General features: G+C 45.6%; 2 long non-coding RNA genes across 2 annotated transcripts; both read left to right on the top strand.

Annotated features, from left to right (window-relative positions):
* The first annotated feature begins 22,155 nt into the window (after positions 1–22,155).
* LOC121140724 lies at positions 22,156–29,133 on the top strand. Its single transcript, XR_005877644.1, has 4 exons — positions 22,156–22,313; positions 24,155–24,357; positions 26,908–27,042; positions 28,044–29,133. It is a non-coding gene; the product is annotated as an uncharacterized LOC121140724 (long non-coding RNA).
* A 22,900-nt stretch (positions 29,134–52,033) lies between these two features.
* LOC121140725 lies at positions 52,034–53,301 on the top strand. The gene is made up of 2 exons (XR_005877645.1): positions 52,034–52,160; positions 52,786–53,301. It is a non-coding gene; the product is annotated as an uncharacterized LOC121140725 (long non-coding RNA).
* The last annotated feature ends 51,436 nt before the right edge of the window (positions 53,302–104,737 follow it).

The following is a 104,737-nucleotide window of genomic DNA, read 5'->3' on the forward strand; positions in this document are numbered from 1 at the left end:
GTGTGTGTGTGTGTGTCTCCAGTGCTGGGATTACAAGAGTACACAATCACATCTTGCTTTATTTTGAATTTATCTTATTTTTATTTATTTGTATATGTGTATATATGCATGCAAGTGCCCAGGAAGGTCAAAAGACAACGTCAAATTCCTTTGGAGCTCGAGGTAGAGTTAGTTTTGAACATTGGGATATTGGAGTTAGGAACCAAATTCAGGCTTATGCAAGAGCAGTAAGTGCTCATGACTACTGAGCCATCACTCTAGACCCCACGTCTGGCTTTTCAAGCGAGTGCTGGGGATCGAACTTGGGTCCTCATGCTTGCGCAGCAAATGCTTTACCAGCTGAGCCGTCTCTCAAACCTGGCTTTTTGGTTTGTTTGTTTTTAAGATTTTTATTTTTTATTCATATGTTGTCTGTCTATGTGAGTATATGCTGTGGGTGTGCAGGTGCTGACAGAGGACAGAAAATGGCATCAGATCCCCTGGAGCCACAGCTGGCCATGAGTCACCCAACACGGGTTCTGGGAATCAAACTTGGTTCCTTTGAAAGCACAGTGAGTGCTCTTAGCTGCTGAGACACTGCTCCAGACTGAAGACTTTATGATTTACAAATCATTGCCTTCTGAATTTTGTTACCACAAATCCATCACTAAGAGACTGGGCACCTTTAATAAATGGTCAAGCTTGCGTCTGACCTAATGACTGAAAGCCAGACTCTAGTCCCGAAGTGACCTGTACACAGATGTTCACTCTCAGCTCCTTTAACTACAGTAGACATCACCCATCGCCACTCCATTTCAGGGCTCTTCTTCGTGAGCTCAGACATAGCCTGAAGTCCTTTTTAACAGAAAACTCCAGGAAGCTGCTGTCATTTGACCCGTGAAACCATATTGTTTTGTTGGCCTATTTGACAGTGACCTAACAAAACCAACTTTCTTAATGTGCAGCCTCAGGAAAAAACACGACATCACTCGGCTCTTGTTTTTCTCAGGAGGGAAAAATAGGATTAACAAGAAATCCAGAAGGTTTGTGGTACACAATGGGGACCTCAGGGGGAGGGGGATGGCATTTTACAAAAAGTCAAGACTCATTAGGATGAGAGAATTCACATTGCATATTTTCTTATTTTCCCAGAAACAAGATCGAAGGTTTCTATAAAGGTTTCTTCTACGGTGCTATGTGATTTAGGATGTTTTCTCTTATGATAGTAAAGATGGCTCATATGCCTTGGTTATTTTGATCATAGGTAATAAAAGTGGCCCACAAACAGTGTCTGAAATGAGATTTTCTTTTAATTTTTGTAAACAGAACTCCCAGGGGCTGGGAGGGTTGCTCATCAGGTAAAAACCCCTTGTCCTACAAGCCTGGTGACCTGGATTCTTTCCTGGAAGCCACATGAAAAGCTGGATGGAGTGACACGGGTCTGTAACCTCAGCACTCCTGTGGAGAGACGGGAGACAGACAAATCACCCAGAAGCCGACCAGTCAGACAGGAAGGCAGAGGCACCGACACACAGCTGCCCTGCTCAACAAGGCTGAAGGAAAGGATCGACTCCTGAAGCTGTTCTCTGACTCCATACTGATACTAACGTGCTCACACTCACATACGTCGCACGCATACATGCACACATATACAAGACAAATAGTACTAAAAATTAAAAAGAACTCCAGGCGACGATAAACCTGGAAGGGATGGTGACTCCAAGGCTGTTAAGAATACACGTCTCTTCTATTGCTCTGCCATTCTTACTGTGCAGTTACTTCTCGAACTAAGGTGATTACTGAAACACATCTGTACCAGGAAGGAAGGAGGACAAGCAGATGTGTTCAGTTATTTGTCTCCTACTTAGCAGTTACAGTAGGCAGAATAATGGCTCCCTGAAGATGTCCATTCTGATCCTCATTCTTTTCCATTCTGGGCTATCTCACATGGTCTCTGGATGGGCCAAATCACAAAGGATAAAATGTTGGGCAGGACCCAAACTTGGTAAGGGTGTGACAATGGGTCAAGGCACAAGAACAGGTATTCTAAGGGTAGGCATTGATTTACACTGCCCTTGATAAGATTTTCACAAGGAAATACGAATATTTTATCAGTGCTTCTAATGTTCTCACTCTAACCTTCTTACAAAAAAATCAATCTTGCTTAAACCCTGTGCATTCATAAGGCAGGAAAGAGAGTTTTGATATTTTACCAAATGTTTTGGAAGCTGTATTGAATTCATAGTCTTCCTTTGGCCTTCCTGAGTACTGGGATTGCAGGTGTGTACCACCCATCAACTATTAAGGTTTCTTTGCCATTGTCCAGTCTGCATTGCCATTTTTATGATTATGCAAAATGAAAGCTGCCTTGTTATTGGCAAGACAAAAAGAAATTCAAAATAGCAGGACCATACCAATGCTTTAGCAATATGAATGTAATGTTACAGTTGTAGACATATCTACAATACAAAGCAATAATCCACATAACTATGTCAGTGCTGTGGGCTGTAGTGAGATTTTTCTGGATACTCATTTGCCTGGAGAACAGCACAGGTGTGGGCCGCTACATAAAGTGAACTACGGTGGCCCACAGATGATGGCCTCAAACCTTCCCTTCCTTGAGACAGGAGCTTGTGCCAGCTAGAAAGCCACTGTACCTCAGGACTCTGGCTCCTCTTTCTGGGCGTTTTTCCTAGCTCTGCCTTCCATTTGCATACTGGCTCTATTTCAGGCTGGCAGGAACTCATGACAGCTGTCCTGGGCATCAGTGCAGACAGGAGATGTCTTTTCTAGAGCCTTCTGAAGACTAAGAAGAACCCCTCCTCAGCACACCTCCTCTTTCCTCTTATTGGCCAGAACTGCCAATAGCATCAAGGATAGGATGCCTTCAAGTCACCCTGTTCATTCCGGGTATAAAGGGTTTAACACAGAATCAGGGGCATCCATGGCAGCCGGGAGAGCAGAGTGTGGGGAGAGCAGAGAGAGCAGAGACATTCTACCGCAACAGACCCCAAGCGGAAGTGCTTAGGTGTACATTTTCTCAAGTTCCAGGAAGTTGCTGGAAACACCTCATTTGCCCATCTATACAGTTACAACCATTCCCAGAGGAAAAATGCTTTTCTATTTCTGTGTCTTGCCTCAGTTCCTCTCGTGATCACCGACCTGGGAAAGGACGAGGACGGTGATCTCCCAAGCATGGTTCCCGGACTTGGACAGGAAGGCCATGATATCAGACTGGCAGGAGGCTTTCTAGAACACCCACCCTGACACAGCCCCAGCCATGAAACAGGCCACTGGGATTGCCTCAGGCTTATTCAGGCTCATCCTTGACCCTGGGGGTAGGATATGACCATTCCCACATGGTCAATACAGGGGGAAATTGACACCCACCAAAATCCTCCCAAATCAGGCCATAACTAGCATGGGAAGTAAAAAAAAATCAAAGCGAAACAAACATCAACATAGGAAAGTTGGTTAGACAACTGGCCGTTCTTCCTACCTGCTGTGCCAGACTGCAATTAAAATTTTCATTGCAAGTAAACATGTTTGTTACCAAAGTAGCTAGCTCTGTGTTTTTAAAAACATGTACTGCGTAACACTCATCTGTTATACTCATGCCTGTTGTTACCCTCAAAGTATAGTCTCCTGGAAGCAATTCAGCTCCAGGCTAAACTGCAAGATTACAGACAGCTGATTGGTGATGCTTAATGTGCTCAGTAAAAAGTTAAAGATCCCCTAGAAAGCACCTCCATTAGCCCCTCCCCCCCTACAGCGGGCCAGACTCAGGGGTCTACAGTGTCTACACAGGTTATACTCACATCCCAGCACACTGTAGAGTTAAGGAACCTGTTTGCACAGCTGGTGTTTACAGGCTCAGCCATCTCCTCTCTCCGCTGCTGGCTGTCATAGTGCACCCATTTAATTCTATTCTAGTTTCTTAGAGACTGCAGGGCCAGTTTCCCCTTGGGAAAAAGAAAGCTGGTTGTGAATCAGTTTGGAAGAAAGAATCGGCTGTTAGGACTCTGATTTCTGATTTACTCTGCAGAGTAAATCCTTTCCACAAGAGAGGCCCCAGGGCAAGGTTCTGAGGGAGGTTATCAGGACAACTCTGAGTGTGAGGTGCTAAGCTTCTGTTCTGAAGAGGCCCACAGCTCAGCATGTCCTCCCACATGCCTGCTCAAATATGCCAGTGGCATATATATTTATAACTCTGCGGTTAAAAAAAGTGAGCATTATTAGCAGAGATAACTGTCATAATCCAGTCAGTTGTACTCTATAGAGCACCTAGGAATGACAGGCATGAGATTATATATGAGACTGGGCCTGGGAAGATAGCTCAGTCGGTAAGGTGCCTGCCTCATCAAGCATGAGGACCTGGGTTCGAGCCCGGCACCCATGTGTGAAAGCCATACCAGCAAGCCTAGCTGCTTAGGAGGCAGGCAGGAGAGTTTCTGGTATGAACTGGTAAGCTCTGGGTTCCGTGACACACATATTTCAAAAAACAAAGTCAGGTGTTAGGGTGTTGAGGAAGACATTTGATGTCGACCTCTGGACTCCTTACCCACGTGCACGCAAGTGCACACAGGTTCATGAGCACCGACACATACACGTGTACACCCCCCCACACACACACGTGATCACAGGGGATCGGAGGGGACTTGAGACACTAGTTAGGGACAGTCAATGGAGACGGAAGGACTAGAGTTGCTTGTACACACAGAGGAGTTGAGGGTGTGTTCCAGGGCGGCTAGAGGGAGTCTTCTAGGGGATGGTTAGGTCTAAAGGCAGGATTCTCACGGTGCATCTTTGTACACACACATCCTAGTAGCTGCCCTCAGTAAACGTCAGAGCCAAGGAGTAAACAAAGTGCTGACTTTGGCAATCAACAGCTCATGAGTCGGCCTTAAGTGTGCTCATCTTTCTCTACGTTCCTAACGTTTACTCTGCAGCTGTGCGCTCCAGACGAGCCACACATGAAATCACTCTAACCTGTGAGGCTCCAAGTCAGAGGTTCTCAACTTCGGCTCTACTAAATAATCGCTTGGGGGATTATGGGAAATCTCAAGGCTCAGTTAAAACCAGAGTCTCTGAAGCGGAGACCTGGGCATCGGAATGCCACAGTTGCTATCCATTACTCTAAGCTAGCATGGAAATGGCTCTGCCTGGGGGAATTGCGAGGCTAAGGAGAAATCTCTCAGCACAAACAAATGCCGGGTCCACTGTCACTGAGGTCCAGAGTAGAGAGAAGTCTGAAAGGAAGGATTCAGATGAGGTTGAGGAAGGTGTTTTTCCGTGAGTACCGGAGGGTGTGTCACATGCCTTGGGAATATATAACACTTCAGCCCACAAAATGCTGCCACCGTGAAAAGAGAAGAGTTATTGAATAGCCCAGGTTTGCCCTGACTAGTGACCCTTTCCCAGCCTTCTGGCTGCAGGGACACCTGAGCCCCAGGGCTCTCTTGTACTCCCAGCCTGACTCCACAGCCGAGTTGTCTCTGGTGACCTTGTTCCATTCTTGGCAGGGGTGGGGGATAGGGTGGGGGTTGATAAGTGTTGTTTTTGGTTTTTAGCTGCCTTTGGTGTTGGAGCTGAAACAGGGAAGGAGAGCTGTGACTCAGGGGAAATTCTAAGACTCTACAAGCTGCAGCAAGTGTGTATCAGTGGGAGGTGAGAAGGCAGACAGGGCTGAAAACGGAGCCAGGAACCTGCCTAGTGGATAATCAAAATTTGGCTATAAATAACAAACGGAAGGACAAGCCAGTTTAGCGAGGTTATTTTCTAAAGTGGTGTACAGGCAAAAGGAGTGCTTTCCTGGAACAAATGCTCAAACCCTTCCAAAACTCAGGAACACCTTCTTGGCAGCAGCATCTCTGCAGAAATACCTTTTCCAGGTAACCGAAAGCTATCCTTGTAGATTCCCAAACACAGCATTTTAGCTTACTTCTGGGAATCCTCCTAAAATGAGTTATATTCTCCCTAGAGACGCTGGACAGAATGCAATGCCACTCATTGGCTCTTAGTTAGCTTTAGTTCAGTAGCAGAACCTGGATTTCCCTCCTCACACGCTGTCAGCCCGTGTCCCCTGCCCAAAGCGGAAGACCTAGTTTAGGAGTCCTCAGAGTGTCTTGTTTTGCTTGGGTACAAATGAGTCTGCACAGGTTTGTGAAACCTGTATCCCTTTGAGTCCTTTTACAATCTCAAATATGGGATAGATATAATTACTGCAAGTCTAGAAAATAGCTGTAGTGCATTTTTTGTTTGTTTGTTTGGTTTTTCAAGACAGGCATTTCTCGTTATAGCTTGGGAGCCTCTCTTGGCACTCTGTAGACCAGGCTGGTCTCAAACTCACAGAGATCCACCTGCTTCTGCCTCCCGAGTGCTGGGATTAAAGGTGTGCACCACCAACGCCTGGCTTATTACTATTTTTTAAATGTTCTTAAATTGCACTTTAATTTTTAAACATTTTCAAAAGGATCCTAAAATCTTTCATATTCTGTGACTCCAAAATACACTCAGGAGAAACAGCTCATGAAACTAATCTACCTGAACCTCATTTCTCAAAACATTTTATGTACACTCCTCCCTGGCTTCGGTATCCTACATATACTACATTGACATACCCAGAACGGCACAATGGAAGCTAAACATGGTGGTGGTAAAACATTGATGTAGCCGCTGGCTTTCTGAGGGTTTCACCATTCATTGTGAACACAGAAATAAGACCTGAATGTTGTGGCAAATTTTGCACAAAACCCTATGTACCTGGTTTAGTAGTGAACACTGGACTCCTCCCCAGGCTTAATGGTTCAGAATTGTGGATGAAACCGAGCCCTATGATGGGTCAGATGTCTACCTTGGTTTATTACTAAGTCAGTGAAGGGAGCAGGCTTTCTGTCAAAAGCTGTGACCAGGACAGAGGAAGTGAAGGGACCAGCCCTCTGTTCTAGCAGCCATGACAGGCTAACATGCACTCTCCTGATCTTGCCCCTCCTGTTCTACTCACTAGATCAGATGCCCTCCTCGTGGCAAGGAACCAATCAGAAGTTAGCTGGCTCTGGGTGTGCTTTACTGACAAGGACACAACAGTGCATAGCAACTGCCCTGGGAGGGCCTATGGGCCATAACAACCAGTTGACCAATCAACACAGGGCGGGTCACCCAAGCCTGGAAGTGCACCAATCCTGAGACTGTTGCGTACCCCTAGACACTCCCCTTACTTTATCCAATATATTCCCGCCTCATGGTTGCCCCGGGTCTTTCTCCAGCCATCCACCGTGGTGAATGGATGAAGGGCCCAAGCTAATGGGGTTAGCTCATTAAACAACTACAATGAAAGACTCTTGCTTTTGCATTGAAATGGGCCTCTTGGTGATTTGGAGGGTTTTAGATTTTGGGCGCAACATTAGCTGTGGGATAACCCCTATCGGCAGAGACGGAACTCTGTGTGTGTGTGTGTGTGTGTGTGCGCGCGCGCGTGCGCGTGTGCATGTACATACATACCTATGCGTGTCAAAGTGCCAGGTCAGCAACAGGTGCCTGTCCTTGATTGCACGTCACCTTTACATTTCAGACAGAATCTGTCACTAATTGAAGCCAAGCTCTTTGGTTCAGTTAGGATGGCTGGTCAATAAGTATACTAGCTTGCTCATGTTGCCATGATAAACACCACGACCAAAACTAACTTAGTGGGGAAAGTGTTTATTTCATCTTGAATGTTACAGTCCATCATTGAGGGAAGCCAGAGAAGGAAACCCAGCAGGGCAGGGGACTCCAATAGAAATCAGAGAGGAATATTACCTATTGATTTGCAACCCCTGGCTGGCTTGTTCAACTATCTGTCTTTCTTTTCTCTTTAAAAAAAATTAAAATTATGTCTATGTGTGTTTGTGGGTGGGGATGGGGGTGCAAGTGAAAGCAGATGTTTGCAGAGGCCAACAGAGCTTGGGGTCTCCTGGAGCTGGGTCTCCTGATGCGGGCACTGGGACCTTATCTATCTGTCCAGCACACAGCTCATTTTCTCATACAGTCCAGGCCTGTTTTGCCTAAGAGGAGAGCCCACAGCATCCATAGCAGGCTGGGCCTCCCTACATCAATTAGCGATTAAGAAGACACCCTCAGATGTTGTCACAGACAATCTGGTAGAGGCAGTTCTTTCACCGAGGGTCTTCCTTTTTCCAGAGAGCTGTAGTTTTGTGTCAACATGACAGCTGAAGCTGATGATGACTGTGAGTGTCAGAGACCCTCCTGCTTCTGTCCCTTCAAGTGTTGGGCTTACAGGGACACGTTGGGAGCCTAAATTCAGGTCCTTGTGATTGCTTAGCAGGTATTTTAACCCACTGGGCATTTTCAGTGGCACATGGGAGATAGTTGTGCGTGACTGAAGTCCCAGAAGACAAATTCCAAGCCAGCCGAGGCTACACAGTGAGTTCCAGACCAGCCTTGACTATATAATAAGATATTGTCTCAAAAACAAAATTTTTAAAAATCTCTAAAATAAAAATAACAAAATAACATACATTAAATAAAAGTAATATAGACAAATTAGTTAAAAATCAAATAGAAAATTAGAATTATGTAGGAAGAGCAGTTTGTAGACCTCTTCAATTCTGCTTAAAGCGCTGAATGATTTTAAAGGGAGAGGAACCAAGACTTTAGTTTCTCTGTAGTTGAGCAGCTACATAGTCTAGGAGCTGAGTTTTCTTATCTTTAAACTGGAAGGGCCCAGATTTGTGCGTTTATCATAGGCAACTATTTAAATTTAAGATAAGTTTAAATACATAGGATTAAAAATTCTCAAATATATTTCAGATACTACATACTAAGTGGCTTCTGTGTCGGACGGTATAAAAACATACATTGTCACAGGAAGTTCTTTTGGTCTGTCCGCACTGAAGGCCCCGAAGAGAACATTTGTTCCGCCTTTAGTGCGCCTGCCTATAGAAGATTTAATAGCACTGCAAAGCATCTCGGCTGTCAGTTCTCCCAGGTAGCCATCCCTACGTTTCCTGAGAACTGCTCCCTGTTACACAGGGCTAGTGCAGGCAGCCGTGTCCCTCTAGATTTGAGCTGTTTGGAAGGAGGTGGTCACCTGACCCAAGCATCTCAGTCAGAGATTCTTGTGTGGGAATTGGGTACTGAAACTGGAATGCAAGCCCCTTCCTACACAGCCCAAGCCCGCCTGCCTAGCTGCCCACAGTGGGCTGGGCCCTCCGCCATCAAGGAGACCCATGTGATGGGGATGCATGAACACGGGGGCCAAGGGCGGCTATCTGGTACCAAGCCTGCTGGAGATGGAGGGAAAGCCAAACCGTGGAGGCAAAACAGAAAAAGCCGCAATCACACGCCAGGCAGAGTCCCGGCAAGCGGCCTCGTGGCTCCTGCTTCCTGAAGCCGAACTACATTCCTGTCCTTGGCTTTTTGGGGGGTCTCTCTTTTACGTTTAGATAAAAATTCTTTGTCTTTCCAAGTAGACTCAGTTTGGTCTCTGTTACTTAACACACATGAGCTCTGTCCAAATCGGTAATAACTTTCTAGAGTTGACGAAAGACTCTGAAGCTCTACCCAGACTCAGCAAAAAAAATTCAGCGATTGATTGACGAAGTCTGTCCTGGGTGCAGGATTGGAAACTGAGGCATCTGTGCTGAATATTTCGTATTTCTGATAAGTGACCTCTGAAATGACGACCTCTCTCACAAATTCCCTTTGTTTCTCTGATTAATTATTAGTTGTTGGGTTTTTTTTTCTTTCTTTCTGATAATGCTGGATAAGGAACATGTTAGTTATTCCCTAATGTTTCCTACTGTTACCACTGGTGAAATAAAATATAGTAACACTTTAAGACCTCAGGAAAGAGAATAAATTGGAGCTACTAAGAACAAACCCTTTAAATTTCATATAAAATGTGAGCCTTCACATAAAACCCAAAAGCTTTCAGCAAAGTGTGGCTTTTAGTAATGCCAGCCAAGCTCCCCAAAACTAGTATCCTACATGTTTTTAAAAAAAGTTATCACAGGGCCAAATATACATTTAAATAGTGTCAAATGTCTTAAGGCATTTGAGTATAATTAATCTAAAATAATCTTTATTTTTCTTTTTGTTTTGTTTTATTTTTTTTAAGACAGCATTTATCTGTATAGCCCTAGCTGTCCTGGAACTCACCCTGTAGACCAGGCTGGCCTTGAACTTGAAGATTCTTCTGCCTCTGCCTCTGCCTCTGCCTCCTGAGTGCTGAAATTAAAGTTGCGTGCCAGCAGGTAACTCAGTAATAGGGTTCTTGCCTACCATTCACAAGGCCATGGGGTCCATACCCATCACTAAAGAAAGAAACATTTTTAAAAAGGAGACAAAAGAAAGAAATTGAAAGATCTTCTTTTGAAATAGTGTGCTATGTGCAGCTGAGTGAACTTTATCCTTTTCTCATATGATAGTCATGACTAATTGCATACAAGCTGAGGTAGGATATCAATTTCATAACAGTCATAAGTGTGGGCCCAGAGGCAACAGCTGTGAGAATGCTGAGGTTAAGGTGATAATTAGCTAGGCAGAGGCGGGGTAGAGCCAGGGGTCAGGGCATAGGTGAAGATGGGTTGTCACCATGCATGCAGACTTGGCAGATCAAAAGACCAAGGCAGTTGATCAAATCCAGGGTAGGGCTGGGCAGGAGATCTGCCATGAATTTGAGACCAATCTGGGTTATTCACTGGGTTCTAGGCCAGCCTGGGCTCTAACACCCACCCCGACTGGCATGGATATAAGAAAGACCTTGCCTATTTTAAGACCATCCTGCTGCTCAATGCTGGACTGTGGCAATGAGGTGGGCTGAGAATGGGCTTCTGAGCTGTATAAATTCAGGTAAACATGCTGTTTCATTCATTTAAATTTCCTGAAGTTTGTTACACTACAATAGAAAACTACTATGCTCATTTTGATGATAGTCTTCCCATAGCCATGGAAGATTGTATTTCAACAAAGGCACAAATAGATAACCAATATAGAAAACAAGACAAAACAACAGAATTTCTCCACTTAGGACTGAACAGAGGGTGGATCTTCTATCTACTGAATTTCTAATGCCCAAGAGGGAGCTCGTAAAGCCACTGGATAAACCAGACAAAGATGATGATCACAAGCACACTGACCCACATGATCACAAGCACACTGATCCAGATGATCACAAGCACACTGACCCACATGATCACAAGCACACCGATCCACATGATCACAAGCACACCGATCCACATGATCACAAGCACACCGATCCACATGATCACAAGCACACCGATCCACATGATCACAAGCACACTGATCCAGATGCACCCTGGAGGCTGCAGGAAAGACACAGGAGACCTCCCATGGCAGAGGACTGAGGACACTGTGGGCATATTGCTCAAAATTTCACTTCTGTCACTGTTTCTGGTCACTCTCTTAGCTCTTGAAACTTCTCTACTTGCATTGAAAAGTTCCATGTATCTAGGATTTTATGTCTCTTATTGTGGGAAAGTACAAATACCAGTAGCCCCTACTTGAGTAGGACCGATCTCCAGTGTGTAATTTGTATTCTAGACTTTTCTAGCTAGATAAGGTTCCAGCTACCCTGCCCTTGGTAGAACGGCCTGACCACACACCATACTTGTTCCCAGTCTATTCTGATCCCTTCACTTCCCACCTGCCCCCCCATTGCTTGGAACAGTAATTCTTATTCCAGTGTCTGCTTCAGGGAATCCAACCCGAGACACAAGGGCAGCTGAGGCTGCTCACCAGCTCTAGGAGTTTCTGTGTTTTCGAGTCTCTTCTTGGTCATATTTCATTCTGGGTTCCTGTGACCTTCATGGCCCCCATGATGCTCACATTCATCCTTTGCAAAGGAGAAGGTAATTGGTCTTATGCCACCATGCTCCATGGAAGAGCTCGGATAAGCAGGGTTTTACCCCAGGCTACCCCAAGAGGCAGTTGGTCTCTGTGTTGTGGGATGCACTTCCACAAGATTACACTGAAGCTCAGCTATTGGCCTTTGTTCTTTGTGGTGCCTGCACCATGAGCAAGTCTAATGTGTTGGGCGAAAGCCTGGAGATTTGAATGAAAGACAAGACGTCCGGCTGTTTGTGCTAAGAGTGTGTGTGTGTGTGTGTGTGTGTGTGTGTGTGTGTGTGTGTGTGTGTTTATTGCAAGGAGGGAGCAGCCTTATATACAGACTTACAGCACAGTGTTTTCATAATCAAAGGTTGATACTAGTGGAGCAAGGCCGGGACTTTATGTCAGATTAGAAAACAGGATGTGCCTGTGTTATTGGCTGACAAGCAACTCACAGAGACCCTGTGGGGGCTGGGGCCCAACAGTTGTTATCTAGACATTGGGATGTGGTCCTTTCAGTCCTTGGCTGGAGAAAGAAAGGAAAAAATGGGACCATTGCTTAGACAAGAGTGATGGGTAAGACAGTTACTTACTGGCTATCTGGAATCATCTCTAGGATACGCAACTTTTATTTCCCAAGAAATATGGCAATAGTGATTCACTAGGGTGGTTTGCCAAAGCAGAGTAGTGTCAGGGTAAGAACACAGGGTAGGAGGTCTCAGCCTTGTTCTTTTAGTGGAAGTATATAGAATTAGCCAAAGACACAGAGTTAATATCAACTCTTGCCTTACAATAAATGGTTGCTTTATATGCTATCTCAGCAAGGGTTTCTGTTGTTGTGATGAAACACCAAATAAGTTGAGGAGGAAAGGGTTTATTTGGCTTACACTTCCTTATCACTGTTCATCATTGAAGGAAGTCAGGACAGGAACTCAAACAGGACAAGATCCTGGGGACAGAAGCTGATGCAGAAGCCATGGAGAGCTGCTACTTACTGGCTTGCTCCTTAGGGCTTGTTCAGCCTGCTTTCTTGTAGAACCCAGGACCAACCAGTCCAGGGATGGCACCACCCATAATAAGCTGCCCCCATCACCAATCAATTAAGAAAATGCCTTACAGCTGGATCTTATGGAGGAATTTTCTCAGTTAAGGTCCCCTCCTTTCAGATAGCTCTGGCTTGTGTCAAGTCGACATAAGACTAGCCAGCACATATGCTGAGATGGTTACTGTATCAGATGCTAGCAGTGGTTCTCAACCTATGGGTCATGACCCCTTTGGGGGGGCACATGTCAGATATCCTGCATATCAGATATTCACATTATGATTCATATAGCAACAGAATTACAGTTATGAAGCAGCAATGAAATGATTTTATGGTTAGGGGTCACCACAACGTGAGGAACTATATTAAAGGGTTTCGGCATTAGGAAGGTTGAGAACCACTGTGTTAAGACAAAGCTTATCAAAGATGATGTAAACTTAAGAGCTTGAGCTAGCAGGCCAAAATATATATTGTCAAGATGTACACAGAAACGACAGATCAAGAAACCAAGGCAATTGATCAAAACCGGGGTATAGCTGGGTAGGTGATTGCCATGAGTTTGAGTTCAGCCTGGGCTTGACTTTGTACTTAGAGCAGCTAGGAGAAAGTGTACTTGCTAGTGATTTGGGCAGGACACCAGTCACCTACAGTGACCTATATAACGGGAAAAGGTCAGGACCAGAACCATTTTAACACTGACTGGCCTAAGGCCTCCTAGTAGAATCCCAGCAGACAGGGCTGGACCTTGAAGGGCTACAAGGATTCCCTTACAAAGAAACTTAAGATCTAGATCCTAAACAAGCCAGGACTTCCTCTTGACCCTTTCTTGGGTGTGTTACATCTCAGCCTCTGTGGCATGCCTTTTGTGAATGACTAAGGGAAAGCAGAGAGACTCTCCAGTAGGAACTACCTGTGCCAAGACAGACGCTTCATGTTCATCGTTTGCTCTTCTAAGGAGTGTTTAGTTGGGTGCCTGGGCTGGGCTACTGCCTTCTGTGGCTGTCAAGGCAAATTCCAAGGTCATTTTGTGCAGAGGTGGCATGACTAAAATAAGCGATGCTGTAGGCTCTTCTTAAGTGTCCCCAGAAAAGGACAGGCCAAGAGAGGTGGAGTTTGGGAGGGTAAAAAAGTAAGCAACAGGCCGCAGCCAACTTGCCAGGGAAAGAACTGAGGTCAGAGCTCCAGGCTCTGGCCAAGAGGCAGAATTTGAGAAAGTAAGTTAAGGTCAGTGTCGAGGAGCCCAGGCCAGGGAGAAGGGCACAGGCAGAAAGGCATGGGCAGTGCCAGGTTCCAGATAATGCACTCAGCACTCAGTTTGCCAGGCTGTTGAATCCTTTTTTTTTTTTTTTTTTGGTTTTTACGAGACAGGGTTTCTCTGTATTGTTTTGGAGGCTATCGGTCCAGCCCGGCCTCAAACTCGTAGAGATCCGCCTGCCTCTGCCTCCCGAGTGCTGGGATTAAAGGCGTGCGCCACCACCGCCCAGCTGTTGAATCCTTTTAACACTTACAGAAGCCTTGTAAGAGAGACACAAGGCCCATAAAGAGGAGGCTCAGGTTTTCCTAAGGATACAAATCATCAGGACTTACAATCCAGTGAGAGCTCTGCTTTAACAAATCATCAGGACTTACAATCAATGAGAGTTCTGATCTAACAAGTCTGCAGGTGCATTCAAGAATGTACAGTTCTAAAATTCTTTAGGTGGTCATGCTGACAGCTGCTGGCCCGTAGACCATGGTGGGAACAGCAGGAGGTTAAAACCATGACCATAGGGCAGGGATATGACTCAGTAGCTAAAGTGCTTGCTGCAGAGGCCTGAAGGCCAGAGTCTGGATCCCCAGAACACACCGAACATTGGGTGGGTGCAATGACCTGTGTGTATTCCAGCCTTGGAAATTAGAGACAGGGAATCCCTAGCAAACTGGTTAGCAAGAATTAGCCATACATTGGGCTCTGGTTTTGATTGAGAGACCCTGTGTCAGTGAATAAAGTCGAAGAACGATAGAGGAGAATTTCCTAAAATCACTATCAGGCCTCCATGTATATGCATACATGTGTACAAATATATCCATACATGTGTGTCCACATACATGCAAATATGTACACATGCATGCATACAAATGGAAACAAAAAAAAAGAAAGGAAAACCTGACGACTAACTTACTAACATAATTTTATTGTGCAGTAAAAGAGAGAGAGGGAAGGACGGAGAGAGAACGGTAGCCTCTTAGCCTAGGCTCTAGTTTCCTAAAGTCATGGTCATGGATGGTGGCTGTTTGCTTTCTTGGTAGGGGCAGCTGTTGGCAGCTGTAGAAGGAAGGAGTGCTGTTGCCAAGACGGCATGACTCCTCTGGAAGCCCTGACAGATACAGTCACACCAGGGCCTTCTCTACCAATTTACTGTGGCGACTTTTTGTTGTGGTGAAACACTCCGGCAACACAACTCAAGGAGCAAAGATTTATCTGTGGTAAGGAGGAGCATCACCGCCCAGAGGGCATGACGGAGCACAGCTGCTTAGCTTGTAGCAGCCAGAGAGCGGCTGGAGAGGACGAGACTAAGGCCAGACACATCCAGACGACAACATCAGTGGCCTACATCCTTCAACTGGGCCCCACCTCTGAACTTTTCTACTACTTCACAACGATGCCCTCGAATTGTGGACACACCGGTGGGTTAATCTATTGGTAAGTCTCAATCCAATCACTTCCCCAAAGCCCTGCCTCTGGTTGTACTATACTGGCAGCCAAGCTTTCAACAAGTTGGCCTTTCGGGGATGCTTCACATTCAAACCACCTTAAGTGGGCTCTGGGCGTTTTACAGGGGTAACTACATTTGATGCCGTGCATTTGGTCCCGTGTATTTTATAGTTTATATATAAAATAGTTTATATCATAGTTTAATGATCAATTAACTGAGATAATATTTATTGTTATTAAAATTACTTTACAGTATTTAGTTTTAATAAATCAAAATTTATTTATTTATTTATTTCTGTTTTTTTTTTTCGAAGCGCAGGGTTCAAGACGGGGTTTCTCTGTGTAGTCCCGGCTGGCCTGGAACTCACTCTGTAGACCATGCTGGCCTCGAACTCAAGAGATCCACCTGCTTCTGCCCCTCTCCCATACCATGTACTGGGTTTAAGGGTATGCACTACCACTGCCTGATCAAATCTACTTCTTTTTTTAAAAAGTAATTTATTTATACCTGTGATATTTTGCCTGCAGGTGTATCTATATTAAGGCATCGGATCCCTGGAAGAGGAGTTACAGACAGCTGTGGGCTGCCATGTGGGTGCTGGGAACTGAACCTGGGACCTCTGGAAGAGCATCCGGTGCTCTTAACCGCTGAGCCATCTCTCCAGCCCCCAAATCTATTTCTTAATAGAGCTTTTAGCCTCCCCCTCCTCTTCCCTGTTCCTCTTTTGTTTTTTTGGTTCTTACGAGACAGAGTTTCTCTGTATTGTTTTGGAGGCTGTCGGCCCAGCCCAGCCTGGAGCTCACAGAGATCCGCCTGCCTCCTGAGTGCTGGGATTAAAGGCATGTGCCACCACCGCCCGGCCTCCCTGTTCCTCTTAAATGGTCTGTTTTTTTTTTTTTTTAAGAGAATGTCTCATGGTCTTTTTATTAAATTTCTTCCTCTGTGTGTGTAGTTATGAGTTTGATGCTAAAGTGTGCTGAACTCTTGTTTAGATTCCCTTGCTTATCTTTGATTTGATAAGTATTACTATGTATTTTTAAAAGACCTTTCATTCATAAGATGTTTTAGTATCTAGAATACTTTCACTGATGTTTCTTTCATTTTTACTTCCACATAATCCAGTGACTCTAGGTCAGTGTCATCAACTCACTTAATAGAGGAGGACAGCGTATGAAGACACATGAAGCTGAGTAAGTTGCCCAAGGCTGCTCGGTTTCATCAGTGGCAGAGATAACCTGTTTATCATGCCATTAAGTTCCTGTCCCAACTCTATTATTCCATTGCACAAATGAAAACATTGAGTCCGAGAGGAATTAACCTACTTACTTGAAGCCACGGGGGCAACATGGACCTTGAACCATGATCCTTTGGGCGCACACTGATTCTAACACTGTAATGGCGTCCACACTGGAAAGAGCATGTTTGTAACATGTATTCTTTCCCACCGGCTGCCTGGGTCCCCCTGCTGTCTCAGCCCCCAAATAACACACGAGACCCTATATGAATTATGAAGCTGTAGGCCGTTTGCTATGGTTTCTTAATGGCTAGCTCTGACTTAATTATTAACCCATAATTACTAATATATTTTTATAAGCACTTATCTTTCTGAGGACACCCTCCTGATGTGTCCTCTCCTCCCAGGATCACATGGCAACTCTCTTGACTACATTCCCAGAATCCTCCTCAACTCCTAGTCACACCTATCTTGCTTCCCTAGTGGCCAACAGTGCTTCATTTATCAACCAATAGGACATGTGCACAGCAGGACTTCCCCCATATCTCCTCTTTTCTGTCTAAATAAAAAGAGGTTTTAGCTTTAACATAGTAAAATATATAACAAGGCAGTTATTAAGCAAGAACTGTAAATGCAATATTTAGTCCATTAATGTAGGAAGCAAGCCACAGAACCTAGTGCAGGAGCACACTGGCTGTCTTCCAATGCCAGCAAAACCAGGGGTGACCTCTTTCCAAGACATCTCAGTCCCATGTGCCAGCCAAAATCTCCAATCCTATCTGTAAAGTTCATTCCCAAGGGTTTTCTGACCAAAATTTCCTTATTTCCCACAGGTTTCCAGGCAGTGAAGAACATGAAAGGTGACACAGCTGTCACCAGATGAAAACAAAAATCAGAATCCTCTCAGGCCTACTGTCTAACCAAGTAAGGATTTTTTTTTTACTAGAAAAGTGCATGGTGAAATATATATTTAAAAGGAAGCAAATGCTGGCTGATGGTGGGAATGCAACTAACAGGAACTATATTGAATCAGGTTGGGTGTCTCCTGTTCATGTTCTCTTTTCTTCTTTTTTCTTTTTCCATTTTAGTTTAACCATGGATCAATTTGCTGTGGTGAAACTCAATAATTGACTTGGTGAATCTGTATCAGCCATCTGCTATGGCTCTGCCAGGGAGACATTGTTATGATCTAACATCTCACCAAATCCACAGCTCTTCATTTTCATTTTTTATTTATGTATGTGTGTTTGTCTGTGTATGAGCATGTGCGTGTGAGTGTAGGTGTCTGTGGAGGCCAAGGGCATTGGAACCCCTGGAACTGGAGTTACAGGCAGTTGTGAGCTGCCCAGAATGGGTTCTGGAAACAAACCTTTGGTTGTTCTGCAAGAGCAGTATTCATTTTTAACTGCGGAGCTAGTCTCCAGCCTCAAATCCACAGTTTTTTTAAAAAAATATTTTATTTATTTATTGTGTATACAGTCTTCTTCCTGCATGCCAGCGGAGGGCACCAGATCTCATTCAAGGTAGTTGTGAGCCACCATGTGGTTGCTGGGAATTGAACTCAGGACCACTAGAAGAATAGTCAGTGCTCTTAACCTCTGAGCCATCTCTCCAGCCCCAAATTCACAGTTTTTAAGAAAACAGAATCAAACCATTTAGTGTTTGGCTAAATGTTTAAGAAGTTTCTTTTTTTAAAAAACACACTTTTTAAAAATGTGTCTGAGTGTTTTGCCTGTATGTGTGCACACTACCAGCAAGCAGCACCTGAAGCCAGAAGAGGGCATTGGCTTTTAAGGAATGGGAACTGGGATCCGGAACAGTTTTTTTTATTTATTATTTATTTATTTATTTGGTTTTTATGAGACAGGGTTTCTCTGTATTGTTTTGGAGGCTATCGGTCCAGCCCGGCCTCGAACTCACAGAGATCCGCCTGCCTCTTCCTCCCGAGTGCTGGGATTAAAGGTGTGCGCCACCACTGCCTGGCGGGATCGGGAACAGTTGTGAGTCCTCATGTTAGTGCCAGGTCATCTGCAAGAGCAGCCAGTGTTCTTAACCACTCACGGATCCAGCTCCCCAGCTCCAGTGTTTAAGATGTGTTTAAATTAGTTTAAGAAATGCCCCAGTTAGGCATGGTGACACATGCCTAAGTACTCAGGGGATGGAAACAGGAAGATCACAAGATTGAGGCTAACCTGGGCTACATAGTGAGATCTTGTTTCAAAAGAAGTAACTGAAAATTTAAGATTCTATTTCCCTCATTGGGAAAATCAGGAAACAAAATTCCTGAATAACAAGGAGGCTGCAAAGAATGAGCAGAAAGTGTCATATGGTACTCAACAAATATTTGTTAGCCATTATTATTATCTATGATTTCACTTTTGAGAAATCTGGCAGGATTTAAAACGTACCCCATGTTTCCATTGCTTTGAGGAACTGGATCCCAGTTTCCACCAATTTAGTTGTAAGTCTGCTCATATATATGAGGCTTGTTTATGTGAATTAGAGTTGTAGATGTAACTATAGGATATTTTCATGAAGCCATGACTGAGATTCAAAAAACGCAGAGGATCTAGAACATGCTTGACACCGCCATGAGGATGTTTCATGAAATCAAGACTGTGTCCACACGGCCTGAATTATGCTTTCCCCAAAGCCACGTGTCACGGCTCATCTCCAGCGTGGCTATTTGGCAGTAGAGCCTTTAAGGCGGTAATGAAGGCTAAAAGTATATTTCAGTTTAGTTATATATTTACTGACATATTTTTTTGAGACAGTAGCCCAAGCTAGCCTTTAACCCCTGATACTCTTGCCTCATTTTCCTGATTGTTAGGATTCTGAACGTTTACCAGAACACTCAACCAGATTACTGTTTTTCAGCAAGGGACACCAGGAAAAAGGCTACTCTAGATCTCTTGTGAGTCTACAGAAGAAAATCCTGTGACAGCACACTGAGAAGGTGACTGTCTGTCATTCAGGCAGGGAGGCCTTCCCAGGCACCAGCTCTACTTAAATCTTTATCTTAACTTAAAGCTGAGAGGGGAAGAGAGGAAAAAATAAACGTGTACTGTTAAGGCTACTCAGAATGCGTATTTTGTCACAGCAGCTTGGAATTTTTATTATTTCTTCTAGGTGTAACAAATTTATTGTCACAGTTTTGTAGAATGATTCATTATTGAGATTTTTACAGCTAACATGATGTGTGATCTGGGATTAGCTTAAAATAACATGGTACGTGTCAGTGAGGGGGAGGGGAAGGAGTACATGAAATGAGATTGCCTAGGAGTTAATTAGTGTTGAAGCTGGTGTTGGGTTTATGTGGCTTGTTTAAGGCTATATTCCCTCTACTTTTGTGTGTGTGTTTGAAATTATCCACAATAGATTAAAACTAGTGCTTTTCTGAAAACTAGAAAAATCATCAGCTTTTAGTGTCAACGGTAAGGAGAAATCCAGTTTATTTATAATGTGCTGATGGTGACAGGATTTTGTGAGCTGTAAAGATCTAGACAGTGGTGGATGGACAGAGCCTCCATGCACATACATGCAAGCTGAGGCCTTGCTATTAAAACAGCCAACCCAGCAGGCTTCGTTGGTACCTACACATGCATAGGGAGCCCTACTCCTGAGTGCAGCCGTCAGGATGGTCAATGGCCCAGTATTAATGCACATTTTGCTGCTGTGAAAAATATTTAGGGGGTGGGCTGGAGAGATGACTGAGCCATTAAGAGCACTCACTTGCTCTTCCAGCAAACCCAGATTCAAGTGCCAGCACTGACATGGTAGCTCACAACAGTCTGTAACTCTAGTTCCAGGAGACCTGATACCTTTGGCAAAACACCAATGGACATAAAATTAAGATAAATAAATTAAAAAAGAAAAATATGAGGATATTAGAGGAGGAAGGATGGCTTCTGGCCCATGGTTCCTGAGATTTCACCACAAAGCTGTCTGGCTCCTTGTGCGCGGCTATGGTGATGATGAGCATCATGGAGGTGGCCAAGTGTTGGTAGGGCTGTTCACTTCATGGCGGTGATGAAACAGGGAGGAAGGACAGATAGGAAGGAGCCAGGGTGAGATGCAGCCAGGAAGAATACACCCCAGTGACCCACATCTCCAGCTAGTCCTCACATCCTCATACAGCCCAGCACTTCCAAACAGTCCATTTCATTTTTCATTAATCCATTGATCCATTGAGGAAGGAGGTCAGAGCCGTCAGGATCCAGTCACTTCCCCATTATCTGGTAGCCCAGCACCCGATACACGACCCCATTGGTTCCATTTCATGTTCAAATCATCACCACCCTAAACTTTCAGAGCTTTCTTTCTTGTGGGTATGATTAACTAATATTAGTAAATTTTTGGAAACTTCTTTGCCTGATTGTGAATACTGTGATATGCTTGGTTGCAGAGGGTATCAGAAAAAGTATCTAATACACGGTGTCTTCCAATCTGAGAGGCCAATGTGTTGGGAGGAAAGAGCCAGCCTGGGAAGAGTAGAGTGTGTGCAGGTGAGGGAGAGGACAGTCTGGGCAAAGGCCCTACAAGGGCCTAGTAGGTTTGTTAAAGGAACTAAAGACAGCCAGGATGGCTGAGGTGTGGTGACCCAAGAAGCCATGGAGGGAAGGACCTAGAATGAGACCAGAGAAGTTTGCTAGACAATCTAGGCTGAAGATGGATGCCCCAATGTTGCAGAGGAACTTAAGGTGACTGTTCAGGCAAAAGTGTCTCTTTCAGTTCTAGAGTTCATATATTATCCTTCTGAGGTCTTTGATAAAGTTGAAGATAGATAGTTATGGTCATGGTTTTCCTTAGTTATGATAAGAGATAAGTTATCCATAAAACTTTAGACTCACAAAGATAGGATAGAAGATAGAATATTTTATTTAAATTTTGCCAAATGTTAATGGACTAAACATTGTCATCTATAGTTCTTACTTGATAACTGTTTTGTTATAAATAATTTTACTGTTAAAGTTAAAACCTTACTTTTTTTTTAGACAGAAAAGAGGAGATGATGTTCTTCTGTATATATGTTTCTCTTGTTGGTTGATGAATAAAACACTGATTGGTCAGTAGCCAGGCAGGAAGTATAGGTGGGGCTACCAGCTGAGGAGAATTCTGGGGAGAGGGCACCAAGAGAAGCCAGGAGGTGATGCCATGTAGCTACCAGGAAGACACGACATGCCAGGTGTTATCTCTTAAGATAAGGCCATGTAGAAATACATAGATTAATAGTTATGGGTTAATAATTAAGAGAGAGCTAGCCAATTAAGAAGCCTGAGTCATTGGCCAAACAGTTTATAATTAAATATAAGTATCAGTGTGTTTATTTGGGGCTAAATGGCCATGGGATCAGGTAGAACAGAAACTCCATCTAAAAAGGTCTAAGTCATGAACCACAGTATGCATTTGGGTTTGATTCTAGGAGCTGTGGAATTCATCAGGGATTTTTATCAGGAAGTTTGACTTGCTTCAAGACAAGAGTGGATACTTACAGAAGGCTCTGAAGGACTAGGTGAGGAGGGTGACCTTTGGTCTGGGTTTCTGGAACTGCTTTGCTGACTTGAAACATCAGTGAGAACTTCCAAAGGCTCTCTGGGCCAACAGCCTTTGGAGTCAGTGTCTCTCTGGCTTTCCAGTGTCCAGTGAGCTGTCTTTTGAGTAGGAAGATATTCTTGTTATCTGATTTATACAACAAGCCATGCCAAAATTTAGCAGAAATTGCTTAGGAAACTGGGATTTGTCCAAAGCCTGGTGAGGTAGCTTTTCCCTGCCTCACACTATCTCTGGGGTCTTGACTGAGATCCCTGGGATGGCTGGGATAGAGTGAGGGTTGGCTGGGCCTTTACTCTTTCTTCGTATTGTCCCAGATCCTCTCCATGAGGTTCCTCATGGTAATCTTAGGATAGTTATTCATCCCCTCCAGCAGGCCAGGCTCTAAAAGCAGGCAGGTAATTGTTCCAGGAGAGCAGAGTGGGGATCCCATGGCTGTCCTAGGGTGGGGACCCCATGGCTGTCCTAGGGTGAGGACCCCAAGGCTGTCCTAGGGTGGGGACCCCAAGGCTGTCCTAGGGTGGGGACCCCAAGGCTGTCCTAGGGTGGGGACCCCAAGGCTGTCCTAGGGTGGGGACCCCAAGGCTGTCCTAGAGTGGGGACCCCAAGGCTGTCTTGCACTATCTCCAGACATCACACAGTGCGTTTCCACCAGTCTGTTACTCAGGGCCAGCTCTGAATCTTCTTGGAAAGGATCTACAGAGACAAATCAGAGACTGGCCACCGAGAGTTCATTTGACTCGTGTCCTAAGTACGGCACCGTGGGAGAGGGACGCTAGGCAATTCATGCCATGGTCACGTGAAAGGGCAGATTCCCATTTTCCAGGGAGGAGGATGGCATCTGAGAAGAACCGAAGTACTTGGTGTAGCACGAAGGACTTAGGAAAGCTGCTTGCGGATTGAATTTTTAGAGGGCTGACCAAAGTGGAGTCTGGAGGAAGCCAGGTTGCTTTGTGAAAACTGGTAGAGCAAAATGGAGTCAGCCTTGGCAAGAGTAAAGAAAAGCACGGTGCTGAGAGGTTGTGAAGGGTGGGAACTCGTGTGTATCTGCAGCAAAAGACTCCCAGAGCCACAGGCTTGCACAAAGGCCACTGCAAACAGCAAATGATCTCTGCAAGGGCCCATGCCTAGCAAGTTCCCACCTTACCTTGACTCACACCCGCCTTGCTATTGATCTTTGAGGCCAGAGATGATTATTTCAAACAGAATCTTATGTAATATTTTCCACTTATTTTTTTAACCTTTAAAAGCTCTTGTTTTCCTATCCCTCATTGGATATACCCGTGTGTATTCCGACCGCAGTGCTCATTCCTGAATAAATCCGTTATCTTCAGGGAATCTCTCTTTGCTGTGATTTGAGTCTGAAATGCTCCCCACAGGCCCATGTTTGGGATGTTTGTTTCCCATAGTGGGGTAACACGTTAGGAGGCTGTGGGACCCTTAGGAGATGGAGTGTCAGAAATGAGTAGCTCACGACAGCTAGCCTAGCTTCCTCTGCTCCATGGCCCTGCTGGGTGCAGACACTCTGCCACACGCTTTTGCTGTGGAGGTCTGAGCTGCTGTATCTGTCCTCCCTATACATGATGGACTGTGATCGTCTGACACGATAAGCCAGATTTTCCCTTCCGTAAATTTCTTCTGTGAGATATTTTGTCATAGCGACACGAGATGCAACTCCTCATCGCTAGGCTGACAGTCCAGTGAGGAATTTGGTAAGCTTGTTATGTGGTATGTGAAGCCAGTCTCTTCTCTCTGCTTTCAAGAAAAATGAAAGTCAGTAAGTGATTTCTTTTGTTAACACAGTGTGAATATTTTCTGAGGGAGGAATCAGAATCAGATGCCAACTTCAAGGAAGATTCAAGAGATACAGCCCAAGGGAACCTGCCTGCATGTGGGATACCAGAAAACTACAGGAAAACTAAGCAAATGACGAAACCCAGAAATTTCTGTGATCTGCTACTGGCTTATTATGACTACCAGCAAACCAGTGATTATGTCTAACCATGGTATAGCCGAGCTCTGGAGCTCCTTGCCCTCTTTTCTGATCTCTTCCTACTCAACTTCCTTTCTGTCCCAACCTCCTTTTTGCATTGTGGGTTTGGGGACTTAAATATTTTTGATAGCATGGACTCTGCCATACAAATAACTCTCTAGAATTAAGAATTGTTTAGTTACCTGACGTGTATTGAATACTACATGCAACGGAGAACTCTGAGAAAAGATAGAATTCAAAGTTAGCAAAAGATGTAAGTTGAGATGTTCTATGGGATGCTAAGAGGAGGCTGAGAAGTGGTAACACCAAACCCTATTGTCTGGATTTAGAGGGTTTTTAGTATTTTTTTTTCATTGTTTTGTTTTTTTGAGACAGGGTTTCTCTGTGTAGCTCTGACTGTACTGAAACTCACTCTGTAGACCAGGCTGGCCTGGAATTCACAGAAATCTGCCTGTCTCTGCTTCCCAAGTACTGGGATTAAAGGCATGTGCTAACACTGCCCCACTAAAGTACCTTTTTTTTTTTTTTTTTTTTTTTTGGTTTTTCGAGACAGGGTTTCTCTGTGGCTTTGGCTGTCCTGGAACTCGCTCTTGTAGACCAGGCTGGTCTCGAACTCACAGGGGTACGCCTGCCTCTGCTTTCCGAGTGCTGGTATTAAAGACGTGCACCACCACCGACCTGGCTAAAGTACCTTATTTTTATAATCAGAACTATTCCCCAGAGACTCATTTGAAAACTTGGTCCCCTGTTTGGGGAGGTTATGAAATCCTAGGCGGGAGAACCATGCTGGAGGAAGTGCGTCACTGGGGGGCGGGCTTTGAGGGTTAATAGCCTCGCCAGGCTTCCAGCTCTCATTCTCTCTGCTTCCTGTGTGCAGCTATGATATGATCATCGCTCAGCTTCCCCCTGGCCCATGCCTTCTCCACCCTTATGGACATTTAGTCTTCTGGAATCATTAGCCAAAATAAACTCTTACATTGGCTTTTGGTATGTGGCAACAGCAACATAGCAATAACATAGGGTGTTTGTTGGAAGCATTGGAGAGCGAGAGGAGAGGAGAAATGCCTAATGGAAATGGTAGCATCAAACAAAGCCTGAAATTAAAGGTGACATTGGTAAATATCTGGAGTTTAGAGGCTGAATAGGGAGTGATCTCAAGAGTGCACACGCAACCCTTCCATCTGGGTATTTCCTGCAGGGAGCTACACAAAGTAGCAGAAGGTCCCAAGGGCTTAGGACAGTGATACACGGGCTTGATCCTTAGACCTAGAGCATTGGGAACTTGTTAGATGCTTTTCCTCAGAACCACTGATTCAGAAATTATAGGGGACCAGTCTATTCTGTGATTTAGCAAGTCCCTCAGGAGGTTCTGGTGTAGGCTAAATTATGGTAGCACACACCTTTAATCCTAGCACTCTGGAGGCAGAGGCAGTCAGATCTCTGTTGAGTTTAAGACCAACTTGTTCTACAAATTGAGTTCCAGGGAAGACAAAGCTACACAGAGAAACCCTATCTCAAAACTATCCCCTCTACCAAAAATAAAAGGTATTACTAGTGACCAGGAAAAGATAAAGACTAGTTGCTTTTCTCCTTGAAAAGAGTAGAAACTTTGAATATGAAAATATAGTTAATGTTTTTTAAAAGTTTGGAATTATTTTATGTGTGTGGGTGTTTTTGTCTGCATGTATGTCTGTCCTCCATGGAGCTCAGAAGTAGACACTGGATCCTCTGGAACTAGAGTTACAGATGGTTGTAATCTGCTATGTGCATGTTGAGAATCAAACCTAGTCTTCTGGAAGAGCAGCCCGTGCTCTTATCTGCTGAGCCATCTTCCCAGCCCATTTTCAACAGTTTTGAAACAGACTTTGTATAGAATGGGAAGACATGGAGGAAAAATGTCATGAAAAGTGAACTGTGGTTTTATGTGAATCCACTCTTTCAGCCAAAACCGCATGTCCATCTTCTTTGTCAGTCTCCTTTGTCATCCCCGGTAATTCCCAGACGCTGTCACCAGCACGTTTCCTTCTAAAGTAAAGAGATCATGTAAAATTCTTCATCTTCTTATTCATTCACAATGCTTCAGGGCTCGTGGGACAGGAGGTGTTAGTGGGGTCTTCTGCTTGCCTTGTACCTTACCTAGACAATGAGGAAGGTTTGTGTCTGTCCACACACGATCAATCTGTCATAGCTCAGTTCTGTGAAGGCTTTGGATGAGCATCCAGGCATAGGTGCGGCTTCATGGCTATCCTCAAGTAAGCCACAGTCTAGTACATGCAGAACACAGGGTTTTGTTTAGATTAGCACTTTTGAGATGAGAAACTATTTCACATAAACGGTTTTATTTGATCCTTATAAGAACCCCCTGGAGGCAATGTGTGGTGACTGATGGAAGGCAAATCTCTAACCTGTATAGAATGTGCTTGGGCTAACCCTAGAAGGAAATCTTCTTGATTCACAATCATTCACTGCTTGGGTAAAGAGGTGGGTGGGATTTCAGGAAGACAAGAAGGGACTGTGATTATTTCTATATAAAAAATTATTTGTTTGTTTGCATGCATACCAGGCTGGCTTCTGAGATGGTCTGTTGCTGAGAATGAACTTGAATTCCCGACCTCCCTAAGGTTGGGATTTTAGGTCTGACTCATCACACCCATTAAGTATGGTGTTGGGGATGGGACCCAGAGCTTCGTGCCTCCAGGTAAGCACTATACCAAAGGAGCTACGTCCTCAGCCCCTCTAAGAGTGTTCAACTGAACCGCTTACATAAGATGTGCTCTGAAGTAGGAGGAAGAATGTTTATAAAATGTGTCCTTTTAACTGACTCCCCCTCCTACTTTAACAGACCAGCCAGCTTTAGAAGGATGTGCCCACACTCATACACACATAATAAATAAACTTTAATGTAATAAGATAATGGAATGAGAAACACAAAGTTTCTTTTGAGAGAAAGGACAGTCAGAGACAGCCATGGAGGAAAGGATCATAATTAAAAAAATATTTTCTTTCTTCTTTTCAAATTAGCTTATTCTTTGACATTTTCATACATGAATATAATGCATTCTGGTCGTACCCTACCCTCACATGTTCCCTCATCCCCTTTCCAATCCCACCAACACCTTTCTATGCCTCCCAGTATTGTGTCTTTTGTTTTTGTGATCCACCAAGTTTAAGTGAGCTGCATGTATGGGCATGGGTGTGGAGCAAAAGACCCACCAGTGTCTACACCACCGAAGGCAACGAGTCCTTTTGTTTCTTTCTGTAGACAGAAATGCTGAGGAATTCTATTCCTGTTTAGACTGCAGGATTGGAAGCTTATTGTAGAAATGTCATTTAAATTATTGAATTCTCTCTGAGTTGAAAAGTGAAAAGAATATCGTGACTTTTTCTCTTAAGATGAGTTTTTAAACAGCCGTCAGAAGATCATTCCCACCTCTTACAGTTTGGAGAGCAATGAATCAATGCCGTTTGACTTGTGAAAATATTTGTCGCTGATTTATAGTGTTAGTCACTTTCTCAACACTGGCGCCATTATTTCAGACTGTGGCTTTGTTTGGCAATCTGAGTTCTTGTATCCTGAGGCAAAGAGCCAACTGTTAGACTTGGGTTGAAAGCGAGGGGGCTTCTGTGCAGAGAGGGTGAAAACATTGTAAAAGAGAATCCAGTCTTGACCTCATGTTTTGTTTGTTTGTTTGTTTTTAGGTTTTTAGGAAAGACTACAGATGAGCATGGAGGATTTGGAAACTACCTTCATAAAATCACGCAGGGTTCCAAGTTTTCCACACTTTTGGGACATGCTCTTTGGACTACTGACATAGGTGAATTTGGGAACCAGCAGAAACGCAGAACTGGAGGCCCAGCCCAGACCTACGGAAGCAGAATCTGCAATAAGCGAAATCCAAGAGTTGGAAGAAGCACGGGCCAGCTCTTCTCTTCCCTGGTGGTGACTGAGCACCCCTTCGAATATCCAGGGGTCACCTGGCAGTTTCCAGCAGCCAGTGGGGCTGACTTCAGGGGCCTTTTTGGCTCTGCACACCATTCCAAGGCTGCCTATGACAAGCCAGATGGCCCCATGGGATCCCTGGGGAAGTGGTGGCCGATCCGATGTCACCTCCCTGGTACTAGAGATCAGATTTGGGTGAGAGATCCTGTTCCTCTGAGTGTCACTGCAGCCTGGGATTTTGAATCAGTGGATGTTAAGATTGGGCGGACCCATCTGTGTCACAGATAGGCTACCTCCTGTCACCTTGTGAGCATTGCAACCTTGTCCTTAGGAGCACCAGAAGCGGAATACCGCCCCACTCCCCACCCCCACCAAACTTAAAGCCTATTCAAGTAGAGGGTCAAAAGCTGCTATTTCTAGCAAAAAGAAAATGGCTGACTATATTCTTGAAATGATTTTTCTGTGTTTCTGTTGCATTGGCAATCATGCCAGCCCAGCTCGGCCTAGTCCTCTGCCTACCCTCTTGGCCTTGCGTTCATGCTTCCTGTGTGTGGGATTCCAGATCAGTAAACAAGGGTGCCTGGAGCCAAAGCCTCCCTCTTGGGTGTAAACACATGAGTTGTAGTGAAGTTTGGGAGCCCAGGAACAATCTGTGGGAGGAAGTGTTTCTCTGACATCATCCTCACTTTGTCCGTACACCAAGAACAGTCATCCCACGTACAGCAAGGACAATTCGGAGCTCAAACCCTGCCTCTGTGTCCACACTCCTCTGCACGTCCGTGTGTCTGTCTTTAAAATGGCGTCTTCTCAAATGGCTTTGAGACAATTAAATGACACTTAGCACATAAATAGGTAAGTGGATGCTGTATAAAACTGACCGACTTCATCCTTCCAAAAAGAAAAAGGGCCTCATGAAACTGTGGGATCATGGACAGGGTCTTAAACATTTCAGATGATGACGATGGTGATGGTGGTGGTGATGGTGGTGGTGATGGTGGTGATGATGGTGGTGATGGTGATGATGGTGATGATGGTGGTGATGATGGTGGTGATGGTGGTGATGGTGGTGATGGTGATGATGGTGATGGTGGTGGTGGTGGTGATGGTGATGATGATGGTGGTGATGGTGATGATGGTGGTGATGGTGATGATGGTGATGGTGGTGGTGATGATGGTGGTGATGGTGGTGATGGTGATGGTGGTGGTGATGATGGTGGTGATGGTGGTGATGGTGATGATGGTGATGGTGGTGGTGGTGGTGATGGTGATGATGATGGTGGTGATGGTGATGATGGTGGTGATGGTGGTGATGGTGATGATGGTGATGTTGGTGGTGATGATGGTGGTGATGGTGGTGATGGTGATGATGGTGATGGTGGTGGTGGTGGTGATGGTGATGATGATGGTGGTGATGGTGATGATGGTGGTGATGGTGGTGATGGTGATGATGGTGATGTTGGTGGTGATGATGGTGGTGATGGTGGTGATGGTGGTGATGGTGATGATGATGATGGTGATGATGGTGGTGATGGTGATGATGGTGGTGATGGTGGTGATGGTGATGATGATGATGGTGGTGGTGGTGGTGATGGTGATGATGGTGATGATGGTGGTGATGGTGGTGGTGTGACGGATATGACCGTGGGCATGCAAGGGCCGCTAGAACGTGGGTGTCAGAGGACAGCTTTTGAGACTGGATGCGTCAGAGGACAGCTTTTGAGACTGGATTTTCTTCTTCCCTGGATCTGAGCAGATTATCAGGCTTGTGGGGCGAGTTCCTTCCCCACTGAGCCATCCCTCCTGCCTTGGGCAAGGCCCTAAGGCCTCTGGGTTGCTGAGAAAAACCAGGAGGGAAAAGGAGTCTGCAGTGATGAGTCAAGTTTTAGACTTCTCAACAGCACCTAGGTGCTGATAATAACCTGCAATGATGGTGGCCCAGAAGGGACATGTTTCCTCCTTTGGCTGATTGGCCATGGATGAGTGCTAGGGTCATGTCACTGCAAAGGGAGAACATGGACAGACGAGGAGAGAGACAAATGTATTACACGTGACACAAAATCATTCAGTTTTTGTAATGTGAGTTTTCTTGACCTGGCTAGGACCTGCCGCCTTTCTCTGCCCCAATTAAACACACGGACACTATAATAGTATAAAGCTTTTGCCCTGTGGCTAAGGTTCTTATTGGCTAGCTCTGTCTGAATTAACCCATTCCTAATAATCTGAGTTTTTCCACATGATCTTCTCTCACCAGAGAAAGGGTCCTGGCCTATGACTCCTCTCAAGTCCTACATGGTGACTGTTCAGCATCTCCACAGAGAAGAGAGCGATTTCCTGTTTGTCCCTGCTTATATTCTGATGCTGCCCAGCTATGTCACTTCCTGCCTGTCTGTACAGACTTCCAGACCTCTATGGTTAGCTAGTGCCAGTTTCTGCCCAGCTACATCACTTCCTGGGATCACATGACGACTCCTCTCTGCCTACACTTCCCAGAGTCCTTCTTGTCTCCTAGTCCTACCTATCGTCCTGCCTGGCCAATCAGCATTTTATTCATCAACCAATAAGACAAACATGTACACAGGTTTTACTTTCTTCACCTTCACAAATGCCATCTCTAGAAGCCCCACATTGGATTGGGGTGACATCAGTGATGCTGTCATGATGTACTGCAGGCAGAAGCTTGGGCAGAATCACAGTTCTAACTCTTTATTTGGATTCTAGCCTGATGGTCAAGTCCAGGAGAGGGGCCAGTGAGAGGGCTCAGTGGGTAAAAAAAAGGTGCCTACTGCCAAATTTGACGACCTGAGTTTGAGCACTGGGACCCAGATGGCAGAAAGAAAATACAGACTCCCAGAAGCGGACCTCCAAATTCCACTGTGGCACATGTTCACAGCGCACACACCCTAGATAAATAAATAAGTAAATACGTGTCATAATTTTGGAAGTCAAAGAGAAAGCTAGTTGTGGAGAACCTGTGTCACATGTTGTCCCTTATTCATGTGCTCACCTTTTCTTTGTCTCTGTGTCTGTCAGTTCCCCAGACTGGGGATCCTTACGCTCGAGTTGTCTGCTAGCTTTCCTTATGAAAGACAAGCATGCCAGAGATTCACTGACGCCCATATGGCCCGGAGACTTGTTTAAGGGCCTCGGAATTCTTGAACGTGCTCCCTTTACGATATCGTTTCTGTTTATCAGTGGGGTGTTCATTACCTACTTTATTTTCATGTGACATTTCCCAGAGACTTTATAAATGATGGGCTGCATTCATCCCCCTCATGTCCTGCAGAAATCAGGCTTTGTAAAGGCAGGAGAGAGAGAGAGAGAGAGAGAGAGAGAGAGAGAGAGAGAGAGAGAGAGAGAGAGAGAGAGAGAGAGAGAGAGAGTCACAGCTAACAGCTTCCTAATGAGGAAACCATGAACACTGTATCTTCAACATCCAACTCCCGGGTTTGAATAATTCATGGGAAAAAATGTGATGGGCTCGAAGCGACTGAGCTGTTTTAACGAGAGCAGAGTTTGTGAAGTTTTAGAGCTGGAGAGCAACATCATTGGTTTTCATGAGGGACGGAGAGCCGTGAGGACGTCAGCCCAGCACACAGCGAATCCCAGGACAGGGATCTCCTGTCTTCAGTGTTCAAGGTCACGGAGGATTTCAGAGCTAGAACCCAGGCCCTATTCTGCTCTTGTTCTTTGCACTGAACCCCAGAACTTGCCACAGAGACACCAGAGGAGAGTCGGATTCAAGCCCCCTCTGCTGCACTGGTAGCGCGGGGAGAGCACGCCTCCGTTGTTGGTTTCTCTGCAGGCATAGAGCAGAGTCCCCCCAGGGTTCAGAACCCACCCATATCAACCAAAGCAGTCTCTGGTGGGGCCCAGGCCTGGGTCGTAACGCTCACTGGGCGATGCCTACTTCCCCCCAAGTTTGAGAAATCTAGGCGTTCCCTCCTATTCCTTCTTGCTCCCACACTCTCGAAGACTGGATTCCTCCTACTCTCCGTTGCTGTTGCTCTTCCCCTCCTTCCTTTAAAATAAGATAAGAATGGATCGACGGCCCTGGCCTCCTCTGTTTCCTTCCTGCCAACCCTTGGGCGGGAGCACAGTAACCACAAAGTTTATGGTGGGGTGCTGCCTTGTGTCTCCACACAGCCTAGAGATTGCGCCCTGGGCTGCTTTCCTTTCTCTCAGCTGGGCGGAGCCTCTGGCCCCGCCTCCATCCTCTCCAGGGTCACTCCCCAGGGTCTTCTCTGTGTCCCTCTCCCAGGTGACTATTTGCAGACCCTCTCCTCAAGCTTCCCTCCGTGGCTGCCGCCCCCATCAGGCATGAGTTTGGACTAGAAGCCCTTCGGGGAGCTCCGGGTGGCCTCTTCCTGTGATTCATGCTCCCAGAGGGAGCAATCCTCCCAGCAGCCTTTCTTTTTTCCCTTGCTGGCTACGTGTGGGTGTGCAAGCCGGCTTTTGCTGGGGAAAGCTGGCAAAAAAAAAAAGCAAACTTCTCAAGCTTCGATTCTGCACCGCGCAGATTTGTGATTTGTTGGGAGCTGCCTAACCTAGGGGAGATGCCATCACAAAGGTGGCCCTTTAAGATAAACCGGCGGACGATTAAATGTATGGGCTTCAATGTAGGATGCTGTTCTAGCTAAGAGTTAAACCCAGAGGGGGGGCCACCTCTGCTAAGGGTTGCTTTGTGGGCAATGGAGAGAGATTGCGGAGCAGAGGAGAACAGGCTCGAAATAAAAAGAGCCATAAAAGGGGGTGGTGGAGGGGTAGGAGAGGCAAGATGACAGCTGTGTGTTTAACTTCCCAGGATTTAAAGCTCTGAATTATTTGTCCGGCCCTTTTCTGGGCAACCCTGTTGTAGCATCCGTGTTGTTTTAAGCAAGCCATTTGACCCCCAAGGCATTTGTCCCTCCGAAGCTTAGCAAACAGGATCTTAACAGCTGTAGTTTCTTTCTCGGTCTGTTTCCAGGTCCCTTCTTGTCACTTTGTCACTCCCACACTCCCTTGCTCTCTCTTAGACACATGCATAACGTTTTGGGGGTTTTTGTTCTTTTCCCTCCTGGCTATGCTATGAAGCAAATCCAAGTTTTGAGGCTTTTGTCAAAGTAATAATGAATATTACTGGTAAAAATAGCACCAAATAAGATTAACAGCAGCTAAAACTGTATGTAGGGAAAAGTGATTATTGGTGGAAAACCGGATCTTCATTAGAGGTGGACAGTCGCATCTGATTAAGAAAACTTGATTGACATCAGGGCCAGAGAGCATGTCTTAACAGCAGATAAAATTGGGGCTGGTGACAAATCAAATTTTGTGGAAAAAGAATTGGTATCAATGAAAATAACTTTATTAAACTAACGAACAAAAATGCTAAAAACTGGAAATGGTTCTGACTGATCAATGAATCTCATCATTTAGTGATACTTATCCCAGAGGCTACTTGCTTGATAATAAACCATGTTGAGGTCATTCTGATGATATTATTGTTGTCAGTTTTCTGTGAGAGTAAAATAATAGTGGAAGACATTGCGGCTCCCAAGCAGCTGCCTGAAGCAGCAGCAGCAAGAGGTAGGGCTTGGGAATCAGTGTTTGCCTTTAAAATATTCAGTTCCTTATTATTATCACTATTATTTGTATTGGAGGCGGCTCACATCATGGCTGACAAGGAAATGGAGCAGTAGAAACGAGGGTCAGGCAATAAACAACCCTTTGAGGCTTTTCCTTCTGCCGCCTTCAACGGAGTAGACCCTGCTTCCCAAGAGTTTCACAGCTCCCCCAAAATAGTTCCACCAGCTCTGAAACAGTGCCCAAAACAACCTGTAAGGGACATTCCTATTCAAATGGTAACATATCAGGGCTCCTGATAGCACTTCGTTCTGGCTGTCTGTGCTGCTCAGCACTCAGTCCCTGTAGTAAGGCATCCACAGAAGTGCCTGTGGGTAGATGAAGGTGACAACTAAGGCATGCTCTGAAATACTCCGCTAGTAAAGCTGAGAGTGGGGGATGGGACTGGCTCAGAGCTGATGCCATGAGAGCTGGGTAGACGCATCAGAGACCCCTACACTCTTCCTTTATGTTGTCCTGTGTTTTTATTGTTGTGTTGCTGGGAACGGACTCAGGACCTTATACACGCTAGGCAAGTGTTCTACATTTGATCCGCATTCTCAGTCCTAAACAAATTAATGTTTTAATTGTCACCACAGTTATGTAAGACTCAGGTGTGTTCAATCTGCATCCCGTGGGCCTTGTATATTCCACCATAGCTACGAACGCAGCCCAATGCATTTATAGACTACAATGCCATACCACAGTGTCACAAGGTTGGCACTCCCGGAAGTGATTTTGATGCACATTCAAGTAGATGATTACCAAGGAAAATTTTCCACAGCCTTGTATTCTAACTAGACTCCTGCAGACTAATATGTCATTACTATTATATTTAAAAGTAAAATTTTATCAAAATATATCAAGGCAGTAGAGAAAGGTATCAAGTCGGTAGAACTGTAGCCATGGGGTAGGGAAGGAAGAAGTAGTGTGTATTAGTGTCCAACACGTTGTCTTTGTTACCACTGGCTTTGGATACATGCCCAGCTCTGTGAAGTAAAACCTAACATTCTTAATCCTTTAAAAAACTCTTTGATATGAACGAATCCACAAGATCATACAGTAGAACATGGAGGATCTGGGATTTGAACTTGTTATTTCCCTTTTCATGATCTCTTACCTACTGATTGCCAAACACTGCACCATAAAGGGCAGAAAAACTCTGAACATGTCAAGGTTATGGAGAAGTAGGATCGGCTAAGGACCACCGCATGAAGATTCACGCATGAAGATTCATGTGTTCATATGAACCTGTAATTCCGGTATACAGAAGGCTGAGGTCAGAGGATTATGAATTCTAGGCCAACCTGGGCTACTTAGCTAGACCAGGTCTCAAGCGAGAATAAAAAGACACAAGGCTGACACAATAGTCCTGGGATTAATATAAAGACCTTCTTGAAGGCCCTCCTGTTCTGATGTTGGGCACAATAACCCTGGGATTAATATAAAGACCTTCTTGAAGGCCCTCCTGTTCTGATATTGGGCACAGTAGTCCTGGGATTAATATAAAGACCTTCTTGAAGGCCCTCCTGCCTCCACCTTGGCCTTTCCCCCATTGTTTCCTTCCAGCCATAAGCTTTAAGGTTGCTGTGTTGCATGTATGGTCTGTGAATAGGGAGCCCTCGCACTCAAATTATGCTTCAGAATGTGCGCTGTGTGGCCGTGTGTACAGCCCTTTGCAAATGAGTCCTCCACAGTCAGGTCTTCTCATTCCCCTGCTCAGAAGTCTCTGGGAGCTCTCTTCTCTGCTCTCCAGCGTGTTGATCGTAGGGCCTTTGCATCGCCAGTTCTACCTAGAAGTGTTTTAAATGAGGCTCTTTCCCAGCCTGCCTTTTGACAGCTCAGTGCTAGCAGCTTACATGTTAGGTAGAAACGATCACCCTTTTAAAAGGTACCTGCCGCCCCAGACCACTCTTTATCTCTCCCATTCTCTTTCTGTCTCTACGTCTGTCTCATGCCCGACTCTGAGATGTTCTGTGGCTTCCCTCCCCGACCTCTTCCATTAGCTCTATTGTGTGACCTCTTAGCGAATCACCTTGGCCCCAACCTGCCAAGGCATCTTTCTCTACCTTATCCCAGCCTGAAGGCTCTTTTGCCAGGTAACAGTATCTAAGGCTTCATCAAATGTCATTGTCCATGAGGCCTAGCCTGATGATGGCCTCTTAGATCCCAGTAGCCTCCATTGCTTCTGTCCTGTTCCTAATCTACACTGTTTCTGCTTGTTTCTCACTAAGCATGTTTTTTTTTAAACATATTTTTTCCCCATTAGGAAAATGTTTGTCTCTCTTGAGTAGAATAGAAGCTAGATACTGTCAGGGCTTTGTGTCTCAGAGAGACAGAAAGACCTGCGAGGCTCATTGCCGGCCAGCTTAACCAAGCTGATTTTCTCAAGAGACCCTGTCTCAAAAAATAAAGGTGCAGTTTGATTGAGGAAAAGCATCGAATGCCAGCCTCTCTCCTCTACAGATAGATTACATGCATGTGTTCTCTCTCTCTCTTCAAATGTGATCAAAGGGAGGGTGCTGAGATGGAGGTAAAAATGTCCTTAGTCATCCAGGAATGCTAATCACAAATATCCCTACAAGAAGACACAGTGGAGATGCTGCAGCAGCAAAGTGACCACAAACCAAGCTTTTTCCTCATTGGCTGTAAAGATGAAAGAGACCCAGAGCCAAGGAATTCGAAGAATGCAGCTCTGGGAGCTGGACTTGGCCAGGAATCCCACTCTTCCCTGGAGCTTGTGGCCAGAGCCAGGCCCTGTGGACACACCGATTTCAGCTCAGTGGAACCAGCTTTGGATTTCTGACCTTCAGGGCTGTTAGAGAACATACGTATGCTGCTGGAAACCACCAGACTTGTTACTCTTTGTTATAGCAGTCATAGGACACAGGTGCAACAGAAAAAGACATCTTAGCAAATATACAGATGTATACAGATGTTCCAAGTGTGTAAGTGAAATAGAAGGGGGTTTTCTTAGTGTTACTATTGCTGTGATGAAACAGCATGATCAGAGCAACTTGGGGAGGAAAGAGTTTATTTCACTCACAGTTCCATAAAACAGCTGACCATCAAAAGCAGTGAGAGCAGAAACTCAAGCAGGGCAGGAACCTGGAGGCAGGAGCTGATGCAGAGGCCATGGAGGGTGCTGCTTGCTGACTTATTCCCGGCTTCCTCGACCTGCTGTCTTATAAAATCCAGGACCACCAACCCAGGGGTGGCTGTTAACCCCAAAGATTGGAGAAGAAAGACCACCAATTCAAACCATCATGGACAAACTAATTAAAGCAATCAATTAACTAAAATAAGCTTTTAAAAAATTTGTGTGCATAGCTCGTCTCTCTGTAAAAGTAGGGTTCAAGAGATCAATCAGCCTTGGACTTGAGGAAAACAAGGTTCTTATAGCTCAGGGGTAGGGTGTTCCCAAATAGTGGATTTGGTGAGCAAAAAAAAAAAGTTAGGTGAGGTTGCAGGAGCATAAGCATAGCAAGTTAATCAAAATAACCTCTCTAAACAAAGACATGTTTGCAAGGTGGTCTAACAATGTAGTCATAACAACGGTCAGTCAGAACAACCTTTTGAAGCAAAGATAGGTGGTTGCAAGATGGCTATAATGACTTTGGAAACAAGGACATGGTTGCTGTTTCCTGGAACAGAGAGTACGGGACCATTTGTAGTTAAGGTTACAGGTGGGACATAGCCTAACCCTTGAGAAGCAGAGGTTTAACAACAAACAGGAATGAACCTAGTTTGTCTCACTACAAGATGGCTTTGAAGCCTAAGATGGAGGCAGGCTGCCTCATTGGTGGCACTGCCCACAATGGATTGGGCACTCTGCTATGATTCACTAATTAAGAAAATGTCCTACAGACTTGATTCCTACAGCTTGATGGTTTTTTTTGTTTGTTTGTTTGTTTGTTTTTGTTTTTTTGGAGACATTTCTCATTTGAGGCTCCCTCCTCTCTGATGACTCTAGCTTCTTTCAAGCTGACATAAAACTAGGCAGTACAGGGCTGGAGAAAGACGTGGCTAGAGCGTTACAGGGGCTCAAGTGAATTTCATGTCACACATAGGAGGCGGGTAGCTTTCTGTTGACCCAGAAGAGCACAATTGTTACAGCAGCTTTGGAAGTTGTAGAGGATGGATCTCGGGCTTCTGTTGGCCTGTTAAGAGAGAGAGAGCTATTACCTCCTGATCAAAAGAACGGACTCTACCTCTGTCCCTGGGTAGAGACATGACATTCTGCACTAAGAGACTAGAATTTTGCATACTGTTGTTTCCTCCCTTACGAGTTAATCTAGCCGAGCCTGTCAATTACCTAGCCAAGAAACCACTGCTTGGGAAGGCTGATTCACTAAAGCCATGCTTAGGAGATGGGAGGAATAATTATCCCCTTCTGAGCTAAAGTCGTTACTGTCCCTAGGACCTCCACCCCCAGGCAGCTGCTTACCGAGCTTCCATCAGGCAGTACCATGGAGCCTCTGTCCTGTGGCTCCTTCACTTTTCCGGGTCTTAACTCAGATAAGCATAACTTTGCCGCTCCCTTCTTTTGTCCATGTAAAAACACAGCTCTCATCTCATATGGGATAAAACGTCATTTGTTTTAGAGCCAAATATGAGCGACCATAGCCTGGGAAGATAGATTTAGGCTACTCCAAATTCCGTGATTCGATGTGGCAGCAGTTTGATGAAGTTTTTATCCTGACAGAATTCAGTCACAAATTGAAGCACTTTTCAAATATGCTGGTGGAAAGATTAGGTAAGGAGGGTAAAGAACACAGGGAGTCTCTGCTGCAGGCCTCAGGGCTATACGATGTCACACAGCTTTTGGTTAGAGGAAGCTAATGGCCCCTTATGTTAATCCATTAAAACAGTTTATCTGTCATAAGGATGTTTGGTCAAAAACAGAGAGGGCAAAAGTGGCTGGCCACTGGGGAGCTAAAGACAGCTCAAGATGAGTTGTAATCAGACTCTGGGCAGGTCCAATATGCCCACCACCATCACTGATGCTCTATCAGATCACCAGGCCTGGAGAGGTCCAGCTCTTTTCTGGACTTTTGTTCACATTTTTCTATTTCTGCTAGATACTGACCGAAACCTGGGCATGCTTTTCCTGACACCGTGGACCTTCTTCTCATTCTAGGAAGGGAGCTCTACACCCCCTCCCTGCTTCTTCCATGCTTGCTAACCTCGCTAACCTCCATTGCAAAAAGGATGGCTTCCTCCTCCTCCTCCACCCCACCCCTTCTCCAGGTGCTGCCAAGATTCACGACTCGTCTGCTCTGTTATTTTTCTCTCAAACTCTAAAAGAATTGTTCTCAAGTTTCCTTTCAAATCCATTTTTAAATTCTTTTATTTGCAAGACTACGAACCCAAAGAGGGAACCCCAACTTCTGTCAACATTTGGTGCCCACAGTGGGTCTCCTCACAGCTGCTAGTGCCCGAGTAGCTGCTGTAATGTGCCACCCTTGAAACCTTTCGTTTCTGACCGCCTCCTGACTGAAGAAGCGGCACTCTAAGAAGTGCTACAGGCACTTGGTCCTTACTGCTAACCTTTTTCTGAAATCTCTTTTCTGCACACAGCTTCCTGGCCTGAGTCCATGTAGCTTCCTGGGGTATCCTGTACTGAATGACCTGTCCTTATTCACACACTGAACATTCCAGCTTCAGACCTCTTATGTGGGTAGCTAAAGCTTTGCTGTGGGGCTGGTGTGACGGCCAGGGTACTTGCTGCCAAGCCTAAAGACCTCAGTTTGATCTCTGGAGCCCATATGGAGAGGACTAATTTCTACAAGTTGTACACACACACATACACACACACACACACACACACACACACACACACACACACACTGAACAAAATAATGCCTTATTGTGATGACTTAGGAGCTCAACTTCTCCATGACTCTACCCCTGCCTCTTCTGCTTCCTACATAGGTGTTGACCCCTCCTCAATACACATCCTATATTCTAGTTTCTGTCTCATTCTTTCTGTAGTAATTTACCTTGCCAATGGGGCCTAAAAGATCTCTAAATAAGAGAAGGAAATATAAGAGTGACTCAAGTGGTAGTGATAAAAATTCAGATCAGTGATGGGCTGGGCCTGGAAAATCAAAATGTCTCTGATCACTTGTTTCTGCCTCTACAGGGACAGAGAGCATTTGTTCATTTGCCAAGGAGCAAGTCCAAAAAACAAGAAGGGATTGATCTCAGCATTTTATTTCCTTCAGGTCTTTCAAGAGAGCTAATGTGGGTCAGGGGAAATGGCTTAGTTGGTAACATGTTTGCCACACAAGTATGAGGACCTGAGTTCCTATCACCCGTGTAAAAAGCCAGGCACAATGTCACGTGTCTGCAATCCCACCACTGGGTAGAAAAAGAGGAGGATGCTGGGGTTCACTAACCAGCTGTTCCAGCTGAATTGATGAGCTCCGGATCCCAGTGAGAGAGCCTGTATCAAAAAAATAAAGTCCTACAAATAAATAAATAAACAAATAGAACAAGTAAGGAGAGCAAAAATGTGAAGCAGCAAACACACTGAGTAATCAGAGAGGGGATGGGCTTCAGTAGGTGGGTCACTTCACAGCCTCCGGGGTAGGACCTGCACAGGCTCAGCCTGGGCTTGAGCTTTCAAAGGAAATCACTGGATTTTGCTCTGCACTTACTTTTAAAGTATTTCCCCATTTCTTTAAAAAAGTACAGTTAAATTAATTACTTCAGTTTTAAAATGTTTTAATTAGCATACAAAACCACGACCCTTTCATTGATATATATATATATATATATATACACATTTGTTCCCTTTCATCTGCTGTCTCTTGTCTCTCTTCCCATTGGTCTCCATTCTCGCTATCCCCGCCCCCCATAGCGCCCTTCTGTTTTCATGCCATATATAAAAAACTTTAATCTAGATTCTGCCTATGAGAGCGAGCATATGATACTCGTCTTTTCCAAGCCTGCTCTATTTCACTTTGCAGGGATGGCCATCTTTCCTAGTTCTTTAAGGTTGGGGAACCCCTCACCCACACATGACATATAGGCACATGTTTTATAACCAGTCCAGTTGGGTTTTCATATGTATATGAAAGGATCAGAACCCAGAGGAAGAGGTGGGGAGTGGGGGGAAGAGTCACTTCCACTGAGGTGGAAACCGTTTGATTGACTGCAGTGGGTAATAACTTCCTGCGCACCATCAAGGCACGGGTGGGAGACAAAGGAAAACTCTCAGTTCAGTCGTGCACAAGAGGGTGCTGGCTCTGGAAGGATGGGTTATGTGGTTTCTTTCTCACGCGAGAAGGCTGCTCTCTGGGGGATCCTGTGCGAGACTTGACATAGCCAGCAGCAGGGCAGCAAATGTTTGTGGCGGGCTCCGACCTGCAGATGTTTGCTCGCCTGCAAGGTATGAATCCTGTCCCCAGGGCCCGTCAGTCTCCCACTCCTAGCATAACGACACCGAGTGTGGTTCTGGGAAGCACGTACGGGAATGCACCACTACCCAGGGCCCACCACCCAGAGTGGCAACCATTGCTAACTGAAGTACAACAGGAAGCAGTGCGTCTTGAATGCTCATTAACCTTTTCTGTCTTTTTGATGTGGGGATCTCGTGCATTTCTGGTTGGCTTGAACTCACCTTGTAGCTAAAGATGACCTTGGCTTTTTGACCTTCCTGCCTCCATCTCCTCACTGCTGGGATTAACGGCGTTTAACTCTATGCCTGGTGTGTGATGTATTGAAGACTGAACCCAGGGCTGTAGGGGAGAGCTCACACATCCGAGACCAGGCGTGGACAGTATCTCGGGTACGTGAGCTCTCTCCCACGCAGGGCTTTGCGCATGCCAGGCAAGCGCCTTACCAACTGAGCTACTCCCCAGTGCCTTTACTTCAATTTTTAATATAATTTCTAGGTGTAAGCTAAAATCAATTGGTTTTTAATTGCGACTGCATTTAACAGCCAATTGGCAGAACTCCTGAAATTTAATTAATCATGTAGTTCACTTGAGCCAATACAAGTGGCTTCAGGTTGTCATTTACTCTGGTGGAACTTAAAAGAAAAACAGCCTGTGTTTTCTCTCCTGTAGGCATAAAGGGCATTGAAACTTCCATGCGGCTCAGTCATACTCAACTGCCCATTCGTCTTTATTCAGTTTTTACCAAGCACCCTGCTAGGATCTGGGAATACTGGAATGAATAAGAGACCTCAGAATAGACAAGGGAGCTGATGGCTGCCTAGAGCTACTGCGTCATTTTTATTTTTTGTTAATTTCTCAACACGCTTAATTAGGAAAATTAATAATGACATTTATTTATATGAGTTTGGAGGGCATGAGGATGCTGTGGGGGGGGGCATGTGGAGGACGAAGTGTATGAGTTTGAGTCTTTTCTCTCCTTTCGCTTTCTGGGTCCTGGGTTTAGAACTCACGTTATCAGCTTTGGAGCCAAGCACTTTTCCCCTCTGAGCCCACTTGCTAGTTCTCCACACTTAGGTTTAAAAGGCACCTATTCTCCTGTGTGAGTCCTACTTGCTGCTTTTGTTGGTTCTCAAAGATGAGAGCCTTGTGTCAAGACTGCGGCACAATTCTCCAGCCTTAGGGAAAAGTAATACTGGGTTGAACCAGCTGCAGAAGAGCTCTCATAACTAAGACTCATTTTGTTGTTTTTGTTTAGAATGAAAACTATGATATTTAGCAAAACGAAAGCAAGTCTCCTTGCCTTTTTGTCTCTTTTTTTTTTTGCGGTTTTTTTTTCCAGTTTAAATTTAGATAAGAAACAAGGTTGCTTCACAAGTCAGTTCCAGGTCCCTCTCCCTTTCCCTCCCCTCCTCCCGTGCCCTCCCCCCAAGGCCCCCCCCGTTATCCCCTCATTCCCCCAGGGAGGGTGAGGCCCTCCATGGGGGTGTCCATAGTCTGTCATTTCATATAGGGCAGGGCCTAGACCCTTCCTCAAGAGTTCAGGGTGAGAGTGCACCTCACATTGTTCTATGGGAGTCCAAAGTCCGTGTGTATACTTGGGATGGGTACTGATCTGCTGCCCAAGGCTCAATAGATTACCTAGGCCTCCTCACTGACACCCAGATTCAGGGGGTCTTGATCAGTCCCATGCTGGATTCCCAGGCTGATGCCTGGGATTCAAGAGTTAACCTGTGTCTGGTCAGCTGTTTCTGGGGGTTAAACCAGCCCAGTCGTAATCCCTTTGATCATCAGTCCTCCCTCTCTGTTACTGGCTTTCTTGAGTTCAGCTCAGTACTTAACCAAGGGAGTCTGCCTCTTCTTCGATCAGCCACTAAATGAAGTTTCTGTTTCCCAGACTCTCTGGCCATAGGATTGTAGGCTGGCAGCCTTTTTTGTCTCTTTAGCAAACATTATTTAATACCCATGTCCATCCTTATATTCATTCTCTAAAATAATGAGGTATGAATTACAGACAGTACTATCTATCCCTTCTTAGGGTTCAGCTCTGGGGTTTTTGATGAATGCATATAGTTAGGTGTCACCATCACAATCCAATGAAACTTACATTGCTTTTAAGTGACATTGGATTGCTAGATCTGCCTTCACTACAGAAAAACTTATATTCCAGAATATCCTCAGATAAATGTGTATAAAACACTTATCCATGCTGTGATAGTTAATTTTATGTATTAGTTTGACTGGATTAAGGGACGTCCCAAATTTGGTAAAACCTATTTCTCTCTGGTGGCTTTATTCAACTACTCTAGAGCAAACCCGGAAGTCTTTTTGTTTGTTTGTTTCTTTTCCAAGGTCGTTTGTGATTATTATATGTAGCCAGAGTTGAGAGACTGAGGCAGAAAGAGTATAAGCTTGAAGCCAGCTGGAGACTCTACAATGATGGCTGTTTCATTTGATTAATAAATAAATAAAAAATAAAATAAGAATAAATAAAATTTAAAAGGTAAAGAGAGAAGAGTCAAACATTTAAAAAGTCCTCCTAGAATGTTCTAATCGGTCAGCCAGATTGCAAACCACGGTCCCGGACATGTATGGGAGAGCTCTTGCTTTGTTTGGAGGTCTTTCCCTGACGCAGTGATCAACATGGTAAGGGGATGATCCTAGAGCAGAAACCTGAAGATCTGAAGTAGTCACAGCTCATGTCAACTCGCCACAAGAATTTAGCCTTTGTAGTTAGTCTCAGGGTCAGGACAAGGGCGTTTTGGGTGCAGAATCTAAGGAGACACTCAAGGCAGACTGTGTTGATACTGAAAATCAGCGTCCTCTGAGGTTGGGGGGACAGCATCTTTTTTATCTTCTTGTGTCCCCCAAGTCTTTTCTGTTTGTGAACCAAGATGGCTTGATTCCTTCCACAGCCTTTTCCGGTGCTAATGTTTCATGTCTCATACCAAAAGCTTAGGCCCACAAAGAACAAATCAAAGCAAGACTCATAATCACCCAGGTGACTCTCAGCCAAAAGCGAAGATGAATAGTTCAAACCAGAAAAGCTCTCTTTCTCTGCAACAGAAAGGTAAGGGTTTTTTTTTTTGTATGTTTTGTTTTTTTGCTCTGTGATTAAGCAAAGTTGTAGTTATCTTACCTAATTTTAAATTTCAAATAACTCTATAGGCCTTGGGGGCCAGTGGCAAGTAGATTTAATGCCTACAGGCTGGTGAGTACTGGTCCCTAAAATTTCAAGAATTCTGCCAGCTGCTTGTGAAATGCAGTATCATTAAAATGAAATTAGAGCCAGTCCTGATGGTATACACCTGCGATCTTAGCACAAGGATCAGGAGTTCAAGGTCATCTTTAGGTGCATCGCAAGATGGAGACCAGCCTGGACTTGATGAGGTACTGTCTCAAGAGTTCAGCTTCCCCCTCTCCCCCACCAAGGCTCAGGGACCATCATAGGGGAGGGAGGGGGTGAAAAGAATGTAAAAGCTTGAGGATGGGGCGGGTGCTGTCCTGGGTGTGACGTGGCCGATGTACTCAGGAACCTACTGGAGCTATGATTATAGGAACAAGACCCACAAAAGAGCAGGCCAACAAGATCTTCCAGCGCTATATCATGCAGCACTCACTGGGTTTAGTGGGTTATGGGAGGGGCACGGACATGAAGGTGGGAAGGTGTATTAGGGGAGCAAGGGGGTTGAAGTTGATGGTAGATATGGTCAAGACACATTGTATACATGTGTGAAACTGTCAAAGAATAAGCAAGACATATCCTTTAAAAGCCCTGAATTTTCCTGATAAACTTATAAATAAATTATATTAAAAATGTAGTAAGCGCTAAATTATTCATTTCTTAATTATACTAAAATCATCATTTTCTTAAAGGTGTTATATTAATGCATCTTTATGGTAGAAACCCCGAGTAGAGTGGGCTGGCTACACATAGTCCTTCCAGACAGTGTGTCAGTGTCAGCCTCTGACACTGGAAACCCGCTGCATTGGAAGTCCCCCCAGATTGTGTGTTCAGTGTTAGCTCTGACACTGGAAACCGGCTGCATCGGAAGTGCCTACACCATGGGCATCATCAGCTTTCACACATCAGAGCCTTTTCACTTGGAGAACCAGTTCACCCACCACTGGTGTGAATTCACTGGAGAAGCTAGACATTGTGGTGAGTGTGGTTTTCCTGTTTTGGAATACTCCTTCACACCGTGTGAAGACGTGTCACCATGATTGGTTTAATAAAGAGCTGAATGGCCAATAGCTAGACAGGAAGAGGTTAGGCGGGTCTCCCAGCGACAGAGGGAAGAAGAAAGGCGGAGTTGCCAGCTGGACACAGGGGGGACAGGACACAGGAGCAGAGGTAAAAGCCATGAGTCATAGGACAGCATGCAGATGGATAGAAATGGGTTGATATAAGTTACAAGAGCTTTTGTAATTAATAATAAGTCTCTGTGTCATGATTTAGGGGCTGGCGGTCCAAGAAAGCCCATTACAGTTTTCCTTGCCCCATACAAAGCAGTTACTTGTGGAGAGAACTCTTCATTGACTAGTTCAATACCACTCTTGTCTTCCAATTTCCCCACCTCTCAAGCAAGCGAAAACACTATATATTCCTAAGTTATATTAGAAGACTGTTGTGAAAATGTTTCATTTTCAGAATGAAAATAATTGTGTGGCTTATGATTTACGATTCCTTTTTGTTGTTGTTGTTGCTCTTAATTGTTTTGAAACAGGGTCTGGATGTAGCCCAGGCTGGACTTGAACTCTTGGCTCTCCTAATGCTCTTAGGTGCTAGGATTACAGGCATGCCCCCACCACACCTGGCAGTTTGTGGTTCTTCAAACGTCCTTCAGAAAAGTAAAGCCTGGGGGCTGGCAAGACGGCTCACCTGGTAAAGGTGCTTGCTGCACGATGAGGCAAGCCTTGTGACCCAAGTTCAATTCCCGGGACCCCAGGAAAGGCGGAAGGAGAGACTGGCATAGCAGTCCTCTGACATCTGTGTGTGCACCGTGGCAATGTGGCCCTCCCCCAATACTAATCAACACAAATTCAAATTTAAAAATGAAAAATCTTTCATGCACACAGGCCATTGTTACAAAAGCCCAAACCCTCTCAAGAGAACAATGAATAGATACCAAGCTAGAAAATGAAGCCTGTAAGGCTCACCTTTACCCTGTTTGACTGGATGTGCCTGGCTCAGATGAGTGACAGCATTTTCACACCCTATCCTTGGAACCTGTGCCCTTGGAGGAACCACTGATGTAACCAAGCAGCCGTTTTCTTATTTTTGAGACAGTACTCTCCTATGTAGCCCAGGCTGGCCTCTACCTGGCGAGTGCCGAGACTCTAGGTGTGCACCACAACAACTGGACATGGCAGCGTTTAGGGTGGAAGACTGTAGTCACTCTGGGACACCGAGCATCTGCTTTAACTCCTAGCTAAAACTAAGGGTCATTATAATCCACAGTTATGCTAAAATTCCTCATTTACAGGCATTTTCACGCTCTAAAAGCATGTGAACACAATGTAAAGATTTATCACTGGAACTTATAATTCCTTTGTTGCAGAGTGGTGACGACGCTATCTGTCCCCTCTGCAGTTCTTATCCTTACTCTGAAGCAGAGAACCATGCTCTCTGGGCTACGATGGGTAAAGCCTACTACTTTTGGACCTTAAACCCAATCTGGAGTGGTCTGAGCCTGGCTGCGGCCGACAAATCTTTGGGGAGGGGTTAAATTACAGCAGGAAGCCTGAATCCAATCCAGCCTCCAAAGCTTTGTCTGTAGAATAAAGAGTAACTGTTTTCCTGGCTCACCCAGGCACCATTGTTAGGAACCAAACAATTTTCCTTCAAAGCTGCTCTGAGCTGCCAGTGTCTTGGGGTTACCAGGGCCACATTATGTGCTAAGGACATCCAGCTAAGGGGGTTTGCATAAAGGGTAGAAAACAGTCCTGGTCTCCCACCTCCACGGCTGTTTGTAGTATTTGAAAGTTGAACCAGCCCTGAGAGGAAGTTGCAGTGCCTTTTAAGGGATCCATGGGTCTCACAGAGGTGTGCCTCAGCAGCAGGCGCTGAAGGCCTCGGGATGTTCCTGTGGGGGAAGCACCTGCCAGAGCGCAGGTGTCCTGGTGATTTGTTTCCTTTTTAATTAAAATGGCACGTGCTATTTTCTGAGAGCGTCTCCTGCATGTGTGGCTGTGCATGCCCAGTGTTAGAGGAGCCAGAAGAGGATCTGTATCCCCTGAAACTAGAGTTACAGATGGTTGCGAGCCATCATGTGGGTTTTGGGAGTCAAACCTGTATCCTCTGGAAGAACGACTCAGCTCCCCAGTGCGCAGACATCTCTCTAGACTCCAGGTGATTTTTGTTATCATAGGGAAGAGCTTTTGTGCTCAGAAGAATTGGAAAACTGGAGCAGGCGAGATGGGTCACTGGGTAAAGGCACTTGTCTCCAAACTCAGTGACCCATGGTAGAAAAAGGAAGCCAATTTCTGCAAGTTTGCATCTTCTGAGCTTAACAAGGACACTGCATGAGCGCACGCACGCGCACGCACGCGCACGCACACAGAGTGAAGATTCTGCTAAGGGTTCATCTACAACTTATCAGCAGGTTTTGAGGCACAGCAAAACAAAACACTCATGCTTAAACTTTTATCATTCCTCATGATTTTGTAGGTCAGACGGAGCATCTAATTTGGGGCTAGGTGGAATAACATGACTTGCATATTTGGTGGTTGGCCCAATGTCAACTGGTACAGGGAGATTTTTGCCTCTGTCACCCACCAGGCTAGCCTGGCTCATGTGCTTCCTGATTGCTTCAAGGTTCCCAAGGGCTCCAAGGGCTCCAACCCCTCTTCCATGGAGGCGGTTTGACTGCCCCTGCACCTCAGAGAAGGCACGCAGCTTTCTCAGGGTCTTGTGGCTGCTCAGTAGCTGAATCAGGATGGAACCAACAGCTGGGCGGGTGGGAAGCTCTTATTCCCTCCGTCTACACTGTCTTGGGGGTCTTAAGGGATGGCGAGGGCGTACTGGCGTCGCGTGCTGCTTTTTTTTTTTTTTTTTTTTTTTTTTGTATCTGAGACAGGGTTTCTCTGTGTTGTTTTGGAGCCTGTCCTGGAACTCACTCTGTAGACCAGGCTGGCCTTGAACTCACAGAGATCCGCCTGCCTCTGCCTCCCCAGCGCTGAGATTAAAGGCGTGCACCACCAACGCCCGGCTTCGCATGCTGCTCTTGAGATGGGAATCATTTCTCTTTTCCTTGGCTCACTGATTCTAGAACTTTGACTTCCAGAACTTTCTACAGTGTAGACCTTACCCTCTTCTCCGTTCCCACTGTTCTCTGTTCCTGCTGGGCTCTCTACCACCCTGCACAAAAACTGGTTTCTGGGAAGCAGATGTGATGCCTTGCTTCTGCCCTCCCTGCCCTTCAGGGCCATCCCCGAGGGGGATGGGATCCTCTTCCATTCCTGGGAACAGTCCCACATTGCTGGGAAGGGTCCCACAAGTCAGAGCTGAACCAATGATTTTTCTCTGCTTCCCTTTGACTTGACTGCAGAGGAAGGACCACTAGGCTCAGAAGCAGCATCTGACGCCTCCAGACATGGAGTCGTGAAAGCACCCTCCTCTGGAAGGGAAGGAAGACAGTTGCTGACCATGTGACCACATGATTGTGTGACAGTGAAGCCTGGAACATCAGCGACCCTCAAGTGGGCCCCTGTAGGGTTAAGGATAAATTGATTTCAGCCCACAGCAAGGAGAGATTTCACAGATCGCCATCCCCACCAGAAAAATCGACAACACTGTGCTTGCCAAAAAAACCTTCATGATAGAATGAAAATGAAACTTTATGATAGATGATTAAAAATAGCAATTAACAGGCAGATCTCTGTGAGTTCCAGGCTAGCCTGGTCTACATAGCAAGTTCTGGGCTAGCTAGAGATAAACAAAAAGCCAAATCAATTTCTCTTTTCCAATGTTATTCTTTATTTTTCTATCCAAAAGAGAGTGTATTTTCCCACTTCTATGTTTCCTAATGGTGGGGTGTAATTAAAAACTGTTTCATTTCAGATTGACTCTTTTTCACATTTTCTCTACTTTTTCATTTGAGGAGAGGTTATTTTTAAAGCTCCTTTTCCCTCTGATGCCACACTGGAGGCTTTGGATTCTCCAACTCTCCCCTTTCCTCATGATGAAACTGATTAGTATTCCATACGGAGCAGGAACAATTGGCTTTGCCGGAGACCCAGGAGCTGGGATTGTTCACTTGGTTCTCACTTCCTGCTGGAAATCCTTATGCTTCCATAGATAAATATCTCGCAGACTTGGGCTCTGTGCCTGGTGTGGCCTTTGGTGGTCAGAAGTGGCAGCATCCTGCTCAGCCGCCTCCGGTGACGCGCCGTGCTCCGTAATCGGGTACGGAATAAACTCTGAAGGGCAACCCCATCCTTGTTGCCTCTGGCATGCTTTAGACAGCTCTCTGCTTTTGTCCAGGGTTACCTCCCGTCTTGTGCAGACCTGAGGCTGAGGGAGGCTGTCCTGACTGCTGCAATGTAGACACTATAGGTCTACAGGTGCGAGGGAGGGGGGTCCCGCTCCCTCCTGACCCACACAGAGGAGTTTAGGAATCCAGATCTTAGATAAGAAATGAATGGCAGTCTTCAGGCCAAGTGGCTCAGCTCAGGGACTGGTATGTGATCGTTCTGGCCAAAACAAAGCAGCCAACAGACAATCCAAGACAGAAAAGTTCTGCATAGGTTTCAGGGCAAGAGCGTTTTTCTGTGTGTGTGTGTGTGTGTGTGTGTGTGTGTGTGTGTGTGTGTGTGTGTGTGTGCGCGCGCACGCGCGCACGTGTGTCTGTCTGTGAAAACCAAAGGTTAATGTCAAGTGTCTTCCTCAACCACCCCTCATCTTATTTATTTATTTTATTATTGTTGTTTTGAGATAGCATCTCTCACTGAACCCAGAGTTCAGCTAGACTGGCAGGTCTGAGAGCCACCGGAATTCTCCTGTCTCCTCCCCAGTTCTGGGATGACAGGCACACCCTATGGCATCTGGCTTTTTTATGTGGGTACTAGGAGACTAAACTCAGGTCCTCAAGCTTTCTAATCAAGCAAAAGCAGGTAGATGCCAAGACAAAAAGGTGCTACAGTCACCTTGCTGCCTGCCTGGGAAAGTATCCAGCCCACAGAGAGAGAGGGGGTAAGCAGCTCTTAGACGACAGAGCTGATGGTCCTGGGACTAAGGTAATACCCAGCATCTGGACCATTTCAGCTCAGTGGACCAGTTAATCCCAGTTAATGCATGTACCAACCAGCATGGAGTTTTCTCTCAGCCTAGACCTGAAGCACCATTGCCAGAACAGACAACTTTTGCCAAAGAAATGTGAATCACAGATCACGAGCATGGTCTTCTGAAATACTATCAGGACAAATGTGTGAACACATACAGGAAAGATGATGAGAATCTCTCCCCACTGTGTCTCAAACAAAGAACTAAATGACAGACCACAGGCCTCTGCTAGCTTTCAAAAATCCTAGATTTAACACCAAACAAAGCCCAAGAAGTTCTTTGACAAATTCTTTCAAGGAAGTTCTTTGAGTAGCCTGGCACCAGACTTTACCTTCACCGGATCTCAGCCCTTAAGGCCAAGGTGTCTCCTTTCCTCCCTCCTCTCCCCTTCTTCCCCCTCCCCCTCCCTCCCTCTCCCCTCTCCTCTTCTTCCCCTTTACTCCTCCCTCCTACCCTTCTTCCTCTACCTCTCCTGGAAGTCTTATAAACTATCCTTTATGGAAAGTGGAGAGCTGATTCCATAAAGTTGTCCTCTGATCTCCACACACATGCTGTAGCCCCCTCAGACCCAGCAACCTTATTTTAAGGTCTTTGAGTAGTCAGGCAGTAGTAGCACATGCCTTTAATCCCAACACTTGGGAGGCAAAGGCAGGGGGATCTCTGAGTTTGAGGCCAGCCTGGTCTATAAAGTGAATTCTAGGACAGTCAGGTCTGTGACACAGGGAAACCCTGTCCCCAAACCGCACCCTAAAAGGGAAATTTACCAGGTGGTGGTGTCTCACGCCTTTAATCCTAGCACTTGGGACACAGAGGCAGGTGGATCTCTGTGAGTTTGAGGCCAGCCTAGTCTACAGAGTGAGCTCCAGAACAGGTTCCAAAGCTACAGAGACCCTGTCTCTTAAAAAAAAAAAAAAACCAAAACCAACAGAAAAATAAAAAAACAACAAAACCCCAAAACCCAATTCCCCCAAAAAACACCAACCCCCCCCCAAAAAAACAAATAAAAAAACAAAACAACAAACAAACGAAGCCCAAATGGGAATCAAGTGTTGGCAAGGGTATGGGAAAGGAAGGTTTACTGCTGGTGGGAATGTAAACTAGTGACATCCGTATAGGCAGTCCTCAAAGCCCTGAAAACAGAACTACCATGTGGCCAGCCTTTGTCCTTCCTAGGCGTTTACCCGGAGGACTCTAAGTCACCAAACCACAGAGGTACACTCGCATCCGTGTCTATTATCCCACTGCTGACAATCTTTAAGAAATTGAACCAGCCTGGATGTATATCGACAGATACTGGTGTGGTTGGTTTGAATGAGAATCACCACACGGGTTCCTGTTTAAGTCCCCAGCGGGTGGCGCTGATTGGGAAGAATTGGGGGTGTGGTCTTCATAGAGGAGGCGTGGCCCTGGGGCAGGCTTGAAGTTCAGAGAGATTTCGCCTTCCCCGTGGTTGCTCTTTGCTTTCTGCTGATGATCAAGATGTGGCTCTCAGCTGCCGCTCCAGAGCTGTGCCTGCCGACCTGATCCCTGCCCTGATGGCCACGGACTCCTGACTCTCTGAAACTGCAAGCCCCAATTAAATGCCCGCTTCTGTAAGTTGCCTTGGTCATAGTGTTTTGTCACAGCAATAGAAAAGTAACTGATTCAAATGGATAAAGAAAATATATATGTTTACAATGGAATTTTATTCAGGTCTTTAGAGAATGAAATTACAACATTTTTAGGAAAATGGCTGAAATGAGACATTATTATGTTAGCTTAAATCAAAAAAATCAATGGCACTTGTTTTCTCTCATATGGGGAATTTAGGTTTAAAAATTGTCTCTCCTCTCTCTCTCTCTCTCTGTCTCTCTCTCTCTGTCTCTCTCTCTCTCTCTCTGTGTTGTGCTGTGAAACTAAAAATGAAATCATTATATGGGAGGAAGAATTTGAGGAGGATGGTGGGGAGGGAGAGTAACAAAATATGCATGACACAATGACGAAGGGGGACTAATTTGTAGGAGGGTGGAGATTGGGAAGAGGAGGTTGGGGGACAGGGAAGCAGGGAGGGCAGTGTTGAAGTAGGACAAGTAACAAGGCATATTAACATATATATGAAATGTCATAATGAAATACACTACTTGATATGCTAATTAAAATAATAATAATAATAAGTCAATATTTCCACCCACCATTAGGGCTGCCTCTCACTTGTTCTACCCTGGGTGTGTTTTCCAGAGAACCTGTGTTTCAAACTAAAGGTCAAAGAGGAGATGAATTTCAGTTGTGAGCTACAGAAGGCCGGATCTTTCTCTAATGTGATTTGCTTCCTGTTGCTAAAGCCCAGTCCCTTCAAAGGAGACTGCTAACTAAATGAGGCATCTCCTTGCCTTCGTCCCTGGGATGAAGTAGAGTAAGCAGCATCAGTGTGACAGGCCAAGAAGCTTTATTTATTCCCTGTGGATATCAACATGTCACCCGAGAGGCTGGAGTGACAGAGGTGACCCATAGCCTAGGGAGAAAATGGCCTGGATCTTTGACAGAAGTAAGCAGTGTACAGTTCCTCTTGGGAGGAGGGAGAGGGGGTTACAATGAGGAAGTCGTATCCATTCCACTGAGCAATTAATGCCACTAATTTTCTTGAAAAAACATTTTCTTTCAAGCTACAGAGGCTATTTTAACCCCCATCTAGATGCAATGCACTAATGACTGCTAATGGATACATTCTTTTAATAAATAAAGAGGCACAAGAAATTTGCCAGATATTAAACACAGTCCCATGAGTCTTATCTGAGTCTGTAAGGGTTCTATCTTAGGGAAGGGAATATGACTCTCAGAGGGTAAAGAGTCTAGTTTTCCTCGGTGCCATCTAAATTTACCGCTAGGAAGAACAGTACCTCATTGGCCTATCCTAGGATGTGCTGAAGGGTCCATGCCTCAAGTTAAATTATATATTTCCTTTTGGTGGCAAAGAGAATAAGAAACTGGCACCTCTGTGCTCTTTTCTGGGCATTGCAGCTCCAAAGGTCTGTTGTGCGTCTGCCTCTTGGACTGTCTACTGTGGACTCCAAGAACTTGTGTGAGCTGTCATTATTTTGTTCATTTTATTTTTTCCTTTTCCTCTTTCTCTGTGTCTTCCTTGCCCTCCAAATCCTCCATTGCCTCCTCTTTGTTGTCTGTCTGTCTGTCTGTCTGTCTGTCTGCCTGTCTATTCTTGAGGCTGGTTTTCATGTGGCTCAGAATGGCCTGGAATTTACTGTGTGGCCGAGGCTGTCATTGACTATCTCAGTCTCTCACTCTCTAGAGCTGCAACTACAGACAGGTGTGAGTCTCTAGAGCTGTAACTACAGGCAGATGTGCACCTCTGGAGCTGTAACTACAGACAGGTGTGCACCTCTGGAGCTGTAACTACAGGTGTGCACCACCACAACCTTAACTCTTCTTTCCCAGTACCTTACACAGCGTGCTTTTGCCTGTCTGTTATTTTAAAGTCTATTCCTGGGGGGAATTTCTCGAGATTCAAGGAAGCCCTAATATTTTACTTCCTAGTGTATAGAAAGAGATCCAATAAATCAATGAGGGGAAATCTGGAAGAAAAATAGACACAGAAAATAAACCAGAACTTCAGAAAAGAAGAAATGGTCAGTAGTTACATGGAAAGGTGAGCTGTAGTATTTTTTTTCAATGTGTTGGCTACATTTGTTTGTTTCCTGTGCCGGGCATTGAACCTTGGGGTAGCTCATGTTTAGCAAGCACTCTACCATTGACCTACATTCCTGGTCCCCCAACTTGCCATTTTCAATTCAACATGATGCCTCTAAGTTTCATCCACTTACAGTATCACCTGTAGATGTGCCCATTTTCATGTTATTAACATTTTATTGCATGTGAGTTTTACAATTTCTTTCTCCCTACAGCTCAGGATTATAAAATAGACAAAGGATACAGAGAGCTTTCAATAAGCAGGAGATTAACAAATGAAACATTATCTAAAGATAATGTTTTCCTAGGAGATTGATTTGCCGAGTAACAAGACACTCCAAAGCAGGGCTGTTGGCTGGTCTTTGGTCACACGGAAGCATGCGGTTCCTGCGAGAGTCTTCGCCTGTGGTGCTCAGATGGGTCTTCCTCCTTCCCAGTCTGGCCTTGATGTCTCTGTGTGCTGGCTGGAGAGTCTCAGACTCTGCACCTTGCTTCTCATATACTCTCCCCCCCTTTCCCTCTTCCTTCTCGCTCTCCTCCCCTTTCTTCTTCTTCCTTCTTCTCTTTCTCTTTTTTCTCTTCCTCCTCCCTCTTCATTCCTTTCTTCTAGAAATATTTATTTGTTCTTTCTATGTAGACAGCATCCAAATAATATTCGGGTGACTAAAATCTGATGGCAATTAAAATGTATTAGCTTTAAAAAAAGATGTATTCTTATCAGGGATACCCTACATACAGTTCCTCTTGGAGATACCCAGAGTGGGGTGTAAAACCAAACTTTAAAACTCTGAAAACTTTGGAAGGAGCAAAGAAAAACCATTTATCCTTTTTTTTTTTTGGTGAAAAGATATGGAGAGATGACACGATGTCCTCTTTCCTCAGGGATACAGGGAGGACTTGCTTACAGCCAGCTCTGTCTCTTAAATGGCCCACCCTAAGAGAAGCTTGTCATCGGAGTTCATTTCTGTCCCCATCAGGGTCAGAGCACAACTACAGGTTGTGGTGGCTGCCAGCACACATGAGACTTGTCTAGAGGAGCCGAACGACCCAGGTCAATATCTCCTCTCTTGGGATCAGCTTAGGTTTCTGCCCCTCCCAACAACCTGTCAATGACCTGGTCTGTAATTAGCTCATCTGCCTGACTCCTGTCTCCTGTCTCTTGTTTACCTTAACCCCCTGGCCTGCTTCAACCAATCATCCCAATCGTAGACTTACGGACCTTGGGTTTATCCCTGATGCTTGGTGGCCATAACCCTTTATATTTTCTATTCTCATTTAATTGGAAGGACAGCACATTCAAGTAATATCCTTAAAAAAAAGCTCCTTCCTGGTCTAGTCCAGTCCCGTAGCCCTCCACTATCAACAGCTGAGCAGTCAGTTTCCTTGCAGGTGACTTCCTGTGTTTCTGTAAATGTACATATATGTGTATTCTTGAACAAATAGGTGTCAACACATGTACATTGTTCTCTAATTCCCTGTCTTATTTAATATCCCATCACATGCCTTGGTCCACATCAGACCTATGTTCTGATCTAACTTTAATAGAGGCAATGCTCCACAGACTAGAGGCTCTTTTAATTATCTGGCCCATTTCCTCCTGGCCAATGTCAATGGTACTCCTTGTTTTATTTTGCTCTTATAAACAGTTGGCAGTGGCCCTTCACACATGAATGTTTGTATGCTTCTGTCAGCTAGTGTTGGCTCTGAAGAGCAAGCTTCCAGAAGGAACAGTGCTGACTGATGCATGCCTGGCCTCCTCACAACTGATATCCCTGACTTTGCTGTCTCCTGCCTGCCTCGCCTGAACAATCCACAGTCTGCCCGTTTGGGTTTCTCCTTAGACCCCATTCCCATTGCCTCTCTTGGAGGCTTTTCCCTGGAGGGCTATGTTGCTCATCTCCATTGTTATTTCTACTTAATTACAGTTTTTACCCCCTTGGCATTTAGCAAATAAATGAATGGATGGATGAATTCAGTAGTAAATTTTATTGATCTAAAAATGGGTGCCAGATGCAGATAGCAACTCCTTGGTCTTGAATGGACAGAGACACATAATCAACAACAAGTAATTGCTTAGATAAATGTTGTAAAGGACAGTGTGGTGACCCCATGGGATCACATATTTGAATGCTTAATCATCAGCCAGTGTTACTATTTGAAAATGATTAAGAGGTGTGGCCTTATTGGAGGAAGCATGTCACTGGGGGTGGGCTTTGAGGTTTGAAAAAGTCCATTCCAAACTCAGAGTCTCTCTCTTCCCACAGTCTATAGATCCACATATAAAACACTCAGCTACTTCTCCAGCACCATGTCTACCAGCATGCCAACATGTTCCCCACCATGATGACAATGGACTAAACCTCTGAAACTGTAAGCCAGCCCCAGTTAAGTGTTTTCCTTTATAAGAGCTGCCATGGTCATGGTGTCTCGTCACAGCAATGGAATGGGGACTAAGACAGACAATAAGGCAACTGGCACTTCTCGAGACATCTGCTGCTCACAGCCAGCTGATGCTTGCACACAAACTTACCCTATGAAGGACTGAGCTGGCGATCACAGGGAGAAGAAGGTTCCAGGCAAGAGTGGAGGAGCAAGGGATCTGAAGCAGTTGATTCAATTGAGCTAGGCAGGGATGCCACACCCAGGCTCCCCCAAAAGGAGAGCCCCACCACTCATAAGTTTGTGTACGTACAGGGTAGACACCCCTCTATAAAGCTAACACGGGAATGGAGCTTAGGAGCTTGTCTACGGGAAGTGGGATACAATCAGGGGGTAAGTCACCCCAGGTGAACTTTTAAAGTTGCGCTTTTCAGTTTATTCTCTCTCTCTCTCTCTCTCTCTCTCTCTCTCTCTCTCTCTCTCTCTCTCTCTCTCTCTCTCTCGTGTGTGTGTGTGTGTGTGTGTGTGTGTGTGTGTGTGTGTGTGTGGTCAGAGAGCAACTTTGGAGGCATTGGTTCTTTCCTTCTACCACACGGGTCCTGGGGATGAAGCCAGGTTGTCAGGCTGGCAGAACAAGTGCCCTTATCCACAAAATCATCTTGCCCGTCCCCAGTTTGTTTTCCACAGAGGGGATTTGATAGGAATGACTATTGACAGACTAGCTGAGCACGTAGAGCCAAGGAGTGACACAAGGAGCAGCTGTGCAAACCAGCCGTCACCGTCACCAAAGGGAGAATGGGGTGACGGTATTAAAGCTTAGAAACTCAGAGGAGAGTGTTGGGGTCTGGGGCCCCACCCTCTAAAGAGCAGGTCACTAGGCTGGTGCTGGTGTTTCAAGGGAGGGTGGACATGAAGCTGCTTCTCCAGGCACTGAACAATGCAAAGTAGATTAATAGCCGCTGCAGGAGCTGTTGCTGCCGTGATGTTCAGAGGACCGGTTAAAAGAGAAACTAACAGGTCAAAATGCTGGGGATGCAGACCAATGACAGAACAGTCGCCTAGCACCCAGCAGACCCTGGGCTGGATCCCCAGCACCAAAAGGAAAAGAAAGGAGATGTACAAGCAAGCAGAAGGGAGCAGGTTTCTGCCGAAGAGCTCAGCCAGGAGGAGCCGGCTGTCAAAGCAGGTGTTTGTATCCTAAGTTCCACCTGCAGGACCGTGAAGCTGGAATGTTGTGGTGCCCAGCCTCCCTTCACTGACGTGGTGAGGAAAGGCAGAGATGCAGGGAAGTGGGTACCGCTGGGAGCCATTTTCAGACTGTCCATGCCAGTCACCTTTCTCCGTGTGGCTGAGACCCATCTGGTGCTAAGCTTTCAAGACTAGTGACAGCCGTTCTGCAAGAGGGACACATTGGGAAGGCTCAGCTCAGTACTTGTTGAGTCTTCTGTTCCAATCAAATTATACTTTATCTCAAAGTTAATTCAAGGCTTATATAACGACTCCCATAAGTATTATTATGGTGCCGTATGGTAATCAGGCATCCATGTGGTAGGAGGCTCACTGAAGTGACTATAATTAGCATTGCTTCTACACAGCCAAATCCACTTAACTTTTGTCTTCTATTTGTTGTGTCTTCAGTATCTCCGCTAGCTCTCTCTGATATCACCCACCACTTAATGATCCCTCCGTGTGCAAACTCTGACGAGCAAACTAAATTACTACGAATTCTAGACATTGTCTCACAGTACTTGGGGGCTCTGCCTCTGCCTCCTTTCCCGCGATTTGCATTTTTCTCCCTTCCCTGCAGGAAACTAAGCAACAGGAGGCCGTGGTCTGAATTTCTTAAGGGTGGTGCTTATAGCGGGCCTGCCCCCCCAAAAGGTTCAAGAATGGTCTTTGTGCATTAGAGCAGGTGAAAGCAGACTGCCCGTGGCTCTCCCTTCATTGGCTACAGGTGTCTTGTGGGGGTCATTTCTGCAGGGTATATGAACATTAAAATTCCAGTAGCATGGGAGTGGCAGCGAGAGCATGCCGGCACTGAAGGAGCACCAGGGTGTGGAGGCTGACACAAGGCCCTCTCTAGCACTGATAAGGAGTAAGAAAGGAAGGAGCTAAGGGTGAGGGAGGAAAGAAAACAGTTACAGCAGCGCGCAGTAGGACATCATCTCCCAGCAGTTCAGGGTTAACTGGGAGCTCAATTCGGAAATGCCGCCCCAAAGTCAATCTCTTTCGTCCTAGAACTCGCCATCGTCTCTGAAGGTTGTGTTGCTGTGGCACCAAAGCAGCTCCGTGCTCTTCTAATGGCTTTCTTCCTGACATTAGTCCCGCCTTATGTCTTTCTGTCTCCTGTCCCCAAGGCTCCCAGGCCACTAGCATTGGTGCAACTGACACTGGACTGCATGCTATATGCTCGCTTAGGGTTTCTGCCTCTGACTTCTCAGTGCCGATGAATTGACTGATCGATCGATTGATTGGCTGACTTAAGCTTTGGCTTTGTAGTCAGGGCTGGCTTTGAACTCATAATCTTCCCATTTCAGCCTCCCAAGTGCAACGATTATAGGCCTGTGTTACCATATCCAGCTCTCTCTAGCATGTTTGATAGTGCTTGCCCTACCTAGGAGTAATGAGCCCTCAAGTGTCAATACCCTTTATTCAGTGTGTGTGAATCCAGCATGACCCATAGATTTGAGACTAACAAGGCTTCTGGGTGCTGATTTAAATGTTTGCAGGCTTCTTTCTGTACAGTTTAAGCTAAAAATGATTAGATTTGTTCTTTGGGAAACAGTGGGTGTCTTAGCCAGTTGTTCTATTGCTGTGTAGAGACACCATGACCATGGTGGCTCTTATAAATAAAAACATTTAATTGGGATTTGCTTACAGTTCAAAGGTTTAGTTCATTGTCATCATGGCCATGGTGGTACTTGGGTAGACACAGTGCTAGGGAAGTTGCTGAGAGGTCTGCATCCAGATCAATAGGCAACAGAGAGAGAGAGAGAGAGAGAGAGAGAGAGAGAGAGAGAGAGAGACAGACAGACAGACAGACAGACAGACAGACAGACAGACAGACACTAGGCCTGACTTGAGCATTTGAGACCACAAAGCCCACCCGCAGCAACACACTTCCTCCAACAAGGCCACACCTCCTAACTCCTGTCAAGTAGTGCCACTCCCTAACGACAAAGCATTCAAACATGTGAGCCTACTGGATCATTCCCATTCAAACATGTGAGCCTACTGGATCATTCCCATTCAGACATGTGAGCCTACTGGATCATTCCTATTCAAACATGTGAGCCTACTGGATCTTCCCATTCAAACATGTGAGCCTACTGGATCATTCCCATTCAAACATGTGAGCCTACTGGATCTTCCCATTCAAGCATGTGAGCCTACTGGATCTTCCCATTCAGACATGTGAGCCTACTGGATCATTCCCATTCAAACATGTGAGCCTACTGGATCTTCCCATTCAGACATGTGAGCCTACTGGATCATTCCCATTCAAACATGTGAGCCTACTGGATCATTCCCATTCAGACATGTGAGCCTACTGGATCTTCCCATTCAAACATGTGAGCCTACTGGATCTTCCCATTCAAACATGTGAGCCTACTGGATCTTCCCATTCAAACATGTGAGCCTACTGGATCATTCCCATTCAAGCATGTGAGCCTACTGGATCTTCCCATTCAAACATGTGAGCCTACTGGATCTTCCCATTCAAACATGTGAGCCTACTGGATCTTCCCATTCAGACATGTGAGCCTACTGGATCATTCCCATTCAAACATGTGAGCCTACTGGATCTTCCCATTCAAACCACCACAGGCGGTAAAGGTGAATGGAGATCTACTTTTGTCCTGCCTTTCCGCAAATTTCTCTCTTGGGTTTCATGTCACAGATCCTATTTTAGTAATTGTGGGGTTTTTTTTTGGTTAACCAAGCAGATGAAGCCACAACAAATACCTAACCTTTGTCTTGTCTGGGGGAAATGAACTGCTGGCGGGATGCAGAGAAAAGGGAAGCCTTGATGCCTTTGGTAGGAATGTACATGAGTATGGCTCCCATGGAGGTGCCTCAAGAAATTTAAAATGGATTGTGTGGGAGATCCGGTTAACCCACTTCTGGGTCTATATCCAAAGGGAATGAAGTCAGTATGTTGAAGACACATCTCACTTCCCTATTTATTGGAGCATAAGTCACAGAACCAATGGGCACAACGTCAGTTCTTGTCCATTGATGGATGGATAAAGAAAATGTGGCACATCTGCATGATGGAGTACTACTCAGCCATAAACAGAAGAAACTCTGCCATCTGTGACAACAGGGATGGAACTGGAATCATTACGTTAAGTGAAACAAGCCAGGAATGGAGCGTTTAGTAGTGTGTGATCTTACTGAAGTGTGGGATCTACACGAGTTGGTCTCATGGAAGTTGAAAGTAGGATGGGGGTTCCCATGGACCAGGGATGGAACGGAAAGGAGGAATGGGAGGAGGTCACCAATGGGTACTAAGTTACAGTTAGACGGGACCAAGAAGTACTGATTGTATTGCCCAGAAGGATAAGTACAGACACCAGTAACAAAATACATTTCATTCACATCATCAAGAATTGACAAATGTTTTAGGAGAAGGAAATACTTAGCACAATTTAATAACTATTTGATTGAAATATCACATGGAATTCCACTAATAAAAGCAATTTTTATATATTAGTTAAAATAAATTTAATCAAAACCAAAGGAAACAGAGTGAGAGCCTGCAAGGTTCCCAACAAACTTAATCTGTTCTTTCATTTGCTCCCCGGTTCTCTCTCTAATCACGGTGTTGCCTGGCACTCCGAGAAAACTGTTTTCTTTGCCAGTTGTCCAAATAGTGGAAATTTCCTGGATTCTTTGCTGCGGTTTCTCAAAGTCAGTGGACATATGCTGTCATTTGAAAAAGGTATCTGTTACCAGGGGAGAACAAAGTAGAAGAGAAAGAGGCTGGCATCCAGACTCTTCGGGATAGGAAGCAGAGCCTTCCTAGAGATGTGAAAGACGGTGACCACAGTGGTCAGGCTTGTCGTCGGAGATCTGAACCCTGAAACACAACCTGTGGGCCCCTAGTTCTCAGAGGCATTAAAACAGGGAGGAGACGAGAAACCGGCCACAATCAGTCCTTAGAACTGGGCTTCCAGTTTATTGAGCACCTATTATGTACCACCCACCGTCTTTGGTGCTCCAGAAACATTAGGGTAGGAGACAGGTCAGATACCGCCTTCTATGGGAAGAAAGGTAGGAAAATGATGAACATGTAAGAAGACACTGGCTGCTTGTCTCTCAGTCTCTGCCACTCAGAAAATGAGTTCTGAGGAAAGCTCCGGGTGGATTGGTAGAAGGAGAGACCTTCGTAAGGAGGTTATGCTTACACTGACCCCAAGGAACAAAACACTTCAAGACAACAAAGGCATGGAAATGGCTCGAGGGCAGGAAGAGATGTGGCACTTGTGTTGTCTTTAGCTTATTTTCCCGTGTCTCTGCTGGGTTATAGTCTCTGTGACAGGAAGAAATGTCTGTGTTATTTACCAACATATGCCCAGTGTCCAGCATAATAGGGCCTGCTTGGTACACAGTCCGTGCTCAATATTAATGAATAGCAGGGGCCTTTGCCCTACCGTTCCCTTCTCCCAAGGTCAGGGCAGGTCCTGCAGGTGTGAGCCCTGTGCCCATCATGCTCAGGGATCCAGAACTGCTGGGGTGAGGTGGTGCCCATACCATGTTTAGGCTGCTGCTTCTCTGAGCTGACAGGGATCTGAAGTCAGAATTCACCTGTAGTCTTCTTAAAGTGTGAGTGGGGCATTAGCTGCACAATAATCTCTGGGCAAAAGGAAACTTCTGATTAAGGGTTCAAGTCCCCCCAAATCCAAGCCACACATGTACGAGACGCCTTTGGTGACATTGTGAGGTAAGAGGATGGTAAAAGCTAGCTGATGCTCTGTTCTGGGCTAGCTGGGTCCTTAACCAAACATCCACCATCATAAAAACTGTAAAAGTATTTAGTCTGGTGGAATGTAGTGGTGCACACCTTTAATCCCAGCACTGGGAATTCAGAGGCAGGAGGATCTCTGTGAGTTCCAGGACAGAGAGAGCTACACAGTGAGATCCTGTCTCATAAAAAAAGAATCCCTTCCAACCCCAAACCAAATCAACACACACACACACACACACACACACACACACACACACACTCCAAATGCCAGGTTTAGGTAGGCTTGGGGTATTTTGAGGGGCCATTTCCCACCATCTGCCTTACATTTGTTTTGGAGTCTTGAGATATTTAAAGTCTTAAGACCTATAAAGATATTCCAAGGTCTACCCATATGAATTCAATATAATGTGCTTTGCTGTTTCTTTAAGTGTTTGAAATGGGTTTGTTTAAGTTAGCTAATGTAGTGTTACAAGTAACCTCAAAAGTTTGTGGCCTAAAAGAATAGTGGACTGTCTCTCACAGGGTGAGTCTTCTACATCAAGTCGGGGAGTAAGGATCTACAGTCTCCTGAAACCATAACTAGGGCCTTGGCTGGGGTTGGGATGGCTGGAAATGCCAATGTTTTAGGAGTTGGATGGACCTTAGCCAGGAGTTGAATCAGGACTGTCTGCTGTGAGCCTGGTTTCTCCTCCTCATGGCCTCTCTATGTCGCTTCTTGTACTGCCTCACAACATGGTGGCTGGCTTCCAAGAAGGTCTATGCCGACAGTAAGCATTCCAAGATGGAGGAAGCAGAAGCTGCCAGGTCCATTAAGGGATCGCTTGGGAACTGGCCAAGCATCACTTCCTCTGTATTTTCTTAGTGAAGGCACTGAGGAGCTGGTCTGCAGTCAGTGTAGAAGAGAACTTAGGAGGGCAGCACTGAGGAATGTGCTCATCCGGGTCATTAAAATAGTGGTTGAGGATGTTTAAAAATAGCTGCTCCTTTGTTATCTCAGATAAATGAAACATGAAATAAATAAGCACATGGCTCAGCGATCCTTCTTCTGGGTAAAGGGAGCCAAAGAAAGGACTTGAAGAGGTCTCTGCACACCAATGTTCAGAGCAGCATCATTTACCACAGCCAAAGGGTGGGCAGAGCCTAAGTTCCCACTGGTGGATGCATTGCTAAACAAAATATGATGCCGTCTGTATCCACTTGGCCCGCTGTAACAAAGTATCATTGACTGAGTGGTTTACAAGCAAGAGAAGTTTCTTAACAGTATGGAGACTGGGGAATCCATGAGTATAGGCAGCCTCAAGTTCTGGTAAGTGCTTCTGTGACCTCTCTTACAGCAGTATTTTCACACAGTGGAAAGCACAAGGAGTCTCTGTGTGGTTCTTCTAATTCTACACCTATCCCTTGTGACCCCATTACCTCCCAAAGTCCCTACCTCCTAACCCCACATTGGGTACTAGGATTTCAGCATATAAATTTGTGGAGGATACAAATGGTCAGACCATTGTAGATGTGTGTACACAGTGACATCTTGTTTACCCTTAAGACAAAATGGAATTCTGTCACAAATGGTAACAAGCCAGACACAAAGGAAACACATTGTGAGTCTCCTGATAGGAGGAAGCTGGAGTAGTCAAATCCACAGTAACAGAAGGTGGAACAGGGGTTACCGGGGGCTGGAGGAGAAGGGAACGGAAGTTACTGTTTAGAGTATAGTTTCACTTGGGGACATGGATAGTGACAGTGGTTACACAACATTGTGACTGATTAAATCTGCTGAACTGTACGATTTAAATGGTAAATTAATTACACATCTCTTACCACAATAAAACACTATTCTGAATTATGTGTGATCATAAAATATTGATGTTATTTTTTTCAGTATATATTATAGCCAACACAATGTTGGCTTGTGTTATAGGTAACTAACTCCCTGTGCTGTTAAAAGACTGTGAACCAGAAATGATAGTACCATTTGGAAGCCTGTCTGCTCAAGACCCAGGCCCACTAAATATATTGAATCAGAGCCTGCTGTCCAACAAGGACTCCTGATACTCATGTACTTGTCCATGCATGTAAAACCCTGAACTACTTGAACATAATGCTATGTTTTGTTTATGTATGTTCAAGTAAATATTTGTCACACTAATTGTATTTTCCATTTTGGGATCGTTTAGTATTATTTAAGCCCTTAAATATTTTGAGATGTTCCTGGGCCCTTGGCACCATGCCAGGAGTGCCTGGAGAATGCCACTAGTAAGTTCTGAACACGGCACATCCTCTGTTCTCCTAACACCGACGTCCCCCCTCTGTGGCTACATTTCTTCCTATCAGCTCTCAGATTTCCACTGGACCTCTTCCCTTTAAGGCTGCTAGGAAGACTGCCCATGGCTGGAGCACCCCTCAAAACAGACCTAACTTCTCCCTGGGACACCTTGACCCAGTTCACAGGTTAGGGAGGCCAAAAGCAGTCTTGTTCTTCCAATTATTGAATGATAGCTAACTGTGAAGCCCCCGTTCAAAACCAAAACTATTTCCTGGAGTTTAATATTCATGCAGGAAGGTGCACTCATTAGTCTACATCCATATATGATCAGATTCAACCTCTAGCTTCAGTAGAGGTATAATTCTTCACTCCTAATTCTTCTAATTGCTAGGGAACCTTCTCAGCATTTCCTCCACATCCCCTCAAAGGTCTGTCACTGCCTAGACCACAGCATTGCCTGGTTTCTACCAACTTTTGTGCTTTTATAATAGAATGATGCAGAGCATTCTTTTGCTTATGGGTAGCTTGTCCACAGTGCAGGTGGCCACAGCCCGGTGCTTCTGGGGGAAGAAGCTCCTGTCACGATTCTGTGGTGTTCTGGGTGTGGAATGGCACACCGTTACTCCCGCTAAAAGTGAACACTCGCACCCCTTCCTATTCCTTAAGAGTCATGACAAATTTCAAACAAAATGCTCCCCTCACATGTAAGATTTACAGCTTTCCACGAAAACGTTTGTGCCAACACTTCAAACACAGACACACTCCAAACCCTCAGTGGCAGCAGGCTGGAAAAGCCAGGGATCAGATGGCAGCTGTAAAGCAAGATGCCGAGGTTCCCTTTGTTGCTGAGAGGGCTGGGGAGCCTTTTGAGGAAGCTGCTGCCAATCAGGCTTGCCTGTCTTTGCAGGGCTAATTACCAGCACTTGGGCAAGCAAGGGGGTGGGCATGTGCACAGTGATAGCAACTGAGCCATCACCAGGGTTATGACTAATTAGAAATGCAAAGTGCTCAGAGGTTCAGTACCACCACCACCACCCCGGACAGAAAAAACCAAACAAAATCCCCCCCGACCCCCCCCCGCTTCAGAATTCTAATGTCAGCATGCTTGTGATTTCGGGCTTTGGAGCAGGGATGCTTGCAAAAAAATCTGCCACTGCTGACTGAATCACACAGCGCCCATCCTACGTCATGCAGCTTCCCTCCCAATCATGCACTGTGGATGAGTTTCCTTTGTGTCGCACAGGGTTTGGGGGAAGTGTGTCAATTCCATTTCCAGGACGTGTTCCCCCACCCCCTACCCCCACCCCCCGGGTCCTACACGTTATTCCTCTGATCTCACCAAGCATAGAGGAGCAGACCAGCGGTAATCCAGGCCCCTGCAGTGATGGGTGGGGCAGAGCGGTACAAGTAAGCTTTGATCCCCGCTAGCTACAAGCCATCACTCACACACAAGGCATGCAAATCAGGCCCCAATTAATAGCGCCTATTAACATCTCCAGGAACCACGCAAGGAGAAGCTGGGAGGGTTTGCTGGGTAGGAAAGCAGCATTTATGCACCACATTGAAAAGACATGTCTGGTCAGGAGAAAATCCCCGGGCTTGCCTTGCTGGGAGGTAAGAACCAAGCTGCCGGCGGGCTGCATAGCTGCCCTCAGGTCGTCTGGAAAAGTGTCCACATGGTCCTTGCTTGAGGCGTGATTTGATGGGAGCCAAGGAATCAAATGAGAACAAACTTCCCCGCTTCCCCTTTCTCCTGGGATGCCGCGTGGTCTAAGCTCTAACGAGTTATGGTTGTGCAGCCTTTGAGAGGAATGGGCAGCAGGAGCTCAGGCCCCGAAGAAAGGGACTAAGCTGGGTGGGTGGGTGGGTGGGGGTTATTGTTTAAAAGACTGCTGAAGAATTGCGCTAATAGGATTCTTGCAGGCTCTAGGATGGGGCTTCATCCCTTCCAAGTGAAGTTGCAGAATTAAAATTTAAATGTCTAAAATATACCACAGTATTAGCATAAGATGCAACTATCAAAATATTTGAAACATAGCACAGTAACAAATGTGCGTTAGTAGCATGAACTATTAACCTCCAATGACTGTAATAATGTCAAGCAGTGACGACCGGGGTGCTATTCTGAGCCATCTATGGTAACTATAATGTTGTACTCACAGGTGCTGTCAGGGTTCTGGTTGGGGGTTGTCTATTTTTCTGATTGAAGGAAATGTAAAATCACCCTTGGTTAGTGGTTACAGAAAATGAAGATGCAATTTCTTCCTTTACAGTTTTACAAATTGCCTGCCTTTTCAGCACAAGCTTCTAAGTTAAGAACCCATGAAGAAACCAGGCATAGTAGCATACGCCTTTAATCCCAGCACTGGGGAGGCAGAGGAAGGTGGATCTCTGTGAGTTCGAGGCCAGCCTCATCTAGAGTGAGTTCCAGGACAGCTAGGGCTACACAGAGAAACCTTGTCTCAAAAAACTAAAACCAAACCAAACAAAAAACCAAGAAGACAGTTTGCTAACAACCAATCCCTCCTACCTTATGGAGATGGCAGGGATGCTAAATTTATTCGCTTTTTTTGTGTGTGTGTCCACAACATAGAGTGGAAAGGCTCTGCCTTTTCTCCTTGTTTTCCTGTGAACATGGCTAAAAGCAGTCAGCAATATTCATGCTATATTGTCTTCAGATTTCTTCTGCCATTACTTTTTAATCCAGCCTCACTCAAATTTTTAGAACACAGGCAATTTCTTTGTTAGAATGTAAATAGCACAAGTGGACTCCAGTCCAGTTTCTGACAGAGTTCATATTCCCATTTGTCCCCTCCATTTCCATTAGCATTCTGGTCTTATTAGCATTGCTCATCTTATAGTGTTCCATAAAAATACATATAATCATTATGTTATTATAATACTTACAATTATTCCATACTACAATATTTACAGTATTCTAAAGCTTTGGCATCCTAAACTTCAAAGTTGTCCGAATTATTCCTATAAACCAGTTCCAAATCTCATGGTCAAGATTATGACTTCAACCCCACTCCTGGCACCAATCTTCTGTATGAGTTACTTTTCTTGTCACTGGGAGAAATACCGGGCAGAAGCAATTTAGAGTGAGGAAGACGATTTACTGCGGAGGAAGATTTACTGCGGTGCCTAGTGCAGGAGGTACTGCGGTCAGTCCATCTCGTGGCAGGAAATACATAGTAGCTGAAGCAGCTGGTTCTTCATATCTCAGTAGATCAGAACGAAAAGTGTGTAGACTGCAGTAGAAGAGGGATACAGTCCCTGAGTCCTGCTCCTCAGTGACCCACTTCCTTCAGCTCAAGGTTCCAGAACCTTCCAAAGTGGTACCACCAGCTGGGGACAAGCGCTCAAGTGCACAGGCCTGTGGGGGCATTTCACTTTCAAACCGTAACAGTTACCTTTGCACCACTGTCTGTTCTATTGTTGGGAAGAGACACCATGACCAAGGTAAGGCATGAACAAGAGCATCTAAGTGGGGCCTTCCTCATACTTACATGATCATCATGGTAGGAAGCAGACAGGCGTGGCACTGGAGCAGTAGCCAATAGCTGAGAGTTTCATATCCTGTCCTCAGGCAGCAGACAGAGAGTGAGGGGACAAAAGAAGGAGAAGGAGAGGGAGAAAGAGGCTGAGAGACTGGCACTGGCATGATCTTTTGAAACCTTAAAGCCCCAGTGACAACCTCCTGCAACAAGACCACACCTCCTAATCCTTCCCAAATAGTGCCACTGAGTGATGGCTAAACATTCAAATACGAGAGCCTAGGTGGGCCATTCTTATTCACACCGTCAATCGCTGAGATGAAATTCTTATTTTTGGCTGATCATTTCAGAGGGATCAGCCCATGGTCGCTTGCCTGGGTCTTTTGTGAGGCATAATACCACCGTGGTGGGAGTGTGTGATGGAGGTGTTTCTTTACTTCATTGTTAGGCAGAGGGGAGGCCTACCAGGAAGAGGCCAGGACAAGATCTGTTTACCCCTAATAGCTCCATTTCCTCCACCTGGCCCCCACTTTCCATGGTTTCACCACCTCCTATTGGTCTAACCCAGTGTTGAGTCTGTCGTTCTTCCCAAATGTTCTTGGTCCTAAGCAGTATCAATTGTAAATGTTCTTTCTTGATATATTTATAAAATGAATATTAATTTTGCTCTAATAATTTTAAACAAGACTTGTGTAGATGTGCAATTATTAGGAGGTGTGGCCTTGTTGGAGTAAGTGGAGGAAGTGTGTCACTGGGGACATGCTTCGAGGTTTCAAACGCTCAAGCCAGTACCAGTGTCACTCTCTCTTCCTGCTGCCTAAGAACCCAGATGTAAAACTCTCAGCTTCTTCTCCAGCATCCTGTCTGCCTATCCACTGCCATGCTCCCCACCATGACAATAACTGATTAAACCTCTGAAGTGTGAGCCACCCCTAATTAAATGTTTTCCTTTGTAAAAGTTGTGGTCATGTGTCTCTTCACAGCATTAGAAACCCTAAGTGTATGCTTTTAATGGCACACCATACTTTTATTCTCATTTTATCTTCATTCTAATTGAGTTAAATTTATTACTTAAATTGCATTGCATTTAAAATTTGTTTTAGAGAAGTCTTAGCTTCACATCAACATTGAACAGTAGGTACAGAGATTTCCCATGAGCTCTCTGCCCCACACATTACCCATCAGCAACACTCTACCAGAGTGGTGCAGTTACCTCAACTCATGAACCTGCACTGATATTTCATTATCAAGTTCATAGTTGATTGACATTAGGGCCCACTTCTGGTGTTATAGCTTTCATAGACTTGGGAAGGTATGGCGACACAGATGCAGAAAAATGCATGATTGTAGGCATCCATTATGACACTGTCACACAAGATAGCTCAGTTCTTTCTTTTGGCATCTAAAAAGGTCACACCTCTAAAAAAAGGTCTCCTAGATATTTCTAACATCATCAACCCACCTGGCTGTGAACATACCTTTCCCTGAGCTCTGTTTATTTAAAACTGACTGTGTCTGCAGGCTGCAGATATGACCTGCAGAGACTCCAAAGGTGTTGTTTTGTTTTACCAAACCTTGGGCCCATCGCCTGGAGCACTTTGCCATCCTGGGAGCAAGCGCCTGAAGCAGTCCTATGCTTCTGTCAGGGAACACCTGGATTTCATCATCTCCATCTCTGCAGTGTCTCCTCCACAGGCCTATTTTCCCTAGTCTCTTCTCAGAAATGTTCTTTGTGGCAAACTCACAAATATCTCCAAGTGTTGCTGTAGACGGTGATGGCCAGGGTCGCTGGGGACAATCTAGTGGTGTTGCTTGGCAGTGTGTGTGAGGTGAGACATGGGCACAGTGGCATTAAGTGCCCAATGGGGGATGGTCTGTCTGGCTCAGCCAGCCTAGGAAGGAGGCTGACACCGTGGGACGGAGCACACCTGACATTTCTGGGAGAAAATGAGTCTGAAAACTCTTAGACAAAGGATGGGACAGCTATCACCAGGATTTTCTGGAAATCCCTCTTTATGGACTTGTTTTGCTTACCTCTGCTAATCTTTTCCCATTTTTCTATCTCGTAATACAAGAAAACCAATGGCCACGTGTTAAGTTATTCCAGTGTGTTAGGAGCAGTAGGGTGCAGAAGAGCTCTTAGACAAATGCTCATTTCCAGAAAATTCTGCAAATTAAATTATATCAACTTAATTAAAGTGTGTTAAGACAAAGGTAGTGTGTTCCCCAGGTTACCACATTCCAAGCATTTCAGTGCACTGACTGTCATGTCCTTGGAGTTGTTCCTTCCTACTGTAACTATATGTCAGAAATGCCATAAAATAATTCAACACTGTGCATCTCTTTGTCACGACAGTGGTTTGAAATTAGCAACAGGAGCAGTGTTTACCCCACAGCAGTCAGCAAATTTCACAAACTGGGTCTTGATTCATTATTTTCTTTAATAAAAGAACAATAGCGTAAATGTTAATACAGATTAAATTTTAAAATGTGTCAGGTCTATAGCAGATGTATTATGAATAGCATGGAAATCTGAGAAATTATTTTTTCAGTCTTTGAAACTATTTGATTCAGCAAAGAAATTGTAGTCATTAGTCAAACATGATGTCATCTTCCTGGAATCCCAGAACTCAGGAGGCTGAAGCAGGAGGATCATGAATTTGAGGTTAGTCTGCCTGGAATCCCAGAACTCAGGAGGCTGAAGCAGGAGGATCATGATTTTGAGGTTAGTCTGGGTTACTAAATGAAACCTTATCAACACCCAAGAAGCTGTGGGTTTTGAGGTGAGTGAAGTTCTGGCACACATTTCCCTTTAACTCTTGTCTTGTTAATGTAAGCAAGCAAAACTGTCAAACATCTTGATTTCCATGTCATATATATGTTCATTAGATGGTGGCAACTATTTAGGATACAGGAATTGAATAAAATAAGTAGTATTTTGTGAGAATTAATTTTCTAAATGGAATTTACAATAATGAATATCTTATGTCTCATTATTTACAGATTATGTTCTAAATCTTTTCAGAATAACTTACATGAAATATGAATACTTACACTTTTATATAAATACTTATATATTTAACATAACTTACATATAGGTTATGTTAAACACAGTAAGAGTCAAAACTCTTATTTTTGTGGGCTGAGGCAGTCATATTTATTATCATTTCCTTTGCTATAAATATATTTCCTCTTTATCTTACCTTCCGAATTCAATTGAGTCTAATCTCTCCCTCACTGGGGTCCCATGTAACAACCCTTGTGAACAATGCCTCAGCTTCTATGCATTCTCGGTACTTCTAGAACAAATAGTGCTGAAGGGCAAGGACCTTGAACAGCTCCGAGCATCTACTAGGGAGTTCAGTGCTTGGAACAAATGAGATAACCAAAAGATGTTGAGTAAAAGCGCTGGGGACAGAAGAGGGAGAGAGAGAAAATAGCGAGGCCACGTATACAGACTAGGGATCTACTGTTAACTTTTAATTTCTTAGGCCTAGTGTGGTGGAGGATTACCGCAGGTTGGAAGACAGCCAGTCTACAATAGAGTTATAGAGAGAGACCCTGTCTCAAGAAACAAAACCATAAGCAGCAACAACAACAGAATCTAAGAAACAAATACAATTGACATTTTCTTAGTGTTCCTCAAGTCCCGAACACATGGCAGTTTATCTCACTGGCTACACCATCGTTGATAAGAACCCTTGACGAAGCTGCTTTGATTCATTTTGGCTATGATCCAACCTAGAGGAAACAGCTCCCAAGTGCTCCTTAGTTACCAGGTAATTATATCATTCCAGGTATTTGACACGGCAAACTCAGCTCAGTAGCTAATTCCTCAAACAGTTGCTTTGTTTTGTTTTGGGTTTTGAGGTACAGTCTTATGACGTGGTTCAGGCTGGACTACAAGCTTGTGATCCCCTTGCCTAAGCCTCCTGAGTGCAGGGATTATATGCTTGCACCACCACACTTGACTTTTCCATGTTTTCTTTAATTGCACTCACTAACCACCTCATTGCCCATGGCAGGTGCTGGATTTCCCTGTATCATGTCGAAGGAGAATTAACAACGGGCTATCCAAAGCCCAGGGGAAAAGTCTCTCCTCCCACCCCATTACTTCCCAGCACATGTTGGCTACAAACTCCTCCTCATGCCCCTGTGCAGGGACCAGGTTGGCAGCTTGTCTAGTCTTTAAGTCCCAGTCATTATTGACTGGCTGTCTGAGTTTCCTCTTCAGAATATCTGATCACCCATCTTCCTAAAATAGCCCCAGCCAGGGTCAGATTACCCCTGGCTGCCAGGTCACACCTGCAAGATGAGCTCTACCAATAAGCTTAAGGGGAAACGAATCCATCATATTTGTTGTGACACTTGGGCAACGTCACCCGGGACCAGTCCTGTTATAGCCCAGTGTGTAGCAGACACGTCAGAGACCCCAAGACAGCTCATCCACCTTTTCTGCTTCACACCTTCCACACCTTCCGTCTCCTCAAAGTCCACTACCAAAAATCAACTGGGGAGTAGATTACTATTGCTTTCCTGAACTGCCTGCTTTTGTCCTTGTCCCTGCAAGGCTGCCCTTAATTAAGAGCCCCAAGACGTAGTGTTTACCTATCACCAATGAAGCCCTGGGTTGGATCCTCAGCACTGCATGAAAGGTTTGGTGGCATTCCAGTAATCCTAGCACTTGGAAGGTAGAGGCAGTAGGATAAGAATTTCAAGGTCATACTTGGAAAGTTGGAGGCTAGCCTGGGCAACATTAGTGTCTCAAAACAACAATAGCACAAGCACATCAGGATACATCATCGATTTTCTCAGAGCTGTCCAATAGCTCCTATCCAAATCAAAGATAAAGCCTTACAATGTCTGAAGGGTCTGCAGCAGTGGTTCTCAACCTGTGGGTCATTACCCACTTGAGGGTCAAACAACCGTTTCACAGGGGTCACTTAAGACCATCAAAACCCACAAATATTTATATTACAATTCATAACAGTAGCAGGGTTACAGTTACAAAGCAGCAATGGGATAACTATGGCTGGGGATGGCCACAACGTGAGGAACTGTATTAAATCGTCACAACAGCAGGAAGGCTGAGAACCACTGCCTACAGTGTCTACTCTGTCCCCTAAGCCTTTACAAACTTGACTCCCTACTCCAGTCACTCTCTCTTTCCTGCCCACAACAATCTTGTTTTTTACGCTTACAGACCTGATGGGGGATGTCCTTCTGTGTATATGTTTTTCTGGTTGGTGGATAAATAAAGTACTGTTGGCTAATAGGGAAGCAAGATAGGTGGGACTAGGAGTTGAGGAGGATTCTGGGAAATGTAGTCAAGGGTGGAGAGTCACCATGTGATCCCGGAGGAGAGGATGCAAGTCTGGCGTTCTCTGTAAGATAAGACCGTGTGTGTGTGTGTGTGTGTGTGTGTGTGTGTGTGTGTGTGTGTGTGTATTATATATATATATACATATATATATATATAATTATGGGTCAATAATTAAGTCAGAGCTAGTCATTAAGAAACCATAGCAAACGGCCAACAGCTTTATAATTAATATAGCCTCCTGCATGTTCATTTGGGACTGATATGGCTCTGGGACCTGGCTGGTGGGGAGAATTCATGGTACACAGACCCCTCCCGCTCTAGGACATTTGTCCACCCAGAGCACTATTCCCACAGAGATCCTCTCGCCCACTCCCTCACTTCCTCAAGTCTCTCTGCAAATGTCAGCAAATCGCACACTACTGTGAGTGGAGCTGACTACTCCCGGAGGCTGTCTCCATTCTGTCCCTACTCCTCCACCCAGTCTTTTATATTATACCCATAGGATGAATCATCTCCTTGCGTGAGGTATAGTGTAATTTACCTTTGTCTTTACCTGGTAGAGATGTAATCTCTAAGACATAGATGTTTGTCTTTTTTGTTTAGTTTGTTTGCTAGTGAGTCTCAAATGTCTACAACATGCATGCAGTAGGAGTTCAAGAACTATTTGTTGAATGATGAGAACCCTTTGAGATGAGGAAAGTGAGACCTACTCTAAGGGAGAAACACTGAGACATCTGGAAGCAGAAATCAGTCCTTCTCCTCTGGAGCCCACATCCATCGCCAACTGTCCATCTATTCTCTACCCTCAACTGGTTTTGGGGAAAGTTCCACGGGATTTGCTATGGTGCTGAGTGGCAAATGCTCTTGGGATTTCCACATTGACTTGTTCACCAAGGTTAAGAAGATAGTCAAGTCATGTGAAGACTATATAGCATGTTCCTTCTTTTTCTGATAAAAGCTGATTATTATTCTATTTTCTTTTCTTTTTTTCTTTGGTTTTTCGAGACAGGGTTTCTCTGTATAGCTTTGGAGCCTGTCCTGGAACTCTCTCTGTAGACCAGGCTGGCCTCGAACTCACAGAGATCTGCCTACCTCTGCCTCCCAAGTGCTGGGCTTAAAGGCATGCACCACCTGTAGGGAAAAGGGACCAGTCAAAGAAACACACCCTGAGCAGAGCCAAAGAAACACACTTTGGCCCTGCAACCACAACCAAAGAAATGTACCCTGACCCTAAAACCAGTGCCAAAGGAACACACTTTGTCCCTGGAATCAGAGTCAGTGAAAGAAATGTACCCTGGCCCTAAAATTGGAGCCAAAAGGCTAAAAAGGACCAGAGAAAGAAACACACTTTGGCCCTGAAACCAGAGCCAAATCTGACCCTAATCCTGTGTAAAAAAGTAACCGATCCCGGAGCAGAGCTCTAGCCAATCTGAGCTCAGCACTGAAATCGGACCAATCCCTACCCTGGAAAAACTTCCCCAACCCCAGGAACCCCTATATAAACCCTGTGTATGTTCAGCTTGGCTGGTCCAGCTGTCTTCCAATAAACACCTTTGGATGAGCTTCGGGTGAAGATCTTCTTTTGCGGCGGCGACAGAGCAGAGGCGACCCTGGGCAGAGCAGAGCAGAGCAGAGCGAGCAGCGCTGTAACACTTGCCCGGGAAACCTTCCTTGGCAGAGCGGAGTTGTTACACTCTGCTCCCAGCTCCCTGCTCTCTGCTCTCCGCTCTCCAGGAGCAGAGCTGAACTGTAGCAACTTCGCCCGAGAAACCTCCTGCGGAGCAAAACTGCTACACTAGGCGAACATCCCCAGCTGGAAGACCCTGCCCTGCCGGAGCGGAGCTGACACACCGGAGAAGCCTTTCTCTGAGGCAAGGCTGTAAGCTGCCAAGCTTACTGCAACCTGTGGTGGTCCTTGGCTCCCGAGCTCCAGGATACCTTTCTACCTGAGCTGTGTAACACTCAGTATCCTTGGCTCCCGAGCTCCAGGATACCTTTCCACCTGAGCTGTGTAACACTGGGTATTCTGTGACTCCCGAGTGCCAGAATACCTGACCCACTCCTGTTCCATCCTGTCCTGACCCATCCCGACAAAACGCTTACACCACCACCCACCAGCTAAAAGCATTTTCTTAAAAATACCTTTTTACTTGGGTGACTTTATGCTCCTACATCAATACTTGGAGCATACAACTTTAGCAAGGGATCTTTGTTGGTGATAGAGATCCTGGAGGTAGGGAGAGGGGCCCATGGCTGAGGAGGCAGGACCTACCAGTATAAGCTGAGTCATGTGAGCAGCTATATTAATAAAGCCAGGGCCTTCTTTGGGACAGGGAACTCGAGGCAGTCAAATAGAAATTGCTTCCCTGTAAAGGGGCAGATTTGCTGAGGCAGTCTCCTTAAGTCCCTCTTTGTTGCCTCTGACTTGGACTGCAGGCGACTTCATTTCTGATTCATCTGAGGGGCTTATGAGTCAGCCTCAAGATTCACTTCCATAAGCTCTTTGTCACTAGACACTGAGGTCATCTTGTGGCAACTGAATGCATGACAAATTACCTCAAAACTCAATGGCTTAAAAGAACAGCCACTGCGCTGGGGAGATGGCTTAATTGCCAATGTGTTTGCCTTGCAAACACAAGGACTTACATTTGATCCCCAGAACCCACGTGAAAAGTATCCACACACTTGTAATCCCAGCACTAGCTAAGCAGAAACAGGCAGATCCTTGAGGTTGGACTAGCGTGCTTATTGAATTTCAGAACAATAGAAGACTATCTCAATAAACAAGGTGGACAGCTCCTGAGGAATAATATCCAAGGTAGTCCTTTGGCATCCAAACATGCCTGAATGCTTACACATGTGTTCACCCAGCAGAATGAGCGCGCGCGCACACACACACACACACACACACACACACACACGCACACACACACACGCACACACACACACACACACACACACACACACACACACGCACACACCTTCCTATTGAATCTCCTTACACCTCTGAGAGGCAGTTACCCAGGGTCAGCTGGATGGCTCTCATTGCCAGGCAGCCTGCCCGAGTATTCATTTGGCCATCGTGGCTGCTCTAGTACTCTTCCGTTTGGTCTTGAGGCACTGGAAAGTGACTGAACAACAGCATTCTCCCAGATTCAATTGGAGCACACAGAATACAGATTCAGGCTGTGTTCAAGCGGATAGGATTCTGTCTTCCATTGGAAGAACCAGACTATTTGGAATCCATGATAGAATGTGATGTAGGTAGTCAGTCCCTGCTTTGAATGGTACTTTATTTCACCTCTTTGCTTCAAAAGAGATGTAAGCAGAAGATACACAAAGATGCAGCCAAGGAGTCATGAACATTTGAGTACCCTAAATGTGTATACCTTCCATTTAGAATGCTCTCAATTTTGTCAAATTCTTACTTTATAAATTTCTCTACCTCTAACTAGGCCTGAACATATATTGCTTGGAATCAGTCTTTCTTGCCCCTGAGGAAGTTGCTCCCCAAATCCTAGGCCTTCATTGTCATAAATTCCCCACATCCAACCTGTCTCAACCTCATTGTTTATACTTCTGGCACTTGAAGGCTTGAGGCATCTTTTTATTTTATTTTACAAACATATGGGCAGGGTGGTTCACGCCTTTAATCCCAGCACTCTGGACACAAAGGCAGCTGGATCTCTGTAAGTTTGAGGCCATCTCATCTACATAGTGAGTTCCAGGACAGCCGAGGCTGTTACATATAGAAACCGTATCTCAAAAAACTATACACATTTGGGGAATTTTTTTCAAGTCCTAAAATGATCCCAAATCCACAGCAGGAGTAAATCTAGCTCCATTATCCAGCTCCCACTGACTCCTGACTCTGGTGTCAGGATTGTTTCCCACAGAAAGCTGTCGTTTTAAATCTGAGTCGTTCTAGTCACCAATAAAGACTCAGGAGTCAGATGTTGGAGCGAAAACCTGCTGGATCAGAGAAGCCGAGAAGCAACCAGCTGACCTTCCTTTTTGGCTGGAGACCCACCAAGAGAGGGTCTCTCCACCTGTCCCAAACCGGAAAGGTCCGGAAAGGCCCACAAACCTCTCAGTCCTTTCCTACGCATTGTTGTGACTCTCTATCCCTCTTCCTGGGTCCTCCGCACTCTATGGCTAATTCCTGTCAGCTAGTAGCTGGCTCTACCCCCTGAGTCACAGTTAGTTTTATTAGCACAGTCCTGGAGTTTCGCAGTGCAATCAAGTATTCCTCAATAGAAAGCTATCAGGCCTGCTAGGCCATCAGTTGGGTGGGATGAGCAACAATGTGTGGGTAGATGGAGATGGGACGCTTGGATGCAGACCCCTGTAGGACCAACGACTTTGTGAACGGACGATAAACACGGCCTCGGGTCCCCATGGCCCCAGCACAGCTGCGCCAGGGTTCCTTCCTCGGCACACATCTGTGGTCACGTGTTGGGCTCTGCAAAGACATCAGAAGGAAAAAGCCCTGGCTGTTTACATATGGGTTGGCTCGGTACACGGACACAGGCCAATAACGAATGTTTAGTTACCTTGTAATAAACACATCCAGGAGCAGCTAAAGAAAACAGAAACTGGTGTGATCACAATGCTCAGGGGGGTAAAAGCAGGAAGACAACAAGTTTGAGGCCAGCCTGGGCTACTTAAGTCAAGGTCATCCTGTTTCAAAACCGTCAGCAGCTGAGAATATGCCTCAGGGACAGATCACTTGCTCAGCACGAATGGGGTGCTGGGGTTAACGCCAGCACTGCCTTCCCCAACGAGGAAAAAGGAAAATGGAGAATGAAAACTGTGTTGAGGATCCCCTAAGGTCACAGGGTCTTTCCTTTGTGTACGCCAGGTCTGACAGTGTGTCTCCTCTGTCACCCCGTGCTGGGACAGAACACTCAAATTCCTTTCCTCTGAAGGGCTCCAAGAGGGAGGCAGAGACTTCTGAAGCCTCACTCACTGCTTGCATCAAATGGCCAACATGGGTAGGACAAAGAGCACACACACAGACACAGACACACACACACACACACAGACACTAATACAGACACACACACATACATACACACACACAGACACTCATACAGACACTAATACAGACACACACACATACATACACACACACACAGACACACACAGATACACACACAGACACACACACAGACACTCATACAGACACTAATACAGACACACACACATACATACACAGACACACACAGACACACATACATACACATACATACACAGACACACACACAGACACACACAGACACACACAGACACTCATACAGACACACACACAGACACTCATACAGACACACACACAGATACTCATACAGACACACACACATACATACACAGACACACACAGACACACATACATACACATACATACACAGACACACACACAGACACACACAGACACACACAGACACTCATACAGACACACACACAGACACTCATACAGACACACACACAGATACTCATACAGACACACACACATACATACACAGACACACACAGATACATACACACATACATACACACACACACACACATATATACATAGACACTCACACAGACACACACAGACACACACACATACATACACACAAACACACACAGACACACACATAGACACACACACAGACACACACACATACATACACAGACACACACAGACACACACATACATACACACAGACACACACAGACACACACATAGACACACACACAGACACACACACATACATACACAGACACACACAGACACACACATACATACACACAGACACACAGACACTCATACAGACACCCACAGACACACACACATACATACACACAGACACACACACATACATACACACAGACACACACAGACACACACTCACACTCACACACACTCACACTCACATATACACACACACTCACACACTCCTGCATTTCTGACTTTTCCCCAGCCTTGCCCTGTCTGTATTCTGTCCTACCTTTTCAGATAGGGAAGTTGTTTCCCATCATCTCCACTATCGTTTCTTATGTCTTCTCAAATATAGATCCCAGTGGCTGACTTGTCTGCCAAGAACAGTATTTTTTTTTTTTTTTGGTTTTTCGAGACAGGGTTTCTCTGTATTGTTTTGGAGGCTGTCGGTCCAGCCCAGCCTCGAACTCACAGAGATCCGCCTGCCTCTGCCTCCCGATTGCTGGGATTAAAGGCGTGCGCCACCACCACCCGGCTCAAGAACAGTATTTAAACCCGGGTTCTGTAATTCCTTTTGTCTCTTCTCTTATTTCTACTTGTCTATCTCCTTTGACTTCTAAAATTACAACAGAATGGCCCTAGCAATAAGGAAACATATTGTCTCCCATGAACTCGAAATTTCACTTAGCAATCTAGTTGACTCGAATGAAGACAGTTCTGTCAAAATCTTTCCCCAAGTCTAGATGTTCTATGGAGAGAACAGACTCTCTGTCCTAGGTCATTAAACACTATGAGTGTTTTAGTTAGGGTTTCATTGCTGTGAAGAGACCACAACAACTCTTACAAGGAATCATTTCATTGGGGTTGGCTTATAGTTCAGAGGTTCAGTCCATTATCTTCATACACACAGGCAGACACAGTGCTGGAGAGAAGCTGAGAATTCTACATCCCGATTGGCAGACAGCAGAGAGAGAGTGCCACACTGGGCCTGGCTTGAGCATTTGAGACCTCAAAGCCCACCCCAGTGATGCATTTCTTCCAACAAAGCTACCCCTACCCCCAACAAGGCCTTACCTACTAAAAGCGCCATACCTTATGGGCCTGTGGGGGCATTTTCATTCGAACTACCACAATGAGTGATCAGTTATCAGTTTTCACAGGAAAAAATTAATACATTCCAAGAAAAGTATTATGGTACCCACAGTCTTGGATTATACTGCAGAAAAGCAACATTAATGCCAAGACTTAGGAGGAGGAGGAGAAGGAGGAAAGAACCACACACTACACACTCCCACACAACATAGCCTTTGAGTGGATGAGAAGTAGAAATTGCAACTACAGACTGTTTAGAAAAGCATGAATAGAATATTCCACAATTCGAAGGCTGAGGTTGTGCCCAAGAACATGGGGTTTCTAAGGCTTTAGTAACTGAACACGAAGAAAAAAAAGACCATAAAGAAATAGCTCAATAGGAGCTCAAAAGACTGACAAGAGAACATTGCCAAGTTAAATGGAAGGAACTGACAAAGCTTAAAGCAGAAATGGGTGTTTAGAAAAGAAAATTGAATCCAGGATGGCAGGCAAGCGCACACACACACTTGGAATGTGGGCAGTACTATGGTTACGAGGGAGAGAGGAGTTACAGGTTGTAGCTCTCTGTGTTGCTCAGACTGACTTTGAACTTGTGAACCTTCTGTCTCTGTCTTCTAAATCCCAGGACTATAAGGTGTCACCAGCCCTGCCCTTTTACGTGTTACTTTAGCAGAATGTAATGCTCAACTCTGTAGCAAGTCCTTTTCTACACCACCAGCTTCCAAATAACAACAGAAACTTATTATTAGTCATGAAAGCTCGGCCTTAGCTTAGGCTCGCCACACGAGCTCTTACAAACATTAGCCCATTTATTCTGATCTATGCTCTGTTTCGTACTGCTCACGTTGCTTTCTCTGTGTGGCTGGCGACCGCGCCTTTTCCCCTCTCTGAGCCCTCTCTGTCCGCAGAAGTCCCACCTAACCTCTGCCGGCCTAGCTGTTGGTCAATCACAGTGTCACATCTTCACACAGTATAAAGGAACACTCTGCAACACAAGTCTGTGCTAAAAGTTGTGGAATCGTGGAAGGTGTGTGCGAAGGATTTTCTGACAAAGCATAAATGATCTAGTTTTAAGTAGACAACCACAAGTATACCAGGGGCCATAGAAGATAGGGAAAAGATATCAAGACTCTCCTACAGTAAGTGTAGATTTTCCAAGCCAATTCTATTGGAACTTCATGAAGCACACAGTTGCCATGTGATTTAGATTGTCCCAGAGCAGAAGAGAAGATGAGGTACATACCGCTGAATGTTACCTATCTAGAGCTGTTGTGTCTAAACTGTAACGGGCATCTACTACAGTCCCAGATTCGAATACAAGCCCCAGAGTGCTAAGTGAAATACCAGCAAATCAAACACGAGTGCATCAAAACAGCAGTGCAACACGAGCCAAGCTGTCGTTTTTGTTGTTTGTTTATACATGTTTTTCTATTTTAAAAATCTCACAAATTGTTGGTGGGAAATTATCAACATGACTTTAGAGAGAGAGGCCAATTTGATGGGATCATTCAAATTTAGAAGTGTGTTCAGTCTGACTTAGCAACTCCCCTTACAGCTATCTCTGTCCTTAAGAAGTGTTTTACAAGATGGTTTACCTGCTGGGCTATCAAGAAGGCTCAGCAGGTAAAGTTGCTTGCAGCCAGCCTGATGACCAAGTTCAATTCTTATGACCTACCTGGCGGACAAAAAGAACTGACTCTGGAAAAACTTCCTTCCCCACCCCACCCTTCCCCTTTACACACACACACACACACACACACACACACACACACACTCTGCAAATGTTTACTATAGTTTTGTTTTTCTTGTTGAGAGAGGGTGGGAGGCTGGGGTTTGGGGGAACCAGAATGGGAAGGTGACTAGAATATTCATTAATAAGAGAATGGCTAAATTGGGGCTGGAGAGACAGCCCAGCAGTTAAGAGACTAGCCGCTCTTGCAGAGGACCACACTTGGTTCTCGGGACCCACAACTTGCAGCACACAACTGCCTGTAATTCCAGTTTCTGGGGAATTGATACCCTCTTTTGACTCCTAGGGCAAAGACATGGACATGGTACACACACACACACACACACACACACACACACACACACACACACACACACACTGGATAAACCTTTGAGAGAGAGAGAGAGAGAGAGAGAGAGAGAGAGAGAGAGAGAGAGAGAGAGAGAGAGAGAGAGAGAGAGAGAGAGAGAGAGAGAGAGAGAGAGAGACTGAGCGACTGAGCCACAGGGTCACAGGGAATACTCTGAGGCGGAGTTGAGCCGTGTGTTAGACTTTGTAAACTGAAATGATGACAAACTCTGATGCATGAAGGAGAGAAGACAGCGCCCCCCAGTGTGGACCAGCCCTCATTACAGCACAGGCCTGAGAGAGTGAAGACATGGAGTTGCACACGTGCATGCCTTCGCGTGTAGGAGAGAACGGGTATTAACCACAGGTGGTGTCTTGTGCGGGGAAACGGGGTCAGAGGGGAAAATGAAGTGCTTCTCTCTTCTTCTTATTCCGTCTTGCATATCATAAGGCAGCAATGACTGAGCGTGTGGAACTGAAACTGTAGAGTCAAATGGGGAAGGGTGGACCCTGACATCTGATGGTCTCTTTAATCCCAGAACTCTAGAGGCTGAGGCAGGAGGATTGTGAGTTTCAAGTCAACTGGGCTATATAGAAAAACTTTCAAAAGGAGAAAAGAAAGAAACCTTTAAGATGAGTAGGATGGAGACTCCCAAGGTGTGCTGACTACGAAATCAGTGACAGTGAACCGCAGCAGGTGACAGAGTCATGCAGAGGCGTCCCAGGCCAGCAATCCGGTTATCTCACACTTAAAATGCTGGCCCGTTCAGTTCTCTTCAACAGCAAAGGAAAAGGAGGAGAGAAAGGCAGGGGTTAGGGAGGAGTACAAATGGATAAAGTTTGCTATCTACGGGTGTGATCATTGCCACAGCAAGCTTAAGAGGCTCTGTAGTAACTCTTGCACAAGCTGAGTGTGTCCTGGCTGCCAAGCCTCTGCTAAGTGCTTCATTGGCATGATTCCATGCAAACCCCAAGACCCTGGTAAGGTGCCTCTGTCACTGTCAATTTATCAGATAAGGAAACTGTGTTCTGGTTCCAAGAAGGTTGAGCAGGCGGCTCTGGGTGAGGCAGAAGAGTCGGGACTCACCTGAGCCGTCTGTTCTGTGGCTGTGCTTTACAGGCAGAAGAGTTCTTTTTCATAGGACGCCAATCTATGATACATATATGTTTAAAAGCAATAGCATTTGTGTAGAATATCAGCCAGTGGGAAAACGCCAGGGGAAAGCACATTCTAGTCACCATGGTGATCAGAATTACGTACTAGTAAACAATACAATTTTAAAAAGTACCAGGAAAACCTTTAGTGAGGGGCGAAGAGAAAGAATGCATGTATGGGGTGACATGCTGGCTTAGAGCTTGGAAGTCATTGTTCTAACATTCCAGTTATCCTGGGGGCTTGCTGTGTAGCCTAGGCGGGGCCTCAAACTCAGGATCTTCTTACCTTAGCATGCTGATTGGTGGAGTTACAACTATAAATTAGCGTTTTGTCAATACAATCACATTGCTATTATTATTTCTGTTTTGTAGTACTGGGATTTGAACTTGGATCCTTATGCTATGAAGGTTCTCTATCATAGGAAGTTATTACCAAGCCCTTGAAATTATTCTCTTAAGGAAATTATTTAATATATATTATTACTATAGTAATATAATTATTACTATATTCAATCAATCTGTGTCACATAAAACACTTTCTTTGGAATTAAATGTTATTTGCTCAATCAGCTTTCTCCCTCCCTCTCTTTGTCTCTTCATGCCTCCCTTTTGTCCTTTCAGAGTAAATGCCATGTGTGGAACTGGCTTCTATAGGATCACAGAAAAATATTAATAAAACTTTTAGGAATTTTGTGTGTTTGTTTATAAGCAACCATTGTCAAAAGTTAAATTACATGGACTGGGCTCAGTGGGTAAAAGCCCTAACTGACAAGTCTGGCAACCTGAGTCCAATCCCCAGGGACCCCTGGCAGAAGGAGAGAACAGACTCCTGCAGGTTGTCCCCTGACTCCAGATGTGTAGTATTACATACGCACACACAATAGAACAAACAAATGCTAAAAAACACCTCCCAAACATGCAAACCAATACTTGTGTTATTTTCAAGTGAAGGGTAATAAATCCGTAAAGCTCATTTCCTTCTGTTTTACTATACCTTGCTAACTGTGTGTGCTTTCAGATTCACATGCATAGAGTATACGTGAAGCTCATGGCAGGAGAATTGTTCCGTACAGCCCGCCGTTCCATTGTACCAATAAAGTCACCTTGACTCAAAGGATGGAATCAGAGATTGACTGACCAGCATCAGCCATAGAGTTCTTGGAGGCCGCCGAGGGAGGTCTGCTAGAGAGGACAGGAAGAGAGAAGCAGGGGTAAACATGGAGAGAGAGTCCATTGACTCTTCAAGATCCTTGGATTATCAGGTCTTTATCTCAATTTCTGACTCCGGGACTTTTACTATACTGGAACAACTTAAGTATCGTTACACTGGAGCCACATTCTACAATGGCAGACGGGTGTTTGTCTTCTTAGCCTAGTGCTATGATCCATGCTGTCCTGTTAGCAGCTGGTAATTTACCACGGTGGGGACGTAAGACATAAGGCAGATTTTTAAAGCCATTGTAAAATGATTTCTTTATTCTTATTTTATGTGCATTGGTGTTTTGCCTGCATGTATGTCTGTGAGGGTGTCAGATCCCCTGGAACTGAGTTACAGACAGTTGTGAGCTGCTGTGTGGGTGCTGGGAATTGAACCCAGGGCCTCTGGAAGAGCAGCCAGGTTTCTTAACCACTGAGCCAGCCCTATGGCCATAAGATGTTTTTGTTCTGCATCTGTACAGACACCTGAGATAATCAACTTAGAAAGAAAAAAGGTTTACATTAGCTCTCAGTTTGGATCTTTCCACCACGATTGGCTGGCTTCTGTTTTGGGCCTATAGCAGAACATCATGGGGGGGCGCTGTGGTGGAAAAAGACCAGTCATTCATGTACTGCTGTGAGGGCGTGTCCCCACAGTGAGGGCGTGTCCCCACAGTCCCCAGTGAGGGCGTGTCTCTACAATCCCCAGTGAGGGCGTGTCCCCACAATGAGGTTGTGTCCCCACAGTGAGGGCGTGTCTCCATAGTCCCTGGTGAGGGCGTGTCTTCACAGTGAGGGCGTGTCTCCACGGTGAGGGCGTGTCTCCAATCCTCTCACTGGCCTCCACCTCTTACATTTGTACCACGGCCCAGTAGCGCCCGGCTGTAGAACCAAGCTTGTGACATGCGGGCCTTGGTGACACATTCAAGACTCAAACTCCAGCACTGGTGGGGGCTCCCCGCAGATTAAGGTCTGTTGGTTTTTGTTGTTGTTTTATCTTTTGTTTATTTCGCCTTTAAAAATTTGGTTATTTCATTTGCATGTTTGTTTGTACATGTATGTGTACACTACACATGTGCATGGTGCCCAAAGAAGCCAGAAGAGGGCATCAGATCCCATGTAACTGGAGCTACAAGTGGTTGTAGCAGTCATGTGGGTGCTGGGAACGGAACCAGGACCTCTGCAATACTCTTAACCACTGAGCAATCTCTGCAGCCTCAAGTTCTGCTCTTTGTGGAGAAGTTGTTGCTAAGCGTTGAGCAGCATGTCAGTGGCTTAGGAGCATGCTGGAAGGCTTCATACATGTTCTTTCTCCCTCTGCCTCTCTCACTTTCTGTGTGTGTGTGCGCATGTGTGTGTTTCAATTAAAGAGGAAGAAAAATCACATTGTAGTTTCTTATATACAAGTAGAATATGTGAACCAGGTGTAAGGTTTCAGGCTTGTAATCCCTATTCAAGAATGCCAAAACAGGATGATAAGAGAGTCCAAGACCAGACAAGCAATTTCCTGGTCCCTGGCTCAAAATCAAATGAAATGACCTGACAGTGTGGCTTAGCAGTTCACTGTTTATATGGCATGTTCAAGGCCGTGGGTTCAATCTTAAATAAAATAAAATAAAATAAAATACATTGGTTGCAGAATACACCTGTCTTGTCACCCGAGCTACCCGAGGGGAAGAGGGTTTTCTTGCAGCAAATACAAGAGTGATCATGAACTCTCCCTTTATAAACAGACAATATTTCAAGTTTGTGACATTTTCCCTGGTAAAATGGGGCCACTAAAATGCACCTAAAAAAGACAATGCTTGTCCTCTGGGAGGGAGTAATAGCCCTTCAAAACAAACTCGTGCTCTGGATCGAGGATGCTGAAAATGGGTAGGTGATTTGAGGGTGAAGATGTTGCAAGTGTAGCTTCTATAAAAACCAGGGCATGTGGTTCAAAAAACTGGAAACAGGAACCTCTAACTTTAAGTCACAGCTAGCTTCAGCTGTTAACCTGACACAAACCTACAGTCACTTGGGAAGAGCTCAACAGCCTCCATCAGGTTGGCCCATGTTGCATTTTCTTAATTGCTAATTGGTTTAGGAGGGCCCAGCTCGTGGTGCCACCCCTGAGTGGGCCTGGGCTACATAATAAAGCCAGCTAAGCATGAGCTAGGGGCAAGTCAGTAACCAGTGTTTATGCCTCCATAGTCTGTTTCAAGTCCCTCGCTCAATGGGCTCTGACCTGCAAGCCAAATAAACCCTTTCCTCCCCACAAGTCAGTAACCAGTGTTTATGCCTCCATAGTCTGTTTCAAGTCCCTCACTCAATGGGCTCTGACCTGCAAGCCAAATAAACCCTTTCCTCCCCACAAGCTGGTTTTGCTCACATAAAAACCAAACCAGGACACTTATAAAAAAATTTAAAATGAACTAACCTGTTGCCACTGTGAAAAGTTATTTTACAAGATCAGGTGGTCGGCATCAACATGGCAACTGTTAGCCAACTCTAATTTAAGACCTTTGCAGGAAGTGAGGAGGACCAGCCTGGAACTTGTAATCCTCCTGGAAGTGCTGAGATTATAAGTGTTTCCAGGGTGGACCTGTGTGAGTGTGTCGTCCTCCAAAGTTCCAGGCGTTGGAAGCTCAGGACTCAGTGCGGTGATATGTCTTGGAGGTAGAGCCTTCAAGAAATGGAGCCTAGGCCAAGACCAACAACCGGAGGTAGATCCCTAGGACCCATGTGGTTTAAAGAGATAACTGACTCCCAAAACTTCCAACCTATGTGCACACACTAAAATATGTAAAACAAAATGTATAAATAAATGTTAAGGGTGGATACCTAAATATTGTTATTGAGAGGAACATGATTTTTAATCCTTTCATTGTCTGATCTAACCACATTTGGATCTTAGTCCCCCGCCCCAGACCTATGTTCTGGATTCCTCCACAGTGACTGTGTGTGTGAACAGGTCCCCGAGTTGCTAACATCCCCCCTCCCCCGCTCCTGCTGACCTTCCAGAGCTCAGTTCAGCCCTTTCCCCATTTCCCACGCCCTGGCTGTGTGCATTTCCCACATATATCTTTAAGACATTTGTCCCAAGATTTTGTCACTGTCTAACATTTGATCGCCTACTATCCTTGAGGACCATGCTCTCTGTCTTATCTTCTTCCTTTACTTTTAAAGTAATAATTATTTTTTCCGACAGACATGGGTCTCACTACGTAACTCACTGCCCTTACCTTGGCCTATCTCAGCCTCTCAAGTACTGCGATGCAGGCATGGGTACACCGCCATACATGGCTTATCTTCCTAATTTTCTCATCTCCTAAAGCAGAGTGGCACTCATTTGAATGAATGAATGAATGAGTGAGTGAATGAATGAATGAGTGAGTGAATGAATGAATGAGTGTGAATGAATGAATGAGTGAGTGAGTGAGTGAATGAATGAATGAGTGTGAATGAATGAATGAGTGAGTGAGTGAATGACAAAAGAGAAGGCGCCATTGTCCTAGAACTCTCTGATGTGTTATTTGTGCAATGGCCACTAGAGGGTGACAGAGGAACAGAGTCGGTGAATTTTATCCATCCCAAAGAACCGTGTGTGGCTGTGGATTTCAAGATTATTTTAGTGCTGGCAGGTAAGTCCAGTGGTGGAGGAAGCCTCCGTTTGAGACAAGGATTTTAAGCAAACCCTCCCAGGGAAGTGTGTTGATATTCAGAGAGCTGAAACATTTGAATATTTTGGACGTGGAATTCAAGTTGGGAAGCTCGGATTCCGCTTCCAGCTCTAACGCCATTCAGTCTGCTCTCAGATAAGACTCTTGGTTTGGGAAGGTTTAGTTTCCAAATCTGGTAAATGGGTGGTGCTGTGACGTCCTTTGTCTCCCAGGAGCGTTTTTTTGAGAACGGTAGCAAATAAGCAGCCAGAAAACGAAAAACGCCAAGGCAACTGAAAAGCACAATGTGAATTAGAGTTATCCTAACCTGTGAACTGAAGGCAACATATCCCTTGGTCAGTGGGTACGAATGTGTGCTGATACGTTAAGTGGGGAGGCTTGAGACAGTCTCCTAATCACTCTACTCCCTCCTGGTCATGCCTGGCAGCTCACCCGCCTGCCGGCAGCATCTCCTCTACCTGGGAACTTCAGGTGCTGTTGCAACAGGAGCCACGTTCATATGAATGCTCTTCAGTATCTAGTTGCATCTCTGTGTATTGTTCTAATAAGCAAATACTGAAAAACATCTTGGACATGCTTGCACTATGTGCATATTGAACCTACGCAAACTGGATTGTGCAGGTTTTAAAAGAGCAACAAAGAAACAAAATCCTCAAACTCAGAAGTGGCTAACAAAGCTAAACTCACATTCATTTGATGGCGTTACTGGTTAGTCGATGAAGGAATGCTGAGCTTGGGTGTGATGGTCTTCTTCCTTGGCGGGGCTCAAATGTTACAAAAGCCCGTGTGCTTCTGGGTAATTGGAAGGGTTTTGCTTTATTTATTGCGTGTGTTCATGTGTATATTCCTGTATGTTCAGGTGCATTTACACACGTGTGTGCATGTGTGAAGACCAGAGGTCAACCTCAAGTCACCCCTTAGTTACTGCCCATCTTGGTGCTCACCTGCCTGTCCTCCATCCCTCCTCTCTCTCTCTCTCTCTCTCTCTCTCTCTCTCTCTCTCTCTCTCTCTCTCTCTCTCTCTCTCTCTCTCTCTCTCTGTCTCTCTGTCTCTCTGTCTCTCTCTCTCTCTTTCTTGAGACAGCATCTCACTATGTACCTCTGGCTGGACTAGAACTTGCTAAATAGACCAGACTGGACTCAAACCCTCCCTCTTGTTTTTTTGAGACGGGGTCTCTCCCTGGCCTCATGCTCACAAAGTAGGCTAGGCTGCCTGGCTATGAAGCGCTAGGGACACTGGGTTGCCACCTCTTGGCACTGGCATTACCAGTGTGCACCATCACACCCAGTTTGTAAATATAGATTCTGGGTGTCACATTCAGGTACTCATGTGAACAGCACTTAGTAACTAAGCGTCTTCCCAGCCTAATTTAAAGGACTTCAAAGGGAATATGGGCAATGATTTTATCTTTTATTTTTATCTTTAACCCCAGCTCACCGTGGAAGGTGCTAACCCACAGGTAGAAAGTCTGTGAAACATCTTACCACAGTATGGGAAACCTCTATGGTAAGCACTGAGCTAGCCCACAAATAGGCCAAGACTCGGGGGCTCCCCGAGAGTAAGGGGGAGCCCATGCTTCCCATGTCAAGACCAAGGCTCTTTCCCCACAGCTGTATAAGCGAGCAAGCCTCTCACTACCTGGGGGAGTCCGTGGACTTCTTAACTGCATTTGGTTGTTTTGGTTTTGGTTTTTACGAGACAGAGTTTCTCTGTGTAGCTTTGGAGCCTATCCTGGCCTCAAACTCACAGAGATCCGCCTGCTTCTGCCTCCTTAGTGCTGGGACTAAAAGGTGTGTGCCACCACTGCTGGGCCTTAATTGCATTTGTTAGGGACATACTTTCTTTTAGGCAAAATCCGACTCCACACAGCTTTTACTTTACTCATAGTCCTTCTTGGTTATATCTTTTCCTTTCTAATCCTTGTGGTACTTTTTTAAGGATTTACTCTATTTTCTGCGTATTTGTGTTCTGCCTGCACGTGTGTCTGTGTGAGTTATAACCGGAACTGAGTTATAAACAGTGTGAGCCGCTGTGTGGCCGCTAGGAACTGAACCCTGGTCCTCTGGAGCGCAGCCAGTGTTCTCGACTGCTGAGCCATCTCTCCAACCCCTGCTCTGTTACTTTCTCGTTACACTCATGTCGTGAGCTGGAAGCCAGCGTTGACTCTTAGCCTGGCAATCAGAGCCGTGTGGGGAAAACACCCAGGGCAGCCTTGAGAAAGTCTCTGGTATTTGTTCCTCTGAAACACGGAGGCCAGATGCATCCTATCCCCAAGGCACTGTGTGACCCAGCGTTTGAGTTTCCTGTTCCTCTTAGGTGAGGCCACGCTTTCTTGGCACTTTTGGCCAAGATTCTTTGAAGACCTAAAGAAGGAGGGCCGTTCTCTCAAGCAGTGTGCTGGGGGAGCAGCTGTAAGCATGACAGGACAGTCACGCCCACGCGGCTTGACATCCTCAGAAACCACTAAACCGAGCCACCTTGATATGTTAGCTTGTAGCTACTTCCCTTGCCCTCCTGTGAGAGAGAAAGCCCAGCATCGAACATTCACAAGGATCCAAAACCCAAGGGAAGCTGTGGAAAACAGGATGATCTGGGCTTTCATGTCGTGGGAAACATAGGAAGAATTCCAAGATGGTGGGAGTTTCCTCTGGCTCCTGTGGCTAGGTGGTCTGAGCTTTCATGGGGGGAATTTTGTCAGATCTCAAGGGAACATGAAGATACCAGGACAGGCTGTATCGAAGTCTACTTTGGAGGTCTTTAAAAAGTAGGGTGACTCTTTTCATCCTGGAAGTCTCTGGAATGACATCCTGTGAAAAGAACTCAAACCATGACAGCTGCAAAGCTGTTTATTTACACCACCCCTTGACTTTCAAGCTGTTTTAAATTTGTTAAAGATCACCACATTTTTCAATTTCCTAGATAATATTAAACACATATCAAAGACCCTTTGTAATATACTGAAGCTCAGTATAGGAGGAGGGGTCCTTAATGCTTGGCTGAGAATCACAGGCTGAGAATGTGTGGAAATCGTGTCTGCATTACAGAGGTTCAAACTTTTCCACAGAAGTTGTCTCCTGTTTCATAAACTCCTGCCTTCACTGAGTTGTGTCAGGAGTCCACGGCATCTGTACCTTCTCACTGGACCCCTTCCTCATACCCACACGCCCCTCCTCATCTAGTCGCTAAGACTTTTCAAAGACTCTTTCCAGACGGACACTTAACCCCCCATTGTTGCTTAACCTGGGAAATAAGAAAGTAGCTGAGGCAAGAGAGGCAGGCGGGGGCAGGGGGGGGTTGGGGGAAGGGGGAGTGGGGGGAGGGGAGTGGGAGGGGTCTTGACCCCGAGACAGGCATTATTCTTTCTCTTTGCAGCTCTAAGCCACACCTTTAGAACCTTCTCCTCTACCCTCGGCTACATTTTCTAAGCCAAAGAAATGATCAGGGGCACGAGGGAAATGTGCCAATGGAGAAAACGGGATGCAGGGCCCTGGAGACCCGTTCTGTCCTAGGGAACTTAGACTCCTAATCATGAGTCTTGTGTACTGGCACCAGCTTCCTCCCTAGGCTGTGGCGCTGTTGGTTTACAGACAGATGAATCCACGTGGAGATGAGGCCATGTCAGTGATGACTTAGGGGCAGCAAACAGCTGAGAGTCTTTCAAGATGTGGTGCATCTTACACACCAAATTCCCACTGAGCAGTGCATGGATGCTGGCCTCAGATTCACAAAATTCTTTCCGCTCCTATCTCTCAAGTGCTGGGATTAAAATTATGTGCCATCCACCCCGCAAAATTCCTTTATTAACACATCTTCAAAGTAGCTTTTTCTTCTTGCAGCTAAATTTTTGAAGAAAGGCACCCAGAAGTGTTCCTATCCTCCATATTTATGGTGCAAACTGAGCATGCCCAACCTCTTCTCCTTGACTTTGAGCTAAACCTGTCTGAAAACAAGTATACTGTCTTTCCTTAACTATCACTTCAAACTGGGCATGCTCAGGGATGTGCTCACCCAACCAGCTTTCCCACATGACTCTGTATAGGCTGCCCAAGCAACACCTCCACACTTTGTCTGCTCCGGCGCTATCCTTCCTTTCTCCATTCTTCTCAGCTTTTCATCAAGATGAGAGTGTAAGGATTCAGGGATTATGCTGGCCTGTCCCCGTCACCCGGCAGAACGCACTCAGGCAGTGCCCTGGTCAGCCCAGGGTTCCGTGACTGTGCAGTCTGCATGCTGGTGCAAAGGACCCTGTAAAGGACAGACCTGCTTACTCCGATTCTGCTCCCTCCTTCCTGCTCTCCCTCACCGTCCTAGCTCCTCTTTTTCTGGCTCTCTTTCTGCTGTCCTGCTCTCTTTCCCGCGGTTCCCCTGGGGCAGACAGGACTTTTCCGGTCTCCCTCTTCTCTGTCCTCTCTCTGTGTGTCTTTACCTCTTTTCTCTTTGCTTCCCCTCCCTCCCCTTTCTAATAAAACTTCTCACTCAAGCTCTGTCTGCCTGGTGTGTTTGTCCCCTGCCTCGGTCACCCTCGCCTGCCATGGAATCCGCCATGGAATCCTTGCCAGGTCCCCTCAAGCTTTATCTAACAGGGATCCCATTGCATTAGCGGGAGGGCAGGCACTGAGTTGCTGAGGGAAGGGGGGCCCAGGAAAAGAAAATATCCTGGTTTCCCTGTTTGGGTGTGAGTGGAAACTGGCAAGTGATGTTCATTGAAAGGGAGCAAATGTCCTTAGTTTTGTCTTTATTTTGGGGAACAAGGCATTGTTTTTCTTTTTCCAGGAGCTCACAAGTTCATCAATCCGCACCCCATGCATGCTGGGTATATCCACGTGCACGCTCATGCGTGCGAATGGCCAGGTCAGAAGTAAATGGCGAGTGTCTTCCTCTGTCTTGCTTCACTTTGCAGTCTGGAGACACCTCTCTTGCGCTTTCTCAGCTCACTAAGTGGATAGGCCGGGCAGCCAGCAAGCCCTCAGGCCATCCCTGCTGTACCTCCCAGCCCTGGAATTGCAGGTCTAAGCCCATGCTTGCTTTTGATGTGGACGCTAGGGCTTGAATTCAGTCCTCACACTTGCTTATCCACTACTTTATCCACTGAGCCACGCCCCAATTCCTGACCCCATTAAAGAATTTCTATTTACGTATATTGTGCATGCCTGTGGGAGTGTACGGTACGTGTGTGTGTGTGTGTGTGTGTGTGTGTGTGCGCGTGTGTATGTGCGCGCGCGCGCGGGTGCCCACAGAGGCCAGAAAGAGAGTTATCAGGTCCCCTGGAACTACGGTTGTGAACCGCTAGATATGGGTGCTGGGAACTGAGCTCAGGTCCTCTGAAAGAAGAGCCCTCTTAACTGCTGAACCATCTGTGTGGCCTACTGTTTATTTTTACTTTATTGTATGTGTATGGATGTTCTTCCTGTGTACCAGGTATGTGCCTGGTGCCAGAGGAAACCAGAAGAGAGTGTCAAGTCCCCCGGGACTGGAGTTACATATGGTTGTGAGCCACCAGTGAATGCTGAGAATTGAACCCAGAGCCTCTGGAAGTGCAGCCAGTGGACTTAACTATTTAGACATCTCTCCAGCCTCTTTCCCACCTCCATTTCAAGAGAAGATATTGTATACAAAGTTGTTCAAACATGTTATCCAGCATGAAATTTAGATTTGGTCTTTACCCAAAAGTCAATCTTTTAGGATGTTTGAATTAAGCTATTCGTGCAAAGTTGGGCTTCAAGTACGAAAAATCTCCTGTTTTCCACTTCAAAAGAAATAAAAGCCTGTGTATTGTGTGCCAAAAAGCTATCAAATGTTGGAGACTGTGAGCTTCAGGCTTGGATGAACAAAATGGCCATCAAAGGAGGAAGTATGAGTCAAAGGTCAATCAAGTAGCCACACTTGTAATTCATTCAGCCCATGAGGCCTAGCATACGGAGGTTGCTGATGGGTGGCACCACACATCTTACCTGACTGAACGCTAGGCAGGGGCCTCCGGCTGTAGAGAGCTCATGCCTAGATAGACCCTTAGCTCTTGGGTGGGTGATTACCATGGCCTGTAACTGGCTTCCCTAGTTCAAGTCTGTAGCTTTGAAATCACAGATAGAAGGATGAGGTCATTTTCTTGTTGACAAACCTTGTGTCTATGTGCGTTGACCTCAGGATACACCAACACCTCAAACAGCCGTAAGAGCCGACAGGCTTGATCTGGCTCCCATTCACCCCTGGCTCCATGATCTCTAACCACTCCCAACTCCCACCCCTTCTCCAGTCACTCTGACTCCACGGTGTTGCAAGAATGTTCACCCTCTCTAGCCGCAGTCCCTGTACATGATGTTCTTTCTGTTGGAACTACATCTTAGCCCCAGATCTTGTTTTTTTTCACCAAGAACCACGCCACATGTCACCTCTTCCAGGAAGAACAAAAGATGCCTCCTCGGCATGTGGGAGTTTGTCGAGTTGTAGAATAGTCATCAGGCAACATGTCTATTTCCTCAACAGTGACGTTCCTAATGCTGTCTTCAGTTCTGTTTTCCTAATCTCTAACACAGAGTGCTTGGCTTACATACAACTGGTGTTTAATAAACCATTGTCAGTCAAAGAAAACAAAACTGGACTTGGGGATGTAGATTCACTGGAAGAGTGCTTGCCTGAGTCCAGTCCTCAGCATTACATAGACTGTGCTTCATGGTGCATTTGGGAGGCAGAGTTAGGAGGATCAGAAGTTCACCATTATTAGCCACATGGCAAGTTCAAAACCAACCTGGGCTGCGTGAGACCCAATTCAAAACAAAACAAAATAAAATTCCAATTATCCATAAACTCCACCTACATTTCATATTGAGGGAAGAAATCTGAGAAAGGTGGGGTGGCTGGGCTTTTGGAGGGTCTATGTGGTAGAGACATGGAGATTATTTTATGTTCATATCATTATTTTACCTGAAATTATTATCTATTTATTAATAGATGTCCATAAAATAGGGTCCCAAGACTATCTAAATCCACAGGAACTGAACATGATGTTGTTACTGTTTTTAGAAGTGTTGCCACCATGGATTGTATGTCACGGAGTCTGGAATTCACTCATTTAATTAACAAGGACATTTTAAGTCCCAACTGGGCTGGGCCTTAGGCATATTTAAACTCGAAGACATGGCTTATTTTCCCCAAGGGGCTTGTAGTGGGGTGGGGCATGGCAATGGGATTTGGTCTTGATTTGATGCTATTGTTACTTAAGCCCTCTGGAAGTAAAGGGTTCTTTGGAGGGAGTGCTGAGGAACTCAGCCAACCCATGTCAAGTCTGTTCCAAGAAATTTTTAGAGTTTTTTCCTGAAGGAAAACAATGCATAAGGATCACCCAAGAGCTTAAATATAGATGGCACCCCCACCATGGGAACAAAACATGTTTTTAAACAAATGACACATTAACTTAACGAATAAACAAGAACATCCAGGAAGCAGATACTTAGAAATTAGGAAATTCAAACCATAGACTTCTGGTATACCTCAATCACCAGGAGTTAGCCCGATTTTCTCTCCAGAGGCTCAATCTGACCCTGGAGTCTATAAGAACCATGGTCCAGACTTTTTGTATGCATATAAAGTATCCTTGAGGGAGATGTTATTTAGAGATGGAAGACAGAGGGAGCCCAGGACAGGCTTACTGCCCCATACCAACTCATGTTCAAGACCCAGATGGCATTGGTACTGGAGAGGTTTGCAACACATAGGCAATGCCTATGTCAGTGTCAAAGGAATTTAGGTGGAAACTGCAGGCAGAAATTGCCTTATCATAAAGCAGAGAACAGACAAAAGTGTCAGCGCTCCTTTCTGAATGCTATCCACTCAGCTTTCTGCTCTGAGCAGTCGCTCTCCTCAGCGTGTGTTCTAAGCGTTAGAATCCTGAGATCTAGAAACATATTTAAAAGAGAATCTGAGGAGGGCTATTTGCTTTTTTTAAATAATCAGAATATTGTGAATTATTGGCTTCACACATTTCCCTGATCTCTGTCCACACACTCCACTATCTGTATTTCTTGTGTGTATTTATCTGTACTCCCTAATCTGGGTCTAGTGGGATATAGGAACAGTTGGTGGCATAACTGAGCAGAGCCTAGATCCCAAGGGATAAAAGCTGGTTCTGCTGGCTACTCTTGTATCTCTTCCATCATAGAAGCGGGTTGTTTAGATACCTGCTGCCCTCTACCCTCAATGAACACAGCACAGCAAGCAATGAACCTCAAGTCAGCAAAGAGCTGAGCAGGACCCTAAGCTTGAAGCAGGGCCACGCAGCCGGCGTCCATCTACAGTCACAGGGCCACCTAGTCAGCGTCACCTACAGTCACAGGGCCACCTAGTCAGCGTCACCTACAGTCACAGGGACATAGCCAGCTCTGAGATGCAGAAGCAAAAATGAATGTTTGTAGTTTATGTCACTGAATTTCAGCTTGATTTGTTATACAGCAATAACTGAATGATACAAGACCATTCTGTTGGTACAAAGCAGTATCTTGGCCCAAATCTACTTTATTCTTTCCTGTTGTGCATTTAGCTCCTCTGTGTCCTGATCCGGTGTCTGTGTAGCTGTGGTGAAAAGTCCAGTTTGCAGGTCACCCACGTGGTGGACATTGAAACAGCGGAGTTTAGATTAGAGTTGTAGCTGGTACCGGTCTTAGGGTTTTTATTGCTGTGAAGAGACACCACGACCATGGAAACCTTATAAGGCAACTGTTTAATTGGGGTTTCTCGCTTACAGTTTCAGAGGTTCAGTCCATTATCACTGTGTGGGACATGGAGGCGCTCGGCCAGTCATGGCGCTGGAGCTGAGAGAGCTACGTCATCTTGCAGGCAACAGGAAATCAACTGAGACACTGAGCCGTATCCTGAGCATAGGGAACTTCAGAGCCCACCCCCAAGGAGAAACCCGTCCTCCAACAAGGCCACACCCACTTCAACAAAGCCACACCTCCTACTAGTGCCACTCCCTGTGAGATTATGGGGGCCGATTACATTCAAACCACCACAGTACTTAGGGGGCTCACTATGTCTTTAATTCACATCTTCATAAGTTATCGCCTTCCTTGTCCCCCTCTCCATATCCAGCTGTGGCAGTTTCAGTGCTGACCCTGCCCAGTGCAGAGGTGACAGCCTTGTGTGGCCTCAACAGCTCAGTTCATTTCTCAGGTCCAATGTCCACAGCAAAATCATTTTCCTGTATCTCTCATTACAGTAGTGCTTCCCTGATCAGGTCCTGCCTGATAGATGCCTCCCCAGCCACCCCTGCAGGTGTGTTTACTGTTGCCAGGAGCTGGAGGGCAGAGTTCCCAGGGCAGAGTCCTCTGCAGAACTCCACATTCACCATAGCGGTTAAGTATTTTGACTCTCAGCCACCACCCTTACCCGCCCCCACTTTCTTCTCAGAACTCCTTAGCGGGAGGACCTTGACCAGCGGAGAATGAGCAGTGAATGATGAAATCATCCCAGGAAAAAAACAAAACATTCAATTCCCGGCTTTGGGGCACCAATGGGTGGGGTCGCCCATGGATTTGTCATCTGATTTTAAATTCAAAGCAGCAGGCTCTCAAGAAAAGAGAAAAATAACTTTATTTACCTCAATATTGCTATTTTCATAATTTCTCAGAACAGGTTGTACAGACCAACACAAATGTAATGGAGAGGGAGTCAAATGAAACCGAATCATAACAAGAGGATGTCATAACTCAGGCACCAGGTGGCCCAGCCCACTGCGAGGCAGTCTCCAGGCAACCAAAACAAGCTCCTCGTGCGTGCACATGGAATAAACAACCTCAGGCACAGACCTGGAAGTTTGGGAAGTGACTCACTTTCAGGAACGAGCCCCTTTGGAGGCTGACACAAACATTCCTTTTATTTTTCCCTTGTGACTTGACCCCTGGGAGATGCTGCAGCAGCCACGTGGTACTACTCCAGCATTTACTGGGTAGGCACTGACCTCTCCTGCCCCGTGCTGTCTGGTTTTTGTTTTTGTCTTTTTGTTTTTTTGCTTTTGGCATCCCATGCCCTCAGGGTTTGCCATGCTCTAAAATCAGTGGATTTCTTGGTAAGTGGGGAAAAAATATGAGGGACCTTCTCTTGTAAGGACCCATTGTTAGGAACATTTGGACTGAAATGCTGTGACTGAGTCCCCCATAGCAGCAATGAATAGAACAGCCTCAAAGAGAGAAGGGGTTGAAAAAGAATCCGCAGTTCCTGGCTGGAGATGGAGGCAGTCAGTAGATGTCAACCACCTAGAAGCAATGGCTGAGGTCAGGGCCGCAGCTGGGGAGGACTGGAGACTTTCGGGAGAACCAAGGCAGGAGAAATTTGGGCCAGAGCTGTGACGGGTCTGAGGGTATGTCACCAGCAGCTCTGAATGAGTGCACTATTGGTCTTCTTTCTTCTGAGTGTGTCTCATCCCCAGGGCCTGGAGATGTGTCACCCCGAGAAACCAGGCCCTTGGGTACACACTCCAGGGACCACAGTACTCACAGCTGCATTATTCCTAACAGCTCTGATCATGACAGCAAGCTAACAACCTCAGCTGTAGAGTGGATCAGACATGGTCATGTATTACTTATAAGTCAACGGGGCTGATTTGTACAGTGAAATGCTATGCGTGCTTGCTAGGTTTACCAACTGGGTGACTTAGACCAAAATAATTTTTTGTTTTGTTTTGTTTTCCAAGACAGAGTTTCTCTGTGTAGCCCTGGTTGTCTTGGATCTCACTCTGTAGACCGGGCTGGCCTCAAACTCAGGGATCTGCCGGCCTCTGCCTCCTGAGAGTTGGCATTAAGGGTGTGTGCCACCACTGCCTGGTACAACCAAGAGAAATTTTAATTAAAGAATTATGTTTTTTCCCCAAGACACCATCTCTAGACAAGGCTAGTTCCAAGTCTCTATGTAGAACAGGATGGCCTTGAACTTCTGGCCCCCATGTCCCAAGTTCTAGAATTACAGGCATGTGCTCCCACCCCTGGTTTCTGTGGCACTGAGGATGGAAGCCAGGGCTCAGTGCATGTTAGATAAACCCTGCACCAGCTGAGGTCCATCCCCAGCCTAAGAACTTGTTCCACCACAGCTCAGGGAGCTAGGAGTCTGAAATCAAAAGATCCGCAGGGCCGGCTCCTGTTCGACCCTCTGAGAAGTGTAAAGAGAAGCTTTTTCCTTGCTAGCCGCTTTGGTTTATCACCTGCCATTCGCCTGGGCTCTGTCGCATTGTAGTCCCCAAATAACACACAAGACCCTGTATTAATTATGAAGCTGTTGGCCTTGCTTGTTTCTTACTGGCTAGCTCTGACTTAAGTATTTATCCCATAATTGTTAATCTAAGTATCTCTCTTACCGGAGAGGTTTCCGGGCTTCCTACTCCATGGCGTTACATCTTGACTCTCTTGTGTTTCTCCTTCCCAGAGTTCTCCTGGACTCCTAGTCCCACCTAGATTCCTATTGGCCAACAGTGCTTTATTGACAAATAACAGGACTTCCCACATCAGAGAAGCATCTGCCTTTTCCCTCCCAGCTGCAGCTGGCAATCCTTGGCAATCTTTCTAGGAGCTCTGCCCCTGCTCTCCCCACCGCTGGAATCACAGGGTCTCCTTCTTCTCTGTGTTCACACAGCCTTTCCATCAGGACATGGTCATCAGAATTAGGACTCCCCCTCCCCAATCTGACATGATCTCATCCTAACTCAAATGATCCTGCTTTTAAATAACCGTGTGAACATGAACTTGGAGGAGCACTGTTCTAATCCGTGCAATCCCACACACCTGGGGACATGGTTAGCCACAGGACACGAGACGGTCTGGACGAGGCAATGCAGTAGTTAAGCAAGGTACAAGAGAACATGAAGCGTGACGAGACGTCACCGAGTTCAAAGCCAGGAGAGCTGAGCTGTGGCGTTGAGGGACTTGTGCTTTGCTGATGACATCACAGCAAGAGCCAGATAAATTTTGGGATAGTGGGAGGGAAACAGGGAAGAGGAAGTGAGAGAAGGTTTGGAGGTTGCTGGAACCTTCTATTCTTCGTATGGCTGGTGACTGCAGAAGTGCTCAATTTTAAGGTTCTGTTGAGGAATTTTATTTTCTAAGGTCTTTGGCTGTTTTGTTTGTTTGTTTGGTCTTGTTTAGCAATAGCACAAGGGGTGTTAGAATATCCAGCACACTCAGTCACAAGCTGTTGGGGTTTCAGAAGATGTGCTCTCTGGACTCGAGTGTTCGCATGCGTGAAATGAGGATGTTGGATGCAATGATCCCTGAAGGCCCACGCCTGAGTCCAGAACTCACGATGCTGTGAGAAGACAGGTCTCCCACTGAAGGAAAGAGCCTTGCTGGCTCTTGATTGGTCTTTAAAGCCAGAAGGACCAAGACTTGAGTCTTAACTCAGTTCTTTGTCTCCCAGGGATCCTGGCCAGATTACAGTTTCCTTGGCTCTAAAATGTATATAATGAAGAGCTTTTCTCACAAGAGCAAATCAAGAGGAGTGGTGAGTATAGGACACCTTGAATCTGGGAAGCCACAGTAACTGGGATCCAGGTAACCTGGCAAAGGCCAAGCATGTCATACGATTTCAACGAATTGTTCTAGAACACCAGTAGTGTAGCCAAGAGTCTTCATAGAATTTTATTTATTTTATTTCACAGATTTTATTTTTAGGTATGTACGTACCCTACTTAGGGTTTCTATTGCTGTAGTGAAACACCATGACCAAAAGCAAGTTGGGGAGGAAAAGGTTTCTTTAGCTTACACTGTAGTCCATCACTGAAGAAAGACAGAACAGGAATCAGACAGGGGCGGGACCTGGAGGCAGGAGCTGATGAAGAGTCCGTGGAAGGGTGCTGCTTACTGGCTTGTTTTCCATGCTGCTGCTCAGCCTGCTTTCTTACAGAACCCAGGACTACCAGCCCAGGGAAGACCCCACCCCCCATGGACTGGGCCCTGCCCCATCAGTCACTATTAAGTAAATGCCCTGCAGGCTTGTGTATAGCACAGTCTTACGGAGGCACTTTCTCAACTGAGGTTCCCTCTTCTTGGATGACTCTAGCTTGTGTCAAGTTGGCATAAAAGCAGCCAGCACAGTATGTATGTGTGAGTAGCGTGAGTGTGAGCACAGTGCCTAAAGAGACCGGAAGAGGAGCTGGAATTACGGGCTGTTGTGAGTTCTGGTCCCGTGTAAGAGCAGGATGCACCCTTGGTCATCTCGCCATCCTCTAGAACATGGTCTTCAATTCTCAGGGAGCCTCTGCTAGGTCACTCGTCTCCCGAGCGTTTACAGAGCACAGCCTTGGGGCAGACAGCAGAGGAGAAGCGGTCTGATCAAAGCGGTTCTTTGGAGAGAACCCTTCCAGGTCTGACCCTTCCAGCGCCCAGTGTTGGACCCCTAAAATGTTGGGATTCCAACGTATCCAGGTGGAGGCCCCACAGACTCAGACTCCAGACCAGAAGATGCAACAAGCAAGAGAATTTTATTCCACGTTTGCGCAAACGGGCTCCTGAGCCAGGGGAGGCAGAGAAGCCCCGAGCAGCTATTACAAGCTCTTCTTAAAGGCAAGAACCATAAGATTATCAAGGGGTCACACACGGCGCTTTTCTGGGGAAATTTCAGGCTAGGAGGGTTCAGGGAAGTGGGGTCACCCGGCCTTCTGGAAAGAACCACAAGATGTTCTGCCTGTTCTATCTGAAGGGCCATCTGGATGCCTGTTGGGTGGAGCAGACTTTGCTACCTAAAACTGCTGTTGTAGGTTTAGATCAGGCAAGAGGCAGATCTTGCCTCCCCAGCTTGTATTTGAGTGTGTGTGTGGGGTCTTTCACCAGGTCCATTCTGGAGTGGAGGGACAGCTAATGGGCACAGTCCATGGTACATTTCCACACAGAACAGGCATCCCATTGATCAAAGGAGCTCATTTTTTACTGGACACTGTGAAGGCTTCAGGGCCCATTCTGGTCTGCCATGGCCATATTTTGTTTTTCCTTTCCCTGTTTATTTGTTCTATGGATGTGTAGAGGGTCCATAAAAATTGGAGGACTCATATGTGGAAGGGTTTTCAGGATGGACCAGCCAAAGTGATCCACTTAAAGGCTTTCATTCCCCTTGGAGGGAAATGGAATAATAATAAAAATAAAAGCTGAGGCCCATACCTGATGGAGGCTGTAGGGGTACAAGACCATGCAATGGGGTTCCCGTGGCCAGCTGGTCCCAGAACTGGCGAGATTCTCTGTATTCCATAGACCTGTGGCTTTAACTGCATAAGGCTCACTTTCAAGAGTGGGTTCAGGGACTTTGAGGGAACGGCCCTTGTGTGTTTTCTGCCTTCCTTGGTATGGAAGTTCTGGGGTTAGTTTTGTCAGTATAGGCCTCAGTGAAACAGTGGGGAAGGGAGAGGTGATAGGAGGGAACTCTCCTCCAGTTTCCAGGAAAGCCCGTTTCCCCTTTTAGCAGGAAAGCAAAGCTGAGTGCGTCTTGAGAAGTCTCAGGACATGAGGAGGTCCACAGGCAGCTCAAGCCCTGGCTACCCACACTCCTGGGAAGGATTTCATTAAAAATATTGTATGTGTGTCTACACATATGAGTGCCATATGTGCACATGTCTGTGTGCCCACGCACACAGAGGAGGCCAGAGGAGGCCGTGGGTGTTGTGTTCAGTACTCTCTGCCTTATTCCCTTGAGATAGTGTCTCTCACTGAGCCTGGAGTTAGGCTGGTGACCAGCAAGCCCCTGTCCCGGTCCTTCACCGTGCTGGAGTTACAGGTACATGCACAACCACACCCAGCTCTCTTTGTTTTGTTTTTGTTTATCACGGGGGTTCTCTGTGTACCCTTGGCTGTTCTGGAACTCCGTAGACCAGGCTGGCCTTAAACTCACAGAGATCCGCCTGACTCTGTCTGCCGAGTGCTGGGACTAAAGGCGTGCGCCACCATGCCTGGCCACACCCAGCATTTTTTGTGGGTGCCAAGGATCTGAACTGAAGTCCTCACACTCAGGCAGCAAACGGTCTCAGCCACTAAACCCGTCTCTCTAGTCCCTAAGACTTTGGCTTTTTTCCTTAAAGGGATCTCATTTGAAGACTTACAATACATAAAGTCTGTTGGCAAATGACTCTTATCTACTTCCTATGTGTTATAGGTCCTGGGCAGGCTGCTGCCGCTACACAGGCCTATCAGATTTGTGGCCAACCAGACGAAGAAAATTCCACTGACTACTTTACAGATAAAGTGAGGCACGGGCTCGACAGACAACGAGTGGAGCTAGAATTAAGATCAGTCTATGCCGTGGTTCCTTCTACCACGCCACACCATGGGGTTCCTGGTGGTGTGCCCGGAACACAGCAATACTTGGTACAGATGGAAGAATGGAAGAGGGAAGAAGCCAGGGGCTGTAGCCTTCCCAAGCTCAGAAATTTTATCGTATTCCCATGATGCCTCAACTTCTTCATTAACAATACTGACAACGGGAAAGTGTGCCTTTGCTTGTAACTGTGGTTGGTAAGTCCTGAAGTAACAAAGGGGGCTGGTTATGAGCTAGGAGAGTGAACTCACTTGGCTGGGTGAGTTCCTGAGTGATATTTACATCTCTGAACCCCACATGACTGTTGTGTGTTGTTTTACTTTTTGGCCTTTTTGAGGGCTCTGCCACTCAGCTCCCAAATAAATCGCACACGAAAGCTGATTCTCAATTATGAATGCCAGTCTTAGCTTGGCTTGCTGCTTGCCAGCTTTCCTTAACTTAAATTAGCCCATCTACCTTTTCCCTTTGGACTTTTATCTTTCTTGCTTCCGTACATCTTACTTGCCTTCTTACTCTGTGGGTGGCCGGGTGGCCGGGTGGCCGGGTGGCGGCCCCTGAAGCCCTCTTCTCCTTGTTCTCTCGTTGTTCAACTTCCTCATGTCTCCTATTTTATTCTCTCTGTCTGCCAGCCCCGCCTATCCTTGCTCCCGCCTTCCTATTGGTCATTCAGCTCAGTGTTTTAGACAGGCAAAGTAACACAGCCTCACAGAGTTAAACAAAAGTAACACACCTTAAAATACTAATCTACTACACATGGCCAAGTTCTTCTACCCTGTTATTTTAGTAGAGATGAAATTTGATGTGTTCTCTGAAGTCCCTGGTTCATGTTGTTAACTGTTTTGGTTTATTTTAAAAATTTTAATTCAGGGCGACTCATACCAG

The sequence above is a fragment of the Mesocricetus auratus genome, unplaced genomic scaffold (assembly GCF_017639785.1).
Source record: "Mesocricetus auratus isolate SY011 unplaced genomic scaffold, BCM_Maur_2.0 Super-Scaffold_100006, whole genome shotgun sequence".
NCBI lineage: Eukaryota > Metazoa > Chordata > Mammalia > Rodentia > Cricetidae > Mesocricetus > Mesocricetus auratus.